The sequence below is a fragment of the Corvus hawaiiensis genome, chromosome 10 (assembly GCF_020740725.1).
Source record: "Corvus hawaiiensis isolate bCorHaw1 chromosome 10, bCorHaw1.pri.cur, whole genome shotgun sequence".
Taxonomy (NCBI): domain Eukaryota; kingdom Metazoa; phylum Chordata; class Aves; order Passeriformes; family Corvidae; genus Corvus; species Corvus hawaiiensis.
In genome coordinates this window covers 15,260,122-15,404,300 of record NC_063222.1, presented here as the reverse complement: position 1 = coordinate 15,404,300, position 144,179 = coordinate 15,260,122, and the positions used below count along the sequence as shown (strand labels likewise).

The following is a 144,179-nucleotide window of genomic DNA, read 5'->3' as shown; positions in this document are numbered from 1 at the left end:
TTAGCAGGCCTATAAAACATTGGGCTTTATCTGGGACTTCTTTTTGTTCTCTGATTGTCAATAAAACTCATTTTAAGGGTAACAAGGACATCTAAATGTCATCTGTCACAGTGTTAGAGAGATTAAGTTTGTTTAGGAACTTGTGCTGGACAAAAGGCCACTATTTGTTCGGCAGATTCAAAGCAGTGTTGGCCATCAGCAATCATGATTTAGAAGGAGGCTGCATGGAGCATCCAGGGAAGATCAGCTCAGTTGCAGGTGATAGTAAGAGGCTCCTTGACATGACAGCATTTAAAACACCACCAAAACAAATATGGGTTTGAGTTAGGAGTGGGTTTATCAGGGTTTTGTTCTCTTGGGCTGTTTTTTTTTGTTACTTATCTGCTTTGTAGACCGCACATTACTGGAGTAGGTGCATAGACCTGAGGGAAGAAAACAGCCATTGACAGAGGATGGCCTGTTTAAAAACATGACACACACACCTGATAGTCCTTGAATAAATAAAAAAAGAAAGGGAAAGCAGGTTTTTTATGGAAAATCCAACAACAATAGGTGCTGCATTAACTCAGCATTTACTTAATAATGAAGCTAAATGGAAAGTACAGATTAATGAAGACATTGGTGTTATTAAAATCAAATCCTGCAGTTCATATGCTTTTCTTAATAATGAGCATTGTGGCTACTGGAGAGGAAGAACAGGATTTTTTCTATTAATTTGGCACACATCCCAGATCTCATTCAACCAGAACCTATCCTGTGCAAAATGCAACCCATGGCCTTTATGTTCCACAGTCTTGCAGTTTAATATTTCTGTTAATCCAAAAAAAAATAAGGCATTTCTTTTTTCAAATTAAAGAAAAGGGTGATCTTTGAGCCTAGACAATAATTAAATAACACAGACTAGCCATGTTGATATTAGCACAAAGGTTGCTTGAAAAATGTCCCTAGAACGAAGATGTGATGGTGTTTATTGCACTACAATTACATTTAATTCTGACATTTGTGTTTGGGTAGTAATACAATGTATAATGCTGATTGTTGTGTATTTAGTGAGATCTAAAAGAGAATATTCAGGACATGTATCTTGACAGGTAAAAATATTTTAGTCTCATTCGGTAAGGTTGCTGTAGTTCCAACACCAAACACACAGGATTTGAGATGCAGCTGAACAATGGATTTGGCAAAGCTGAGTGCTCATTTTGCAGTATGCTCAGTGTGAAACGTTTGTTTGACGTGGAAGGAAGCTGCATAACCTGCTCTGTGGTGGGGTTTGTGCATTGTGGCGGTATCCACTCCTTACTCAAGTGTTTCCCACTATTGATCCAGCCATGTTCCCTGAGGGTCTGCACAGTGAATGGAGGAGGCAAACAGCGTGGCATGGGAGAGGAGACACAACCCATGGGAAGGGGTCCTGGTCCTCTCAGGTAGGCCAGAAGGGAAGAGCATGACAGAATGCTGCTTTTCCATGAATTAGGTCTTTCTCTTAAACAGCTACCCCAGATCAAGCCATCAGCTTGGTTCTGCATGTGGATGAGAATAACTTTGGCTGAAGAAGTAAGAGCTCCCAGGGCATGCTCTGCTAGCTTCTGTTTTCCCCATATCACAAGGCTGCATTCATAATGAAATTAAATGCAAACACTACAGTAAATCCTCTAGGAGTAAACCTTGTCAAATATGGGAAGTAAATCCCCTGCTCTGGGTACGTGACAGTAAAAATTAAATATATGCCACTAGGTGTATAGTAAAACTCACTATAACATTTGCAGCTTTTGGACACTGTTTAAAATAGTTTATTGCCCATCCTCTAAAAGTTGTGTTGAAGTTGTTGCCACAAAGGACAGGAACCACCCTCACTATTTACCAAGGCCTGACATCCATTGCTGCCGCAGAGGGCAGGTGGAGGGTGCCTGATGGCAGAAGATCAGCATTGCTCTGTGGTCTCTTTCTATATCACTATGTCCAGGAAATGTAAAACTGTGGCAGGGAGACTCTCTACCACCTACAGCTCCCTCCTGTGAAAGAGGCTTTCCCATCCAAGCAATTTACATGGTTTTCTGACCTCTCTGTGACCAGGCTCTTGCAAATTACTTATTATCAGGAAGCCAGAACCCAGGCTTTACTGTTCAGTATTGGAATCAATTGGCAAGAAAAAAAACATACTGCACGGATGTTGTGAGAAAAAAAATGAATGTTTTTTCCTTTGCAGACTTTTTTATGATCATGACTTGCCACTCTTCTGTTTTCTATTATTTTAGGTATGTAGTCTGCTATTCATTCAGCTGCTCTCCACATTCTGCACTGAGCTACAAGACCAGACTTGGTCCAGAAGTCAGGAGATCCCATCTCTTTCCTCCTGCTCTGCTTGCTTTGAAGGAGATGTCTCAGTTTCTTTCTCTCTAAGGCAGTTCTAGGGTTTATGAAATGTTTGTGGGACCTTGTTGTACCCTTGTGCAAGGGGCAGTTTGATGATGTGAAATGCCTTCTTACTGTGGAGCAAGCTAAGACAAAGGAATGAGTGAGTGACACTTAAGACTCAGGTATTTGATCCTTGCCCAGTTATTTTAAGTTTAAATTTAGTTTTTACATTTCCTTTCTCCTCCTCTGCAGTGACAATTCCATGCAAGCTGGCACCTTGGCATCACTGGGCAGTTAAGTGCTACTCAGTGTGAGAAAGGGCTGCAGAATTAGGCCTCATTTAGGAAATGGTTTAGGGCCATCAAAAGCCTGACCCCTTCTCTGGCTTCAAAGAATTTATTGCTAAGTATTATTAGAGTATTCAAACGGGGACATCCATAATAGTGCCAGGAGCAGAAAGTTCTCCAGCTTCAACTGGTGTTTTGCATGGGCAAGGTCTCCAGGAGCAAGCTGGCAGCCTTTGCACTTCCCACGTGCTGTTGGGAGTAAGTGGGCAAAGGTGCCTGCGAGTCTTCAGGTGCACAAAACTGCTTCATCGAGGCCTGGACGCAGATTCCCCTCCCTGCACTGCGAAGCGCATCGTGGTTTGCAATGTATTTTTTTGATGTGAAGTAAAGCCCAGACAAGTCAGTCCTGTCACTTGGTGGGTACCTTCAGCATCCGCTGGCATGAGCAGGAGCACAGGGTATTTGCCCACAGCTGGCAAGCTCAGACCTTTAGTGTTAAGTAGTGAAATTGTCTGGTTGTACACCAGTGACTTGAATGTTGTGGGAACATGTTAGACATTATTATAGCAACTGCTTAGAAATTGAAAGTAATTAAAATTACTTTGTGTTCTTACCTGACACAGATATTATATATGGTCATACTTGGTAAGATGATTTTTTAGTAATACTTGTTTAAATGGTATTCCTGCTTTTGGTTTTAATAGTAGAAGAGCAATGAATTAACTATTTACACTGAAAATGTGTCACCTTCTGTTGGAATATCACGGAGTCAGAATATATTTTATTTTTGTTAGTATTATGACTAATGATTATACGGGAGAGGTGACTGTTCAATTTCCCTTAGTAATGAGTTTCATGTTACATTTACAGAACAAGTCCAATGAACAAAGTTACTGCTATGTAAAATTAATTCTTAAAAATAATACAAAAAAATTAGCAAGACAGCAAAAATGAGTTTTACTATAGTTTTATAACTGTTCAGTTACTGTGAATTGCTAAGATTTGTAGAGATCTTTGAAGACGAAAAGCTCTGTGTAATATTATTATACTGGCTTTGAGAAAGTAAAAGGAAAAAACCCAGTTCATCCTGTTATAATCCTTTTAGAAATTTTAACAAATCCAACGGCTTTCAAGTAGTGGAAATATTTCAGAAAGTGTTACCACTACTACTGCTGTTGCTCCAAGCTATGTTATCATATACCATAGTGTGCATGGAAGCAAGCTTAACTAAGGTCATTCTAATGAATTTTGAACAGTTACATGGACCTAATTTGGCTTTCTGTCCTGCATGAGAGGCAACCTCTTCATGCTGCAGCACCCAGAAGAAACCCCTGAGTCGTCTTATCAGCCTCATCTGCATTTTTTATCATCTGAAAGAGCTGCAAGTAATGCTCAGCCTATGAACTCAGTGCACATGTGTGTTTTTTCCATCTTCAGCACAGGGGGCGGACAACAGGTTTATTCAATCTCTAAAGAACTGAAAATGTATTTCATTCTGCTATCTCCAGTTCTTGCTCCAGTTTCATTCTCTCATTTTTGTTACCAGATTTGAGTTCTTGGGTACTGAAGCACTGTGTTTGGCCAAATTCTGTTGATATCAGCTCTCTCCTCCATTCCCAGGAGAGTTGCAAGGCTGCAGCAGCATTCCAGGGATCTGTTTCTCTGTTGTTGACAGAAAAGACAGGTTGAAACCTTGAACTCATGAGTTCCCATCAGTGCTGCGTGGCTGGGGAGCTGTGCTAGCTGGGTCATGAGTCCATTACATTCAATTCTCCTCCCAGCCCTACGTCCTTCCTCCTACAGGTGCTTCGGAAGAAACAGTTTTAATAGGCAAACACAGTAAACCACCCCAGGAACCAAGTCAGAGCGTCTGAAAGTAAGGAAAGTCTCGAGATTTAATGTTCTTTACAAAATATTATTTCCCATTCTCTCCAATCACTGTGGATAGTCTTCCATGTTTAAAAGTTTAACCCTGGTAAACTCTTGCTCTCAAAGAAATCCAGTGTTGGTGAGCTGCAGAGTATTTGGAAATGAGAATTTCCATTTTGCAAAATATAAAATACAAAAATTAAAAGAAAAAATTCTTGAGAATTCCCAGTACCCATTATTGGTGCAAAATATTAATTGCTGATCACTGAGATAATTTACTTCAATAGCATTTGATTGTCTCTTTTGAACTTTTATTTCATATAGGGTACAATGAAAGAAGCTGAACGAACACATTAAAATTTAAATGCAATATTTTACTTCCTCTGAAAAATGCTTGTTAGATTTATACATTTGTAGATATTGCTATCGATACTTTATTTAAAATTCTTCCATTTTTACTACATTGCACCATACAACAGAAAACTGAAAAATATTTTGTTCAACTCTCTACCATAGTTCAATTATGGAATGAAAATAATAGGTTTCTTTTTATCATTATTGCATTTGCCATCTTTTCATTTCAGTAAATCCCTTGTTCTAAGGTGAAGTTTCTAACCTTTCCCAGCTATTCAGTTTTCATACTTGGATTGTGTTCTTCTTATGTGTCTCCTTTCTAATGTAAATAACCCTGGGCTTTTAACTTTTGTTCAGGTGAGGGTTGGTTTGGGGTTTTTTTTTAGATTCTTGGCTATTCTTAATTATCATATTTTATCAGCTTCCCATTTGCCTCTGCATTATACCTTTTGCTCAAAAGTGATTAGAAATAATGATGTATTTTTGTGAGAGCTTTATTATTGGTAAAGTCATTTAATGATATTTTAATTTTTCCAAATATATTTGCTGGTTTTTTCACTGCAATTCAATACTATCATTAATAATGTTTGTGTGATTTGTCCTTCCTAATGGAAAGTGAAAACATTTTAAGAATCCCTAGAAGAAAAAAAAAAATCCCCGAAAAAACTCCATAAATTTATTATCATGGTACCGCTTCACCCATCTAACTTACATCACTCCAAAGGTGAATGATAGCTATCTTTGGCTGCTCATGGTTTTTCTAATGAAACCAGGTCAGTTCTGCATTGCTTTTGATTCTGCAGCAAGAGTAGCATATAGCTGTAATTTTACTCAAATCCCCAGCACCGTTTTAATTGCTCTGCATTTGTGTACTAGCATTTTACATTTCACCTACCTGCATGTTCTTCAAGGTGAACATTGCCAGGCTGCTAAGATGCTTAATGGATTCTTACCTAAACACCTCTGACTCTTCCACAGTCTCATAGAAAGTTGAAGGACTGAAAGCAGGGTGTTTGAACGCACCCGTATGGGAGGCTTAGAATTGTTTTGCTTAGCTTTAGACACCCAGCGCTATCAGGAGGCTGATCTCTCTGGTTTTCCCATCCTCCATAAGGAATGCTCAGGTGCTGCCAGGTTGCAGAGAGACAATACTGCAAGTTCCTGTGAGTAAATCTCAGTGTTAAGGGTATGAGAAATTGTAAATTATCAGTTTTGATTTGTTTCATTGAATATTAATTTCAGTGGACTTTATCACATATGTACAACTAACATTGCATGATGTTTTGGCTTCCTTGTCTGTACCGACATAAAATAGAGTTGCAAGATCAAGACATGCATTCACCTCAAGGCAGAGCTGTTGTTTCCAAGTACCAAGCATGAGGAGTTTTTTGTGTGGATACTTGATTATCTTGGTTCTTGGAGCCCTTGCCTACTTTATATTTTTTATCCAAGTTACTCAACATGGCAGTCTTTTAATTTTCATATTTCAACTGCTACCTTAGTCACCCTGATTTTTGCCTAAGCATTCCATGGCTTTTTGTGTGTGATCCCTTTTCTCTACATAATGAACCCAAAAGGTCTGATCCTAGACTTCCCCTCTCCAGTGGCAGTTCAGGAACTTGCTTGAGATTAAATACAATGTCAGTCCAGTGTCTTAAAAGTCTAATGTTTATTACTAAGTCTTAGGGTCTGTCCAAACAATTACATGGCAGCACATAGTCCTCAACTTCTAAATAGCAGCAAATGTTGAGCAAGAAAGATTTCAGAGAGCTGAATTATCTCGTTAAATTAACTGGAACATTTTAATTTTTACTAGAGTTGAGTGAGCTTGAGTAAATATGACGAATTGGACTCTCACTTCATTTAGCAGACATCAAACACACAGAGAACGTTGCCCAATTTAATTTAGCCTGCCAAGCTGGGAAAATGCTTGTACAACATCAGTGAAGAAGAAAAGGGCTAAAATTTACTCTCGGTTGAGAGTGCATGCATAAATTCCCTTGACGTAAACTGGAGTTGTATATGGATGTATGTATATATATCACAAACCTTCCCTCAGGGAAAATCCTCCAAACACCTGCAACCAGAATTTGTGTTGCCATGAGTTATTCCCAGTAAAGTCAATTCCCTTTTGTTCTAAATGGAATATGTAACTCCTGTCTTACACCCCAAGGTTTATCTCCTTTTCCTCTGCTGCCCCTTATCAAACACATACCAGCACAGTCGCTTGTTCAGTCATGCTCAGAAGAGTGGTTGTTTTTTTTTTTTTTGCTTTAGCCCCTGAGCTTAATGGGCACATTTTGTGAAGAGTGAGCCAACCAGGTAAATAGCTGCTACTATGGAGCTTAAGAGCTACAGCTCTCAAATTAGGAGGTGCTTTTTGTCAAATAGGCCTCTGCAGCTCTAATATTAGTAACAAAACAAGGGCTTTTCAGACAAGAAAAAAAAATCTTTAGTCTGACTCTGTATCACACTTAACTCTGTTGCCTTGTCAAATATGTCAATGTTCATATTATACAGCAGCATTCATCTGTAGATGCAAAAGTGCTTTGCAAATATTACCTCTTGAATACTTTTAATTTATACTTAACAACCAGGTTTGTGAGATGGTACTCAAAAAGAATCAGAGTGAACTATTTAAAAAGTTAGTATAAATAAATTATAGTGATTTATTTGCTTTCCTGGTGCTCTATAGAAAGTTGTTGGCTTGAGCTCCAGGGCAATGCTACCTAAACATGCTCCAAACAGCTTTTTTCTCCTTTTGTTTTAGCACTGTGTCCACACATCTCTACATGCTTCTTTAATTCTAGTTTCAGCTTCTCTGTTGCTGCAATTGGCGAGCCTCTTCTGGTAGAGCACCAGGAATGAGGTACACAGGAGGCAGAATACAGCCCTGAGTAGAGGTGTTATGGTCCCAAATGCACCCAACACACAAAAATAGTCATCTTTTTCTCCAACTTGTTTACGAAATTTTATTACTTTTTTTGGCATGCTTCAGAAGCATTACCTAGAAACATTACTGAAGGAGTTCCTTGCCTTCAGGCTATGCAACTTGTCCCAGTGTTTTAAGGCATTTTTATTGATTTTTTAAGCAAATTTGCTTTGAGCAGTCTTTTATCCCATGCTTTCTGACGACAAGGCTGCAAGCCTGTTTGCAGAAGGCAAATGTCACAGACACGTTGTGAGTCTTAAACTGGTCTGTGAAACACTGCAATAGGATGGTTTTTATGATTACATGTCTGAAACCACAATAATAGTGAGCTACTTACCTGCTCACTGATAACAACGTGGATATTAATCATTCCTTATCTCAATTTGTCAACAAGTTTATTAGTTTAAAATTATCAGGTTTTGTGAGTAGTCCATTTGCTCATTATGTCTGTAAGAAATGTTAGTTTTGTGTTAAAAGAATGCATTGAGGCAGAGGGAAATGAGGGGACGCTGCAGGCAGGCTGTCTTTGGTGCTGTGGTTCTTGAGTTCCCAATTAGTCTGTCCTAGGTCTTGAGTATCAGAGCTGGTACAGGCTCACAACACTGCTTTGAGTTTTCTGACAACTGAAGGTGATTTTTCTCTTTGAAAACCAGGATTTTGGTACCCAAAGCTGGGTTCCCAGACTGAAACATTTAAAGTCTCAAGTCTTTGTCTCGATCAGAGATGTGTGCTGACAGTGAGTGAGTGAAATGACGTTTGGACTGTGTATCAGGGAATGGCTGAGCAATGTGAAGTTGTTGCTGTGGAGCACATTTATTCTTTATGCCAATTTGGTGTGGATGCTCTCTGCCTTCTGAGGAATGCACAGGTGCTGCTCATCCTTGGAGCACAAGGCTGCTTTGGGCTGTTTCGTTTAGAGGTCTGTTTTAGGATAATAATTCTGCAGACAGCTGTGTTGTGTACAAAAGCTTCCATTCAGGTACACAGGGCTAAAATAATTAGATGTGTTCCTAGGGCAGAGATAAATATTGCCCTTCTATTTTTTGAAAGCAGATGAACTTTCTGGACCCACCCTAATACTCTGGGGTTGTCTCCTGCCTGATGGGCTGCCACCAAAGCTCTAAAACCCTCGCACACAAAGGCACCACAGGACTCCCACCCTCAACATGAGCGCTCTGCCTGCCTCTGTCGCTGCCAGTCAGACCCGCTTCAGCTGGAATCAAGGTAAAGAATCAGCAGCACTAAATACTACAGGACAAAGGCATAAACCAGCTTTGTAACCCTGGGCAACCTGGGTGTTTGCTGACTGACAGTGTGAATGACAGCCCAGTTGTCACTCTAAAATATCGTCTTCTAATCATTCCAGATGTCACCCAACAAGATAATGGCTACTAAAAAGGGAATAATTTGGGAAAAGTCATAAAGCCTATTATCTCCTGCTGAAACCATTTCTCTTTGCCATTTCTGAAGTCTCTGCAAAATAGATCCAGAATATCCCATATGTAACATGCCACTGATTTGTTAAGAGAGGGTGTCCCCTTAGAATTGCACTGGGTGCCCCATGAAATTCCTAGAGAAAGGTACTGCTGAGCTGTGCCACTCCTTCGTGTCTTGGCAGCTGACTCCAATCTGGCCATACAGTGTAGCTGAAATATTTCACCTCATCCAAAATACAACAGGCAGCAAAAGTAGCTGCCATAGTAGCTGCTCACACACACAGCCTGATAAATCAGAGAGAGGACAGAGTTGATGGCAACAGCAGAGTGCAGTTTCTGGGTAGAATTCTCATCAATGTCTTTTCTCCTTAACAAAGAAAGAAATGTCTGAAAATATTGTTAGGGCCTTTTCATTTTACTTAATTTATTCAATTGTATTTTAATTTCAATGTGAAGAGAGGACTTTATTCTGAACTTCAGGATGAATGAAGGGCTGCACATAAAGGAAAAATAACAAAAAAAAAATCTCTTTTGAGAAGAAAAACAAAACATAGGGGATGAAGTGGAGGAGGAAGAGAGAAGAGAAAAGACAGAAAATGGTAATGTCTGAATCCTGAGCTTTAAATTTTGAAAGCATAGCCTGAACTGCTGAAGTTAGAATATATATTGTCATCCAGATAAAACTCAAAATGAACCCCTAGATTGTATCATTACAGCAGAGTGTTTTAAGGGCATAAACTGCAACTGTAAAACTTCCATCAATTATTGTGTCAGTTCCTTCCAAAATGTAGTGGAGGAGATTGCAGACTGTGAGCCAGAAAATTCTGTATCTCATTCATGTAAAATATCTCAATTAAATACACTGAAAAGTTGCTGCCAAATTTGGTAGAGAGGACTAAACTATGTTTATGGCAACTATTAAAAATCTCTCTCTCCTGTCAGGTGCATGGGGCCTTATTCTGCCATTGTCACTCACACTGACTGATAACTAACCCCAATCAATTGCAATGAAAGTAGTGGAATAATTTCTGTAGTAAGGAGTTAAATTTGCATGAATTTAGGAAGAAGATTGTCATAATTTGTCTTAATTAATAATTTCATGTTGCTTGCTATCTACCTGAGAAATTCTAAAATGGTTGGGATGGTCATATGGAAGCATGGAAGAATGACACCTAAAATAAAATAGGTTTTCTGACTGCCAGTTACATTTCTATAGGTTTGTCATGAAAACACAGTTTCTTCTTAACTTATCAGTTCCCCTTGCCAAAATACTTAATTTTATCATGTGGTAGTTCTTTTTTTTAGGTAGTGAAGTTTTAACTTGTCCAAAGAGCAGCTCGAGTATAGTACCAAAGGCTTGAAATTCCAAACAGTGACTTGAGCAGTTTTGTGTAACAAGTTATGGTAAAAGATCATTCTGAAACTCCTTCTTATGCCACTTGGATAATATTGCTTTCTGCTTTCAATAATATTTTGGCCATGAATTCTCTTTGTCATAGAGCAATCCAGAACAACATTGCAAAAAGTATTTATTTCAGATTTTGTAGAAAGTGATCTTAACTCTCTCTTGAAAGTTTATCAAATTGGTTTTCGTTCTCAGTAGCTGTGAGTCTTAATTGTAGCATGGTTGTGTTTCACTATCTGTGTATATATACGTGGGGTTTTTTTGTTTACGCATTCTGGATTACTTTTAAATCTATAGAGTAGATATATATTTTATACAAATCTACATGTTGTTCATTGTTAGGACCTCCTTTCTAACTGAAATAATTTTTTTTTAATATACCTTCTCTGTGTCTTGCTAAGTTTAGGTATCAGACACAACAATGTTCTGGTAACCAGTAACTCTTCTTTTTTAAGCTAAAGTTGACATGTGCTCAGACTGTAGGAATTTAAAATCAAGGGGCTATAAATTCTGCCCTTGCTTGGTAATCAAGCCCTGTCTGATAGCAGAACTGTTGCAGTGATTCCACTGTGACAGGCTAAAGTTAGGAGCTAGTAGGAAATAGAAATGTACAAGTGTGCATACACATCTAGGCATCTGTGTGCCCATAAATACTTGTTTTCCACAGACAATTCAAGTGAATCTATCTGGTTATATATATTGTAGCAAAGGACTTTGATTTTCTACAAAACTGTACATGGATTTTATGTTTATAAACAGGTTTGTCATGTCAGCAATAAAAATCCATTAAAAAGAGTGGAAAAGTGCTTCAAATTCATTCTTTAAATATAGCAGACATAACCTGTCATTTCACAATATTGGACAGCCAGTTTGTTTTGTTTCAGAAACTTCAATAATTTTATGTGTTCTGATGATATTTTCTCTTGAGTTTTGCTGTTGGTTAAAAACCTGAAATGCACACAGAAGCACCAGTTTTTAAAATCACTTAGACTGGAATTTAGATCAGTGTTTGCATAGTCCATCTGAACCAATGGGTCTTGTGGAGCTCTGAGGCAGATGGAAAATGTAAAAGGAAACACCAGGCCTCTAAGAATTAATAGTGAAGAGCAGATACTGAGAAAATGTCTGTGAGGAACCAAAGGCAGTCAGCTATTAAATTTATTACTGGATACTGCTAGCAGCAATTGAAAAAAAAACAACCAGCTTCTCTTCCCTCTGATATTTCAGCTATCCATTTCATATTGTTCCATTCTTTAGGTTGTATCACTGATACCATAGCTCCAGGGAAGCTCAAAAAACTGTAGGGCTGACTTGTATTTGTTACCAATTTTCTTTTATGAAATTATAAAGAAATGATAAAAAAATGCTGTTTATTATCTTTTTTCTAACAATGTCATGACCCTAAATATGGTTTAATTTCTCATCTCTATGCTTTAGTGACATGTTTTGAGCTGCCCATTGTACATTTGACTAAGTTTTCTATGGAAATTGCATTTGTCTATGCTTCCTCAAGACCAATAACTCACTAGACATCTGGATTCAAAGAAGTGATATTAACAAAATAATAAAACATTTTTAAAAAATCACAACTAAAATTTTTATGAATTGAACTGCATTACAATGCTTTGGCAACTGGTGGTTGGAAAAGTACAGCCAAGCACAGGAATCTCAACATATAAGCCTGGATCCTTACCTCTTCCTCACGCCTTTGCCACTGGCTGCTGATAGAAGTAGGACTGCCCGAGAGACCTTTGCTCTCATCCAGTTGTTCTTATGCTAATATGTTATGCTTTGATTTTTCTTCTCTATTTTGCAGATAGTTAGATTACTGAGATAAAAGGACCAGAAGAAAGTTCCCTATTTTTTTTTCACACTTCTCTACTTGTCAGTTTACAGTCTCTTCACTGCCTAGAAGGAGGAACAAAAATGAAGAGGAGAACAAATATTATGGCATCCTTGCTTTCCTGAGACTGGTAATCCAGCCAGTTGCAGTGTCAGCCTCTTATAGCTCATTTTTCCCAGTAGCTTTAGGAACATTTCCTGCAGGCTTGGCTCTCTGATGTCAGAGCTGATAGAGAACTATGGGAGATTACTTGGTAACTAACAATCTCTCATAATTTATTTCAGGATCTTTAAACTTCTGTGTGAGTTTCCCATAAAAGACAGTTTCTCTAAAGCACGTTAGACGGAAAATATTTTGTAACTTCATTAAAAAAATTTCCATTAAAAATCTGTTTGAGGGAGCTCCTTGCTGATTCTGAAAATGAAGTTGTAAAGGAGCAGTCTTTTTTTAAGTTGTATTTGTACTGGGAATTCTCAGAAATCCCAGCCAAGAATTATTGCAGCATTGTACAAGGCTGAAATTCCCTGTAGCTCTATGTTTAGCACTTGCTAAGACCCCACGGCAGCACATGCTTTTCTAGACACGTTTTTCTCTGTGACTGAAATGAATGCAAAATTTGCTATTTATCTGAGTGAAATTAACTATCTTTAATCATCTTGGTCAAACTTGAAAAACTCATTTATTTATTATCTATCAAAATACTTCTATTTACCCTTGAATTTCTTAATTTTTGCTTGCTTGATTAAGCACCATGTCCTCCTGTGAAGCTTGGATAAGAATGTGCTTGAGTGTTTTGTTAATGTAAGTTCCAGGATTGGATGCATTGCTACAATGTTTGGGTTCTTTTGAAAAATGTGAGATTTTAATTGGTCTTAATTTTTCAGCATAAGAGTCCAGCACTGTAATCCACATTTTAAGAATGATCAAATGGTTTAACTATATGGTCGTTCTCCTTGGATAAGTATTGTATTTAAAGGTTAAAGTATGCCTTGATGAAAGTGTTTGCCTTTAGCTGTTCATTGCTATTTTATCTATTGCTTCAGCTGTGAAAAGCTTTTTTATTTGGTTGAGGTTTGTTTATTTCTTGCTGCTAAACTTTTCTAACATTTTAAAATTCTGCATTACTTACAGGTTTGAATTTTGGCTTCTCTTTGGAGTATTTTACAAGGACAAAGATTTTACATGCTAAAATGTTTTCTGTAAAACACAGATGTAAAAAAAAAAAGTGAAGTAAGCCTATACTTTATATCTTCTTGAAACTTTATTCTCTTTAAAAAGGGTTTATGTAATTTTACATAATTCTTTTGGCAGGAATGTTTATTGCCCAGCTGGGTGAAATTATTAATGTACCTCTCAAGCTGCATTTTCAAAGATCAGTAATATATATATAAACTTCTTTGAGGGTCCTTGATATGTAGGATTTTTATTGGAGTCCCTTGTTCCACTTCAGTAAAAGGATGACACAAGATGTTTACTTTAAAAAGTCTCTGACATCCTCCTGAGAATGTTTTGATAGAATGGCATACATTTGGTTACAATTAGTAAGCCAAACAATTTTCCATTGTTATCTCACTGTGTTTGTCTAGACCCTGTAAGGAGCTTTCAGAAAATATCCATCTCCATGTTTCAGTTAATTGATGGCATGTCCAGTAGGATTATGCTTTTTTATAAAGCTCCTTGTCCTTTTGGTTTTATCACAGAGATTTTACACAAAGGCATGTGGCAGAAAGCAAAAAGGAAATACTGGCACAGTTAAGCATAAAGAGATATTGTACTTGTATCAAGGCTAATATTCCTGTGTGTGGGAAAAAATATCAATGTGTTCCTGCTACTTTTGTGTGCAAGATGTTATACCCGAGGGCTGAAAGTAATAGCTGCTGGTGTGAAAGTATTCACCAATATCAAGTGCAGATGAAAGCTTCTGGAGCCAGCTGAAAGCTGAGTTAATAATACTTCAGCTTAATATTTGAACTTGCACTCTGTCTGGCATAATAAATGATGGGTGACTTAATTTTATTTGAATTCTATTAGCAGTGTGATTAAAAGACTCAAATCCTTATCTGACATCTTCACTGTGTTGTGATTTATTTGGTTATTTGCCATTTTATACATAATCTAGAGTCTCATCTTTCCTTTTGTATGGTAGCTGAAATACACCTTTCTGTTGAATATCTTATGTTCTATTTAGAGATTGATAAGTCTCAGCTAAGACCATTATCTGTCCGTTTAGGTAATAAACATACCTCACTAGGTACATCCCATATTGCTTGCAGTTGTTTGGAGGTTACATGATTAAGCTTGCTGTAATGTGAATTAGTGTCTATGTCACAGAAATTCCCCATGCAATTATCACCCCTTGGAACTGCTGCAGTGCCAGGTTTAGGCCTGATAACAAGAACTGGTGCTTCTGTGCCTCCTTTAATCATCCTCTTATGTTTACACTCTTTTTGGAGAAGCCACTGATCACAACTCCTGTAACAGTAGGCACACACTGGCAGCAGAGGAATGCAGAGCTTATGGTGCAATTCTGCTTCATAAACCTGCGTCCTTGAAGTCTCCTGCATCCCAGCCCTGTCAGACTGGTAAAGTCAGGCTGCTTTTACAGATTCTTGGTGGGAGTGGTCAATACTGAATTGAATAATTCCCCTTTGAATTATATCTTCAACAAAACAATTCTTGAAAAGGTCTGCTAGGTTTCAGATGGGTGCACAGGAAGAAAAGCATGAGAAAGAAATTCATCTTCCAAAGGAGGGAGAAGGGACTGCACTTGAAGCACTTTCTGCAGTTGTCACCTCTACTCCTTCAGCAGGGTGGGAAAGGACAGACTTTCCCAGAGCTGTCCTCTGCCCTACAGTGCCCTCCAAGCAGCACTGCAAGAGAAGGTCTCAATCATGGGTCTCTGCACCACAGCACAAACTTGCACCTTGGCCATCTCTGCACCAACATCTGCGTGCAATGAAATCACAGTGCCTGGTGTCTCCAAAGTTGGAATCAAGGGTTTGAGTCCCTCAGTGCATCTCAGCAGCAAAGTCAACCCTTTTCATTTCTTTGTCATCAGAGCTGAGTTATGTCAGTTCATGTTCTCTAGAGCAGTTTGAATTCAATTTAGCTGGTGATTAAGTTACTTTGTGTGAATTGGACGCTGGTAGGAATGTTTGTTCAAAGGGTTAACTTAACCTTCCCCAAGGTTGTAACAGACACTGGAAGATCAAAAGCTCCTCCAGACTCTCAAAGAGAGAGGAAAAAAAGAATTGCTTGCTTTTACAGTTTTCAATCAATGTCTACCTTCTGGGAGGCAAGTCTGTGTTTAGCGTACTTAAACTCACGGTACAAACAACTCATTTTGTATCTAATCATAAACATAATTTGTCTGGTTTTTCAGATCTTCAGATTTATGCAGTAGCCATGTTTGTCAAAGTATTTGGCACCAGTGACATCATCTTTGTTGAAATGCCAGACAGCATGATGAGTCCCAGATGTTAGCACACACCAAAAGTTGAGAAAGAATGAAATATAAAGATCAACTGTAACAGCTACGGAGGTAATAAAAAGTGATTCTGTTTTCTTCTAGTATCTAAAGATAATAATTTATGGGTTTTTGAGGTTTGGTTTGCATACATCATCAATTAGGGACTGTGCCCACTATTATGCATGTACATGATAAGGACAGACAGCGATGTGAATTTGGATGAACGCTGAATAAAGCATGATTTAACTTCAGAATTGCACTATTTCCTTTGTGGGTTTTTTTCCAATCTTTTACACTTTGTGCAGATTATGATATATGCAGAATATGTGTACTGAGATCTAAATGTGCCTCTTTCTTAACTGCCAGGGCTTAATTCGTCATTTGGTTAAGGGTCATGCATGGTTATGTCAGCAAATCATGTTTTCTAATGTGCTATAACATGACATGCCAATGTAACCAAGAGCAGCACCATTTCCTAATGACGTCATGTCTGTGAAATGTAGCAAGGATGTGACTTGCTGAGAAACAGGCTTGAATTTTTTTTTTTTTTTAATTTTAAAAAGAAATCACTCTCTGTGCTCCAGAAGCAGTTTTCGTAGAAGTATGGTTTAGGTGCTTAAGGGTAATCATGCTTAATCATGAAGGTACTCAGGCATGGTTTCATAGTGACCACGTATCTACCCAAGTGCCTCGCGCTGCCTGGTAAAGCATTAACAAATAATATATCCATGCATCCAGAGCATCCTCAGATGGATAAGGATGACCTGACTAATATTTGCATGGAAAATCAAGAAAAGATGCTCCTTTGATTTTCTACCAATAATGAATACTTTCTTTAGATCATTCTGTTGTCTAGACAGCATTCACGATCATGAAAAATTCCCATATCCACAGTCAAAAAACTTACTTGAAAAATATTTTTCCTTAATTTATTGCGGCAGTTCTTCAGGCCTTACAGGAATAGCAAAATTTGTATTAAAATCACACAGAGAAAAAGGAAGTTTAGACTTTTCATATTGCGGTATTGTATTTTATAAAGATGATTAATCAGTTGGATGTATAACACATATGTCATTGTCTGGCTCAATAAGTCGACCTCTGGTGCGCCCTCGGTCAGAGGGAACGCAGCGTCACTTCCATGACATCCTAAGGAACACCTTCAGTGGCAAAGTGGGGAGCAAGCTGGATGTGCATGTTGCTTACTCCTCAGAGGAGGCACGACAGGCAGCCGATGTCTGGGCTCGCGTCAGCCCGGAGGTAAAGGAACAGAGAGGGGCCTCTGGTGTGGGTTCCAACAGGTTTACGGCCAGAGGGTCCAGGGACCAGAAGGGCCCCGAGAAGGTTTGTGCACCCCCTTTTATAGGGGGGGCGGAACAAGGTGGGGAAAAGAGAAACAACCAGTGGGGTACAACCAAGGGGGAGGATACAATTAAACAGGAACCAATAAGGGAGACAGGGAGGTGGGAGTCACAACAGGGAACCAATGAACAACTGAGAAAAGGAGAACTTTCTCGAACAGGGGGAGGTAACTTGGACCCGAGAACAGCCCAGGGGGATGCAGCTTAGACCTCTGAGCCGTCCATGATCCGCCCTCCAACCCACTGTCCTGGGCAGGGAAATCCACCCAGTAGATGGCCCCGACTTGAGTGGCATTTAACGATCTCGGCTCATGAGTGAGCTGAGCCACCCCAACAATTGTCTTCTCTTAAAATACTTCATCTCAGAAAAAAATATAGAAATGCATCAAAATATAATCTTATTTTAATTCTTCTTAGTCAATTATCCTTCTCTTTTTTGGAGTGAAAGTTTTGGCATTACTCTCAATACAAGTTTTCTGAAACTTGAAAGCGGTAGTGATGAGGTTTGTGGATTGGTTGTGGTGGTGTGGTGCAGTTTTCACTGTGCTGCTCAGTTCTGAGCCAGCCATATGACATTGACATCTCTGAGTATGTGGGAATTGTTCTGAAATTATTTAGATTTTTCTTACCTTTTCTTTCAGACTGCATGGTAATTTGGGAAAAAATATTAAAACCTAGGTAACTTGTTCTTTCTGTTTATAGGACTGTACTCAGTTTACTTCGGATGTTGACACATGAAGAATATGGGATTTTTTCAAGGGTTTCTAAAGCTGTTAGGATTTCCAGGTGAGTCTTTCAGATACCCTTACTAAACCAAACATATCCCCAGGATTTTGCTAGATCTCATTTTCAAAATTACTTATGTTATTTAGGGTTCTAATTCACAGTTCTGAAAGCATCTTGGATGCTTAGTACATTAGATCTCACTGACCTTCAAAGGGACATCTAAGCATTTATGGTCAGATACTGAATGTAAGAGGAGCCTAGTAGGATTCTTTTTATAGTGTTTCATCACCTCAGTCCCTTTGAAATCACTTTAAACATTTTCCTTCAACTTAAAAAATGGGGCATGGGTTTATAAATCATGTGTGCATTTATGAAAATATTACCTGTAATTTATTTAAACCATGTGAATACCCCGGGAAAAAGGTGTGTTATGGATGCAGTGTGTTAGTAGAAAATGTGTGCTATGACTTTTGGGACAAATCTTGGGGTTTTGTCGCCAATGTGTCATTTTTAGTCATTACTTGCTGAGCTGTATCATTAGAAATCTGAGTTACGTAGGCCGTGCTTAAATTACATATCGGATGACCCAAGTGTTTAAGGCAAGCTGGTGTAATTCAGCACCACTTTAAGCAATTTATCCACTGAAGATCAAGCCCCTCAAAGTCCTACATCTTCCTGAGTGGAATTATTTCACCTTCTCAAGTTGTTTCTTATATCTCATTTTAGTCAGGACCCCCTACCTTCCCATCCCTGGCTTATCTGACTGGCTTGTGGCACTGATGCAGTAACTCTCCCTATATACACTCTACTATTAGACTTAAAAAATGTAAAAATTTCACCTGAAACACAAAAATACCTGTTTTAGATAGTGTGTGAAAATGCTAAAGGAGAAAATCTCAAGGGGTAAAACAAAGAGAACTTTGCTGAGTGGTGAGCAAAATGTTAGTTACACACAGTTATGATAATACAGTATACTATTATGCAATAAAATATCACACAATATAATTTTTCTACGCTTTAGTGTCATTTTTATTTGCTGAACAATTATTAGATTTGTAAACAGAATAGTTAGCTTTCCAGTTTTGCTTATTTTTTTTCATGCTTCCAACCATTTTCCAGCAGTCCTTTCCCTCCCCTTTCCCTTCCATTCTTATGGCCAGAGAACTGTGCTCTGAGATGCTGAAAAATGTTTACTAAGGTGATTAAAAGTCACATTCAGAGTTACTGATTACACACCCAGTGACTTCTTGCCAGGTCACTATATTTATGCCAAACTCAGTTATCAGACTCTGCTAGCATAGCTTTAGTGCAGTGGCTTTTCATCAGTTCTGCTTAAAATACATTGAAAAACATTTTCCAGAAGCCATGCATGTGATGTAGAGTACAGGGTTTGCAGCTGTCTCTAATTCTTAGAAAGGTGAAAAAGCAATGACTTAACACGCTGTACCACCCAAGTCTGATTTTTTTTGTCTAAGGTCACCTTATCTTTATAGATCTTGGAAAATGATCATGAATATTTATGATGGCATCAAAAAATCAAGCAGCTGCAAATTGTTTACAACATTTTTAAGAATATGAAACCAGCTTCTACTATAAATCAAATACATCTGCTAGAACTGGATGAAAATTGAAAGCTCTTTGGTTCCATCCTATCCTCTTATGTACCTGAGAGCTGAAAAATCATCAGTAGCATGATTCCAAAACACTGATGTGGGCTGTATAGATAAAACGTAAAACCTGATGTAAAGTATCAAGTTAATCATTCTAAAGATAGCACATGAAAGAAGTTTAAAGAAATATTAATTTGAAATAGATGCCATAAAACTTTGTGGAAACTTTCAAAATGTTGACTCACAGTCTGCCTAAAATTTTGTCTTGTTATATGTTTTTCCTGCCTTTAGAAAAATGCATTCTTCCATCACACAGCAGTTCAGATGTGCATATTTGAAAAAAGTGCACATTAAAAATGTACACAATATTGTCTTCAAATATTTGTTGGATTTTTCTTCTACAGAACCATGATTTACAATCTGCTACAAATGTAATAGCTAGCTGGAGAAATAGGCAGAAGTAATCAATTTTAAATCTTGGCACTGCTGCCAGACTGGTATTTAGATGACATTTATTGTATGAAAACACCGAAACATTTGGTTTTGTTCAAACTGGAGGAATGTTTGTGCTTTAGATGAGGCACGCTGTTTGCCTAAAAATTATCTAGAATGAAAGGGAAAACTTTTTATTCCCCTGGACTATGATTTTCAAACTTTTTCTTGCCAAATGCTGCCACCAGAGCTGTGGTGACAGCAGCCTCAGCCTGCAGCTCTGCACGGGCTCACATGTCAGGGGGCAGACTCTTGCATATCACTTGTGGTATGTGGATTGCACCTTGGGAGTGCTGTATAGAAGCTCTTAATCCATTAAAATGCAACCGTGCTAATAAACAAACTATCTGATTTAGAGACTACAGTTTCATTTTACCTCTCTTTGGGAGGTTTCATATTTTCTGTATTTGGTTTCTCCATTTCTTCCTACCCATTAAATGTTACTTGTACTGTCTCTTGGTTTTTCACTGAAATACTTTTGACTTGGGAAGCATGTGGGATTTTAGGGTCTTCCCCATTGCATGTTTAAAGGATAATTCAAAGACCTGTATGCTCAGAGGTGCCTGTTCACTTTGCAAGAGGATCTTTGTTGTCTGCCATATAGTGCAGTCGGTTCAAGAAGCAGAACAATAAACTCCATTTCTTTTCCTGCTGCCCAGTGTTACAGACTGTCACAGACCAGCCACCCCTGAGCAGCATTGCATAACAATTCAAGTAAACCTCCTTCAACCAGCATGCAAGGCTTCATCAGAAGGCAAAACGCTAGTCTGAGAGGATAATAACTGAGACATTCTTTTAATAAGGACCATTTTTAAATGTTAAGAATGACTTGTTTTAATTGAAGGAGAGGAAAGGAACTCCTGTCAAGAGTCAAAGAGATCCCCCAGAGCTCTCTGAAGTCTTCAAATTGTCTTGTATAGAAATGCCTATCAGAAATGAACAGAGGTTATAAAAAATTTCCATTCATCTCACTGTAAAGTTTATCTGAGGAGGTTATTCTCTTCTACAGTTAAAAATTTGGCTTTAGTTTAAAATGAGATACCTGACCACTCTATTTACTGAAGGTAAATCATGAGGCTCATTTTATATACCCAACTTTTGCTGAGTTCATGTAAGCAGGGATGCAGAACAATTACCATTCATCCATTCTTTTCAATCTCCCATACAATATCCACCTGTTCTGTCAGACAGCAGGAATGTATGCCACAAATACAGACTACTGCAGTGACAGCAGCAGGTGTATGGCAGCAACAACTAATCAAATCAGCTGAATTGGAGGTGTGAACCACACAGCACTTCTGTGCAGTGAGAATGAGCAGAAAGGACAGAGCTAAATGGTGGGGAATTTTTGTTTTGTTTTATTTTTAAGAACTTGCTTTTAAATTATAGGCAGTGCAACTGGTAAGTACAAGAAAAAATAATGAGGACTTGAAAGGAAAATGACACTTCATCCTTGCTGCGAAGGACAGGCAGAGTGACATAGGTATAAGAGAAACCCATTGTAATCACTCTGAAAAAGCAAGGCATGGGTTTTGATTTTCCTAAAGAAGCAAATGCAAAAGAACTCTTGTCTGTACCATATGACTCATGATGCTTCTTTACTAGGCTTAAAGAGAATTGAACTTGAGTAATAGCACCATTAGAGCTCTTTACCAGGAGCTAGTTCCTGTGGTTTCACTGGGTCCAGCTGCTGATGACTCACAGAGGAAGTGGCAGAGATTAGGTGCACAGGGAAAAAATCAGAACAGCTCAGAAATAAAGCAAATCAACCAAGCATTACCTTTTGTGCACAACAGAACAATGGCTTAACAACTAAGGTTCAAAATGATCTGTCTTATTCCCTTCATTTGTGCTATGCCTGTTGGAAAGACCACCAGGAAACATGTGAACCACTGTGGAATACACACTGTAATCCATGGAACATCTCAATTAATATTCCCTCTTGACTACAGCTAGAACAATATAGAGCATCAAGCAGTTTAATCTCCAGCAATAATGCCTTTTGTAAGATCAAGAGGTCTTTTCCTTGAACTAAGGCTTGAGGATTTTGAAAATTAGTTAGGTATTCTGCATAGTGTCTGGTGGTGGCTACAGGTTCCATAAATACTAGCTAGGTAAAATGCATAGACAGAGTCTGGTTTTCATTAGAAATATTGCTGTTAATAGTTTCTTCTTTGTAAATTGACATTGCTTCCCTGTAGAAGAGAATTAATTGCTCCAACAGGCTTTGTAACGACATATATCCAAGTTTTTATAAAATTTAAACATTGCCCCTGGTATTCAGTTTTGTACTACAAAAAATATGTCCCCAGCAGCAAAAAGTTAAAGTACCTAACTTAAAAGGGAAGATACAGGAGGAAACATTCTGGATCTTGTTTAAATTACTATGGTACAGTAGTAGTGCTGCTGTCAGATCACATCACTACAGTTGTGGACACATAGCTCAGGGGATGCTTTCCTTTTGGAAATTGCAAACAGTTTAGGCTCTAAACTGCTTGGAGAGTAGTTCTATCTGAGTTGCTATAGATTGATAAAGTAGCTTATTGCAAAAACATACGACTGTTTTTGACTAGATTAAACCAGTTCTCTAAAAAAAATTTGAAAAGTATTATTAAGTACTAAGAGCACCCTAGAAAAAAATATTGCTAATTTTGCTAGGTCAGCAATTTATCCTTGTTTTTAAAAATAAATTGGAATAGACAATTTCACCCACGTTTCAGTTCCTATTTTCCATGAGAATTTCAGAGTCAAGATCAGTTAGTAATTATTCAGGGATGCGTTTTATAAACATTTGCTTTAGTGATTAATGTACAACAATTCCCAACCATCTCTTTAGATTGTTAAGTAATGCACTTTACTTTCCATGTTTACTATCAGCTGGCATTTCAAACTCCACAAGGTGACTCTGTGACATTGGTGCATGGCCTCTGCCATGCAGAGTTTTGAAAAGGCCCACTCTACCCTGAGCTTCACTTGTGCTCCAGCTTATGCAATAAGCACTTGAAAAAATATTGCCAATAAGATGCTTCTCCTGGTGTTTTGCTGTGTGGAAACCAAATACGAATTCATTCCCTGGCCTCTGTTGTCCCCAGTGCCACGGCTGCGTTACGTGCGGTGAGCAATAAAGGCTGCATTTAGGACAATGAAGGTTGTACTGTGCATGGGGAGGTGCCAAGTCTGCAGCACTTGGGGTGACCGGGCGTGTGTGGGGTGCTACTGACCTGGGGCGCCAGGGGCTCTGGGGAGAGCTGCACCAGCTGTCCTGGAAGGCATGGCATTCCTCTTCCTTCAGTGCAGCCATATGGTCTTCACACATTCAGGAGCACATGGATGGATCAGGTCAGTTCATTTACTTTTCTCTCTTAAAAGTCTGTTATTTCTTTTAAAATATTTTCAGTCATCTCATCCACATTGACTCTTTGGTGCTTAGGTGAAGATGAAAGGGATGAAACCTTATTCCTACCGATGCCAAAAATATAGATTGAGTAGGGAGGTGAAGTGAAATGGAGTTAATAGGCATTAGAAACTGTTTATCTGGTACTGTTCTACTATCCCTTTAAGATATGCTAATATGAACTGCTGTCAATACAACATCACTTAGTTGGTTTTCATCTGGACCTTAGAGCACAACAAAATTATTAGTACATAAATCTCTACTAATTTAGCCTAGATTATGATTCTTTCATCAACATGCACATATAAATTATATCATTAATCATAATGATTTCTTTCAGTATTCATATGTAGTTTCTTGGGAATCCCACTGTAATTCAGCATGAATTAATGTCCACTTATTGGAAAGCACTACCTACACTGATATTTCTAGGGGAAAAAACCAACAACTGTGATGCATCTTAAACTACAGCATGTAGTTTAAATGACCAGGGTGCCGGTAAACAACCACCAAAGGAATGTCGCCGCAGGTAAAGGAAAGTTGTCTTAAAAGCAGTTTGTTTCAAAGCTCATTAGGCCAGATGGCAGCCTGTCTTCTAGGAGCACGTAAAGCACTTCTGAGGGAATGGGGGGACTTCTTTCTCCTTCACCCTGCCCTGGGGAAGAGCAGTGTGAATATGCAGAGTGAGGGGAGAGCCGAAGCAGGGGGGCATTGCTAGACACTGGAGGAGGCAGTGCAAAACCATCTGCTGCACTTTTTTGACAGGGCAGGAGAAGTAATAACTCCATCAGTCTTAACAGGTGACGCTTTCTAATTGGCCTCAACAATAAATTTCGCTGAGAGAAGCGGCAGTATTCATCCACTTTTCTGCAGAGTGGATTTTAGCCATGACTTTCATGCTTTGAAGCAGCTGGCCCATAGATTAAACAGGTCAAAGACCTGTGGGTGAGATGCCCTCGCCTCAGTTTCCCCCACCTAAGAAATGCAGCTGCCTCCTTGAGAAGTGCTGTGCCCTTTCTAGAGGTGAAGTAGGATATTACTTAATCTAGCTATCAAATATATAAATGGAACATACATATATACATATGCATGCTTCATAAGTGAGACAGTGAGGGGGAAAAAAAGGAACTTCTGACTATAACGAAAGATTCATTAGGAAAAATGAACTAATCAGTGCTCTCCGAGGAGAAATTCATTCTGTTTAGGAGGCCGTACCCTCTGCTGCTGCACATACTTAATATAATTTATATTATTATTTAAATCACTGCGTAAATTTTAGATACTTTTAAAAATCAAGTTAATGGACCATACTTTACTGCTTAGCATCATTTATATCAAGAATTAGTGTCTGTGGAGATAATATACGCTAACACAGAGGAGAAAACACAAACAAGCAAATATCATAAAATTCATCTGTAGCATGGGCTTAAAATACAACTGCAGAAATGAGCCCTTGGAAGAGTTGTGTGTTGTGTGGTACAGCCTTTCCTTTGAGCTGTGTGCATGCCTGTGTGTACGTATAAGGTACTCTTGAACCACTTACCCCCACACAGTGGGCCCAGCCTTGCACCAAGCTGTCGTGGCAGAATATTTATTTTACTGGGAAATGTCTCCCTCTCCTCACTGGGGATGCAAAGGAAGACAAGAATCCAGCATGGCTTTCCCTTAGCCGTAAGAGGAAGTGGAGATGGCAAATTAAGGAATTCTTGGGGAGAACACAGACACCTATAAAAACTGCTTAGGAGCTGAAGAGAAAGGCTGAGGCACTTTGAATAGACACAGTCTAGAAACAAAGAAAGATGGAAATAGAGAAAGATAATGGGAACCTGAAAGAGTGAGAGGATCCTGGCAGCTGAGAGAAATCCAGGGCCTTCTGCTGTGGGCTCATTAAAAGACAGAATATATTCCCTAAAATGTCTTACCTGTACCAGGCAATAAAACAGCTGTGCATCATTGCTTCCTTCAGGATAGCTGTGCTATATTTCATTGCTCTTTTTTTTAACAAGGAGCCCAGTTTCTCAAGCTTTGACATAAAGTCTTTCAGAGCCCTGGATCCCTGTCAATGTCATGCTGAAGCTCGAGTCACTGAAGTGATCCATCGTGCTGCCACAGGAGAGTGGTGCAGAGATGGGATGGCCAAGGAGATGCAGGAGGCACAGGGGGGGAGAGGGGCAGACCCTGGGAGGTGGGCAGCACCTGTAGCAGCAAGTACGAGGGGAACACAGGTAGTGAAAAGGGCTGGTGTTAGCACTTCCTATCTCATAGAATCATAAAATAGTTTAGTTTAGAAAGAATCTTAAAGATCATCTTGTTCCAACCCCTTAGCCAGGGACAGGGACACTATCCACTTCTCTAACTTATGTTGCTCCTGGAAAATAGGAATCTAGGTAAAGAGAAAGTGATATAGTCCTTGGGGAGGGAAAAAAATCCCAGAGCTGAGTCCAGCAGGTGTGAGTGGGGGAATCTGGAAGGCAAAGGGTGAAGCAGGGACAGTATCTCTTGTGTTAATGGAGAAAGAGTCACTTATCCCATCAGTGAAGCATCTCGTTCTGTGGGGAGGGTGGATTCTTCAGATTTGAGCATTACTTTCTGATTAACTAATTATTTACAATTTCATTAAATGTGGTCTTCCAGTACAAAAACAGTTTGGAGCTGAGAATGCTTTGCTTTTGCACCTCATAACTCAGGCCTCAATTCATCCATATTTCATATTCATTCACAGTCTGCTTTCTTCCTGCCTGACTTGTAAACTTTCTACTCAGTAAAAGCTGTGAGGCTTATCCATCTAGTAAATGAAGCTTGAGCCATAAAGTCTTTGTTGTAGCCACAGTGCAAAGACAGCCAAAAGAGTAAAAGTTTTTATTGACAGAGATGAACTTAGGCCTCTGACATCTTACAGCAGGCCCTGACAAAGTAGATGTAGTCAAAATCTAATTTTAAAAACAGAGAGCAAAATTCATAGGCTGCACATCGTCACATCCTCTTTGCACTGGCTAGAATTATGTTCTGCCAAGGGGACAGTGAGAGAAGCTGTTTACCAGTGTGATGATTTATTCCTATTTAAGGTTGGTTTCTTTGGGAAGTGCAAGTAATTTTTTACAAAGATGTGTTTTAACTGCAGTTTGGAACCCAAAAAGCCTCTTAATTCTTGAATGTGATTTTGAACAGGTTTTTATCTTTCAAAAAAACTCCTAACAATTGTGTTTTGGTCAGCTCATTACAGATAACAGTAATTGTTTTAACAAGTGCTGTACCTAAATGATGAGTTACTGCCCCAGTGAATGCCTGCATTGCTGGGTCACTTGGAGGTTTTGTAGGAGTATTTTCATTGCCCATACATAAATAGTTTTCCTTCCTGATGAATTCACAAGCTGCTGCCGCGGAGTCTCCCTGTGTATCATCTGTGTATTACCCGGTGTCTGAAGCTAAGTGGGTAGCTCACAGCAACGTATTTCATCCATGTCCTTTGGTTTCAGATGCAGCGCCCACTTCCAGCTGTCCGGGAGCACCTCCATTACCCAGCCTTGCGGTAGAGCAAATAACATTCTGGCCTCAGTCTTCCAGCAGTAGATTAGTGACAGCAGTAGGCAGACAACTTTTGTCTCCGGGGAATATTAGAAATCTAGAGCTAGAAATAGATGGATTAACTGAAATGCAACCCAACCTCTGATCTACATTATTGTCTCTCTTCTTTATCTCACAGGGGAAGCAGAGATAAAGAGTGATAGACACTGATAATGATGGAAGTCCGTGATAATACACCGAAGTGATAAACTTCTTTGTGGCCCTCATTGTGCCCAGTTGTCTTCATCTGGTTATGAGCTCTAGCCTCAAGCTATTTACACCATGATCAGGCTAGTAATTAGCAAAATGTTTAATATAATATAGAAGCAATTAGGAGGTGATAACACGCAATTAAGATGTGTTTTCAGATTAAAGATTTTATAGTGCTCTCTTTCTTGGAAAGATAAAGTGCCTATCTCAAAATGTCAAACTGCAGTGATTTAATCTGAGTTATTTTCAATTAATATGCATGTATTCTTGCGATGTGTTCACCGTTGTTATTGACATTGATAAATTAAGCTCATCCCAGCAGAATTTATCCTTGAGTCACTCTATATTTCCTGAATGTCAGTTCGTTATCCGTATTTTTTTTATGCCTACAAGCTGTGCACGATCTAACTCTAAGTCCCTTGATTCATCCCTGGGATTACAGTAATGTGTCAGTCTGAGTGGAACAATAATCTGAAAGGGCATTGTTATAAATAGTGTGTTAGAATATAATTGTTTGTCATGTCGTTTCTCCCCTTTAAATCCCTCTGAGTCCTGCTTAAGTAATTTAGACAGCTAGAATGACAAGAGTCTTGAGACTTCACTTATAGAGTTGTCCAACCAGTCTTCAGCCTACCCAGTCTTTTGAGACCATCTCATCTGCAAAGTAGGAAGTGCAAAGAACAGATGAGTTCCGACTACATTGTGGATTTGCTATGAGATTTTGCTCAGGCCATTTATAGAAAAATATAAATGCTACTGATACCAATTTTGCCCTGCTTTGTCAATGAAAATGCTTAGACAATAGACATTAGGGTGTTTCCTATCATCAATTAAGAATTTAAAATCCTAAGGATGCTTTTTGATGAAGTTCCTAATTATAAAAAAAACCCAAACATGACACAGGAAAGACAGAAACATTTTTTATTATTGTTTTCAATGGTGCCAGCTTTTAAGCAAAAGTAGTAATACTTCCAAGGAAAAAAATTTCTAGAAATGAGTGTCCTATTAGGTCATCCTGTCCAGTTCCTGGATCATGCAGTATTATTCTTTGTGATGCATTTTTGTGCTGTTTGGTTGTCTCTAGATTTTTCAGATGTGCAATGAAGCACCCAAACATCAGAGGATCTGCACACAGCATGTATCAGAAAGGTTTATCTCAATTTAACAAGTATTTCCTCTCCTGTTTTCATAAATATATTCCCAGTAGCTAATGCCCACAGTTATCAAATATTTGAGTTTATGTCTCTTCTTTTGCTCTTTCTAGGACCCACTTAATGGTATTTTTTTCAGATGTAGCTGCAAAAAGGCAAGTTAGCTGACAGTCATTGCTAAGCAATGAAATTTTTATTTGGCTTTGTGTCATGCAACAGTGATTAAACTCTTTTGAGACCATGGATTTAGCAAAGTAAGATGATATAACTCATCACAGCTTAAACTGACTGGCCAGTTGCTGTTATCATTTAGTGAGCTAACCCAGTTCTTCACAGGGCTGCTTGAACATGTTAAAATGCTGCTGTTTGATAATCCCTGAGTCACTGTTGGTCAAACCAGGCATATTTGATTCTTGCCTATAAATAAGCACTTGCAATATTCTTCATTAATTCTGCAGGCCAACTTCCAGCCTCTCAGTCTCTCAGTGTCTCTCAGGTAAGTCACAGGGGACGTAGAACAAAATGCAGCTCTTGAATGTTATCTGTGAATACCTGGGTGTCATGTCCTTCAGCTCAGGTTCACAGAATTTTTAAAAGACAAGCAAAAAAAAAAAAAAAACAACACGATTAAAGGGAGCTGGCAAAAAGCTGTAGAAGTGTCATCTGGCACCACTGTTCATTATACAGAAAAATATATTGACTTTTACATATACGAATGATCTGAGATAAAACTGTGAAGACTTGAAAAAAAGGCTTTCTAGTGCCAAAAGGAAAAAGGAAAAAAAAGTATTAAGAACCTCTGCTGAATTTTTTTGGTGAGTAGGTAAACAACTGTACCTGAGTCAGAGGGGGCAAGGTTAGCTTTTCTCAGCTGATTTACCTTATCAGTACCAAGGACAGATGAAAAGCAGTGACAATGCAGCTGGCAAGTCCTAACAGCCTGTTTTGTCTTGGATCAGCACCAGAGGTATCACCAGTTATGTCCTGTCTACACAGAAGGTTTTGAACCAAAAAGAATTATGATATTTCTTTCTCCTGGTCCATGGGGTAATTCTGTGGGAGTAGCTTTGCTCAGGGGACCATGGCTGGGACTTGCTGGATGCATCATCCAGAAGGGATGCAGCAGTGGGTGTGAGGTAGAGTCTGCAACACCAGGACAGGTATCCCAGCCTGTCCCAGCTGCTGCTTCAGCCAGCCTGATCCTGCAGTGGGCCACCTGGACTCCAGCATGTGAGATTTTGGGGGAGATTTCTTGCTAGTGAGCCAAACAATGCATGGAGATCAGTGGAGCAGCCAAGGTCACCTTTTCAAAGATCACCCCATTGTGTTCATCCTGAAGCTCAGGAAAGCCTCTGGTTTTCCAAGTTCCCTCCCTAAACAAGTAGTGCAGTAGTCCAGAGAAGTTAACAGAGGGAGATAGTAAATATGGTTGGAAAAGTACAGAATCAGAATAAAAATTTCTAATGTTGACCATATAAGAATAATACATAAGCAAACATAGCAGCCACAGAAATGTGTTAATTACATGGTGATATGAACTGGAAGAGGTATTTCTATGTTGGGTTTGCCTTCAGCTGCAATTATAAGACCATTTGTACAGTATATTTTTGTTCAATATTTTTCTTTACAGGAACTCTATCAATGCCATATACAAAGCTTACTGAATTATGCCACTTACATATTTAATGACAAGTAATCTTTCCAGGAACTATTATGGATCTAAATGTGGTTATAGTAAGGCTATTCAATAGCTACTTTAACTTATACAAATATCCATTTTGCAAACTTGCAGACTTAATTATAATGTAGCCTAGCTATGTATCAGTTTTAGTCGTGCTTCTAACAAGTTCTTTTACTTTTTACTAAAAACTATGTGCATTACAAAATAGTCTCAAATTGTTTTTGCGGTCCTTATATTATCCCCTCACAGATGAGACAGTGGCCTTTAAAATAATGTTGCAAAATGTGCAGGGAGTTGTGATTGCTGTTTCTCTGGATTAATTTCTACATCAGAGATTACTACAGGGATTGCTAGATTTCTATGTTATTCTGAATTCAGAATCAGGCACAATATTCCATGCAAATTATCTTTCCTATGTGATGTAACAGGAAAGGGAAGAATTTTCACTAGATCAACAGTGTCAGCCAGTAAAAGAAAAGGTACTGTTCTTTTTTCTTGTGTTTGTTTCTCTGCTTTCACATTTATGTAACACACATTTAAGAAAAAAGAGGAAAACAGATTTTAGTGGTGCTACCTTTGAACCTTAGAGTTGCTTTCCAACACTTATTGCAGTACTAACAAGCCACAGGTGTACACTACAGGAGCGGGTGAAAATGTAATTGAGGGGTATGATGACAGTTAATTGTCCATAATGTATTTATCCCAAGATGCACTTATGCATCTGTTATATATTTAGGTATTTGTTACTAGTAGCTTTGGTGATACTTAAGCAGAGGGGCATCTATATCTAAAAGACAATAAAAAAGGAAAATGCTGTCAAGGGGCTCTAAAGTGGCAAGACAAAGAAAGTTCGTCTCTTTTTCAGTGTCTCTGAAATGAATAGATCTATTTATTTCAATGGGATTTTTTTCCACATATCCTATATTAGGGTTTGACTCCTGTTTCTGGGTGTACTACAGAACTGAATTACTTGATTACCTGCAGGCATTTTAGTAGTGGTGTATTTTGATATTTGCCTTTCTAATATAGTTTCTTCTCTGTTTCAGCTTATTGTTGTTATAAAACAGCTTTGCACAATAGACTAAAGTAGTGTCTATTCACCCATTGACACATAGAGGATTTATGTGTGGGAGTAACCCACAAACTTCCCCTCCCCTTTATTGCCTCCCTCCATGCATGCCTTGAGAATAGATGTGATAATTAGTCATCTACTTTTATCTATATTTGTATGCCATCCAGACATGTAAGATGAGAACAAGAAGTCACTGTATTGAAGCGGTGTCCTGAATGCAAAATACAGTGATACAGTTTGGATGACTTTAGAAGATTATACATTTTTGGGGCCTACTTTTCCTTTCTGTGAAGTCAACAGCAAAACTCTCACAAGGGTCAGCAGTGAGAGGAACGGAGACACAAAAATGAGGTTATTCTTTTGGGGATTGTTCAGCAGGAGTCAAACTGCTGAAATCAAACCACATATCTTTAAAATTCAGTGTAGATTGGACTAATAAAAAAATCGTTTTAGGGCAGTGGTTAGTATCAGGAAGACACTCAGTGAGTAGCAGATGCTCACAAAGATTATGATGTAAATGGGGACGCTGTACAAGGGGGTAGCTTGTCCCACATCAGGCAGTGGGAGCACGGAGATCCCAACCCAGCTCTGCAGCACACTGTATTATTTGGAAAGTTAACTTTCCAAGCAGTCTGTCTTTCTTGCCATGAAACTGGCCCTGCATTTGTATTTGTTTGCACAGGCTCCCATCAAGTTTAACAGTATTTTGTGGGGGGGACAGTAGTCCCACTTCATATGAGATCAGGGCCTATATAACCACATTATCTTAAAAGACCAGAGCTCAGTTCATATCAGAAGCTGTTTGCTCATTTGAAACTGGCTAAACATTAGCATCTTAGAAATATTATCTGAAGTTGCTGAACACTTATATTAACCTGCTGCATGCTTGGAGTGCTCTGATAAAATGCAGTTGCTGTGGTAATTGTTATATTACGTTCAGAAAAGTGCCAAGAATATAATTGCTTGCAAAATGACTGTGCAGTTCAGCTCTAATCTACATGGCAAAATTGTTTACTAAAATAAAAATAAAATACCAAGTCTTTGCATAAACAAGTATATTCAGAAGTATACTCTTTATTAAACTTTTAACACCAAAATTATGCTCATAGTTTTTTAACCAGATGCTACTTGTAACATTTCCTGTTTGTTAAAAACAAAACCAAAAAGCATATAGCGCCCAAGAAAACCCAACAGAAAACAAAACCCCCAAAACACAACAAACCCAAACCACCAGAGGATGATTTCCTTAAGAATGTTCTCTCAGGTATGTCCAGAATATTAATTAGGCCCATCTATTTCTGTCGGATAATAACAATGTCCAAGAACTGAATAGAATCTGTGACCTGTGAAAGGGCCATTCATATGCTTTAGTCTGCCTTAGCGCATTCCTTAACAAGTGAACATAGACCTTTTTCATAGTCATCCTAAATGTTTCAACTGTGTGTTTCATGGTTTGGTTCTTGTGTCTCCAAAACACATAGCTTTTTTTTTCTCTCCCTCTTTCTTTCTTTTCTTTTCTGTCTCTTTACTCTCTCTCACTTTTTTTTTTTTTCCAGTCTAGTGGGAAGTATTCCATGCTCTCCTCATTTAAATGCTTATGCCTTTATGGTTATTTTTACTGCCATACCTATGGGGCTTCTTACTTTATTGCCTGTAGCTGAAGGATATTTTAAAGGAATTAAATTTATTCAGTTTAAATCTTCAGGGGGATACAACAATATCTTAAACAATTAGCAATAATTAAAAAGCATCTATTCGAACTGTGCAAAAAGCAAATAGATTTTATTTAAATACAGTAGTCAAGACTAAAGGTTTTTTTCATTAAAACCAGGAAGGGTCTCACCTCCTCCCAAACCTTCTTTATTTTAGGCAACTTTTCAGCAGTTACTGTTTTTTAAGTATTTTGTCATCTGTTGGTTCAGAGCATTTCCCAGAGCGTTTGCATTAGGCATTACCAAAGACTCCACAGGGTTCTACCTAAGCTGAGGGTAGAAGTTGAGTTGCTTTGGAACCTTAAGAGCCTGTTCTGTTTAACGTGGCTCTTTCTATGTTCTCACTGGCTGTACACATTTATCTGCAGAACAGTAGTCTAATAGAAATCAGATCAAATATATGTAATTGCTGTGTATACCAGTAACTATAATGCTTACAATAGATAGCAAAATGACATTAGAAATATTTTACAAAGAAGTCTCTGGTCAGTGTGTGATTGTTGGATTTGGCTGGATTTGCTGTAGTGACTCTCCTTTGACACAGTGATATGAGTGGGCAGAACAATACTCACGAGTGGTGTGAGTGCCAGAAGCAGTTTCTACTGTGACTGGTCACCAGACATGGTGGAAGTACCTTCAGATGGGACTCCAGAAGCTACCTGTGGTTAGATCTCAGTCAGAGCTCCTTCCCAAGGCAGTCCCAGGCCTTTCTGCTTGGCCATAATGCATGCTTAGGAATGTAAAGTCAAACCTGGGACATTTTAATTTGTACTGCTATGGTCAAATTAGGGTGTTCGTGCCATCCCTTGCTTGTGTCTGCTCTTCTCCCTCACTCTCTGTTCAAAACTATGCTCACAATTTTCTTGAGGATTATAGCACAAAAAAAGCTATTGGGGTACAGTGTCACTTAAGTACTTTTGGTAGCAGTTCTGAGTCAAAGATGCTTGTCCCTACCTGATCACTCTTGGTCTCACAGCACAGCTCATTGATCAGAAAAGAAAGGTGTGCTGGCACATGATGGAGGCCAGGGCCTGGCAGCCAGGGAAAGGGAGCATCTCATAGGGCTGAGGCTGAGCAGTAACTGCTTGTGCCAGTGGAGAATAACATCTGCAGAACTACACTTTTCCTGGGTTGTAATCAAAACAACAGATTCAAAAGAATCTGTTCAAAAGTTCAAAAGTTTTGTTTGCATAGATTGTCAAGGTGCTTAAAAACGTGTGGATTCAGGTCACTTTTTTTAAATTATTTTTTTTAATTATCCAATTAACTAATGTGGTTTGGGGTTTTGTTTCAGCTCAGAGTCTGAGGATATATTCGTAAGAAGATGAAAGGGAAGGGATAGATTCTAGACAGTTTGTTGTAAGTGCCAAAGAAAGTGACAGCTATCTACATGAGCAAAATTTCTAACAGTGCCTCACATCCACTGGAAAATGCTTAAGAGTCCACAAATAGAAAAAGGTTAAAAACTACTGACCTAAATAATTGGTTCAATTTTCAAGACTGCTGAGCATCCAACTGTTCTCATTGATTATAAACAGATGATGATAACGAATAACAGCTACCATAGTTGATGAAAGGCATCTTTTCTGGGAAACTTGTCCACAGATGCTTAGAAAAAGGATACATCTAATACAAGTCTTTGATAAGGAGGAACATTTCTCTCTTGGTTGTCTATTTTGTATGCATAGCGTACATAAATATTTTTGCTTTCACACTAGCTTACATTTCTTAGAACTTGGTTTAGAATTGAACTGTAGCTGATAAGAGGAAGCATAAGACAAGATCTTATTTTCATGTGTGGATGGTAGGCTGCCTCATGCTTCAATCCTGAAACTGCTTCCATATTTACTGTATTGCTTGACCACCTTTTTAAAACTTAGTAAATTCAACATCCTATAATACAGAGGAGTTAGAAAAATGTGTGAGTAATGTGTTACATTTTATACCAGCTTTAGCTCTTTTCTTGGTTTCTGCATCCAACAGATTTTGTGGTTTGATTCCATATTGTTGTGGTAAATACAGAAGAGCTGTGTTGTTTACTGGGAGGAAAATTGTACCAAGTGTTACCAGGAGAAAATTGATGCTTGCACTTTAAAATTCTGAACACTCTCCTTAAAGTTTTTCTTTTTGATGTTGTGATTCATATACTTCAGATCTCTTGGGTTTTAGAGCTTTGTTTTTATTAATCTTTTGAAAGTTCTTGCAAGATTGATGTGGGCAGTGATTTTTGTCAGTCTTGTTTTGCAATACTAATGCTTGTGGCTGAGAAGGACCTAAGCTGAAAATGTGTGATGTTCTTTGGTCTAGGAGGATTGGGTTAGAGAACATCTAGGCAGACTTGAGATCCAAAAGCCCACAGGCCCTGACAGGCTGTATCCATGCATAGCAAGGCCACTTACGATCATCTTTGAAAGGTTATGGTGATCAGAAGAGGTGCCTGAGGACTGGAAGAAAGCAAATGTCAACCTGGAGTTCAAAGGGGCAAGAAGGAGGACCCAGGGAACTACTGGCCAGTCACCTTCACATCAATTTCTGGAAAGTTTATGGAGTGTCTCATTCTGGAGGCCATCTCTATCCACATGGATGACAAGAAGGTGATGGGGGGTAGTCAGCATGGATTCACTAAAGGTAAATCATGCTTGTGCAACTTCATTGCCTTCTACAATAGAACAATTTCCTGGATGGGTGAGGTGAGAGTAGAGGATATTTTCTACCTTGAATTCAGCAGGGCTTTAGACACTGTCTCTCACAGTGTCATTGTAGGCAAACTCAATGGAAGTGGGGACAGGATGAGTGGACAGTGAGGTGGATTGAGACTTGGCTGAATGGCAGATCCCAGAGGATTTTAATCACTGCCACAGGGTCTAGTTGGATGCCTGTCAATAGTGGTGTCCCCCAAGGTTCAATAATGGGCCCAGTACTGTTTACCTTTTCCATCAATGACTTGGATGAAGGGCCAGATGCCTCCTCGGCAAGTCTGCTGATGACACAAACCTGGGAGGAGTGGCCAATACCCCAAAGGGCTGTGTAGCCCTTCAGAGAGAGCTTGAGAGGCTGGAGAGATGGGCAGAGAGGAAGCATCTGAAACTGAAAAAAGGCAAATGCAGGGTCCTGCACATGGAGAATAATAATCCCAAGCACTAGGACAGTGCTGGGTCCTTGTGTCCAGCAAGTGAATCAAGCCATGCAAGGGGTGAATGCAGTGATAGCTGTGCTAGTACTGAACTGGCTCTCCTCACATGCTGCTCCTTTTAGTGACACCCAAATGCACTTAAAATTATCAGTTTCACGTTGTTACTTAAGAGTTAAAGAGAAGTTGTTTAATAAATACTTAAGATCATCTCTCCATTCAGAAGATGAAGCCAGAAAGCCAAATTCAGGGAATCCTGGGGGCTGTAGAAACAGGAAGGCTGCTGAGAACACACACATGCAAATGGCAAATTTGATTACAATGATGGGCTGTCTGCTTTGCAGCTCCTGGAAGCCCACCCTCAGCCATAAAAATGCAAAAATAGTGCAACAGGCAATGTGGCAGAACAGGGCTCTCTGTATTCATTCACAATTAGGTGTTCTATTCTGTTGTCACCAGATGCTGCCACGCACATTACACAACTGAAATGGGATTAGCAGGAATAACAAAAACCTGTCAAAGCACAAAACCATGGCCTAGTAGTCCTGACAAATTAAACAGCCTACAATGAGTGCCAGAGCATGAAAATCACTCACCCTTCCTCTACTATCTCTTAGAGGTAGGCAGTAAATGCCTTCTTAAAGGCAGGCCACCATGCAGCCAACACTAGATGTAGAGGAAAAAAGGCATTTTCATTTCTGATGGAGACTAAATTAAGGACAAACCACCTTAACATAACTAGTAAATATCTGAAAGATGGATGTTTCTTTCTGTTAAATATGGAATAATTCATATCCTGCTATGGCTTAAGTGGCCCACGTTAGCAACCCTGTAATACCCCAACAATCCATTTACACATGTAGGAGCTTCCATGGAGTGCTGTTAGTTTTATTTGTATTTGTGTAATGCAAGATAAAATAGGCCCAATAGCTAAGTAAAACTCCTGTTTTGCTAACCATGTTCATGCTGGTGGGTCATCAACATGGGATGTTGGAAGATTCAGAGCATGAGGGAAGACTCTTTGAACAGAAGATAGCTCTAAGGCTGGAAACCAAGTGCCAAGTGATGAGTTGTGTATTACTCTGGGATGGCTTCAGTGTTCATAGGTTTTTAAGATAAAAACAGAAAGCTTGTGTCTATTACAGCCATTTTACCTATCTTGAGTTTAATAATGGTGTCATTAAACTGAGCAGCCAACTGTGCTTGAAATTTTTCTAGAGGAATATGACAAGTTGCTTTTTGTAGCACTGTTGTCCATCTTGCATCAAACTCATGTCAAAAGCAGTGACTTGCAACAAGCTTTTTCATGTGCTTTTTTCAAGGTTTCTTTTGGTTTTATGGGTTACCTGTCACTCATCCTACCTTAATAGTCCCTGTAGATGATGATCATTGTCCATTTCTCTTGCATCTGTACACCCCTTTAGCTGGATGTTTTTCTCTGAGCCATTCTCAGACACTATTTGCTTGTCCTAAACTTGGTGAACTTTTATTCTTGCCATAATCTCAGCTGTACTTTTCTTCTTTTTTTCTACATGTGATTTCTAATAACAGAAGTGATGTGCACATCTGCTGTAGGGAAATAGGAGCTAAGTGGCTGAAAGATCAAAATCTTTAGGCAGTTTTTTAGATGATACTTTCCCAGTGTGCTTTTTTCCTTCCCTATACTTCTTTATCCTCACTTTTCTTCCTCCCTAAGGGGTGGCAGATAAGTCATTCAGCTTTAGTGCTACTGTAAGTTTAGATGACCAATTCAGCAAGGGTGACAAATGCTACTTTCTTGCCTCTTTCCTGACCCCATAAGATTTCCAAGATTTCTTCTGGGAATTACTTACAGAAGATGTATTTTTTCATCTGTGGCACAAAACCCATTTTTCCCCTTTATTTCCGCCCTCTGAGAAAGTCCTTGGAGTAATAGGTAAAATGTCAGAAATAATTAAGAAAAATACTGATATACACTGTGGCAGAGAATTATACCTTTTGAGATGGTCATTGCCATCATCTGTAATCAGTCCCCTGACAGATATAAATATCAGCTTTATCACCTTGTTTTAGATGATGATGTCTTGAATCAATGTTGATGAAGACTATATTTTGGCAACTTCAGTTAAAGGAAAAGAATAGTTTCAATTGCGAAGCAGACAACGTAAGTTCAAAGTAGAGCAAGTACCTGACACAGAATACAGACATTCCTTTATATAATATCTATTTAATCCTGTTCATAAAAAATCTTTCTCATATGAGAAAAGGGAGGACAATAGCACAGTTCTGTCTCAAAAAAATTCTGACTAAGAGCTTGTTTTTTGCTTGGCGTGGAGACCGTGTATCCAGTGAGTACCATGCCCAGGAGCAATGTCTTTTACTTTCTGGGCTAAGTGGCTATTTGGATTATTAGGTGTTTATGTCCTTAAGAAAGAACCTTTTTGTCCTGCATCTTAAAAGAAAAGATCATATTTATTTTCAGGGGAAATGTATCATGACTAGATTTATAGTACCATGTGCTCAAAGATCAAATTGCATGACTACAAGCATTTATATTTTTATTTATAGGAAATAATATAAAGAAGCAAGAAGTTTATGTGCAGCTAAAGTGTTTGGCATTTATCTTTTTCAAAATGCATTAGAAAGGCAAATGGACTTGGAATGCCAGTTAAAAAGCTAGAATCACTCACTGTAATTTATTACTTTTTACATTTAGGTAGATTCGAAGTACAAGTTATAGTGCCTGCAGTTCAACTGCTCTACTATATTTTATGAAGTACAAGATAGCAATTGGTTGCATAAGGGACTAAAGATTTGGTACTAAATCCTCTTCAACTTTTAAATACTACTTCTGTATTCTTTGATTTTTAAAAAATGCCTCAACAGCTATGTCTATATAGTAAGTGTGTACCTTAACCTGCTTTGGAATGGATCTCTATATAAAAAGCCATGTATCCACATGCAAATCTCTGTAGATCACTCAGCATTTTCTGGACCTCAGGAATTCTAGGATATTGGGACAGTGCTCAGGGCCAGAATTCTCATGGTCTACGTTACACTTAAAAGTTAGCTGGGTCCCAAGTCCTCAACAGGGGCATGCTTCACATGATGGACAATCCCTCAAGTGTTTAAGTGAGTGTAAACAAACTAATCTGCTCCCTCAAATCTTTCATATAAAAGCTACATTCTTCCAGAAACTTTTCTAGAATTTTTCTGGTATGTTTTGACCTCTCTTTCTCTACCTTTAAATTTCTTTTCTCCTTCTCTATCTATTCAAAGCAAAACTATCAAAGGAACAATTATCCAATAATTATTATTATTAGCATCACAGATCCAGCAGGTCTCTGATGACAAGCAATATCTCAGTGTTCATTTTCATTACACATGTATGAAAATCCACTGAAGCTGACTTGGGGAAGTCTACACATTGCTGCCTTCATAGAATTCTGTATTCTGGAAGCATGGAAAAGTTCTTGATGCCTGAGATGTGCATGGACTCTCATGGAACATGATATGTGAATATAATCGAATATGGGTATCAAGGAGATAAAGAGTATGTTGTCTTTTCATGTAAATGTATCAGCAAAGTCCCCAGAATTAATTTATGGAAGCAGTAAGGAAAACTGACAGAGCATAGCAAGGCTGGAGACTTTTTCTCGTTGCTCAGCAGACTGTGTTGAGTGGCTGAGCTCAGCAGAGCACCGCACACAGTCAGTTAAAATTATTGGCATCACCTGAAGGTTATTGTAATCTCTGGAAGACTGCCTGTCATGTGGATAGGTTTCACACACAATATGATGTGTGGTATGTAGCAAGTTTTGCATGTTTTCAGTAAGAATGCAAACCCAAGAGCTGCAGAGCATATCTGTGCAGAAATAGCTAAGGAGTAACAAAATATTGCGTCCTGGTGCCCCAAAACCTGGTTCCACTGGAGCTTCTGCGAATGCCCCTTATCTTCACCTCACTGCCGGCTCCACACTGCTTTGAAACAAGCTCTGTCCAGCTGACATTGCAAAGGCTGAGTCTGCCTTTGAATTTTAGCTTGGATCAGATGGGAACTTTTAAAGTAGGTCTTGTGATCATCTCCATCATTTATGCTTTTGCTCATGTTGAGGAACTGTCTCAAGTGCATGAACTGGAATTAATTTTAAATAAAAGTACACCAGCTAGATCTGATATGCTCAAAATAGAAATAGGTACTTGGTCTGTGGGATTAAACAAAGGATAGTCCAAAGTGAAAATAAATAAATTAATTAAAATTTCTTGTAAGGTAGATTTCTGGTCCTCACTGTCAACTGTTTTGCTCTGAAAATCTTCTTCCTCTAGTCTGCACTGTTTGCCAATGTGGATGTAGCCTTAAGGTTCAGCTAAGCTTTTTTTTCCAGTGTAAAAAGATCTTTCTGATGGCTTCAGAAATTGTTCAGTGTATCTGTGGTTCATGTTCTTAAAGTGTGAAATGAAGAAGATAATACTTAACCATCTTTATCAAACAGTACACAGATGAAAGCCCAAGCAAGTCCAAAGTGTAGTAATATTTTAGCTGTTACTACATCTCCAGGATCCTCATACAATTCTCTTTAATATATATATATTTTTTAAAGTTGCTTATCTGAACGGTAAAAATACACCAAAGTTGATGGCAGTGCACATAACCAAATCCTCTTAATATAAGCTCTGCTTGGTTTCCCATATGATTTTTAGTGCCTGGTTTATGGATCAGTTTCCACTGAAATACTCCTTATTTGTGTATTTAGAAAGGTGAAGGAGAACAGAAGCTTCTCTTGGGGTAGCAGACAGTTGCTAAATAAATTTCTACTAAGTAGGTGCACTGTCACCCTAAATGGGGCATAAATAATGCATCAAATTTTAGAAATAATGATCTTAACTCGGGCAGATTGGTGCTGTGAATGTTTCGTGAGAAAACAAAACCACAACGTTTTGTCTTTTGTTTCAGCTGTTTTAATAATGCTCAAATTTTTTTCAGTGAGGACTTCAGGTCAATTGGATTGTTTCCATTGAATTGAGAAAATAAATAAATAAATAAATAAATATCCAAATGAAAATATATTTAGGTGGGGTTTTTCCTCTTTTTGAAAAAACAGAGGTACTTAGTACACAACATAGGAATTGCTTAATACACTGGGATATCAATCCATTTTTGTGGAATTGCAAGAAAGCATGATAAAACACAATTTGCTATTACTGTTGTTGGCAGTACTTTGAACTGGTGAAAGATGCGTTCCTTATTATTCAGAGGTATTTTACTTTCTGTGTTAATATATGACAAATATACAACCAGTTCTGTAAGTCCTTGAAAGATTTGAGATTCCCTTCAGTATTTTAAAATTAGGTTTGAGCCATCCTAAGTTTCAGCATGAGTTCTCATTGGCAGCATGATGTTAATAAATCATCAGAGCTGCATTGATCAACTGGCTTATTTAACACTGTACAAACAGCAAGAACTTAAACTGGGCCACAAGCCCCACTCTTTGCCATTAGGAAAGTTAATTATTTCACACTGACAGGTTATTAAGTTCCCTCTAGCCCCAGAGTTAATACGAAAAATATTTAGAAGAGATTCTTGGGCAAAGAACAAGTTGGGTCACATCTGACCCCAGATGGAGCTGATCTGTTCCAGGTGAGACCCTCCCTGCTAGCTCTATTCAGAGCCTCAGCTTCTACACCTGAAAAATGGGGGAAATTATCTTGACCCTCACAATGTGGTTACAGATTTACTGGGTCCCATTCATTTCAATCCATTTTCTACTCCTGTTGTAGGATAGTATTTCCCAAGTGTTGTAATCTTTAAGCAATTATCTTAGACTTCAGTCTGACTCGGCTCATTACATGTTTCTCTGGTTTCCATTCCCTGCTCATCTTTCTTTGATGTTGCATTTTTATACATTACTTTCCCTACATGCACTTGTAGGATTCAGCCTGTATTGGCCTTATTAAAACTTTCACCATCTTCATAATGAACCGGCTCTGTTTTCTCATTTCATGTAATGAAAAGAAACCACTGTCAAATAGCAAACATTAATGGCACAAATTTCTGCATCTCACTAAACAGAAACACTTAGATCATCACCTGATACATTTAGTGCAATTTGATCTAACACTATCTTCTTCAAAACACCAGCCTGGTATCTAAATTAGGTCTTAGATTAGAATTGTCATCAAGTCTCTTTCCTTTAGGGAAAAACAGAAATATTTGGAAAATAATTCAGCCTATATGAGGCAAATCATTAAATACAAGATGAAGGTATGTGAACATGAAGCATGAGGAGCAGCTACAGACCCCTGGATTCCTGACTTCACATCTTTTTCAGAAGGAACATCCACATATGCCATATTCTTCAGCCTGCCAAAAAGGTAATGCTGAGAAAATAAGAAAAAGGGACCGAAGATCATGACTGCCATGGAGATGAACAAGTGTCCACTATTTTTTCTGATACCAGAAGTGTGGGGATTAAATGAAGGCAACATGCACAGCCTCAGAGGGGACCAAGATGGTTCTCCACAGTGCAAGCCTGCATGCTCTGAGTACTGATCCTTTATGGAGCAGGTCAGTAGGCAACTGGAGAAGTTTGTGGAAGAGAAATTCATCAAGGCCTGCTAGTGGGAAGTCTCTAAGCTGCAAATTTTTGGAGGCTGGCAAAGTTTTCTGGGTAAATATCACTAAATGTTTCTTCCTTGCTTGTACTAACTCCCAGTCATCCCCTTGGTCACTGTTAAGGCCAGCAGGGCTGAACACACATCTTGCACAAGACATTGTAAGACCTCTTTTCTGATATTCAGTACCTCAGCTGTCTGCATTTGCTAGGTGGAGGGAATATGTGTCTGTTCACAAAGTGTGGTTATGGGGTCCTTGTGGAGGAAGGGCTGTTCAGACTTACTCATGGGCCCGCTCTGGCAGCCAAGTTGCACCTATGCATTAGCACTGGTTAAAGTTTCTAATACAGCATTAAATTGAATTTGAAATGAATGAGCTGATAGAAATGCTATCTGGATGGTCACATTTCAGATCAGCAAGACTGGATTTCTTTTCATTTGAGAGGACTCTGATCTAATTTTTCGTCTTGCCACCAGATTTTTATTTCTCCCAGTCGTGGATGTATTGAGCTACATCCTGGTAAAACACACAAATATTTTCTAACTGCAAACCATTGTGTTTCAGTGGTCTCAGCTTTTCAGATTGTTATCTGCAACTGTTATTACTATGCTATTGTAACCACCACTTTTTTCCAGATTGAATGTGCTGCTATTTGAACTCTGATCCCATGGATAGACTGTGAGCAGTGCCTTTAGTAGGATGGCAAATGCTGTGCTGCTAAACCACGGCCATAAAATGGGAATTGTTTCTTTGTATACAATGACCACTGAAAAAAGAAAATAAGCTATAGTTTTTTACTAATGGATGAATTTTGTGAATTAAAATATTTAACCATTTTAAAGCATGGAGTGTGGATGTGCTAAGTTGTTTGTGGGATTGAATTTCTAATAACTTTTTTAATTGGAGGTTGAATTCAATGGTGCAAATTGGGAGATCTTAATAAGCATGTAAACCACTAATCACACCACTAGGCAGATCTTGATGTATCTTCAATAATTAATTCAGGCAGATATCCTTAAATAATTCAGTGATTTTTAATTAAAGAAAATAGGGTATTTAGTTGATTTTTTTAGTCTGGGGAATATTTATCAACATGATTCCATGCCTTTACTTTTCTCTAATATTTTTTCTTTCCCTGCTTGTTATTTTATGACTTTTGGATTCTTTCTTAGTTAAATATTTTTCTAAGAGCAGAGACTTTGATTTGTAAATGTGAATGTGATCAATAAAAACTTATGGCTTCAAAGTGTCCTTATTTATATTTAAATCCTTCCTCTCACCTGCTGTTTGCTGCTTTTTAGTTATGTCACCATTCCCACTGGAGCTCAAAAAATTTAGCTGGTCCTCTCTAAACTCCCAGACATGTTCTTTTCCCATGTACTCTTCCGTCCCTGCAGCTTCTGATGTAAAACAGATTTAAGTTTGCGTAGAGCAGAGGTCAACATGAAAGCTTAAAACAAAACAAAAAAAAAAAAGCTGGCATTCAACTTCTAGCTCTGGTTCTTATTATAACTCAAAGCTCTATTTTAGTAATTTAAAAATGGTAGTATTGTTCTACATCCATAACCTACCTTTAACCGAGTTTCTTAATGACTGTGATGCCCATTTTAGATAAACTTCTAGACTGGCTGATGAGTATTTGGATGAACTGCAGGCAGTTGTGCCACAATGGTAAAACTGACAATTATTTTTCAAAATGATCTGTGTGAAGTTTACATTTATTTTGCTTTAGATTATGGCCAAGAGCAAAGCTTTGAACTCATTTCTCCTATTCCTGAGTAGTTATTTGCAAAATCATTACTTTGGTGAACCTTTTATATGGGTATTGGGAGCAGTGGCTACATGAGATCCCTTCAGTGACATATTTCCTAAAAGTTTATTGCCAAGTGCTTCAAATATTTATTCTTTTTTTTTAAGCAGACCAACTTTTTCTGCTCTGTATTTTGTACTATCACATCCCTTTCTGTAAGGCTCAGTAAATAATCGTGAGTTAAGCGTTGAATGAGGATTAAATGCTGCATGTTACAGCTCAATGTGTTAGTCCATTTACCAGTGTTGTATACACATACCCAGCCTTCTGCATTTTTCAGTGTTAATCAGATGGAAATAGCAATTGGAGGTGCAATTCAGTGTTGTGCTTAAGGTCATTAAACCCTGTGGTAATGGGTAAATCCAGAGCCTGCTGTGGCCTTACCAGGCAATTTGGCAAAGAAATCAGTGCTATTTTACTGATACGATGCGAGCCGGACAATGACTGCATCCCTGCTAAGGGACAAAGCCCCACTGTATCAATTTGCTGTATTTTAACCTATGTGGAACATGTCCAAGGTGACGAGGATCTAACCTGAGTGCCCCACAGCCTCTCCCCGTCTTGGGTGAGGAGTGTATCCAGAACAGGCCTAGAGCTGCTCCTCAGTTAGTGCCAAGAGTGTTTGTCCTTCTGCTCTTCAGTTCAACAACCATCTCAGGAGTAAATTTCTGCTTTCAGTAAAAACTGCTTTTTTCACAGGAGCTTCATTCATGCAAGATGAATCCTGAGATGAGATAGAAAGTAAAGGAAGATATTCACTGTAATAATTAATTATAAATCAAAATAGAAAAAAAAATTGTGAAGGTTTAGGCCTTATCTGTAGTGAGTCTGAAATCAGACTGAAGTTAGAAGGACACAAGAGGTATGAGCCCCTTCATGGGAGCTCAGTAAAGGCTGTAGTCTGTAGTCTGCAAAGTCTAAGACTAGGTGTCAGCTGTGAATTTGGTATTGATTTAGCACCTCTTTTGCTTCTGGATAAAAGTGACCATTCTTTCTTCAATGGTAATTTATTGCTCCTGTGGTAGAGATGGATTCTTTGTGGAGACAGAAGATAGGGTAGAATGTGGAGAGCAGATTAAAAAGGCACTGGTGAAACAGAGTCCTCTGAAAAAGTGGATGGAGGGGTTTTTACGTCTGATAGCTAAAAAAACATCATGGCCCTAGGGCCTCCAAATGTGTTTGATTCTTTTGTGTGCAATAAGGAATTTGAGCTCTTTGAGCATTTTGGGGAAGGTCAGGTGGTTAATTTTGAAGTGTTTGCCACAGCTGTGTAAATGTTAGAGAATCCCATGAGGCCTTGAACACATATTATAAACTCAGGAGCTCTGAGGTGGGCATTGTAAGAGGCAGGACTTTATCACAAGAAAACTGCTGATGGAAAGGGAGAGTCATTTACAGATGATTCTGAGATGGAAGGAAGGAGAGCATAAACTGCCATGCAATTTGGATCTTACATGCCATGGGATATTCAAGTAACAGATATCCTTTAGAATCCACTGAAGATTTAAGATTATTTTAATATTTCTCATTCCTTGCTCAAGAGCTTTGTTAAGCATGCCAAACAGTAGAATATTTTGGAAATTTCAACAAATGTTATTGTTAACCCCAAAGTGCTTAAAAATCATGAATTCAATTTCAAAAAAAGCCTTAGAAATTTAAAATAATAGAAACAATACACGCAATACATGTTAGTGATAATGTGGCATATTTTCAAGCAGTCTCTGATATTATTAAGAGTTATATACCTTGTCTTTTTATTTTTAGACTTAATATATTGTATATCCTCTATTGTAACAGAAAAAGACTAAATAACTGAGACTTGCATATAATCTTAATATGGCAATATTGTCCAGAAGGCAGTATTTTTCCTTCAAATCTGGCAACCCATCTTCACTCTTGTTTCCATACTAATTACTCATCCACACTATAGTGTGCTGATTAAAGTCAGAAAACTAGAATTTCCCGGTCCTATTTCTACTCTTTTGCATTACAATACTGAAATATTGTAATATTCTGCTGCTCATAATCTTGAGGATTTTTTAAATGCTTTTCTTTTTTTTTTTTTTTTTGTGATGAAATCAGCAAAAAGAAATTTTGATACTCTCTGATTAGAGAAGAAGGTGATCATATTCAGTCTTGTGTATGATCAGTGGACTTGTCTGGGCAGTGTTATAGTGTGAGAATGGGCTAAACTGAAGAATGTGGTAGAAGATTTTAAAATTATTTTTGGGTTCATGCATAGGAAAACAAGATTTAAAGCTTTGCATTTCAATGGACTTGCAATTCTTCCTTTGCAAATACAAGATACAGCCCTGAAACTACTACAGGTCTTCATCTGAATATTAGATCACATCCTGTTGAAAGAAACATTCTCTCAAGAATGTTGTTCATTGGCTAAATTTTCATCATCATCATCAAGGGCTCAGGTAAGAGTTCACGTGCTTTTGAACTCCTCATATTCAAGAAATTGTTGCATAGAAATATGGCAATGCATTGCATTTTGTTTGCTGGAGACTCAGATTCTGTCCCCCTTATTGTCCTTCCATAATTACTTCACAGAGGATCACCAAAATAAATATGAGTATTTACGGAGAGTTGGCTGTCTCCACTCATAAGCAGGACAATCAAGACACTATTATTTTCATGAAAATTCTTTTTTATGCTTAAAAAGCTGCATTATATTTACTTAAACCTTTTTTTTCCCCTCCTTTTTTCTTCCCTTGCAGTTGGAGCTAAGTGAAAATTCTGTCTTCAGAATCTCAAGTTTCAAAAGCAGCATAACTCTGGATTTTGGATGGTCTGGCTTCCTTTTCCAGGGATGTGTCAAGTCCAGTATTTCAGTGTGAAACACTGATGTGACAGACTGCCATAATGCAATGTGTTTAACCACCTCAATGATGCGTCAAGTGAAAGGAGTTCCCAAAGATTCAGTTCACACATGCACACACACACAAAAAAATGAGGGGTAAACAGAATGGGAAGCGGAACATAAATCTTTTTCACATAGTTTGGCACAAATTCAATTATAATTTGTAAATGTTCAATCAATTAGACCACTCAGTTGTTTAACTTATAACTTTGAAGGCAGATTATCTTTTCCAAGAGGAAAGCTTCTTTTAACCAAGACCTTTTATGTTAACTGCTCCAGAAGGAAAATGCTACATGAATAGGGATTCAGGAGAAAAGTGTGTAATACCAGGATGTCTTTGGCTGAATTTCAAGATTTTCGTAGGAACAGGCTAACCTTTAAAGTGCCAAATGACACACAAACACTCCCCAGCTCAGAAGAAAAAAGAAACCCATGCTTTTTTGCCCCTTACACTAGAAATAGTAATCTAGTGTCTTTATAATGTGTAATATTTATAGTGATAATTTAATATTAGTTGCAGGTACATTTGGAAGTTGAAAAAAATGCATAAAAGCCCATTACTTTGTCCTTAATTTTTCAGAGTCTCACTTTAACACTGGTTTTACTCATAGCCTCTTTAAGTTCAAAACCTGTCAATTCCCATAAAAAGTATCGTAGTCTTCATACATTATCAATAGTTGCTTCTCAAACCTCGGGAATTGCAGTTGCATGGCTTAGCTGGCACCTGGGTGCCATGGAGGGAAGACTTATAAATATAGAGATACAGAAAACGAAGAACAAGAAGGGAAGGAGATCAATACCAGGTGATACACAACGTGCACTGTTGTGTTTTTTGAGTTCCAGCTTTGTCATCAGGGCTGGAAGAACCCTTGTTAAACCTTTTTTCCTGCTGCAGGTGCAGAGAGCGGGAACACTGGTGGGTTTGGCAGTCCTGTGATGGCACCAGAAGAAACACTGACACAGTGAAGCTGGAGGTATGTCCCCTCTGCAAACTTGCAGGACTAGTTCACTGAACATACTTTATGTGGACAAACCAGAGCTGTCTGCAGCCTGGGAGCAGATTGGAGCAGTTAAAGAGTGGCTCTGGTCCACTGACAAAACAGCAACTGAAATATTGTTCAAACTGAAAACATTGCATTTACTCTCTCTCCTATTGAAGGCAGTCGCTGTGTTGGCTGCACAAGGATTTTGACTGAGCACTGAACATGTAGACCAAAACTAAATCATAACCAGAGTCTGTCTGAAATCTTGTCTGCCAACAAGCACAACAGAAATGATGTCTGTCCAAGCACTGCTGCCGCTGGGTTAAGACATATTGTAAGGCTGAGCTGCCTCACTAGCTCTGGCTGAGTTCAGGAGTCTGGCTGCCTGCTTTTGACTGCATGTAACCTTTTCAAAAGCACCCAAATATCTTGCAAGCCTGAATCTCATTGAAAGGCAGATAGCTGAGGGCTGACTAACATAAACAACAACCTAAATGCAGTGAAATTGCCTGGAATGGTCTCATAAATCTCAGAGCTCTCATTTTGCCAGAGTTTAGGTAGTTGTACTCTGTAGAAGCTGCAGAGTTACCAGCTGAGTGCTAAACAGTGTTTAGTTGGCCAAAACTGGCTGATTTTTGGAAGAGAAAGTGGCTGGTAATTTTTTTCAGCCTCCCATTGCCCATGTCTGTTGATCTGCTGTGGGACTTTGCACTGGCCACGAAATATTGGTCTGTAGGTGTGTGATCCTCCGTGCCTGCTCCATGTGCCATCCAAGGTGGTGTTGAGTGTGGGGTGCTCCCACAATCCTGTGGCATGCCAGCTCTCTTTAATTCAGTGAGGACTGGAGGATTTTTTTCCCTGTGGATCTTTTACATGCAAGTCAGGCTTCACATAGTCCACAGTCAAAAAAAAAAAAAGGAAAAAAAATCCTTCACTACTGAGACAAATAGCAACATGTGGCTGGAAGATAACAGAAATTTACATGCAAGTGCAAAAATTAAATATGGAAATATGAAAATGAGGTTTTGGGGGTTTTTTAAGCAAAAGAACTGATTCACTTTTCATTGCTGGAAATTGCATGGGGTTTTATTTCCTTAGCAGCTGATCTCAAAAAAAAAAAATAGAAAAAAAAATCCATAGATGCACCATCACTGTACCCTGACTTTTTGGTTTGCTTTGGAAGTGGGAGTCTTCTGCAAAACTTTGCAGCTGGCCTGAAAATCAACAAAAAAGATAAAGGCAAAAGAGTACATTAGAACTAAATGTGCAGAATGCCGATGTGCAGCCTTTCTGCCTTCCCTTCTCTACCTTCAGTCTTCCTGCAGTGTCATACCTTACCAAGTACAAGAACACTGGATTTCTTTTAAAAGACTGTTTCTTCCTTTTCCACTGTTATTTTCTGCAGCTCCTCCCTTCCTCTGTATCCCTTCTCCCTGTCTGCAGCCCACATCTTTGCCAGATAGTTAATGTAAAAATGATTACCTCAGCTTCTTGCAGGCTCTGCCTCTGCTCTTTGGTGGTTTAAACAAGTTGCCTGGTTGCTGAAAAAAAATCACAGTGCTCAGCAACAAGGCTGGTTGTCTCAGAGCCACATCATCCTGGAGGTGGCTGTTAAGAGCTGCCTCCAGGAGTAGCAGAGAGATAGATACAGACTCCAGTGTTAAAGAGGCAGACTGTTGGGATCACTCTGTTCCTTCTCCTGTTAATGACTGAGTCTGTATTTACAGAGGAATAAAGTAAAAAAAAACCCCACCCATGGTCCTGTAATTTTCATTAGTCCCCAAGAAATGAAATTATTGAAGTACTCTTTGGAAGAGAAGAAAATTAGTTATCTATGCTTCCTCTTCCTATGCAGGGATTTTGTATGATTTTTCCCCATATTGCATTTTAAAGTGCATGGTGCTGGGACTGTCCCTCACCAGGGGCCTTTCCTGTGTCAGGTACAATTACAAACCAAGGCTAATTGGGGTCAATATTCCATTATATGAAGCAAAGTGATAAGGAAATGAGCTTTTATCTGAAAGTTACTGGTCCTGGCCTGTGTGTGGAGGCAGTCCTGACTGGAAAGAAACACAGGCCCATTTTGCACTTACAGACACCAAATTTTTGGGGTGCAAAAATTAGCAGTGACTTACTGAGTTTTCCTATCAGAATACATCCTGAAAACTGCTAGTGCTCCAAGTCTGAGATGCATTTTTGCCCTGTAAAACACCAGAAAACACTTTCTATTTAAAAATTTTAAAAATGTGTGTAGTTTGATAGTTAATTAGCTTCAATATTATCTAAAAAGACAGCTTGACAGCTTTCCATTAAACAAACAATAAATAATCTAAAATAGGAGTGGTTTATCAGTCCCATGCTATATAACATGAGCCTCGTGACAGCCCACCCCTCATGGAGGGGTGCAGGGAAAGGCCATTAAAAATAATTAGGGAAGCTGGTCCCATCTCTTTCCCATCTAATAATAAGTTGTGCTTCCGAGCATGCTGTTCTAAAGCTTGGAGAAGGCAGGACCAAAGTTAAGCCTAGAGGTGTTCATGCCAGGCATACAGGGAAAAGAAAAGGGAAGAGAGTCTGGTCCTTTCTGTGGGTGTATTGTAATATGCAGACCCCAAAGCAGAACTGAGGCAGCCTTGGTTGGTGTCCTTGCAGACAGTCTTTTCCAGCATTCTCCTTGCTTGGCTGTTATTGTTGTCATTTTCCTTTGGGTTTTTTTGGGTGGAATCTCAAGGAGCCCCAGTCTGCAAGATGTTGTGACTGCAGAATATGCACCCAGTAGAAGCTTGTGCTCAGCGAGTCCATGTCTGATAGCCTTCCGTGGTGATGTCTCCTGGTTAACAAGGTGCTCAGGACCCTGAGCAATGGGTATATGAAAACATAAGGTAGTAATCAGAGAGAAAATTACATGGTTTTTATAGGTCATATAAGTCTAAAGAAATTAGTTTGGGTTTTTTTCTTTTTTTTTTTTTGACAGAGTAATATCATTATCCAAATGAGGCAGTCATCCTTTTATTGCCCTCCATTGGCTTTTCATTGTCACCCATGCACCATTTTCCCACAATCTGTGCTTTACTTTGCACAGGTATTTACTATTCTCCAATTGTTTCCACTACTTTGAGATCTGATTTTCTCTGTTTCCTTTTCTTCATGTTTACTTTTTCCTTACAATGCTTCTCATTAAACTTTTTCTTCCACTTGACTGACTCCTTTCTGATTGTTTTTATGCTTTGAGAAGAGTGTCTTTTACTATCTCAGATGTACAAATTGTGTAGCTTAATTTATCTTCATCTTCTTCCACCATACAGTATAGTTCCTTTAACCACACCTGGTTTCCCCAGGTCAACTGATCATGTTCAGAGACCCTGGTACCTGCTCATTTCCTGAACAGGAAACTGTTGACTTTCATCTCCTCACTACCGCAGGTAACTCCAGATATTCATTCGATATTCAATATTGTATGAGTCAGAAGGAGATTATGAGATAGATTGCTTCTTGTGTTTAAAAGGTGCAAAAAACGGTAAAAGCTTTTCATTTTGCTTACTCCTGATTGGCTCTAAAGAGATGGGAAAGTGGAGATGCAGACAGTTCCATACCTACTTGGAAGGTTCCAGTAATGAGAAAGCATTGCTCTGGTCTGTCCTGCACCTCTCCATGATGCACTGAGGGCTGTGAATATCTGAGTTACTGTGAGCACTGGAGCAGATTTCCTTCCCTGGCTTGTCAAAGGCTTGGTAGAGACCAAGTCAAAGTACTGTGAGCATTCCAAAACCAAAGGCTAATCAGACCCTTCCTTAGTACAGTGAGCATTCATTACCAAATTTCGGGGCTCATGTTCCTTGGAATGATTGCTTAAAGAAGGCACAGGTAAAAAATGAAGGAGTATGATGCATTCTTTGTATATGACTCCTCTCATGGAATAGGTGGAGGACGTACAAAACTACAATGAATTAACATGCAGTAAGTGTGCTCATACCTCATATACTAAATAAACAGCTCTGCTGGAGAAGTGTACCTGACCACAAGGCCTTTACCAGCTTTCATAAGAGCAAAATAGGCTGTATGATATTTACTCAGTTCTTTACTCTGAAAAACTTTGGAGTTATCTATCTTAAAATAAAAAAAAAAAAAATCGACACAAAGACACACCACACACAAACAACCAAAGGAAAAGGGGAAAAAAAAGAAAACCACAAATACTTTCTGCTTTCTAGTTCTTGTAGTTTCATTTTAAAAAAATCTCTGAATCCAACCCAAGGTGAGAATTGTTTTATTGTATCAAGGAAGTAGTCTATATATTGCAGCACCATATCCCTGGCAGGAGCCAGGGTCTAAATATTCAGTTGAAGACACAGAATTTTGTGATAGCAAATGAGGACTACACTGCTTTAGACCCAGGTCCCTTATGTTCCAGTAATTCAAACTGTTGTAATGATGGAGATCCTTGTAGCATACAAATGATGCCATGAAGATTTTTGCCTTTTCTTTTATACCCCTGTTATACCTTTTTACAACTTCTGTATTCCTAGTGCTTTTTGCCTACATTCTTGGACTTGTTTGTCAAGCTAAGAGACTAAACATTTTAGAAGCTTCGTAGCTAGGGATCAGTGTGCCCCAGACCCCAAGGTCCTCTCCAGAACACATTCTGTAAACCAAGATAGAACCATCCAGGGGAAGGTTCCTTGGGGAGGGGGGCTCACTTGAGCCTCTCATTGGGGAATCTTTGACAGATATGCTAATTAGTAAAACCTATAATGTTATACTCAATGTTGGGGAGACAGAGATAGACTCGGCGGGGTGCATCTCGATGCACATGACCTGGACGTGTGCACCTAAGGATCCTTAAAATAAATACCAAGGTAAAATCCCTTTTCCCCTTCTAACCGTGTATGACTCTTGATTTTAAGATCAGGAAAAGGCATCACAAGCATCAGATTTCTGTCTATTCTGTTGGATTTAACCTGAATTTGGTGAAATAATGTGATATTGCATACTGACAGCCTAAATATCCAAAGTGAGGAAAAAAAGGGTTCCCTTTTTATTGGTTTTGAATTTGCATCTCTCTATTATCACTTCTTGTCCTTGTGTTATTAAAACAAGGAGAACAGAAGCACTGGATCTATATTCTCTGGACCAGCCATGGTTTCACATACTTTTTATCACATTCTAGAGGAAGCTGTGCTATTGTTTTATACAATGCCAGTATTACTACAGCACTTCAAACAGATCTGTGAAATGCAATTCCTTCTATCCCTGCTCTTACAATTACCTAGGACATTAGAAAAGATCCTGAGCCCAAAAAGTTGGATTAAGATCTCCACTTCTCCAACATCTGTGTTCGCTGTCTTTCTCTCATTTGTTTTGCAGTTCTTGCTCAGTCTGGGACAGGTTACAAATAATTGCCCCCATCCTAACAAGCAGGCAGGTCCAAAGGCAGCTGGTTTTGCTGTTGTGCCCTAATGAGTGAATGACTGAGCCCTAAAGAAGATAATTTCTTTTCTCTTATCCATTATGTAGCATCAAAACCTGAATTCAAAACTTTCTGCAGTTTTAAGAGGTCTTCCCTCAGTGTCAGGGGTTTTTTCTGAGTAAACTGTGCCCCTGATACTACTCAGACCCTAATTACTGTAAGTCAGGCATTTATTTCTTTCCACAAGAAACCCTTTTGTGTCACTAAAATACAAAAATGCCTAACTGACTGACTTCCATATAAAGGGGGAGGGGAAGCAGCCACACATAACTTGAGTTACTCGAGCATAAGCTATTTTTATTCAATTGAGACCTTTAGTTCAGATTAGGATCATAGCTTCCTTTGAATGTACAAGTTACTTTGAGTTCTTAGTTCAGTGTTGAAAAACTAACACTCCTAGATATCCTGACCTGTTCAAATAAAAATCCATTAGGAACTTCTGAATATAAACCTCACTGAAAAGTTGAACTTACAAAAGTGCCTGTCTGCATTGTATATTAATCTTTACAGAAAAATAAGGAAACAAGCTAAAGTAGCAGGGGAAAAGTCTTGTTTGTATTTTGCCTCTTAATATTGGGAGAAGAAGACCAATAGGTTATAGCAACAAATTTATAATGGATGCTGAGAAAACAATGGAAAGGTTATGATAATGGAGAGAGGTATGGGAATTTTTTCTTCTTATATCTCTGTGTAGTAAGAAGCAATTGCACCAGTGTCAGATTCTCTTTGAAGACTATTGGTTGGTTTGCCTGTTTATTTATTTATTTAACATATATTATAAGGGAAATATATTTTGTTATAGGCTAATATTCATATAATAATAATAAATGACACAATTTTTATGCTATTACTCCACTGTCTTAATAAAGAAGGCCACTGTTTTAACAGATGGAAAAGTCAGAACTGACCAGGAAGAAAAAAAAATAAAGCCAAAACTCTTCTCTAAAACTAATACATATGAAGGAGGTTGTAATTATTTCCTTCTCTGTAACTTGCAGCAACATATTGAAAGTTAATAAGGATAAATGTAACATTTACTGGGTAATAAGAGATTGTGGAAGGAAATAAACAAACGTAGGATATAGTGCATCTAAGTAAACACAAAGGTTGTAAAACCGTCAAACTCAAATATCAAGAGCACTGCAAATTAATGCTGCACACAATAGACCCTTTGGAAGCTAACTTAATCCACCCCATGTATCTACATGAGGGCCATGCATAACAATGCATGAGCTGGATTTCCATTAGAGTTTCCTCTGCAGGCTGTCAGTTGTTTGAAGAAATAACAATTTCCTAGGCATGAAAGCTTTTTCAGAATGTTCCCACTGATGTGTAATAAAAGTGACTTTACTTTTTTTCGTTCCCCCCTCTCCTTCAGCCCCTCCCCGTGAGATGTGACTTCTGGGGGGAGAAGAGGATGGACTTAGACCCTTGGCCCCCTACCAGTTTACCTTGCCTGGATTATCAGTGCAGGTGTTAAAATAATTGAAGGTGTGGTAGGAGATACAACCCCTAATAGCTTTTCCTATATGGAGATTACCTAGGTAGAGAATGCCAGAGTACCTGAAGAATAGGCAAGTGAGTACCTTATTAACATAGCACCATTCAGCGGCAGCTGCATATCTGGAAAAAAAAAACCTTTAAAGAGCCTATTCATCTATGTTAATGGGCCCATTGCACAGTACATTGTGTGGGAAATTAAGTCTCTGGCTGTGAACTTCCTGTGCTGTGCAAGCTGCCTTGACTCTTTTTTATTGCTTCAGTGTTATTATCTCCTCCTGGAAATAAAAACAATCATGTTCTCACATTTGAGAAGCCAAAACATTCCCAGATAACAAACTGGTTGAAAGTTTCTTTTGTTTCCCTTATTAAGTGAAAAAATATGTTTTGAAATTAAAGTAAACCCTAAATTAACATCAAAGCCCATCAAATTAGCTGAGCTGTCATATGCATGACAATGTTGGGTTTTCTTTTTTCCCCCCCTCCCCTGTAAAATACACAATTTAAATTGCTTTCGTATTTATTGTTCCTTCCTTGGAATTAATTTTTGCCACAAAATATGTTAATTTATTCAAATGAGACATGATTTTTGAATGTTTGACTGGCAAAAGAACTGCTTTCCTGCTGAAAGACTGAGGTAGAAAATAATATTTTTTTTGAAAGCATTTCTCAAAAATATAGCCTCTTTCCATTTTAGAACAGAGTGGACCATTTCTTTAAAACGAGGTCAAGGAAAGTATATTTTAAAAAATTGCTTATTCAACTTCTTTTCAAGCTTTGTCATGAATTCGAGAGTAATAGACAAGGTTGTGCAGTCTGTATCACCTTCAAGAAAGACTTATCCTCAAATATTTAAACAATTTTCCATCCTCTCTTTATGATCCAAGTGCTGCACATTGCATCATCGTCATCATTATCATCATTATCTTCATCATGCTGATAAAAGGACTAATGATCAATACTAACTGATTACAACTCAATTAAGGAGGATCTTTTCAGTGTAAATTTTTTTTAATTTTGCCTCTTCTAGTCCTTCTGCATTTTCAAGTTAACTTAATATGTTCCACTATTTAACATGTTTAATGAGCATACTGGAATATAAGTAAAATCGTTATTTAATGTGCTGCACTGCTTCCACAGTACGTACTCAACTTCCCTTGGGCAACAGGAATATATAAAGAGCAGCCAAAAAAACCCTGAAATTTCATGGTTAGAAAATGGAAGTTCTTGATATTAACTGCAATAGAATTTATCTCTTCAGATAAGCAGTTGTCTAGAAGCCTTGACGAGATGGCCAGGAGAAGCTCTGAATCAGTTACCACGCAGTAGAGAGCGTGAGGAAGCCACTGTGGGAGCAGCTTCCTAGTAAAGATCATCATTTTATCTAGTCTGTCTGCACAGACATCCCTTACAACCATCCTATTATTTTGCATCAAAGCCTTATCTATGAGCTCTTTGGGGCAAGGATGGCTTGGCACACATGGCACCTTGCTCTGTTTTCTGTGCTTGATAGTGCTCGACAGTGTTATCATAATGCAAATTATTGTTGTTCCTGGTCGGGACTGCACTGAGTGCTCTTCGCTTATCTGCAAGTCTGACAAGTGATAATACAGCAACATCAGAGAGGAAATCAATATTTCATATTAGTTAATGATTTAATTATGGAAATTCTTCCCTTAATGCCATTTGTTAACTAAAGTCACCATAAATTGTATTCTGTTCAGCTCATCTTTCAGTGGCACTCTGAATTACACCTTCCTGACATTTAGATATTGGAATATTAAACAGATTTCTCTTTCCAGTCCGGTCCAACACTTTGTTCACAATGCAGGCCATCTGGGAATGTGTACCCATTAATGATCTGGGAGGCACTGTTAAGAGTTTGCATATTTTAAAAGTCAGAGAAAATTAGAACTGCAGGAACACCAATGTATCACATTCCCATTACAACAGATTTGTCATCTACATTATTTCTTTTTTTCCAATAGTATCTTGCATTGCATTTTTTTCCTCTTTGCACGTGTGTTTATTGTTTAAAACAACATGCAACTTCTTTTCTTTTTTTAAGGCTGCCATTGCACGTTTTATAGTATGCTGTGGAGAGTTAGAAATATAGAGTGAAGTCCCAGGCTAGCAATTCCCATTTAGTCAGTTTTACACAGCAGTATTGTTTTTATATAGCAAGTATGCTGTTGGCATTTCAAGAATCACAGAAGCGCCAGTAATTTGGGTGCAAGCAAAATTTTTTGAAGCAGTTCCTGTAAAGATAATTCAGATTAATGGGCCATTTACAGTCTTGCTAACTTACTAACTGGCTATGTGCTCTAGGTAATCAGGGTGACATTACTGCCGGCACAAAAATGACATCTCGTCATCAGAAATTTTCTTCATTGGCATGGAAAATGCCAGGCACATCACCTCTGACTGTGTGGCCACCACATCTATTAACCTTATTGATTTGGAGTCACGCTGTGCCTCACTGGAAAACTACTCCCTGCTGAAAGACTCAAGTGGATCAATCCTGAACCGTGAACAAAAACTCAATAACTAAATGTGGTAGGCACCTTTCTCCATTAAGTATTCCTCAAAGTAAATCACATTAGAGAACATCACTGTGAGTAACTTACCTTGGGATTCCATGATCTCCCAGAAACTAACAGGGAAAATAGCAAAATAGGAAGGCAAAAGATTGCATATTGCTAAACATATCTCTCAATCTTGTTCTCAAATGTCTATCTTTCTATCATGATATTTTAATTTTATTCTACAACTCTGTCCCCCTTTCTAAACCTTAAAAATTTTTCCTTGCTGTTTGTTTTTCATTATGTTTGTCCCTGGTAAGTCATCTGATGACAGATGATTATGAAAAAGAAAGTTTTCTATCCTTTATGAACTCTTCAGCATTTTCACGTATTTATCAGCATTCATTTTTGAGACCCTCATTGTGACAGGGTTTGAAAATGAAACAAGCCATATAATTCCTTTCAGCCTCATACAGTTAACAAAGAAGGCAACAAAAGGACTTCCAGAGCTTCATATTTCCTGGCAAAAGATAGAGGACGGCAGCAAGCCCCATTCATATTTAAATGTTCCTGGCTTTGGAATTAAAAGTCCATCTTTCATGTTACCATTTCCGTTCCTCGCTTTTTGTTGGTGTTTGCTGGCTATGAAAACTCTGTCCCAAACATTAATGTGACTCTTCAGTTCAGTCTGCAAAACTTCTATTCTTAGAAAATATTCCTTGTCACAGACAACTGACAATTTCTTATACAGCACTTGCAAATCATTATAGCTTATAATTATCTTGCAAAACTGATTTAGGACAAGAAAAGTGTGGGTGAAACCACTCTGTGCACATGTGAGTAATGACTGATTATAGCTGAATAAGTTTTTTAAAGGGGCCAGAGGGACCCTTCTCAGAAAAATTATTTACATGAGTAAGGGGTACAGGATAGGATCATTTCTGTTGCTCAGTACTGCTACAACTTTGATTTTGCTCAAGGGTCTGATCTGAGATCTTGACAGCTAAAACCTGCAAGCAAAGGGTTTAATTTTGCATTGGTTTTGGTGTTAATGAACAGAGCAAAGTTCATTAAAGATACTCCTTGCACTATGTTCAATCCTGCCTGTCATCTGTATACATAGTTGTATTACATATTTTAATATTTTATTTCAAAGAAAACTCTGGATTCTGCAAAAAAGGGGAAAGAAAATGCAATGGCATATTAGAAAATATTATCAGTTACTTGGGAAAAAGTGATTTCTCAAAGCCATGTAAAAGCCTGGAAAGTATTCTTTTTATTCCTTAGGAAATAACCCTGGGTATCTAATTAATATCATGAAATTAAGGCCATTTATCTGAAAAACTGAAAAAAGATCTATATATGCACCAAAGTTCAGTGTTTGTCCCTGAGCTCTAACACAAGATATACTGTGTGAAAGTCTAACATGGGATACACCATGTATCATCTCTATTTAGAGCCCCTAGGCAGGAAGTATGGATAAAAAAAATAATCAAAATTACTGTTTTTCTTTACTGAAAGCCCTCTAAGGAATTCATTGGAATGAGTTCTGTCTGCCCATCTAATTGATAATTATTTAATTAGCAATTTATAATGATAATGGGATTTTACCCCCCACTAGTCCATCTTGTCTGTAAGAAAAATATAAGTAGGCAACCTTATGTATTACTTTACCACTTTCGGCAGTTGGCACAAGATATTGTGGGCCAGCGTTGTGATTTCCTACAGTTAAACCATAAAAGCAATGTATTCATATATTTCCTTTGCCCACAGTGTTTCCTTTTCTCATTACCGTGGGTGACTGGCATTCTCACAATGTGTGTGGGTGCGCAGGCTTGTTGTGTCACCGTGGACAGTTCTAAGAGCAGCTTCATTAGTTCTTTTTACAACAAAAGCTAGGGTTTTTTTCCTGCCTTCTCTTTCTTTCCCTTAGTTGGCATGCGGGTTGAATTCTTCTTGGACCCCCTGCTTGACTTTTTTTTTAGAGCTCCTTTTGAACAGTGCAGCAGTGTGAACACTAGGAATTGTAACTGATAGACTGTTTGCTGGAGAACTCATGAAAGTTCTCTTTGTTCACTTCACATCAACCAGGTTTATGCAGACCCTCCCCCATCTCAGGGAAAAGGAAATCCACTTTTAATTATACATTGATGGGAATCACTGTATAGTGAAATTGCATCAAGTGGAGAATGCCCACTTTATTCTCTTTTATCTAAGAATCCAAAAGAAGCACTGGTGTAAAAAAAAATGGATATGCAAGCATAGACTTCCCAATATAGAGCCAGGCCTGCCTAATTTAAATCAATCTGCCAACTCCACTTCCAGTCCTGATTAAAATTTTCAGCTGAATCTTTGCACTGTGAGGGTGTCTTGTCTTTAGTCCTCGAGCCTGAAAGGTCTTCTTTTTGAGACCTTACTGAAAAAAAATTCCAAAAACCAATATTCTTTAATGTGAAAGGAAAGAGGTGTAAGCATAAGATATTTTTTAAATTTGAACTGAATATAGATATTTTTTCCCTTTTTTTTCCCTCAGACAAGCATATTGAAATTGTGTAGAAGAATCCTAAGGACAAAAATAAAGGAGATATAGCTAGTGGCAGAATGAAGAGATTGCATAACCTGGTGAGAAGTATAAGTAAATAAGAGAAGCACTTTGTGTCATTTTATGTTGTTGTGCCCAGTGAAATGAATGGAAAAATTTTCAGCAGTACTTACAGGGACCTCTGAGATTATAAATCATTTGAGTAATCTGCTAATAAATATGTAAAGTTAATTTTCTCTCTTTCTTAAATTAATATCACAAGATACCATTAATAGAGACAACGAAGCAGGATATTCAGCTGTACTGTGTATACTATCAAAGTTTACTATGGTTATGTTTGTCTTTTGAATCTTCCAGTACAAAAAGGAAATACCGGCATTTTTCTCAGATATTTAGAAAAGAAATATTTTTGAAATTGTTCTTGGAGATCTTTTTTTTATTCTTAAATAACTTTATCTTAGTTGTTCCAATTCATTTATTTTATACAATTTAGTACCTGGTTTTTTTATATTTCCTGACAAAAAAAAGTTAACACCTGTAAAAGAAGTGTTGTGAAGACCAAAGAAAAAGCAGCCTGCCTAGAAACATTGTATGATTCTGCCCATATATGTTTAAGCAGACTCATGTAAAGGGAGTTGGGTAAGACAAAAATGTTCTCCATGGATATTAGGAGGAATTGGGGCCTGGCAAATGAAAGAAGGTGATGTTGCTAGATCTTACCTCAAAATCCTGATTACCTTAAGGTCAAAGATGTCGCTGTTGTGGCGGTCATGACACCCATGGACAGTGCCTCTTTCAAGGGCCAAAAACGCCGTTTATTAAACAAAGCAGCCTCTTTTATACACCTTTTGTATGTTATCATTCATGTTACATATTCATTGGCTGCTAAACTACTACAATAGACTCATTGGCTGTTACTAACGACAACATACTACCATTGGCTACCTGTGGCATAAGCATTTAAACACTCAGAAAAATAACAGGTGCAGATATGTTGCTGTTTTCTCCTTCTACTGTTTAACTTTCTTGCTTCTGTTGATACTACATTCTCATGGGTAAAAACTAATTGTTTTTCTTCTCACGGACTTTTCTCACAGTCCTTCCCTAGCCAAAGTAACAGGCCTGAGCCATGATTTTACAAAGGCAACAAGGCCTTCATTTTATAAGGTTTTGCTTAAATGCCACACAAAGACAACAGTGCAATTCTGTCTCGCAGCAGCACCACGAACGTGTTGAGCTGGACCCTTGTCTTAGGGAAACAAATCTGTGCACTACATCCAAGTAGTACGTAGGAATACTCCATCCAGTTTCCACCACCAGTACTGGATACCCTCCTCTGCTGCATGGTCAAGTCAAAAATGAATGACTAATAATTCTTTTGGCCCCATTCAGACTTCTACTCCTCTACTGTCCCACATTATCCCAGATTTTCTTCCAAGAACCTTCAAGTGTAACTTTATTTCTCCCCCAGCAAAGGTCTGAACAAGAGAAAAGCATGTGGATATAGCCAGGGGGGATGAGGAGCTGGATGAGGCAGAGATTAAAAATTACGTAGTCTTGAAGGAACTGACTTGGAACTAATCCATGACAAATCTTCTAGTCTAGGATATCCAGTACAAAACAGCTGTGAGCCTGGTAAGTCTCCTCTGAACTTCATTTCTTTACTCATCTGCAGTTCTCTAAGTCATCTACAGATATGTGTAGTGACAGAGAAGTTCTAAAATGACCAGGAGTTTTCCACAGCAATTTTTATTTATTTGTTGGGGCCATGAGTTTCCAATTTGAACATAAGGCTGGGCCCAAGTCTGTAAGATTACATGAGTCTCTCCATCAGGGGTCTGCTATGCCGCAATGGGAACACCATAATTTTCCAAATGGTCATAGTTTCAAAGAACAAGGAAAACAGGAGACATTTAAGAGCTAAATACTAAATATTTTGGATATTTTTTGACAAAACAAAGCACTTTGTGATGTTATACCACATAAGGCGACTTGAAAAGGTTCATTAATCCTCAGGAAAGAAAGGAAAGACTTTTAAAACACAAACCTCAGTCACATCCCAGGACTAAATCTATTATTCAGAATAGGAAGCAAGTCAGCTTCCAGCCAAATGAGATTTCACTGCAGCCAACCATTAAAAGACACAGAAGCATGGAAATTGAGGCCAAAGTAGCTGGGGAGACTGATCCATGCAAAGGAGCCTCAAGAAAAAGACTACAGTGGAACAACTGATGCACAGCAGGAATTGCCTGGAAGTGGTGCCTCTCTGCCTGCTGTGAAGGAATCATCCAGAGAGAAAAAGATGGGAATGGAACTGACTTGGGAAAGGCTGAAGGCAGGAGCCTGAGAATCAAAAAGGTAGCTTAGAAATATGGTAAAAAGTAAACCTTAGGTTTGATTGTTCTGGTTTGCTTCCTTTTTACATCCATACTGGAGGTTATTTAAGAGTCCTCAAAGACCAGTCGAAGGTTTGCTGCTGAGAATAAAGCCACTGAGATGGGTAATGTTCTTACAATAAAAGAGTCAAAAAAAAGTGGGAACATTTTCTTGTCATGACTTCGTTGTCTGGATTCTCTACAGCTCTCCTAGAATAGACCAGGGCCACTCCTGCTTTCAGTGAAGTTGCTCATTCATTTACTCCCTCATTCAGTTTAGAATCAGGACATTTTTTCTTTAAAGTTCAGAAAAATGTAGTTCAGCAAGTTTCCTTCTGTGGAGAACTTAGGATCACTCTTTAAGAGAAAAGCCCTTGAGACAGACGTGCTTTAGTTGGAGTTCTGCTGAACTGAATTTGCACATTAAGTACTGTACCTTGCTCTTGCTTGCTGAAGCATCCCTTAACACTACATGTGTGTATAAATAAAGGAAAATGGGATACAACCTCAGGATTTATGCTGTGTCATCTATGAAGAGGCTTGGGTTACAGGGCGAGCCAAGAATTGCTGGGTTGCGCATACACAAGCCATATCATCCATTCTCAGTGGTATGCAGTGGAAGACAGCCATGCCACTAGAAGATTCACCAAGCCAGACTTCCACACAGCTGGATTTTTCTAGTTTAAGCTTACGTTGGAACCAGGGCTAATGTAAAGCTAATTTTAAATACGTAAGATGTAAGCCCATAGGTTCTTCAGTAATCTTAGGTCTCTCTGCAAGAGCATTCTATTCCGTATAATGAAATATTATTATTAATAATGAGAGGACAGATTTTTCCTGATTTTTCATGTTGATGAAATGTTGCCCAAGTCCTCATAAAGGTAAGGATGTGTAATTGAATTTTAGATTGACAACACTAATGATTAAACGCCCATCTTAAGCAGATGTCCTGAATTCAATCACTTCAGACCTTAGCAACAGTTTTCAGGCAACTGTCACCATATTTGTTGAGATAGAAATGAGATCAGAATTTCTGTACTCTGCTTGGTTGTGTGTAGCCTCCAAGGCTGACATCTATTAATGGAAAAGCCTTTGACAATGACACGTCTCTTTTCGTAAGAATCTGAATAGCAGTGACAGATCAGGAACCTTATTTTGATACTCACTGCCTATTTTTCTTTTCTCCTCAGTTCAGACATACTCATTTCATTAAGTTGGGTCATTTAGGTCAGGCAGCCTTATAATTATCTCCCAGGACCAAAGCTTTGGCTGAACTTTTAGTTCAGAACATTGTGTCTTTGCTGGGACCTGGTGGGGTTATCCTCCATTTCACTTCAAAATTACGAGGACGGATTCTTCTGTGCTTGTGTATACTTTGTATACCTGCCAAGTCCTCTCCTTCCATTCCTTCAGGTAGTCTCAGAAGTCACTGATTATAAATGCTGATCTGACTCTGTAAGCTTTCAGCAGCACACCTGAGGTTCCCGTTTTCTTTCATGGTGAACAGTTTTTCTTTCTTTCTTTGACTTTTTTGAGGAACTGATTCCAAAGATTTTATTCACAGTAGTTAACAGGTGTGAATTGGTGTTTGCTAGCATAAGTGTCGTGCTGGGTAGCCCTTTGTTCCCTTCCTGCTGCTTCCCTGCTCTATTATGGCAAAACTTACTTTAATAGGAGTTTTTTTTAATGGTTTGTACAGTGTGTATTTTTAAAGCACATTATGGAATAAAAGTGAATACCTATCAGAACAATGTGTTCCTCTGAACCTCTAACAATTGGGCAGATTTCTTGATTTCAATGGACACACTCCAGAACAAGGGACTTGTACCACCTGAGCAGGAGTGCTAGAATCTGGCCCTCAACAGATACAGTTTTGTTTCCACCAGCATGTGCCAATTAAAATGATTCTGCTGTAATAAAATATCAGGAGATAGAAAAGGAACCGCCGTGAACTGAGGCAATACTGAAGAGTTAAGCGCCTTTTCAGCTGACACAGATCCCCTGCTCCATTGGCGATCAATGGCAATAATGACATTCACTTTGCAAGGTAGTGCTGGGCTGCTGAGGGCTGATTCTGATGCCAGTGGCTGGTGTGAGTCGTTGAGGGATATTAAAAGACCATGTTGGATGGGCGGCAGGAAGATCTGAAGCCACCAGAGATGCGGAGCAGAAATAATAGGAGGAGTGGTAAGAGTGACACCATTTCCAGAATGTCTGAATTAAGAAGGAAGGCAGGAGAGGCTGAGCTGTGTTTGAAATACTTTGTCAGCTCAGTTACAAGTAATTGTAGATAGTTTCAGCTACTAGTGCCTCAAAAATGAAAATGAACTACTAAAAAAAATTTTAGTTTTACAAATCTTAGCAAGAGTGGGTTTGGCCAGCAAACAAAGCCATTAAAAATGTTCTTTCTGATAAGTATTTCCCTTTCAATGGGAATATATAATCTACTAAGTCTCTTTACACCTGTTTCATGCCTTTGTAACATGACCCAGCCTCATGGATGCTTCTCCTGATGTCCATAGTTTGAGAAGACACTGAATCCTGGGCTCATATTAAAAGGAATATCTAAAAAATACCTGTAGAGATAAGAATGTCTATACACTGTGGCTATTTTTTTTTGTTTTGCCTATTTCTCTTTACTGTGGCTAACATTGCTTGTTTTAATAAGAACTGCAATTCTTGTATTTGCTGAGCCTTTCAGTAATTACAACTTAATTTCTGTGCTGTGGCACCATTTCAAGCGGATTTCACTATTACAGATTTTACTACTTTAATTTTAAATTGACAAATTTACAATTAAAAGGGCAAATTGACATTTGCCCTTCACAGCTCAATTTCTTTCTGTTTTCCTGCTTAAGAGTTTAAGTCTGAGTTTTTATTTTTCATACATGTCTGTTTAAAATCTCATTGGGATGGAAGAAATCCAACATCAAACAGTTAAAAAGAACCCCAAAACCAACCAACCAAAAAAAACCTCAAAAAAAGCCAAACAGAGGGGTTTTAAGAGCAAAGAAAAAATTCTTATGAAAAAAAGAGGAAACGTTGCTGCATCACTAATATGCCAGGACATACAGCACTCCTGTATTCTTCAACCACATTTCTTTTTTATCTCACAAAACTCCACCTCTTTTAAGAGCTCTCAGGTTTTTTTATTCCCCATAGACTTTGTAACAAACCTTGCAAAATGCCTGGTGCTGGCATAGGTAGGAAAAGGACCTTGATAAAGAAAAGGTTTATCCTTGGAAGTAGACACCTCTTCAAAACTGAAGATCTTTGTAAATCTGCAGAGGTCCATTTCCAGTAACCAGAACCCAAATATGGAAGGTTAATTTTGTAAAGTCAGACATTGGAAGGGATAGACCAATTTAGCCAGTGGCAGGTGACATGAAAAGCCTGGCAGAAAGGAGCTACACCATAAATTGTTTTTAAAATAAATCAGTATTTCATTGAAAGGTAAATACTTTGGAACAAAGACTTTTTCCTTCTTTTTTTAAACGGGAAACTTGCTTTTCCTCTAATGTCCAGTTGGGATGCTGAAGGAAGAATGTGGTCCTGCAATTCCTCTCCACCTGCAAATTCACGCTTTAACCTCTAGAATCACTTTGCCTGGAATCCAGTGTTTTGACACTAAGCATTTTCTCAAAAATAGTCATATAATTGTTTTCAAATAGTTAGAAGAAAAGTCAACATTTTAAAAGATGATGCAAAATAACTTGTGTTCTCCAGATATTTCTATTAATGTATTCTTTAGCTGTCAGAAGTACAACTGTAGTTCAGCAATTACCTGCATTACATTCACATCTTCCTTTTTCTGTTAAATCATGCACACACATTTTCAATTTATTAGCACTGAATAAGTGGCCAACTATTTCTAGAAGCCTTGTAATGTGTAAATTACCCTAGCCAGTTCTAAGAAGGAATATGTGTCCATGAAAGTGAATTACTCACAGATCACAAATGAAACCATCTTTTCAAAATTATTTCAGATGGTCTAATTATCTGCAAAATGTAGGATTGGTTTTGTACTGTTGACATTTGTTAATATGCACCAAAAATGCTCATGGCATTTTTGTATGCACAGCAGGGAAATCAGTATGGAACTGGAACTTGTTGTTAATAAAACTTGAAAAGCACAGCTTAAGGTCTTTGCCGAACTATAAATGGTTTAGGCCTCTCAAGCCTACATACTATCTTAGGGTGAGAACATATGGAAAATACACATGAAAAAGCAATTACAGAAAGATTTGGGTTCGGGGTATTGATATTAATTAGAGGTGAATAATACTGATTTGAAAACTTGACACTTCAGAAATGGCAAAGCAAAGCAATCACTGACATGTCTGAAATTTGTATTACCTGTCCAAGCAATTTTCTTCTTCCTTCTGTAAGTGCACAGTATTGTTCATTTCAATAAGATATTACAGACAGAGACTAGACATTCAATTCCCCCTTCTTCAGACAACTGGGATTTAAATATCCATTCAGTTCAGTAAGTGGCATGTCTATCATGAAACTCCTTTTTAACTCTATGTCTGTGGTTGCCTATGCATGGTTGATATATAATTAATAGGCATTTTGCATCCTTCTGAAGAGCAGAAATATGTACATCAGTCTTTTGGGTTTTTTTAAATTTGTGATACAGGCAGTGGATCACTGGCACTGAGTATCTATAAAAATGATAGTGCTACATGTGTAAGAAAAAAGATCATTTACAGAGTTAGATCAAAGACAATAAGGTTGGTGACATACTCAAAATCAGTATATACTTCTGTCTCATATTAAGGCTTCTCTATCCATAAAAAAATGTTCCCCTGTTATTCACTGATCTGTTTTGATTTCATTTTTCTTGAAGCAAATTTAGTACCAATAGTATGTGTGTGCTGGGAGTGGTTTGCAAAGAAGAAAGATCTGTCTGATGGGTTGTGACCTGAGTGTGGTTTTGGGTAGATGCATTAAATGTGGTTTATTATCTGTTCATCTTCAGAATCAATACAGTGGGTGCAGCAAAGTCTGCTGAAAGTCCTGAAAGGAGTTCCTGAAGCTCAATGTTGAAAGTGTAAATGGAGCATTTAAGTAATGTCAGGTCACAGCGGGAAAGAAAAATTAAACTTTAGAAGCAGCCTTCAGCTCTTGGCTATCAGGAGACTCTTCCAGGTTTACTCTCACAAGACATGAATATAAGAAGCTATTTTGGACTGGAGAGTCAATGGAAGAGATTTTGCAACAAATAAGAGAAACTAAACAGGATCTAATTATAAGGATCAAATTATATATCTCCAGACAGAATTCAGCAGGGAAATTTTGTTGCAGTGGGGATACTGCAACACGCATATATCAAACCAGGAGTCCCGTGGAAAGGAAATATATATGGACAGACAGATTCTTGCTAGCTGTTTCAGAGATGTTTATTTCTCCAGCCGCATGGCCGGAGCTCTGCCCAGGAACTGTTCCAGTTACGGGACCAAGGGTCCTTCTGCCCGCGCAGGGAACACAAACCAACCAATGGGAACGAGGCTGAGCAGGGGCAGGAAACCCCGTGTCTGTGCCCTCAGGGCCCCTCTCCCAGGGCTACACGGCAGGGGAGGGACCCCAACACCTCACCCGTTCTATTTTAATAAAAGGAGAATGAAAACAACTGGATAAACATAACAAGAACCGTTTCAAGACAAAACAAGCCACCCTCCTGAGTCTTTAAATGTCCAAACAGATTCTGTGGAACATCTTAGGGCTGACAGAAGGGAGACAGAAATCTCTGAGCATGCTTTGTGGGGAAACTGAGGCAGGAGAGGGTTTAACTTCTTCCCTCCCCCTTTTCATCCCCCACTCGGCATTGGAAAGGGATTTTTGGGGAAACAATTGGCAAAAGCATGGTTTTGTGAGGGAAACCATGGATGAAAAAACGGATTGGGAATACACTGGGGGTAATAGGACATAGGGTAAAAGGGAAAGGTGGGATTAGGAAAGGGAAACTGTAGGGGGGGCTTACAATAGAGATACTGTCTAACATGACTACGATTTTTTGCATATATACTGCCTTTTACAGAAACACCATCAGGCCCAGTGACCTGCGATGCTTGTAACCCTTTTCTCCCTAGTACAATATTAAATTCCACCACCTCTCCATCTCCCAAGCTTGGGATGCATTTTTCAGGGTTATTCTTTTTAATAGCAGTTCTATGCACGAATATGTCTTGCTGGTTGTCACACCTTGTTATAAAACCATAATTTTGCTTAACATTATACCATTTTACTATCCCTAAGATCTTAGTTACTATGATTTTTTCCTTTTTCCGAGTGTCTGCTGTTTTCTGTCTCGCTGCGTCTTTGCTCTCTCCTTCGGTCGCTCCCGTGTTGGAATTCTCGGGGCTGTTGGTGCCTGCGCGCTCTTCCCGGGGTCGCGTTCGGGGCTGCGCGGGCCGGGCTGGGCCGTGCCGCTCAGTTCTCCGTGCGTCGCCTCCTCTGGTCGCAGCTTCGCTGCCGATGCCGGGCGCTGCACCCACGTCTCGGCCGGGCCCCCGAGCGATGACTCCCCCGCGCCCTGCTCCCGCGCGCGTCTCGGCTGGGCGCGGCTCCGTTCCACCGCCATCGCCGCCAGCCGCCGCCCGCGCGCCGCCTCTCTCGGCCGGGCGTTCCTGGGGCTCGCTCCACCACGCGCTGCACGGGGCCATTCGGGCACCGCCGGGTCCCGCCGCGCCTCGCTCCGCCACCGACACTGTGGCTCGCGTGGCTCCGCCCGCGTGCGGGAACTGCCTCGCTGCTGCTCGCAGAGCGCTCGGTGCACGTGGCCTGGGCCGCACGGTCCCTGCGCCAGGCTTCCCTTCACCAGGACACAGCTGACATTGCTCAACAGTCTCGGTAACTAAATAATATTCACGAAAATATTCTTCCATTGGCATATATTTTGACTCCAGTATTAACTGTGTCCAAACGGTTTTCCAAAAGCCCTTGGTAAGAATTAAATCCCAAGAAACATAGAAAAAGTTCTTAAACAACCATGCCAGGAAGTGTTTCAGTTCTTTTTGAGCTTGAATCAAGCTAAAATTTACAAATCGTTGTTCAAGAATCATTTTAAGTTTAAGATAAATGTCCATATGTGGCTCTGAGAGCCAAGAGTCTTCCCACGGTTCCTCCATAGTTTAGATACGGAATAGCAAAGCAAAACCAAGAAGAGGAATCCAAAGTTTCCAGGGTTTACTCACACAAATCAGTCGCTTAGGGATCGGGGATCGTTCTGCTCACAAATCTCCACCATTTGTTGCAGTGGGGATACTGCAACACGCATATATCAAACCAGGAGTCCCGTGGAAAGGAAATATATATGGACAGACAGATTCTTGATAGCTGTTTCAGAGATGTTTATTTCTCCAGCCGCATGGCCGGGGCTCTGCCCAGGAACTGTTCCAGTCACGGGACCAAGGGTCCTTCTGCCCGCGCAGGGAACACAAACCAACCAATGGGAACGAGGCTGAGCAGGGGCAGGGAAGCCCCGTGTCTGTGCCCTCAGGGCCCCTCTCCCAGGGCTACACGGCAGGGGAGGGACCCCAACAAAATTGCTGAATTTTAACTTTGACAGCAGGTAAGTTAGTTAAGTATGAATACAGTTTCTGTGAGAACGGATATAATTTTGTAGTAGCTCAATGAAAAATGTGAGATAAGTTTGTGTGATCAAGATACTACATCTGGGTTTCCTAAAGGCCTTATAAAGGATCCCTAACCCTAACCTAATAAGAGAAAACAGCTTGGATTAATAACCAAATAAAAATAGGAGACAACAGGTAGAAATAAAATAATTTTTTTCACAACAATGAATGGTTGCTCAGAAAGCACGGAGGATTTGTGCACTCCTTATATTCATAAATAACATTTATTGAGGGAGGGGGATGATTCAGAAGCTGCCACTGTTCACAAATAATACAAAATTATTTAAGGTTGATGGATCTACAGCTGACTGTGAAGGTTTGGAATAGTATTTTCTAGCCAAATGGGGAATAAAATAGTATAGGACATTCAGTATGTGTTCCAGTTGCTTGAAAATAAACACCTAGAGTCATCTGAGGGGGGACATGTCCATATGATGATGGCAGAAGCCACACACAGAGCGAGTCCTTGGATGTGACATTACATGTCTATGTTTGGGAAACTGATATATTCTAACTTAGGGAGAAAAATAGTCTTAGGCCTATGTAAAAGTGGCTTGCAAAATATTCAGGTAAGAGGTTTTGAAGGCAATGTGTATGATTCTCTGAAGACATCAGTAATGGCCAAAATTGAAAATTGATTGTTAAGCATTATTAGAAAAAAAATAAAAATAGGTATGATCCTGCATAAAACTGAACACTGTGTTCAGTATTGATCTTTGAATCTCTAAAAATATATAGGAGAGCTGGGAAAGGATTACAAGGGAGATGGGAAGAATGTAACTGCTTTCATACAAGTTAGAGTACATTAGGACTCTTCATCTTGCAAAAGCCATGTCAGAAGAGAGATATGACAGAAAACTATGAAAAAACCATGAATTATGTCAGAATGTGAACAGGGAATCATCATACACTATTTCTCACAGTATGAGATGCAAGGCTCCCAGAGCAAATGAGCTTTTAAGGTTTAAAATGGAGAAAATGCTGCCAGTCGTGGACTTCATTTCTATAGAAAACTATGGAGGTTAAAAGTATAGATGGACTGAAAAAAACAATAAGGCAAAATCATGTAGTTTTGGTCCATCCGTGGTTCTTAAAAAAGATGACCTGGAGCCAACACTAAGCTTAAAAACTTTTCAAGTCCTGCATTTTTAGAATGCAGGAGGAAATAAGGCTTTATGCATGCCACAATCTGCTTTTCTCTAGCCAATGACCAGTGCTGGACCCAAGGAGCAACTATGGAAAATTTAGTCTAACCAGCATGACTGATTCTGTACTTTTATTATGAGATCCCTCCCCTTGACCTGTAGTGCACTGGCTTCTCTATAGCATGAGAAGTGGAGTAAATAGGCAGGGTATCTTCTCCAATATGTATACCATTGAAAGCCAAGGATAAATTTTTAAAAATCAGAATATGCTAAGAGAAACAAAAGAACCCTTCAGGAGGTTCCTTCAAAAAAAAAAAAAAAAATTATTGTCTCATATTTGGCTGTATTAACTCTGAGTCATAGAACATTCATAATGCTCCTTATGCTGACAGTTCTGACTACAGAAACAGCCTGAAATCATCACTGAGTTAGATGCTGGAAGAGAACAGCCTTTGAGCAGTTACAGTAACTTTACATAACCAGTCAGGACAGCAGCAGTGTAAGGGAAATCCTGGAGAATGGTAGGTGCACATGCTGAATTCAGACATGCATGAGTTAGTTAAGAGATTAGGGACAATACTACTATGGGAAGAAACAGAAACACAGGAAAAACAATTCCAAAGGTCAAAATCTTCATGGATTTTAATGACCAGAGCTACTAGTGGTTGATTCTATTTGGCTTGCACCTCTTATAGATGGTTCGCAGCCTTTTACTCCCAAGAAAAGGCACCTAGAGCTTATTCATACTTGTATAAAGCAGCTATGCCCAATTCTGGTACATTCCAGAATGTGCTGGAGGAAGCATCTTTGTAATGTGGCTCACTGAGTGAGCTCTACAGGGTTTATGTCAAATCAAATGCCACTAGGAAGACTTTATGAGGAGTCATTTTTCTCTGACACGCCTGCTAGATGTTTCCTGCCATCTGGAATTGTTCTGAGCTTTTCCCTGTCCAGGTAGATATGTTTCTCTTTGCAAGGACAAGTGACATCAATTGACAGTGTTTAGAGAGATAGCTCTGCTTTATGCACAGAATACACATGAGCAGTGTTCAACTTAGAAATTGTTACAGCTTAAGGTAATATAATGGTTACAGCCAAAATCCTGATCTGAACCACAAACAAGTAATAGGATAAAGCAGGCTCCTTATATTTGATATGGCAGTGTCCTAGGACATTCATTTCTGGAATCTGGATAAGAAAAGAGGAATGCATCTCAAACCAAGGGGACTAACACATGAGACCAACCATATGCCTTAGCAGATAAATAACAATTTCAGACAGTGTATGAGAAATAATAGAAGCCTGACAAGAAATGGAGGCAGGGTAAGAACAGTTTAGCTATAAAAGGTGTGTCTTAGCAGAATCAGACCTTGCAAACCAAATTAAAGAGATGGCAAAAGCTTTCTCAGTCATATGAGGAAAAAATAACCAAGAGAATCACTGTGCACTGAGGACTGAATAGAAATTAAATGTAATCTAGGTGTGACCCAAAATCTAAATTCAGATTTTGATAATAAAAAAAAATCAAAATGGGAAAATGAGATTAAGTAAAACAAGAATTTATTTTTTTTAGAAGTCATTCAGATAAACTTGTTATCTCATGCCTTTTATTTTAATGACAACTTGATTGTTGAGATAAAGCCAATGCAATAGATTCAACCTTTTTGCTCTTCAGTAAAGCATTTGATGCATTACTACATGGGGAATTATTAGTTAAATTGAAAAAGATAAGAGCAAGTATCAGGACCGTAAGATAAGTAAAGAAGTGACTGAACAAGAGACAAGAGTGAGTTATGTTGAAAGGATTTCTCTCTTTCCCTGGAGGAAAGTTACTAGTAAAGTTCCTTTAGGATTGGTCTGGGGATTAATTTTATTTAATATTTTCCTTAATGGCCTAGGCAGAAAAAGTAGGAGTGTACTAATTAATTTGCTGATGATACAAAACTGGGAGATGTCATGAATACAGAGGAGGATTGGAATATTATACAGGAAGAATTAAACGACCTTGAAGACTGGGTTAGAAGAAATGGGATGGAATTTAAGGTCATGCGCTGCAAGGTCATGCACTTAAGGACTAATGAAAAGAACCTCTATGAACTGTAGGCTTATCAGTGGGAAGTGACAGAAAGAAAAACCACCTAGTTGTAACAGTCAATCACAGAATTACTATGAACTAGCAGTGCACTTAGACCACAGACAAGGAAAATACAGTTTGGAGATATATTGAGTAAAATATTTTTAATGAAGCAAGGAGAGTATTTATGCCAGTGACCAAGGTGCTTGTTAGACATCACCTCAAATTCCAAATCCCTGTGGTTAAGGTGCAAATGTTCTCGGTATTTTAACAGCTGTGAAGGTATGCTGACTACTATGATGATCAGAGGAAAGGATGGCCTGTCTGAAAAGAAGCTGTGCCCAGCAAAACAGAGTTTGGAGGGGTAAAAATTGCTATCTCTAAGTATACAAAGAGGTAAATACCGGGGAGAAACAAAAGCTCTTGAATTCACACAATAATTTTGACATGACAAAAATGGACTTAAAGTGGCTATGAATACATTTGGACAAGAAATGGAGGAAAGGAGTGTGGGAGAAAACACAGAGTGAGACAAATTTATTTGCTGGGCTTATGGGATGTGATTCATGTCTTGGCACATGCTTGAACCTGATGACTCCTGATCAGCCCTGTGCCCTATTTTTCAGGCAGCCTTGCTTACAGTCCTTTCCTTGGCTGATTATATTTTCTGAAACATTCTTGGTTGTACTTGTGGGTATATATTTTACAACATAACCTCCTTGATATAATGCAAATATTAGATTATATCTTTAGCTATCTATTATCTTCTTTCCTGAGAGGCAAACAGCAACAACAGCCCATGTTTTGCAATGACCAGAACAATGGAATGAAGCAGAAATAAAGCTGCTGCTTCTTTACAAAAAAATTTATTGTATTGCAGCAAAAATCTAAAATAAGAATATAGTAGTACAGAAAATAAGCACTTGAGTCGCATCCACTCAAAAAAAGACCTTCAGAAGAACTTCACTGAAAGACAGTCTCTAATTTTTCTTTTTGTTCCCATTCAATATATTTGCACACATTTTTGTAAGTTCCTCAAGTACGTTTCAAATTTAAAGCTCAATACATCAACCAAACGATTTTTAACATGACTTAATACTACTGTTACTAGGTTCTTATATTCATGTATTTCCTTCTCAGAGAAGAATTATACTTGTAATTTTGATAGTAATCTTCTTTTGTCAGGACTACAGAATCTAATATTTTATAACAAGTTGGTTCATTTCTCAGAATATACCTATTTTCTTATTTTAACCAGGTCACAATTGTGAGGTTATAATTCCTCAATTTTATGCCATTGCTATCAACAAGAATAACTGGGGGAGGAAGGAGCCCTCAGTTCTCTCTCTGTTGAGTGACATGATACAGTCATAATGAATGGAAATAGTCCCAAGGTTCTGTACTGTATTCTTGGTATAAAATCAAAACAGTCACATTGCACCATTAATGCTGTCTCAAATGGATACTCTTATTTCATCCTGAGAAATTCTCTCCCTAGTACATCTCAAATCTCATTCTAATATTACAAATTAGCAATGCAGGGATTAAGAAGCAGCAGCAGCACACTCTGATACTGAGTAAATACTGACAATCCTGTGATTCCCAGGAAAGGATCCTTCCTTTATGATAAACTAGTAAATTGAACAGGTTTCTCACTGACTAGGGAGTTACAGCTATTGAAAGTTTGAGATTATTTGTAATGACTGCTGCATCTGACAAATATTGAGTTATAACACATAGTCTGTGTAACCAACAGCTTATTTCTTTTTGTCATGTGCTGTTGTGTTGTGTTTCATCAACTTCAGAGACAATGCAAAATAATGCAAAGTGATACCATGAAATACAATAAGATGTGACATAACACATTAGAAATTTAAAGAATGAAAAGCTTCAGTCAATTCAGTAAATAAGAACCCTATCCAAATTTATTGTGACAAGTAAGAACAGTGAAAACACTAAACACTGTTTTCAAACCAGAGGGCAACATTGTTTTGTGACCACCCAAATTGCTTGCAGATACTGCCATCATCTTTATTTTTAGTTTAATTTAGTAGCACAGAGATGTGAGCTTTTTCAATTTGGGTGGTGTTTTTGTAGTTTTGGGGTTTTCTTTTCCCCTTTCCCCAGCCTGCTATGAGTATCTAAATATCTAATTTGTGTCTGAGTGGCTTGGCATGTTTGTCGGCAGCTTTCCATTCCAAACAAGTCCGTTCCTTGACATTTCAAAAAAATGTATTGCTAACATGTTTCCAAGGATTTTGTAAAAATCCAATTCTGTAACACAGACTCAAAATGGGTGAACAAAAAAGCATCAGTGTTAGCAGAAAAGAAGTGTTTTCAGTTCACATCTAGGTATGTTAATTAAAAATCTAGAAACAGGCTGCTTTCCTGTAGAGTACTAAAATGAATTGGAATATGAAACAACTCTCTTAAATCTGACTACTCCAGACTTTTCTTTCTCACATTTTCACTGTCATCTATTCATATCTGTCTGGTGATATTTAGGTCTGCATTAATGGATTAAAGTCCACATTGATCTCAGTTGGAAAATATGAGTTGCTGTTGCTGATCACCCTATGCTATTGCCAAAGCCTTCTCCTTTGCTAGTAAAGTCAGATTCTATTGAAGTCTATCCCAAATAGTCATCTGTATAAACAATGATATGTGATTCTAAACTTCAAGCACATTTTCTGACCAGCTGTACTAACCATTTTTATGTAAGTTTTATTTAAGGGCAGCACTACCATGCCGTGAAGTCAGACAATGAAGAGATTAAAACTATTTTTTTTAAAGCCATTTTAGGGCCTGGATGGCTCATTTGATCAGACACTGGCCTTTCATCGCAAGGAAAAGCAGCTCATATCTAGCCCTGACTGTTGTGTTCAGAAGCAATCTTTATGGGATGTTTATAAAATGTTTATAATGAAATGAGTACAGGGATTCTTGGTTTATTGTCAGGACAGTGAAGAACAGTCAACCAGTGCATGTGCAGGTGAAAATTAAGTCTCCTCAAAGGGATTTTTAAAAGTGCACATCGCATACAGGCACCTAGCTAAGCGAATAATAGACAGGTGACTGCTAAAAACACGCTTTCCCTGGCAAATCAAAATTAAATAGTATAGCAAATCCATCTAAATCAATAAGTGCTATAAAAATCTCAGTGGAGATTTATTTTTGTGCACAAAAGGATAAAATCAGATGTTCATTGAAATGGACGAAGAAATAAATGAATTAAATATAGGGTCTTCTGTCATGCTCCTGACACTTTTAAAAAACATAATGATTCTGAAGAAGATCCTTAGCTGAATGACACATCTATTAGCTCCAATAGCTGGATTTTGTGTAAATCAGATAGCAATATATAACTATATAACTATTTTTCAGAGCTAAATCTACCATTTGAACTTTGTGCATTACATCAGTTGAGAAAGTGGCTCAGAAGTGTTCAACTACATTTTAACATGAATTGGGATCCAAATTGGTAATGTTGCAGTAGGAAAAAAAAGTTGTGTAATAAACTTAAGGCTGCTTGAGCAACTGTCTTGAATTTGTTGCTCTTAGGTAGAATAAAATTTGATACTGATGTGATTTAAAGCCAACTTTTAATGTACTGATGTAACTAGCCACAGCTAATTTAAAATCTGGCCTGTAAGTTATTGTCTGTTTAAAGAATTACAGTTGTGATTGCATGATACTGAATTTCAATACACCCAGAAAAACAAGCCCCAGAAAAGCAGTCTTCCAGCTTTCCATATCCTTTAACTGTAGTCAAAGAACAATTCGATGTTTTTCAAAATCTGGCTACAATTATTTTCTTTTCCTTAAAGTCTAATGATTATTAGAACTTGGCAAGTTAAAGCTGAGTATCAAAAATTGATAGGCTTTCCATGAGCTAGTGGTTGGCTGATACATTAATTAATAAACTCTTTTAAAAATACAAGAACTTAGTTTCAAGTTTTATAAAATAGCCAAATTATTGTCAGCCAATGAGATACCACATATATACATATAAACATATGTATATGAACATATGTAATGCATTCAGTTTGCACAGATTGTGTGTGTAATGTAGGCTAAGTTTAGCTGGTTATGGAGAAACCAAGAGGTTTCTGGAGCTATACCTGTTATCCCATCCTATTACATTGATGCAGATGCACTGCAGTGAACCTCTCCATTCTTGTGCCCTGCTTGTTCTGCACTCTGCAAAGCAGAGGAGGCACCCCAGGGATGAGTTAGCGACGGGAGAAGAGCCATGGACTTCATCCTTAGCTAGGGGCCTTCAGAGCTGGCTGCTTGCATTTACAGAAGTACTGCAAGCACTTTTCCTCTGTCCAGGAAAGTAATCTGGGAGGCTGCACGCCTCTTCTCACCCCCCACCCCCCCCACCCCAGGATGGTCTGGCTTCAAACTGTGCCTTCTAAAGAACAACCTGAAACTGGCATGGCAAACTGCTTATATTGTAATTTTTTAACTCAGTGGTGAGTAAAATTGTTGTGTCTTCTCTATTCTTGCAGTTTCCAAGTGCAGGTTCCTCTGTAATAGCCTGCCAGTTTAATGAAAGTAAGGGCTGGGAGAGAGGAGGGTTGTGCCCATTTATTCCTTGGTTTCTCTGGTACAGTTGCCAAGAGACCAAACTGAGGTGGTGTCTTTTGTGATGTGAACATCTGCCCACTGGATCTGGAGCAGCCCACCAATATGTTCCACGTAAGTCACCAGAAAAACATCACATAGTAATGACTTCCAATCACCAAGAACATGTCCAGATTTGAATCTGTAACCCAGAGGTGAAAGGTTTTCTATAACTCAGCCTTCCCCTGGTCACCAGTACCTGACCATTTCACAGTCAGAAAAGAATAACACTCCTCAGGCAGTAGTGATTTTATGAAACAGATTCTGAAATCACTTTTTCTACTGTGTTTGCTGCACCTTTGGTGCCCTTGGCACAAATATAAGTTGTATAGCAAATACAAAGATGCTCTACACCAGCTCTTGGTAGAAACCATTGATTTTTTTTATTATTATTATTTTATTTTTTATTATCTTTTAATGTGTACCTCCTTATGCTGGCTTCTGGAAAAAGCTGCCTTGCAATTTGTAAGGATAATAAATTTATACAGAACTGGCTATGGATGGGGTGAGGGATCAGTTTCTTAATACTTTCTTGTACTGGAATTAGTATTAGAGCAGGAGAGATCTACAAATTGCGTGGCATTTTGAAGTAAAGAGGAAACTGAATTGCAAATATTGTTTTCACGTACCCCAATATGAATATGTATAAATTGGTCTCAGAAAGCAGTGGAAATTCTGATAAAAAAGCTGAATTTGCCCCACAAGTTTAAGTACTCCTTTCACTGGTGTTACTTTGGCATATCCACGTGTTTTTAGCAACAGCTTCAAACCACACAACAGATGTAAAGTAAGTCACTAGTACTTTAGGCAATGTTAATATTGGTAATGTTTAGAAATATGTTTTAAGTTCAAATTCAAAGGATGGCATAGGTTTTTCTCTTATCCTTTCATGTATTAGAGGTTCCAAACAGGAAATCAGGTATTAGGAAACAGAACTTCTTCCAGGTTCAGTAGGAGTTCTGAGGAAGCAATATCCAACCACTGCTACTGTCAAAGTACCACACTATAATGTGTGTATAGCTTTGGGTCCCACAAAGGCGAACAACCTCTTGACCCTACAGTTTCATTGATGGGAAAAGGTTATTGAGCCTATATTTTGCCATATTTCAGATTATTACAACATGCAAAAGAAACACATTCACTGAGGAAAAAAAAAGAAAAAAGAAAGAATTAATGAAATCCTAAATTCTCAGTTGTTAAACCAGACATTCCACTTCTCATTGTTTTTAAATCCTGTTAGAGCTCAGTGTAGGGAACTGAAAGGCTGAACAAAAATAATTTTAAATCCACATAATGATAGTTTCTGTCAAATGGCAAGGAGATTTTCAAATGGCAAAGCTTTTTGGACTCTCATCTGAGTATTCTGCCTTAGTGTATAAATGAAGGGAAAATAAAAATCAAACAATAACTGAACTTTGCTGTGGTGTCCAGATTAGAACCCTGTTCTGTGCAGAAGTGATGGGCATGTAAGCCCTTCATATCAGGAGATCTGTCTGGCACTCATCAGGCGGTGTTACTTGATCACAGCTGGATAAAAATGCACACCCAGGGCAAATCTGTAAACACCAGCTTAATCTGCATGGGAAAAGTTACTGTCATCTCCTCTGACAGAAAAAGCCTCCAGGACATTCCAGCAGTAACAGTCACTTCAGTTTGTTACAAATGTTGTCAGATTTAGACACAAAACCATTATAGATGTCAGAAAGCTACAACTGAAAAAAAAAATAAATGTATTGCTTTTCAGGTATTTTGGTTTAGAAAAATGAGGCAAGTAGGTAGTTTTATTACAATGACCAAAGTATGTGTGTGGAGGGATTCCTATTATACAGCACTTGCCCACAAGCTGCATTTTAGACTCTAATTCACTGTTCTACAGGACATATAAAGAGATTTTTCTTCAGAGGAGGGATTGTAATTTGGATAATATTTTGCAGGAGTCTTCTTCGTGCATAAACTAAAAACAACTCTGTCTTTAGGATGTGCCAAAACCTGCTTTTGATTTTTATGGCTCTGACAATGGTCATATTTGCAATTTCAAGACCAGAGCCCATTACTCTTGTAATCAGCCCTGAAAAACACCCTAAATCACTTCATCATCAGAATAGCTATAAACTAATGTGGAAAAAAAGGGCTTTAATCAATTCTAGACAGTTTAGATAACTAATGCAGTTAGAGATTTGTAGTTTGTTTGTCCTTTTCAACAGATATTCCCTTTTCCTTCAGAGAGAATATGCATCTACCAAAAAAAAAAAAAAAAAAAAAAGGGAAACTTTCATTTAAATTTAATGTGAGCTGGACCAGACCCCAGAGTTCTCAATGTGAAAATCATAATGCTACGAATTCCCTCTCTGACCTCGTATCGTCCGTTCTACCCTCCCATGCCCACACTCATGCATAACAGAGATGTAGAATGACTGGTTTCTGCAATGTGTTAAATAGGAGGAAAGGGAACATTCAGAAGAAAACTAGGTATTTGGGGCTTTCTTCTGCCCAAGATTAATGTCAAGAGATTTTTCTTAGCATTAGTGTCAGTGCTAGCCAGGAAAAATGATCCCATTAAAGGAGCCCTCATAAATAATTCATGATGCCCAATTTAGTGTTAGTACTGAGGGTGAGAGATAAGCAGGTGATAGAGTTTGTAGGGAAACCATTGCACTTGACATGGTATTTTGGTGTTATTAATATTATTTTTTTTTAACCTGTGTATGTGTTAGAGGAAGGAGACATAACTTGTGTGTTAAGACTCAGGTTACTGTTCAACTTTGAGTTGAGGATTTATGTGATTTGTGTTTCCAAATCATTAGTGATGAGCTATTCCCCCTAAGTGCATTAAAGTAAAAAGCTCCATAGATAAGCTGGTAATTTAAGGGCTGTGTTTGGCAACAAGATTCTTCAGTCCTTTGCTGTTCTCTTCTAAGTCCATTGTGAGTATGGAAGAATAGTTACTTAATATAGCAATTAAGGGTTTTTTCTCCCCAAATTAAAAGTTACATTTTTGCAACAATTGTGGTAGTTGAATAATTTATGTCCATTTAAATAGAATACCATTTAACATTGACGTTTACTGAAAATCTTTTTGTGTTTAGTGTAAAAAGGTAAAAACAAAACTGGTGTAGAAGTCCAGGGAGGCCTGTGAGCATGAGATTACTATCGTGCCTGTGCAAACTGTCAGACTTCAAACTACTAGTAATTGACTTGTTTAAATTATAGCGCAAGTTGGTAGATTCCAAACAAACAGAAGTTACTAGACATGCGGCTAGAGCTGGTTGAACCATCTGAGCTGGTCACAAAAAAGCTCCTAGTAAGGCTATATTAAGGAGCCTTCGATTTAAGCAGTGTCCTGCTGATTTTCAGGCATTTAGAAAACTAAAAAGAAGAGAAAAGCCGTATGGTCACTCAAAGTGACTGGATGTTGTGCCTCTTCCATGCTACCCCTTGTAAAGCCAGGCAAAATTAACATCTCTGTGTCTGTGTTGTGCCAGTGTTCTGCAAACCTCTCTCCTTCTCACTAATCATGGAGAAATGACCACCAGCCACTTAATGGGTTTGTTTCATATTGTGTATTTTCCACTCCTCACTTTTGGTTAGAAACACAAACAGAAGAGAAATTCTAAACCTCTGGGATCTCTGAATAGACAAAATTTGAGAGCTGACTATGCCTATGTTTGCTGGGCCTGGCAATGTGATTGTTTTCATTTTATCATACCAATTTTTGCATTCAGCCGTAGGAAATTATTCTGATTTGCACCAGTAGAATTCCATTGCTACTTCCAAGTTGCAAGGAAGGCAAATGAGATCAGCGTTCATCCCCCTGGGTTTATTCTGATAAATATTTACTGAAGATTGAATTCTACCAAAATGCCACTAGGATTTTGCTCTAAATAAAAATTATGTCATTGGACTTGTGGCCTCTATTGCCATGATCTGTGATCTGTCAATCCCAGATGCTCATTCCCATGCAGTAGCTACAGTTCGCATGGTTGAGCTGTTTTAATCCAAAACCAGGATGTCTCCACCAGTGAGTGATTGGCCTAGAGGCATGAAGTGACAGGACAGTACTTCAAATTTAATTTACTTAAGTGATGTTGCTGGTCTTTCTAGAGTGGTCACCTCTGTGGGACATTGGTTTTGTAAGCTAAATGCACATTTCTCAGTGTATAATAATCACTATCCCCTTAAGCCCCATAGGGCGACATAAATCTACTTTAAAAAAATTCTGTAGTGACATGTCCATGCAAAGGATAGTTTAAATTCCTATAGTAAAAGCACCAACAACCCTCCAAGTTTCGCTTCTTGAAAAAAACACCAATATATCAAGTCTGCAGTAAAAAAAGTTGTACTTTTGTAGCTGTGCCTCATGAGCATTGAAAAAGTCAGGCAAATAAAAATATTCTCTGCTTCGAAATTTCTGTTTGACCCTCAAAGTCATTAAAAAATGAAAGTGAAATGCAATCTTGTGATCCAGATGTTGAGGTGAATAATAATACAGTACACAAACAACAGGTTTAAAGCATCAGACTGAAAATGTATTAACCTGATTTTGCAATTCTAAGCCCCAATCAAACAGTCCTGGAGACCCAGCTATAGAAGATAAGGCCTTGTGCCATCGAAAAGAGACAGGTTTTTTTCAACCTCTGCTCTTCAAGTCACCTGGGAGATTCAGCTCACTGCTCAGCAGAAATAAGGAGAAGGATAAAGGATTCCTCTCTTTGCTTGGCTTTAAAGTTTCCTCCTTCTGCAAAGATCATGATCAGCTATGGGATTCCAAACTTGAGTTCACCTTGGGATTTACTCCATGGATTTGTTGAGAAGCTAAAAGCATGATGAGGACACACTGCCCCATGTTCCTGTATACACCTTTGCCCTAAGGAAAAAAGGAGGAACACGCATGGTCAATGAGGTTGGTTGCTTCCTTCTGGTGAGTTCAAGGTCTAGTGAGAATGGAGTAGGAAAGATCCAGTTTTCATTGCAAGGAGGGTCTCCTTCTCTTCTTCTCTTCTTCCCTCCTTCCCTCCTTCTCTCCAGAGCTTTACAGGCTGCTTGGAATATATTTTCTTGCTTCTCTGGTGAAGCACTAGTCCTGAGGGGAGGAAGAATGGCATTCTGACATACTGGCATTTGGGCATACCTTTCTCTTCTGTAAGATGTCCGTGTAGCCCAGTTGAATAAAATATGTGTGTGTAAATACATATTTGCTTCTAGTTGATAGCTATGTGAATTGTATGCTCTATGTCTTTTTTCAGGTATAAAAATTATGTATTTTCACAAGTTTGGGAGTATCTGTGTTTTCTGTTGCATTTGAGGTGCTATGTAAACATTATTCAGTAAAAGTGCCTCTACCTTGGATTATGCTTGGCACCAATTTACATTGTAATATTACTGACACTGCCATTTAATTTGCCTACTTGCCTATGGTCTAAGTGTAGGTAATTTACAAACCTTTAACAATGTTCAGCTTTCCTAAATGGTAGGGAGAACTGCAATTACACTTAAATGCGCTGGTGCACTATGTGTCAGCAAAAAAAGGACCTACAAAAGACATAATTACAATGTAATTGCCCACAAGTTCATGAAGTAAACATACATTATTAGAAGGCACTCATCTATTCAATTTAAGTGACATTACAGATAACATATTGCATAAATAGGAAGCCATTTTGTGACTAGTTAGTATAATAATAGGAATTGAAATTAAAATGTGGTATATGTATTCCTAAGAGCACTTCAAGCTTAGCATCTGCTCTATAGTGCCTTGCATTATGCTCCATTTCCAGTTTTAAACATTTGAATATTCTCTACGGAGGTACACCAATAAATAATGACGCTATAAGGTATATCCTTATAAAAAAGTTTCAAATAAATGTTTAGGCTGCCTAAGGCCATTCTTATCCAAGAAAAACATCGGAAGAAGAAAATGGTTAGAGGCAAGAGGGAAAAATTTCAGGAGTTATTTTTGATGAGCAAAATTGTTCAAAACTATGCAAAATTTAAGCTCTATTTCATTTTTGGTCATTTGATGAGAACTGGGTATGTATGAGGTCATGGTTCTCCCACATCATGCCAGGAAGAGGATCTAAGGTGTCTGAAAACTTTCATCTGTAATTGCACATTTTAAAGAATTTGGCCTTGTACCTTTTTAATGAATTGTAGTTGAATATGTATGTAGACTAGCTTTTGTCACTGGATTGATGGTCCCTCCGGATCACATCCCCTCTGGACTGTCCCCTTGTTTCTGACAATATCTAGCAGAACAGGCTTTGCAAGGATTTAGGGCAAATAACTGCTTTATTCTCACAAAACCTCTGGAACATCTGTTCCTCACATGATGACACCATATCTTCCTGAAAAATTTTGTTGGTTTTCCAGCTTGCTAACAAAGTAACGTTTTTATCGCAAGTTCCCAATCCTTGGAGAGGGGTCAGGCTCCATCTCAGCAAAGAAGTAGAGCCTGAATTGCAACTTTGGGGCCTGTATAGTTACCAAAAGCAAAGATCTCCCCTTAGATTATGTATGTGCTGTTAAGGACTTAATTAGTGTAAAAAAACCCATTTTGTTAAAAAAAAAGTCTTTACTATTAAGCTCTTATGTTCTGTGCTCTCCCACTGAAAAACACAGTTCAGTTTGAAAGTCTGGCAAATACCTTAAAGCTGTTGGAGCCACATATTTAATGTTTTGCTTTTTTTGTATGACCTTACAGGCGGTCTGACACAGTGTGGATCCCAGAGGAGATTGTTTAATTTTAATTTGCTTGTAACAATCTTCTTTGCCAACTTTTACAAACAACAATGATATCATAGATTTTTACTTGGGATTCCACACTGTTGAACAAGCTCAGTTTTTTTTTCTTTTACCTCTTTCATTAGATAAATATAATAACGGATTACAAACTTGTTAAGTATTTCCTTTTGGAAAACATTGTCTGATACTTGATATTGTACCAGGACTCAACCTAAATTGGTTTAATTCCTTGTACCTGCTGTGTAGTTAGATGAGATCAACTAGACAGACCTTTCCCATTGGTTAAAGGTCAAAAATAGCCTAAAGACATGTTGTTTACAGCACATCATATTGAGAAATATACTTTTCATAGACGGTATAACCATATTTTCATTAACAGCGATAAAAAAGCTTAAACAGCTCTGTGGATAGAACTACAGAGGATTATTTTTAATTTTAATTTTTAAAATCTATTTTTAAGAAAATATAGAATAAAATTCACCAGAGAATATTCTCAATATTATTTTACCATAGTTACTACTTTTTTATGTAAAATGTTATTCTATTTTTCCAGTATTTGAGTACATTTGAGAAACTCAGTTCAGAGTAAGAGCCATATTCTGTTGACATTTATATAACTATAAATAACTTTAGTCATGTCTGCCCTCTGCAAAATTGTAAAGGAGTCCATGATGGATGAAGTTATAACTGATATTTCTGGGTTTTCTCATTTTAATTATTGTTAGATGACAAGACGGAAACTAGTCAGTTTATTTAAACTTTTCAAATTATTTCATCTTTGCAAAAAAGAATCAAATTATTAACAATTTTTTTAATGCTTTGCAAGATTTGTTTTTAATGTTCTGTGACCTTTTTTAACAGAGCTGAATGAAAAACAAATTAAGTCAATCTTTGCAAAGGATATGAGCTATGAGTTTTTAAGAAGTCAAGTTAAATAAAAAAGAACAAAGTTAAGATATGTAAAGGCTGGGTTGGGATTTTGTTGGATGATAGTTTGAATTTGACACTCACATCTAATAGCTGAGATTCAGTGGTCACCAAAATGTTATATCATCATATTTTCAGGCACTGATATTGTTTTTTGTATTTTTTTAGGAAAAGCTTTCAAAATTCTTTGCTAATTACTATAAACTTACCAAAAATGCACAGCAAACACTTTAGCATTTGAGTTTGTATTTAGTATACAGAGTTTCTTAGGAAAAGATTTATTTCTATGATATTTTCTACTAAAGAGAGACACTACCAGTTTTTCCTCTTTCATTTATACTGGACCTCAAAGTCTCAGTATTTTACTTGAAAAGGGTTTATATGGAACTACCAAAAAACAATTGAGAGTTTTCTTGAAGTACTTAGGCTGGAAAATCACTTTTTTATTGAGCTGAAATGTTTAACATGTTTGTTGAAAATTTCAAAGCAAGCCAGGAATATTTTGTATTTCAGAATTCATGTTCATTGGTTCTTAGTTAAGAACCAATGACTAAGACTTCTTGGTTAAGGTGACCTTTCTTTCTTATGGGAGAACCAGAAGAAACTCAAGATTTGGATGTAACCATTATTTCTTTAAAATTGGGGATTTTACAAACCTTCATTTAAGGAGTGTGCTTATATTAACTAGAATTTATAGAAGCAATAGAAGTTGTTCCCATGCCATGATTTGAAGGGACCTGGATTTCGAAGCCTACATTCCTTCTATAGCTGGGGGAGACACAAATATCTTCAGGAAAAAGACTCACCACAGTTTAATTACAGGGTTTCTTTACAGGGGAAAGGACTGTGAGATTGGACCATGTCAAACAGTACCTTACTAATAGACCAATAGTTATTTGTGTAAGATATGAATAATATGAAGATCTTTTAATATTAGTTATATGGTAGATGGCAAGACAATGATGAGTTTGTCAGATTAAAAACAAAGCAACCCTATATATTCCAAATGCAATTTCTGAAGTAAAAATGGACATGAATTTTCCAAACATAGAGACATTGTTTTGTGGTGCTGACATCCTCCCAAGAGTCATATCTCTCCACACGTCACGTCTGAAAAGAGGGAATAATATTTTTGGGCTTATATGGCTTGACAGTGTCAGAAAACTATGTAAGAAGATCTGGTAACTCTGTAATTTACAACATTAGTTAATTAAAGCACTTATGAGGAGGGGAAAAAGACACAAAATTACAATGAAGAATGACTTTCAGATATTTGTGGTGGCAATTTACCTCTTAGGTGAAATTCCAAGAGTTTTCATAAAAGATATGTGCTCCAGCCTTGTAAAGCCTGATTTCATTATAGAGTGGTGCTCTCAAGTCCAGTGATGTCCAACCAGCTACTTGACAAAACACATCTAGATGCTGACTTTTGAGGTGCTTTGGCAAATCATGACTTGCTAATGTTTTGATGCATTTGTTGGTACTAACTACATTTGTCTCAAGATGTGAAATCAAAGTCAGTTGCAATGTCAGATAACATAACATTTCTGAATATTCTTGATGATACCGTAAATTCACGGCTGTGCTTCATCATTCTTGCTTTACCTTTTCCAATAATTGTTTACCAAAAAATTTGGTACGTTTTAAAAGAGCACTTAAATGAAATGAATGTATTGTAAAAATGCAGCAGGTGGAGAGTATATGGCTAACGTGGACAGCAGAGTCCATGTTTGTATTTTATATGACAAGAGCACTAACTTGGTAATTAAGTAAATATTGTAATAAGTATGGCTCTGACATCCACTTGAAGGTTATAACTCCCCAGGGAACAGATGCTTAATTTGCGGCCGTGATAATAACAACCTAATGAACCTCCCATCTTACTAGATAGCTTAATAAACTTCAAAGAAAACAAAACAAGAATCTATGAGTAAAAGTACATCCTTAGCTTTTCATTAAGCAAAATGAGCATGAGTCAAGGCCCAGCATGGCTTCCAAAGTTAAAGCTACCAGCTACAAAGCAAATGTATGCAGAGAAATGTACAACAAAAGACATGGCTTTTAAACCTCCAGTTGAGTTTCCATAAATGTTGCTTACAAAAGCTACCATTCTCTATGTTAACAAAAAGTTGTGGATATGTTCTTCACTAAATCCTCTTTTCTCATATAATCCACCTTGTGCACTTTATCTCAAGTGTGTTTTAGCTCATCTAATCCTGGGCTCATTCATTCTTAGATAGAAGGAACAGGATTATTTCACACTTAAACTAGGCCCAATCTTTCTGTGGGTCTGTAAGAGGACACCTGGGTAATGGGAAATTATCTGTGGAACAAAAGATTAAGCAGGTGCTAGGGAAAAAATGTTCTTTCAAATACAGCAATTTTTAAGGAAAAGATAAAACATTTTTGTTCAGAAAAGAAATGTTCATAGGAGGCATTTTTTAAAGGAATGAGATTACACCATTAGTACCAATGTTACTTGGCACAAGTTTTATTAGGAAAACAAAATAGAAAATCTGTTTCAGTCACCCTAAAATGACATTTATTTCCCTGGAGTTAGTCTGGATTTTAATGGGTGTAAAGTGGGCAGCATACAGGATATATCAGAACATTAGTTTTAACCAGGTCAAAGAGGCCAGTCATATCCAGTCACAGCTTCTTCCTTGTTCTACCAGACCTTATTTTAGCACACTTACAGTTAGGAGAAGGAGGGAAGCTTCATGGTTCAGTAAATTGACTTCAGATTTTTTTCCTTTGCAGTAGTGGGCAAGACAATTCAAACATTAAAAAAAAAACCCCTCTGGTCCCCCCACCCCAACATGGATTAATACAAACCAAGTTCAGCCTCCTTTGCTTGACTTATCTGTATCTATTGCTATATCTATATATCAATCTCTGTTCACCCCCTTTAGCTTTTAGAAACCACAGGATCACCTCTAATACTGTCTTCAATCTGTTTCCAGCGTATATCAAACTCATGATGTGAAGATGTGAAGGCAAAACAAAAATTTACTGGTTTAGAACAGTGGAGCAGTTCCTCAGAAGTCATAAACTGATACAGTAAATAATTATTTCCCATCTTTCTCTCCTTCCCTGTTATCATCAGCCTCCTCATGGACCATTGTACAACAGCAGAGATTTCATCCCTTAATTCCACAGTCCCAGTGGGACCATGGACTGATGACTTGACTTTCTCACTGGTGGTCCTTTGAGTTTTCTTCTCTCCAAAGAAGTACAACAGAAGCACAGTATGTAAATAGCTTCACAGGATTGAAACAAATATGTTATTAAGTTATTACACTAGAGACTGAAAACAGATACTATTTGCAAAAAAAAAAGGAAAAAAAAGAGTGGAAGTTATCTAAATCCTAGGACTCAGGATACAGACTATTCTTCTGCTCAACTGGCTAATAGGGAAGAAATGTCCAGTGGGTTTTCATATGGCTGCACGGTACAAATTTATTTCTTTTTTCTTTTGTAATATACAGTGCTACATGGTGGTGTTGTTAATTATCCAAATCTACAATTAATAGTGTTTCCAGAAATAACTGAACATGGAGCAGCAATTCTCTGTCACATGCAGGAATTCCTCTAACCAAGGGCACATCTACATTGATTTGATTAGTTATCCTTCTCAAAAGTGGGAGCAGTAATTCAGTACCTGCTGTTGAGGGTTATTTAATTCAGGATGTGTTTTCCAGGACACTTGTAGAAAAATATCATAACCATTTTTTGACTTGTCATCCAACAGCAGTTAACAGAAATGCAAGAAAAGTCAGGCCCATTGACTAGGTAAGATGAAATTTAAAACTACATTAATATGTACAATTCCATATTAATTTTAAAATGTATAAAAGTTAATAAAACCCATTAAATATCAGCAGCCTTTGAAGGTCTCATAGCTTTTAAAAATGTATTTTAAAGCAAATTTTTGCTTTTACCAATCTCACAGTATTGAGATATCAATATTATTATTGAGATATCAGCTTTACATTTATCAATATAAAGTATGTTTATTAACCTTATGTATGTGGGTATTTCCACTTCTTTGTTATAAAATGTCACTTTGAACAGAGCTGTGCTTTCGACTAACTCTTAATTTGTATATACAAGATATGTGGCTACAAAACTTTAGGCACAAAAATAAAGTGTCCCTGTCCATGGTAGGGGGTTGGAACTTTAAGGACCCTCCCAGTGTAAACTGTTCCATGATTCTATGATGTGACATTCAAGGAAAAGAGCTTTCTGGGCTCCTTTTGTAACGTTCCAAAAGTACTTATCCCTTATTGAAAAGGGACAATCATAAAATATTTCATGGAACAAATCACCCTTAAATACTCAAGACTCAATGTGGAAAAGAAGCCTGTTTCCTAAGGATTGTAATTTGTGCATCCGTTGCATTTCTCTTTTATCTGAATAATGCAATAAAAATAATGCAGGGGCTATTTCTCTTGGAGGAATACAACGATTTTAAAGCTGATGAACCTTTACAGTCTGGCTGAAAAAAAAATCTTTTGATCTTTTGAAACAGTGTTTTGCAACAATCATGACAAAAAATACTAAACTGATATTGTCAGACTTAATTTTTGATTAGTTAAAATTATTTGCTTTTTTTTTCTCTCTAATACTCTTCCAAGTATGCAAGTTATTATATGGAACAAGTTATTACAGTGTCCATGTGAAGTTTAAGAACTAAAATTTCTTGTAAATTGATGCAGGAATAAATAAGACAGAGGTGGTCTTATCTGTATACATATATATATAAAAATCCATTTCTACTCATATATAATTATATTCTATAATCTATTTATCTCTATATTATGCTACTTGCTCTTCTGACCAGTAGATAGTGGTAATTATCTGTGCATAGGTACATGTATGAGAAAGGGAGAACAGATGTCCATGATTATGTAAGTTATGGTAATTAATAGTACATAAATGAAACAAGTTTGTTTTTGTTGATGTGTCACTTGCACACTGCTCCTCTTGAGCATTGGGTTACATCCTGTACACGATCGCCTTATTGTCTACTGTCATAAAAATTCCAGTTCTCTTTCTGAGCAGTCACAGAATGGGACTTGCCAGCTGTCATGGAAAATGTATTCAGTTTCATTTCCACTTAATTTATCTAATCTTAATTCTATTATTATTTTATTACAATTATTTAAGTGCTTGGGGCAACAATCTAAAGTAAAAACAAATAAACAGTGGGAGTTCCAGATAATTTGTAAGTGATCTGAAAGGTCTAATGGAAACAACGTCATTATTGCAGTTTTATTTTTTGAAAGGTTAATATTATAGAAGCTTCATCATTGCTGCTATAGTTAACAGTCTGTCAACACTGACATGTTAAATTTCTGCTTCACAACATTAAAGGCTAAACTATAAAAACTCACCCTGGACAGAGAAAAAAGAAGTTGTGAAATAGTGTTTAGATATTCAAAAACCTTGTAACTGCAGGCCTCACATCACTTTCATTTTCAGCACTATCAACCTGAAACACAGAAGAGCATCTAAGCCCATGATTAAGTCCATTTCTCTTCTGCTAAACACTTTCCTGCAGAGACACCTGCCAGCTTCCATGGCTGTAACGAAATCTGAACACACACTTAAAGATCCACGTTCCAAAGAGTCTTTCATCACTTTGAGGTGAACTTGTGCTTTGCCATCCTGGGCTCAGCTGATCATCTCCTCTCACCCTCTTCAGCAAAAACCATGAGTAGCTGCATTCAAGTCATCTGTCTCCCAGTCAAAACATGAGTTTTTTGGGTTTGTGCTTAATCATAACCCTTTGCTTCTGTTTAATCACTGAGCCCAGTCACAGTTGCTCTCACAGAGTCTGTGTAAGCATTGGCTGGTTTAGGGCGCCTTGCAGAAATTTTTTTTTTTTTTTTTTCCTTTCTAATGCAATGAGCCATTTATTTATTATGTCCAATCTTGTTTAAATATCTTTTTTTCTCTTTTTCCTTCTTTTTCCTTCTTTTTCCTTCTTTTTCCTTCTTTTTCCTTCTTTTTCCTTCTTTTTCCTTCTTTTTCCTTCAGCATTTAGATGGTACGGTACATGTCTTGCTGTGTCTGAGCAATAAAAGCACATAATAAAAAAATATAACGAAGGTGATAAATAAACTCACTCAAAAATAAGAAATTATTAGTGAACAATTATTCTAGAAATTTATGTAAAGTATGAAACTAGTAAAGTCAAGTATTCTAGTGGTCCCATAATGACATGGTGGTTTCATTTAATCCACTGAGTAACAAGACATTTGATTTGACTAAGAAAATGCAGTAAAATATCCTGAGCCTGATCAAGCCGTCACTGAATCTGATGCAAGGTTTTTTAGTAATAAAATGTAAGGGGAATCACAATGAATGGCTGAGTCTTAGGCAATGAGAATTCAAAAGGAAGGTTTTGAATGACATCTCAGCTTCTAACTTCTGGGAATTTCAGCAGCATTTAGCATTTCTTTAAAAGAAATTTGGATTTTACTGGAGATAAGCAGCTGCAGATAGCATTACTTATCTAAGATGATTCTTCTCTCCATCTGAAAGGAGACACAGGAAAGAAAGGCAAAATTCCAGAGTGATGACTCCATAAATGGTTTATTTAGAAACTGAAGCTTGACTTTGTTTTCTTGCAGAAACCAAATGTGTTAGTTTGATTTGGATACAGTATATTGACAAAGGGTGGGTTGTTTCTTCTTTTCATCTAACCCTGGTTGTGGAGATAGAGAAAAAATAATCTGTCCTTGAGAGTAAACAATGATCCAAACCCTTTGTTTGCTTGAAATGGCTGACCTTGCTAGGGAGATGTATCCACACAGATGATGGTGCCTCCAGAAGGAGTTATGGAATCCTGGCAAGTGACTCAATGCCTGTGTGAGCAGTGCCAAGGCTCCGTTCACCTCTGATCCAGAAGATGCACAGCCCTGGTGTGGCCAGGGAAATCTGCTCTACACAGCCTGGCCCACATCGCCTCCTATTGAACTGCTTGTGAGGGGAACTGATATTCCCTCTCCAAGGGGAGCAGGGAAAGGCACAATGAGCCAAAATTCGTGCCCCCTGTAATGGCACAGCCTCAGTGGGAGCTTGCTGATGGTCACCCTGCCTGCGGGCTGGAGCTCGTGTCCAACCCTCTTCTGATGACAGACACTACGTCTCCTCCTCTGGTTGGTATGAGAAAGCTGTGAGGCTGTGACACAGAAATCACCTTCTAGCTAGCTATTAAGAAAGTTTTGCAAATTGACTGCTGCTAAAATAAGAGATATGAAAGTTCCATCTTGCAGTTCAGTCACACGGGGCAAATCTCACAGGCCCGACGCAGTTGGAACACCCATGGAGCACGCTCAGCAGGAGCTGACCTGCAGGATAATAGGGATGCATACTGAATGAATTGGAAGTAACACCTGGCCTTTGTCTGGAAAATTACCATTTTTTTAGGCCAGTCTTCAAAGCTGAACATTTCTTTAGGACTCTGGAGCCATTGAGGAAGCAGACAAAAGGAAGAGAGTCATGGAGAGACATGTAAAAGCTGCAGGCCCAGCAGAAAGGGCGAGAGGGTATGTGAGAAGGCTGAGGGAACAGAAGTTAAAACCTCAGCATAAAATTCCAGTTCTTCCCATGCGGATCAGTTTTTCCAAGGGTGAAAGGAAAATGAATTTTCCAATGCATTTAAGTGATTTCATTCCACAATTATGTGCTTGCCTAAAATTTAGCCACATACTGATACCCATCCTTGCAAGTAATCAGTTTTTGGTCTGTGTTTTACAACATGTACTTAGTTTAAACATAAAAGACATTCATGTATGTGCGTGTAAAGAGACACATTCACCAAACTCTGTGCCCTGTCCCTCATTCCAGAGACAGTGAATGCATCTTTTCTGAGCAAACATGCATACTATAGAGGAATAATGTTTTACCTTTAGAAGCATCCAACATCCATTTACTACACATATCTAATTAAGGGAAAATGCCAGTCTTCACTAGCATCCAAGCTTCCAAACAGATGCTCAACTCACTACACTCCAGTGCAAAAGAAACCATTGCACAACCCAGCTGAAGGGGTATATGCAGAACACTGGGTAGTTACATTCTCACAGATATCTCGCTCTAGTCTGAGACTGATCCAGCATAATATGAGTAGGTTGAAGCTGGTAGAACTACCCAAATGCTTAAAATTTCACACTTTCTCAAATGTTTACTTTTCTGGATCAGACTCTTGTGAATAATTGGGCCTGAAGCTTCTTGGACTATTTTTTTGGGGAGGGGTGTGATCAGGTCATAAAAATGAGAATGCCGTCTTTGTAGGGACTTAGCAGTCACAAACTGCAAGCTGATCATCAGCCTAATTGCATGTCATCGTCCCCTAAATCAGATTAGTCACAAATGCTTATCAGCTGAGCCCTAAAATCCTGATGTAGTTTGAAAACATAGAAGTTTTTATGAAGGCTATCTTGGAGACCCAATAAAAAAAACCCAAACATGGCAGCTTTGAATATATCTGGTGACAGTGCCTAACAGCCAAGAGAAATCAGGGAGAATTGCTATGTAAAGTTACAATCTTTTCAAAAACAAGCCAGTTAGATGACCTCCAGCTCTGGAATCTGCTGTCATTTCCAGAAGCCACCCTCAATATTTTTGCCTTGTTTTGTCTTTGCTAGCTCACAGCTTTGTGACAGCTATTAGTATCTTGAGTAAATCATGCAGCTTTGATTTGCATAGACAGAGAAAATTCTTTCTCATCTGCTGGTGGTATCAGATCTACCCACCCTGAGCAGTTCTGGTGTGAGCTGTAGAGGTTACATCAGCCTCCACATTGGACCATTAGTCTCAGAAAGCCTCTAACAGCATTTCATGGATGACAGGACAGTACTGTCCCAGGAGAGCAAGCCTGTGCATAGGTATTTACTCAACTGTGTACAATATTCTTTAGTTTGGTGCAAAGCAAGGAGCCAAAGCCATGGTTTTTTAGCATCCCAGTGACATTCTGTTAAATCTGGCAGCTCTTTCAGATTTTTTCGAGCAGTATTTTAATCACAACAGCATGTTACACCTTTGTAGAGATACTTCTTGAGAAACAAAGTATATAGTATGGACCTAATAACAGCTTCAGGTGTACAATACAGCATGGTTAAGCAAAGAATTTCTGGTTTACATTTCTGTTCATCTGTCTCTTCTACTACCAGAATTGATTTTCCCCCTACTGTCTCTAGGTCGAAAATTAAAGGAGTGGATCCCTATTTCTTTTCTGAGCACCTGTTTCCTATTTTGAAATGTACAGTAAGTGATAGTATATTTTTTTTTCTTTACTCCTACAGCACAAATAAGGTTGCTTATATCTGCCTCAAGTGCCAGAACTTAACATACTTATGCTCTAGTTACCCAGCTGACTTTCTGTATTTATTAGATTTTTAGTACAGTATGTGGCATTATAATCAATGCACTATTGACAAAAGCACTTGGATCACACACTATTTATTTAATTTACTACACCAACTCTCATTTAGTAAATTTAACTCATACACTGTGTTTTCCTGGCACATTCCGATACATTATTCAGAAAGGGCACATGGATTGCTTAGCAAACCACTCTAAGTTATGTCAGGGGCCTTGCTTTAGGCTGTTATCATTAACCTATTCTTTACCTTGCTTGCTACACATGTTGGGCAGTAACTTGTGAAGTTTGGCCATAGTTCTGCAGCATTTTCAATGTCTACTGAAGTCATAACACAAGAAGCATTTTATTGTAAACTGAAGGCATCATAAATTCTAAATCTACAACATTTTTAGAACCAATTATATCAAAGCAATCTGATTGTCACTCTTTTGCACATAGGATTCTCCCATCAGTAAGTAGTCTTATATTACAGGCACAAAACACTGATAAGCATTTTAGCTCCACCAGACTAGCTGCAGCTGTGTCACATTTGTATTTCCTTATTTTATGTGTGCCAGTTATCTAGATTAAAGTTGGAATAGCATAGCACTCCACTAGATGACAGGCTTGGTTTAGAGCCAGGCCACTTAGTGATGCTTATCAAACAATTTTCAGCTACATACAGTAGCAAAATTCAAAAACCTGAGAAGACCCTAAATTATCAGGCATGATATGAGAGATCATTTCTTTTTTCGATGGAAGATTAAAATATTCCCCTCACAAATACATGGAGTCTCCCTAGTCAGGGGCATCAGTGAAATAATCTGATTTCATTTTTTCTACCCCGTTTTGAATGAATGTGTGACCCTCGTGGTTTTGAACAATCTTACCCAGTCATTTGGGACTGGAGATGGAAAACGTGTCAGATCAGTGGCCCATGAACTTCAGAAAGTCCTGCTTTCAATAGCTCAATTTTCTGTTCTTTGTTCTTATGCTCATTTAGTCCTTGTTTGCTTGGTTGTGGTTTCTAAGCTATTAATGACCAATTCAACTCCATGGGCTACCCTCAGGCAATGGTGCATTAACCTGCAGGCCTATTAGATACAAGTTCACCTTGAGCCTCCCTTTCATTAGGGTGGGACAACCTGTGCTTTAGACCATTACAGGTATTTGCAGGAAGACTATGACTGCTGATTCTGATATATCCCAAGAGAGCATGCCTTCTGAGAGGCAGAGGGCAAGTTTTTCCTGGATGCTGATGACTGTTTGGACTAATACCATGACTGGTCTTCTGGGTAGGCTGTTATAGGAAGGAACACCTGGTTTGACTATCCAGTGAGAACATTACCTGCTCCAAGGAGCTTCTTTAAAGCTAGATTACTTTTTGCATTAGGTCTTGTGAGCATCCTGATTCTGCTTCTCTGCACTCTGCTGAGAGAGTAGTTAAAAATGGATAGGAGGATAAATGCCATTTATAAACACGGAAGCCCAGTGCTCTGACATGCTGATGGTGGAGAGAGGGGTAGAGGCACATCAGGATTAGACTCACTTAGTGTGGAAGCATTCACTTTCTCAACGCTATGATGAGAATAAACTCTGATGAAGTCTACATTAAAAAATATATCCAGTGGCTAGAGAATTGTGAAAGATGCCTGGCAGTCCTGCATGACACTGAGGTGTCACAGCTTTGATAGACTTCATGGAATATAGTTGATGGAACAGATGATGGAATGCAATCATATTGTTGAATGTAGTATTCTGGAAAGATGCTTCAATGTTAAAATTATATGTGTAGCATAAAATCTGGGAAAGAATAGAATAGGATAGGATATAGTTGAGCAATACAAAACAGAGTAAATTTTCCTTTCAGAGGTTGGAGTTTTGACTGCAGCTCTGAAATGAATTGAATTTTCTTTTTCTTTTTTTTTTCCTTAGTGATTAATTATTGTGGAATATTCTTTAAGAGCTGTGACATCTGTTAAATGTAATTACTTTCTCTTCCACGTGTAAATCAAGGTCTTTCTTCAAAAAAAAAAAAAAGAGGTAGTTTATACTTGAATTAAGTACATTTATCAGCAATTTGCAAGTTAAGGTGTATGTAAAGCCTGTGGCTATACTAAAGGCTCAGTTGTGCCTCCTAGGCACAGTGTTAATTAAAGGGTGATGTGGATTCATACCACTCTGAGGAGAACTCTGGAAGGGATTATACCTTGGAGAGGCACAATGCCTCCAGTGCAGCACAGCATGTAAGTAAAATGCACATGCTGTGCACCACCCACATTGCTGTTGCTCAGCACCTCTCTGGGCCCATTTCCTTCCCAAACCCCCTCATCCACTTTTCTGGGGTTCACACCCAGGGGGCACTGGGAAGAGACAGTCCTGGCACTGGTGTCCAATTCCTGCACGCCAAGGGAGAGGTGGTGCTGACATCCTTTACATTGCTGGTAACTATTCAGGCTGGATACAACCTGGCCAAGGATAAACAGAAATTGCCAAGTGTCATTCCCAAGACATAATTTCTCTTTTTACTCAGTGTCAGGTCTTTTAAAAGTCTGACAGCGTGAATGATGTTTGATAGCTTCTCACATTTTATCTAAGCCAATCCTATATAGCTAATTTTGAATAATTCTATATCCAGTGTCTGATTTTGTTCTCCCTCATATTTTTCATCAGGGATCATTTTTCCCTGGGGCAGCTCTCTTAACACCAGTGTAGTTTTAGATATGATTTACTCCTGTACAAATAAGATCAGCATCAAACCTAACCTTTGGTTTAGAATATTGACAGTATACAAAAGATTTATTCCAATCTCTATGTAAATAATATCTGTGATCAATTTAATACACATTTAAGGGGGTTTCAAGGCTTTATTACTCACTGGATTAAATGTACATTTTGGTAATATATTATTGCTATTGTACATCCAATAGATCTAATTCAGCCCAGGGTGATTTTTTTATAACCAAGTAATAGACCACTGAAAATAGGATTTATTATAGAAATGCCAAGACATTCTTATTTATAGTACAATAGTACAAATTGCCCCTGTAATAAATACTCTTCAGTTATCAAATCATCAGTCTTTCATGGTAACATTGACAAATGATCCCATAGGCAGTATGATATTATTAATGTCATGTATTAACTTTCAATTTTAAATTGGTTCTTGGATCTGGAACAACTGTACATTATATGATGCAGTTTAAGTAGGGCTTGTGACCTAAATCTGCATAGCATTACAGCAAAGTGTGAGTACACATAGTGCTTTAGACTATCTTAATCAGCAACCTGAAAACAGTGTCACTCTCAGTCCACAATTCAACACAGATTTGTAGATTTCATCCACTTAGAGGAAACTGTTACCAAAGAATGTCTAAAAGGGAAATTTTTAAGTCATGCAGAAAATTTTTGGTAAGTCATTGTCATTGTTGGTCCCAAGAGAAAGCAGGTCAATTATTAAGAGCTGGCAAAAATAAAGAATAGAATGAATTTTCTTTAAAATTCAGCTTTTGAGAGTTCTTTTCTTACCAGCAAGTGTTTGTTTCATAAGCTGTTCACTATTACTGTAGAAGAAACAACATTTAGTTATGTATATTTGATCTGGAAAAAGTGCAAAACCAGGGTCCTTTGTAGAGATTTTACATTTGTATAAAGTAAAACAAAATAAGCAGGCAGGATTAAGAAAATGTTATAAAAGTAAGCTTTGCAAGAAGTATTTATTTGAACAATGAGATTGGCAAGTCTAACAATGTAAGAAATATATGCTTAGCAACTTTTCATAGCTTAGCTTTGTAGTACTCAGCAGATACATTTTTTATCCTCAGTTCAGTCCCATATTTCAGTACTAGAAATCCAAATAACTTAAATCCTTAACAGTCTCAGAATGAGGTACTATTTAATTATATAAATTTTATGCTTCAACATCACCAGTAATTTATTCAGAATTTTAACTGCTCTTTTAATGCATCAAAGCTTGATTGGAAATAAGTGACAATTTTTTATTTGTTTTTCTGGTAAGCTGGATAATATTTATTTTGTTTAAGAGAAATTTAGCACATTTTTTTCAGCAGCCGGTTAAGTGTGCTCATTGTTGGTGCCAATGCACTGTAGAGATTTTAAAGGAAGCTAAATAGTTTAGACAGTCAATTGAAAAAAAAAGTGTAGTAATCCCAATGAGATGTTGGGAAGATTTTTTTTCTATGTCTTTCTTGTGTTATGCATTTTTCTGTCTTGGAGAAAATCTTGGTTTCTCAACTTGCCTCACTCTCATTCCAGCACCCAGCCTCACTAGTCAAGGAGAGCAGCTAACTGGCTGATCAAAGTTAGGACAGCTGGCTATCACCCTCAGACCACATTAGAGCATGGAAAAATTCATCCTGGATCTCAGTCAACAGTCTCTTCCCTGTCTGTCTGTTCTCTCCCAGCCAGTTAACATAGTCTCTTTTCTTTGGAAATTCCTGCACTTGAAGACACAGCTTTATCCCAGGTGGAGATTCCAGTGTTTTTACACGCTGCACCTGAAAAACATTTACAAATATTTCTGCAGTCCCTTCTACTCACGTTTGGCCAGCAGAGTGTATCTGTAATTTTGTTAATTTACACTGACATGACTTTAGACTGGGGATTGAGTACTTATTAACAGGCAGTAAAAGTATGTGTTTACATCTGTCTGTCTTTATCAGGAGAAAGCATCTCTATTTATCCCAGCTACTATGTCAAACATTCATAGTCATCTGAAGTGCAACATCCTTCACTCATCCTGTAAGAATGTTCTCTCTTCAGCTCATCTAAACAAACTCTTCAGCTACAGAATGCAGCAACTTAAAGCCCAGTTCAGCATCCCTTGTCTTGTCAAAGCTTTTACCCAAATGAGATCTGAGGTGACTCATGGACCAGCAGTTCCTATGAAAATTAATAATGTAGAATTACCCAGGGCATCAATAAGAGCCTGAAACAACCCCTAAGCCTCATTCTCTGCTGTCTGCATAACAGAGTTCATCACCAAGGCTTCATTTTGAGGTCAAACTTTTTGATCTAGGTACAAAAAGAATTCATCACTGATTTATACCTGCAGTTACTTTTGGAAATGCAATTATACCCACTATCCCAAAACCAGAGGCCAAGTTAAAACACATTCTAAGAATCAGATGCTAAATTGATGGTGGTGATGTAAAGGCCTCGAACAGCTGCCCATGCTCAGTTCACACTTGATCCCAAGCCCATTGAAGGCACTGTGAATCTTTCCTTTGACGTCAATGGGCTTCAGATCAGGTTCTGAGCAATTTTTTAAAAACCTCAGATAAATCAAAACCATTTCCTTTGGAATGAGACTGTTCACACCCCTTGGTGAAGACTATTTCCTTTCCAAACACAGCTTTCGTCCCCAAGTCACATCAGCTAAATTTCTATTTTTACCAAAAGCTTCATTTTTTAAGGAAGCAGGAAGTATGTTTTTACTTATATTTTCTAAGCTGTTTTTGTTCAAACTTTCAAAAATATCCCCAGCTGGGCAGGCCACACCTACAATGAAAAATGCAGAACATTTTAGAAAGTTATGGCTATTTAAAACCCTCTTTTTTAAAACGGAAACTCCTTTCAGATTTTATGTGCTGAGGGACTGTCCCTACACAGTGCAGCCAGTACACTCCAGTAGATCATTTTGTCTCAAATGCACGGCACCATGGCAAATGCTATAACCTGTATGACAGAACTGATACAACACTAACTGTTATACAGAACATTGTGCTAAATACTATATAAATTGCTTTATAAATGTTTCCAAAATTCAAAATAAATTATAAGGTAGAGTAGACCAGGGAGAGTAATCTACCTGTCAGGAGCCAGTTCTGTCTAACCATTCCCAGAAAGTGATGGGAACATTCTTGAATAATTTTAAATTTTAATTAAATTTAATTTAATGAAAAACAATCCTTGTGATGACTAAGAGAAGAGTGAGGTGCTCCCCCTTTGTTGAAGACTGTGAGAGTGGTGAGCATGTGTTCACTGCTTGGAAAGAACAAGGGTGCAAAGACATGTTCAGACACCATGTGGATGTACAGAAAACACCAAGCAGAGCCTATTCTATAGCCTGAATCTATTCCCTTGTGTAAGCAGGTCTCCCATAGTTTTGCATGGGGAAATACCACTTTCATACCACTGACCAGTGGGCTGTGAATATTACCTGGGAGACTTTCTGCCCCTTTAGTGAATGCCAAAATTTCTATATTGTTTCATAAACACAGCAACTGCCATATTTAACCGTTAAAATTCATGTGTGCCAGTATATCATCGTTTCAAGGGAAAATGGTACAAAGGATCTTTGCTCCTTGGACTGTGATAACTGTTTATGGTGATGGAGAGACTGTCTTAATTAGATTAGCTGAGTTATCATGGGAAAAAAGATTAGACGAGCTGTGTTTCCTTTTTCTGCCCAAGCATAGGCATGACAACCCCACCTCAATAATGGCCATCTCCCATTTAATGTGTGATTGCAACTTTACCCTGAGAAATAGCACTCTCTAGATAAGTTGCTTCCTAAAGAATCTCCTAGGGGCACTTTGTGCCAAGTCCACTGCTGTGTTCCTGTTGTATTGGGCCTCCATCCCTTGTGAGAGCATCTGTGTAAAACAGATGCATAAGGTGATCTTCATCTGCAGTTTCCCTCCATTGTTTTCTGAGTATTCTGAAAAGATGTACCTCTCAGGGGCCCCAGACCTGTGATTTTGATGCAGGAGCAAAAGCACATGTTTTGCAGAGGAACAATGTAGATCTTGCAGGATAACCTATGATGCACAGTAGTCCTGAGTAGAAGCTAAGTGAGACAAAACCAGATGATTCCCCGAAGAACAGTTCAGGCTATATGGTTCAGACAATCTTGGGATGAGATAAAAGAGAACTCAATACAGAAAAACCATCTAAGAAACCTCTTTCAGACTGAAAACAGCAGCTAAGAAGCCTTACTGAAAACCATTGTCAACTACTGCTTCTGGACTGCATCACTTTCTTCTCCTATGGTAATGAAAGACTTAGTCTGAGCAAAATTTATTGTCCAAAAAGCACTTGTTCTAACACTGTGAAGGAGTCCAGCAGAAGGGACAGAGATGACTAGTTTGCTATAATATGTGAAATTGCCCCCAAAATATGTACTGTGCCTAAGATCAAAACCAAGCAGACTGGGAGTATAAAATAAGCTTTGAAGGCAGTGCAGGGGGTCACAAGTGTTTTTTGGTGTGAGGATCTTAGTGGCCTCAGCTGATGTCAATTTAAAGAGACAAATGATTATACCAGAGGCAGAAAAAATAACGTGGTACTATTCCCCGAGGTATTGATATCTCATCAGACACATTTTTTTGAGTTAAGCAACAAGACAAAAAGGAGTTGGAGGGGGGAGGGGGGGGAAGCCAAAAAACAACCACAAACCCCCAAACCAAAAACACCACAGTTCCTTTGAGTATGAATTTAACCAACTAGTTGCCTGGGTTTATTATGTTTTTTAATCCTATGAAAAAAAACTGACTTGCTTATCTGGCTAATTGGGACTCTTCTTGTATCATGACAGTTGAGGAAGCCTAAAGAAAAGGGCTATAAATACCTACAGAAAGAGAAGGGATGAATACACAGTCATCCTGTGGGTTTAAGAATTGCCCTAGCAGATACAAGACTCCCAGTTGTAACTCATTTCTTTAACAGCACTGGTGAACATCAAAGAGTACAGCATGGAGCATGCTGAGTTCCAATTACACACCTCAAAAGTAAATGTTACTTCAATGGACAGTCTTTGGAAATTCAAAATGAAATAAAGGCCAAGATACCCAAATGCTCTCTAAAAAATGTACACCCTTACTGATAACAATTGTTTCCTCAAAATACATAGTTATTAGTATACAACACTACCTCATTTTGTGAAAAATTGTTTCAGGAATGTGTTAAGAGCACATATGGATATTAAACTCTGCAAGATATCAGGAAAAGAAGTGTCAAATAATTAATTTCAGTGAATTTCTATTGTTTTTTAACAAGCCATTTTTAGACACAGGAAATCTTTTCTGAGCACAGCTCGTGTTTAAAGGAGAAATAGAGTTAGTACAAATAATTGGTGTGTCTTGAAGCTAGGGAAGCATGACTTGTTTCATTAAAAAAAAAGTCTTTAAAAGCTGTCTAAACCCTCTGTAGCTAAATACAAGTTCAAAGAGTTAAGTCTTTCACATTATTTAGCAAAAAATCATTGCAACAACTGTCTTTGATTGTTGGGTTGTTTTTTTTCTCTCTTCCCACAGTAACGAACAGATTTTTCTCTAACACCTTAATCCAGTGCAAGGAAAAAAACCTAGTGATGTGGCCATAATATTAACTCAAATAAGTAATGGATAACGAAATTAATGTAATAAGTGGCCTTTAATTTCAGTTGTACAACCACCCTAACCTTCATGACAGTGCTCACATGCGTGTTCCTGTCACATACCCTTGCCTTCCTGCAAGTATATCCAGTATCCAACGAACTGGCTATAGCATGTAATGAAAGTATTGAAGTAACTTCTACAGTCAGCAGTACATGCAATGTTACTTAAATGGAACTATTTTCACAGAAAAATTGCTATGCTATGGTAGATATGCCAATACTACCTTGGGTAATATATATAGATTATGTAAAAGAAGTATACGTGTGTGTGTGCGCGCCTTATTAAGCCCTTGCATCAAGCTACCAACAAGAGTTTCTTTACCCCATAGGGTGTTGGTGTTTAGCTTGCGTTTTACCTGGTCCTACCTCTAAGTTTGTAAGTAGTTCTGGTTTTGTTCTCAGAAAAGGATAAGATTTTCCTAAGGAAATTAACATAAACCAGGATTAAGAAGTGTGTTAAGCCTCTTCTATTATTATTTGGATCCTAGACTGGATGCATTGCAAATAAGATGTAGATGTGTCAATACTGAAATGCATAGCAGATAATTCATGCTGAATATCTACCCCCATAGTCTAATTTTGCACAACCAAATTGAAAGAAGGTCTCCTTTTGTCATGCAGTAAAAATAATCACTATGTTTTCACTTCAAATATTTCAGAATTATGATTTTTCAAAATGTTCTCTTCATTGCTCTAAAACTCCCTTCCTCTCACTGTTTTTCTGTTGTATTTTTTCTTGATTTTGTTTTCCATAGCATTTCTTAATTCATTTATCACTTTCAACCCGTGACTATAATATGTTTCCTTATTGTAATGGGTTTTCATTTAGCACATGGGTTTTCATCTTTTTCATTAGGTCAGCCCACAATAAATCTGTAATTTACTTTTTAAAAGAATAGAGGATTGTACAAATGAAGCGAGTGAATTTACATTAGAGTTCATATTAAAAACAAGAATTAAGCTTGACTACAAGTGCCATGATCTAAAATCCTTCAACCACACACTAAGACTTTTTTAAATAAGCACCTATGAGTAATGCCCTGTAATGAGTACATGTGTATTATGTTAACACTCCTTTTCATTGTGAAAGATAGCAGAAAGTCATCTGGCTTGCCTATGTTGGCAGTTGCCAAGCTGCCAGACCTGAGCTTGGGTGCTGATTGTGCCTGGTGCCAAAAGACTCAAGAGGAGGAGCCAACAGCTGAGATTGCAGGGCAAGTGCTCAAGAGAACCTGTGAGCCCCATTAAAGCAAACATTTAGATGCAAAAGGAACAATTTGGATATAAAAATTATTTGGATACGTCTGCTTGATCAAGCAGCCATTATGCCTGCTGAGGGCTCTTATACATCTCAGTCTCAGGTGGGGTTGATCAAATGTGGGCAGAAGGAGGTTTGGATACAGGATCAGTCAAACCTATGAACCTTTACATTAAGACAGATAGCAGCCACAGCAGTACTGAAGCTAAAACAGAGAAATCACACAGCAGGGAGGCAATGCACAGTAGATTGTGGGGAGCTCTGAAGTATGTGTTCTTCTCTTGACCCCTTTTTTTTTTTTTTTTGCATGTTTTTGATCATTTTTAAAATAGTTGAGAACTGCCAGTTAATGCTGAATCTAGACAAATGGCAGCAGTTCCTTACATGTCTTAGAACCTGTGGGATGATAAGGGTTGCTCTAGGTACAGAAATTTGTGGAAGTAGTTTTGCTGCCATAAGGACTAATTTTTTACTTTTTTTTTCCAGGAAATCTTGGATTGTGGACCACTTTTCATTAGTTGTTCCTTGTGGCTCAATATCACCTTCAGCAAGATCCAAACCACAATTGTGAGTCAATAATTATCTTTCCTTTTTTTCTTTAGAATTGAGCCTTTTTATATTATTTTTAAACTGTTTTATTACTTGTTTCATCAAGTGCACAAAAAGCAAAATATCTTCTTCACTGATACCAGAACATGTGTGCATTTTTATTTTTTGTTGCTATTTCATTTTTCCTATAACACAGAATTACCTGCTTTATAAGGTCGTAATGTCTCTTGCTGTTTTACTTTAAATCACCAGTTTCAGGACAGTCAGAATTTCAGGAAAATTTGTTTTCAAAGTTTCTCCAAAGAAAGGATTTTTCAGCTCAAACTTAATAGGGTAGCCTTGTGCCTAGACGATATCAGCATTTTTTGCTATTAGCGGTTATAAGAAATTTTCTCTTCGTGCAGTGGTACTAGGCTAGCACAGACTACTTTTAGACTTCAGATTACTTTCATTCAGGTACTGGTTGGAAGTATGTGGAACTTTTCACAAACTACAGTGCACTCAGCCTGTTAAAAATGCTGATTTAATCCAGATTTATGGATCACTGCTGTTAAAAACAATTTTCAAAGTATGCCTTTAAAGCCCTCTTATTTCTTAAACCTGTTTTACCTTTCCTTGCACTAAGAATACCAAGACAAACTGATATATTCCCCTTTAGTTAGATTTGGTTCAGGGAATATACACAATATTTCTGCATTTTAATCCTATAACAATTCCCCCAAATTATCTGCATCCATGGAGATCTTTACTTTAGTTCCTGTCAGCCTAAACAAAGAATCCACATCAGTACTTCCATATTTTTGCCCAGGATTTCCCAGACAAAAATATGTGTTCACATACCCTTAAAATATTTGAGGTATGCACAATAAATCCACTACTTTCATAACATGTCAGACATACTTGTGAATGTGCAGAAGAACTGGACACCACATGCTAAGTAGCCGTTATGCCTCCTGGAAAATAGAGATATACTGTGCATGTCAGAACCTCCTGGCAGCGCAATCCAGCACTTTCTGGAGTCATCAGACTTAAGACAGCAACACTGTCACAGAGGTCAGTGAAGCTGCTCTTCCCAGCACTCTTACACTGCTGTATGCTTAGGACAGAGAACATCTCCTCCACCACCGCACACTGCATTGCAGGGCTGAAGAGCGGCAGCAGGAAAACCCCTGGGCAGCTGGAAGCCCCCTGTCAACGCAAGATCACAAGTGTGCAGCCTTACAGCAGTTCCCATAGAAATGATGGAGCTGTGCTGGTCAGAGCAAGGTTAGGATGTGATTCTGCCACTTTTTCTCTCAAGAGAAGACACTGGTCTTTGGAAATGGCTGTTGCTGTAGATCAACAAACAGAACCAACAAAAAGAACACATTTTAGCATAAGGATAATAGCAGGCACATCAAGAAACCCAAGAACAATTTAAGCCAGTGGAAACAAGAAAAGCCAAAATGTCTACATCTAAACATAAGCAATATGGAGGAAGATAATATTTACAACAGAGGTTCAGTTTCTTGTGCATTTTCTGCAATTCCAGATTTCAGGAGACAAGCTCTACTTTGGCAATTTTATTGTATGTGTTTAATTCAAGGTATTAAGAAAGCATGTATGCACTTTAAAAAGTTTACATTCATGTTCTGGAGAAAAAAAAATTTAAAAGAGAAAGAAAAGAGGAAAGAAAGAGAAAAACATAGATAAGATGAAGGTGCTAGAATTGACTCTGTTTATTAATCTCTACATGTGAATGTTGCTGGTGCACTTCTTCAACCTGAACGCACTGACATGTACAGACAATCAGGCACATTGAGCCCAGCAGCAGGGGACAGGGGAAGCAGCTGAGCCAGGGAGGAGACAAATTCGGGGCAGATCTCAGGATGGCAGGGGAGAGTACATCAGGAACAGTGATTTTACATCCTAGGAAGGCTATTTTGTTCTTTCAGGAGACTTCTATGATATAGTCCAAAAATGGGATGTTAGGCATACAAGGTTTAATTGCTGTATTTCAGTCCTCAAAAAAAAGATATGTGCAATGAAAATTTAAAAAAAAAAAACTATGTCCCTTGGTCTCATTGGAGCTATGGTAAAAGTGTATGAAGAATGTAACATATCTTCCTTGTATTAATATACAGTATAAAGAAATAGGTCTAGAGCTCAAGACACAAATGGAGCTTTAGATTAGCTGTCAACAATGTCATATCCATGTTAATAATGCCCTATTCATGCCTGGGGCTGACAGTCTTTCTTATTTTTATTCACAAATTCCATTTAATAACAGCAATAAGTCACTCTAGACAGTGTATTTCTAAGGGATTTCTGCACTTCTCAGGTGGTTAAAGTCACTTGACCTTCAGCCTCATGCCTTAAAAACTCCCTAAGAGATGTGCTAAATTGCCCAGAAATACATTGCCTGTCATGTCTCGTTGGTTAATTAAGGGCCAACCTAGATGGCCTATAAGGACTGCCCTTAAGTAATTACTAATTGATCTCCTACTCAAGAAAAATGAATAAATTCCACAGCAGCCACACTGTCACATGGCATTTACTCAAATTCATATTCCTCCAATAGAGGATGAAAAGCACACAGTACAACCCATAGGGTGGATTTGAGTGCAGAAGAATCTTCAGAGCAGCAAAGCCTCAGTCCCAGAGTTTGTTGTGTCTTACTGGTTGTAGTCACTGCTCTCAGCCCTTCACTTGCATTGAGACAAAATACATTGCTTGAAAATCAGAATTTGAGAGATTAAGAAGTATCTAGTATTTCCCATCTGGATTTAACTACTCTGAAAGATATTTAAACTTTGTTACAAATATCCAGCCAAGGAATCTCAGCAAAACTGTTAAATCATCACCTGATGAAAGCCTACCAAAACAGCCAGAGGAAACACATTTCAAAGCTCTTTTCTGAAGAATGGAGGGGGGATTTATGTTGGTACAGGAGAGGTTCTTGCAGCTTTTTTTAACCCAAAATTTTTATCAGTATTCATGACAGAAACTTCCTGGTATTTTCTGTTTAAAAGAGTCTGAAAACCTCCTGTTATCTTCTTTTTTGATAAGACAATTAGAACGCTTTGAGTTGCATCAGAAATCTGGACAATGTATAGGAGTATATTTTCAGGTATAAGCAATATGAATACAATGCTCTTAAGAAATGTATGGATAACAATAATTATTAGCCTCCTGTCAGCCTCAGTAAGAGCACATTTGTATATTATCCTATCCAGCTAGTTTTCAGATACTGACTTCTCACACCTATATTAGTGGTTTACATGTCGCAAAATTCTCAAAGTAAAAGGGACCCACCTCTGAAATATTTCTCTTGGACTCATTGGATGAAATGAGGACTCATTGGAGTCAAAGATAACATTTCTGTTGACTTCAGTATTAAGGCCAAGATTTTAGTCCTGCAGACATGAAGAGTATAAAACGATACAAAATTTGGGAGACAGTCTGGTACATGATAACATATGGTACAGGAGGATAAGTCAATGTTTTTAGTGCCTCATTTGAAAAGCTGCAGTGGTTCCATGCTTCAGCTGATGCTTTGTTCAGGGCTCTCCCCACTCCCCTAAAACCACATTAGGGGAAGAGCAGCATTTACCCTGATTGCATAGAAACAGGGACTCTGAAATCTGGAAACACACTGATCACTGCGGGGGTACAAACACCACTGGCATAATGCTAGGAATCACATTAAGATACCTGTCTCACCTATTAAATGCTTAACTGCTTTATCTTCCATACCTTTTAATCTGTTAAATGTTGTGGAATCAGTGTATGTAAAACTGTAAATGTTATGGGTAGCTGGGACATGTGACATAAATATACCTTCTAGTCATTATGATTACATAACTGATTGCTGGTATTTGACTCAATGTACTGTACTGATTGTTTTAAGATATAAAGAGATTGATAAATTAAATAAAAGAAACACGCATTCCTGAAGCTTGTTTGAAACAGAGATAAACAGCGAGCTAGGAAGGGCTGCTTCCCCCATCTGGATAAAACCAAAGGGCTGAAAAGCACAGTCAAATCCAACAACTGCCCTTTCAATCAGTCCCCTGGTACTTTGTGTAAAAAATTACATCCTGGCCTATTTCTGCGGTTGATGCAATTCTGGAATAATATGTTTGATTAAGATGGCTACTGACAAGATGTGTAAACACATGCAATGTAAGCTAATTTTTGTGATATAACATTTTTACAGTTACTCACAGGCAGCAATAAACTGGCATTTCTAGTGTGGGGGGGTTTCAGAACCTTGGAGCTCAACTAGATGTTTATGAAGTCAAATTCATCTTCAACAAACATCAATATTTATGCAGCCTTTCAGTGTAGCAGTAAAACATATTCCTTTAAAAATAAGGGAATAAAAATAGTGATAATTCTGATTCCTGGATGTGCCTAGTTTCTTGAAACTGAAAAGGCCTTTGCTGTCATCACATTCTGCAATGATTTCTGTGTTTTTCTATAACATTTTTCTCCCTACACATGTGGGTTTTATATCCTCTTCATGTTGGTATAGCATGAAGTCTTATGTGGAATTTAGAGGATCTGAACTAAATGTAGCTAAAAGGAACTTTTGGATGAACTGCCTGGATTTGTTCAGATCTGTTAAAGTAATGGGGGAAAGCACAAAAGGATAAAGAAAAGAAAGGCCTTAATCTTTGTTCCATGAGTGATAAAGCAGCATCACATGGGTGAAAATTGGCCTGACCTTCACCCACATGATGCTGCTTCTGCCTCAGCCACTCTTTCTTTGCTCTGATTAAGTGAAGATAGCCTCTTTCTCTGCAAGGAAAAGTCAAAGAACAAAAAGAAAAAAAATTCTGTCTTAACTATAAAAGGTTTATTTTTTTAATCACAGTTGGGCTCATACAAGCCAGTTTCTAATCTTATTTTTTTAAGCTAAAAAAGTGCCTTTTTAGAATTTCTTTGGCTCGGTTTCTTTAGCCCCCCCTTCGAACCTCAGGGCCTAGATCTTAACTTGCTTCCCTTGGATGTGCTTTGTTGCTCATCTTCACTTTTACATGATAGCTGTTTGACTTAAATGGGTTGTTCGCCAAAGGATTGCCCCTTGGGGAATGGAAAAACTGGAGGGAGGGAGAGGAAAAGCAGTACTCAGCTGGTTTAAATGGCACGTACAGTATATCTATTGGCAGGGTATTGCCAATGCTCCAAGGAAACTTTCAGTGCTCAGCTTTTACCACTGAATATTAGACACCGAGACATGATTTTATGCATCAGGTTATCCATGTTCATTACAGACTAAAAAATTTACTGCGACACTGTTGTCAAACAGTTCCTGTGACTAATATTTTTAACAGCAGGATATTTAAAATTTGACAAGGATATAATAATTCATTGTCCAGATAGTCAACATGCTTGGAGAGCTGCTAATGCCTTCAAAGGTTTCAAGGGGGCACATTGAAATTAGTCTCCTTAGCAATGTGTGCTACATAAATATTTTTGTTACAGTATTGCAACAGGATCAAAACTAAAACTAAAAGTATTTTTAATTGGATGGTAATTACTAAAAATCACTTAAAGTCATGATTATGTCAGCATATGTACCTATGAATTTATGTGGCTGAGATCCAGTGAATTATTGGCTAAGTCCACGGTCCAGCTTCAATTTGCACTGGTCATTCTTTCCCTCAGGAGCTAAGAATTTATGATGCTGTGCAACATAATGGAATGTCATTGTAATGTGCAATGTCTGTTATTGTATTACGTATCTGAGGTAGGGAATGAGAAAAGACCTCCCCAGCTTACCTACAGCAGACATCAGACAGCTTTTAGTTGGAAACACTGTATATTACTTAGATATGCTGTACTATGAAATGGCAAGTTACTTTATAAGTGCACAGTAGTGTCTACAATTGAAATCAGACATACTGATACAAGCATGCTCTGTGTAAGTGCAGTGTGACTACCACTGATTAATTAGTGTTGGAAACAACAAACACCAACTATCTCTGTTTAGAAATTTTGCAGCAGGAATGATTTATGAGAACATTCTTAAAATAATACTGATTCTAATTTTGATATGTGAATACACTGACTCTAACAACATTTCTTCTTCTTTGGCAGTGTTTTCAGAAGCATCAGCATGAGTCGTTTTCTGGCCTGGACAGACATTGTCTAGCTATATGTCCTCACATGCACAGCTGAATCAATTGTTTTTTAGTGATATAACTGAGATTCACAAGGCCTAGTTCTTGTGTGTTGTAGTACTGGTCACACCATCTAAGAATATGTTTCCATTTGTTTTCCCAAATAAATTGCACCATTGTGCCCACAGAGTGCCACACAAAATGTTGTGGTTGTAAAAATGTTCAGCAACAGTTAGGGTTTGGATGCTGATTCAAAGCCCATTGAAGTTAATGAAAAGACTCCTATTGATTTCAATGTGCTTTGGCTCAATCACTTGATTCTTTGTTTAGAACTTCTAATGATTATTTAGTGGAAGAGGCAATACTGTGAGCTTTTGGTGCTGAAGTACTCTTGCTAAAAATAAAATTATAAGGAAAGAATCTTTTAGGGGGAAAATTATAATTTGTATAGCACATTTAAGTTAGCTATTTAACACACATAATCATCCACACATACACATTTATGAACACTTATGGGGATTCATAAATGCTTCCATAGTACATACTAACACACACACAGAGCCTTCATAGTCATACAAATCATACTAAGAATTCAAGGTACTGACACACGGGAGAGTCCAGTGATATCCAGGGTATCTGCAACACCCACTGGCAAATGCATCAGAGAGTCTGTAGAGCCCTATTTTCCTCTGAATTGGCAATAGGAGGCTGGTGACACCCCCAGGCCTTGCCAGATGGCATCAGGGTCCTGGTTTGGGGCAACTTGAAGGCAGCCCTTAGCCTCAGCAGTTAATTACCAACAACACATTATCTAAATTCCGTGTATTTTCTCCATAATCATTCTACAGAACTGTTTTTAAGCTCAGAATTTGACAAACCATCTGGTTTTAATTTTATGGCTTGAATCATTATTTCATTAACAAGAGGACAGCATTCATGATGACATATAAAATATTGACGCAATAAGCTAAATTTAAAACGATGGAACATACTGAAAACCACATTAAAAAAACAAGAATGTGTTTTTATTTAAACCACTAAAAATACTTTAAAATACATTTTTGATTGAATTGTCTGGTTCTTTTAGTGTTTCTCAGTGCTAAGGGTTGCTTTCACACACCCATAAAAGCTCACATTGTGCATATATGGTACCACCCTCATCACTAAGGAGGCAAAGTAATTTGGTAAATTCACCTGCTTGTTAGTAGCTATTGACAGGACTAATCTGCAGCCTTCCTTATCATCATAAGATAATGACATCCAGTACTTTTTTAATTTAAAATAATCTGAGCCAGCCATCGTATTTTACTGAAAATGCACGTTTCTACGTATTAAATTGCTTTCCATACAGCTTGTTTTGTATGACTTTTTCAGTTCATGGCAGCTGCCTTAAACAAGTTTGAAAGGCTCCATTATGGTTTTTTAGGTCAAAAATAGCTTTTTTTAAAGTGCCAAAGTACTTAGTTACAGTGAATTGGTAACACAATATCCACACCATAATATGCATATTGTGCATGACAAAAGGCGAATAATTTGTAATCCCCATTTAAAATAAAAGCATAAATACCTACTGTATTCAGCAAATCTGAAATATTCTACCAGTACATAGTTAAAAGAAACTCAATGTGTTCATGTGAAAGACTACAATATTCTGTACTTTTTTTGTGCAACTTCCTGAAAATTTATAGCTCTTTTTTAATTTTGGGGGTTTTCCCACTTCATTATTAACATGGATTCAATATTGAAATGTAGTTTAGGAAGTTCACAAATGAAAATCTATGTGCAAATAACAGGAATGAAGGCAGGAGAATCTATATTAAGTGTATGCCACGTGTAATCCCCAGTGCAACAGAAGTTCAGATCAGAAAGGTGTCTCATCCCTCTTGGAGGGCCCATTTCAGGCTCTGTCATTCACACTAGGAGTGTGCTAGTGACTGCTGTAGCTGCACTGTATGTCCACAGTCCTCTAGTGCTTCATACAGTCCTTACTTGCCAGAGATTTACTCACTCCGCCTGGTGTTTCTCACAGATTTTTGCTGATAATATATAAATACCATCCTTCCTTCTTATTACATTTGTTTAGTGATCCACATGCAGTATACATAATAGAGGGACCTGCATTCATTTGCAAAGCCTGAAGATATTGTTCATTATGTTTTATGTGCCAGAATGGATAAAAATTATTCACAGAAGGGTGCATGTTTAAACTGGCAAAGAAAGATGATTGACATCTACCATAAGTACTTTTGTCAAAGCTTTGGCATGTTATCAGTTTGCAAAGCTATTCTAATGAACACAGTCCATACTCACCAGATGTGCTATCAAGAATATGCCAGATACTTGCAAAATTCTGCTGCAGCCTTAATGCCAAATGTGTATGACACAAACAAGTCAGGCTACAAGTTCTGCTAGAAAAATTTGATTGGATAAAGAGTTGAGCCTAAAGGGTCAACGAATGTAAATAATTCTAGGCAGGAGCCTACCCTCCTGGGTAATTTCACTAAATGTGGATTATTATCTCTGTGCTCAAACACTAAATTGCCTTGGATAAATTTGCAACTTTAATACTGATGCAGGCAGAAGTAGAAAATGCTTAATTAAAATAAGGCTTTATATCTGTATCTCAGAAATTTAAAAACTACATTGTTTAATATTCCTGTTTGTTTATCCTTTTATTCCCAAGTGGCCGTTGCTAGCTCACAAGCGTTATTGTTTACATAGGGTAAAAGAACAAGAACTAAAACAAAGTCTGTCACAAAAAACATATGAGAGAGGATTTAATTCTTTCAGGCTTTCAAGATACCAAGAGCTTGGCAGAGGTTTTCAGCAAAGCCTTTTAGCCCCAGTTTTGAAACAAGTATGTACATAGTGCTTTCCAAATTACCCAGCACATGGCAGGCCTGTGCTTAAGGCTGAGTTCACATCTCCTGTGACTTTCTGAAGTCTGCACAGCAATAGAAGATATTGGTGAAAGAGATCTTGGCTTCTCCTGTGACTTTTTCAAGTATTCCCTAGCCACTCATCATTCAGATATGCATTTATGACCTTCTAAGGTTCTAAGTGTAAAACACCAAATAAATTATTTTAATTAAGTAATTAATATCAAATATTTTGTTAAAGTTTAATTCTTTTGGGGGCTGTTGGGACTTATATGTTAAAAAAAAATCAGACTTTTGTTTGTCTTTTTTCCAGGAAGCAGGTAACATATACTTGTGGATTCAGGTAAGAGCTGTTACACAAACTGGAGATATTTTTATTTCATTTCCTTGAGAATCTACTCTAAAATTCTGAAAATTTGAACTAGATTACCATTACTTTCTTATCAACCTCCCACCAACCATCCACATGCAGATTTTAGATAACTGCTTGAACAATCTTGAAAATTGGCCCAAGAAAATATATGTTTATTTAGTGATATTTGTTGCAATGATTCCTCCACACTGTCCCTTGCAAAGTGAAGCTAAAGAAGACCATGATTTTTGTAATGGAGCCTGTACATCTGCCAAAACACTCATTAAAAGTTTCCTTATTCCTTCTCTGAAATTAGGACAATTCCCCACATCCATGGGGTATGAATTCATGCTGTAGGTGTCTAAAAGCACTATTTGTGCTTGCATTAAAATATCCACTGCCAGTAATTTCAGGACTGCCCAGATGCTCCCAGTCATGTGGCAGAGTTAATATTTGGCTGGTGTCTTCCCACTTGTCCTTGCCATGGGAGGGACATCCTCCCTTATGGCCTGGGAGGCTCAGTGACAGCACTTCCACCAGCTTCATGTCTTCCCACTAGTTCTCTCTCGGAGTTACTGTGCATTCATACAGAATAATACTTTCCGAGTGTAATAAGACACCCCAGGTCTATTAGGATGTGTGTCAAAATTACAAACACGAAGGTTGGTATATATGCATGCTAATCATTTCTAGTTATGCATGAAGTTAATTTACAAAAGAAGATTTACATTATTTTAATGGCATTCTCTACAAATAATATTCAATTATTTCAGTTTGGTTTTGATGCCTTTTTATGTTTTGCTTGTTTGGAGATATGTATTAATTTGCTTTATCAATAATATGAAAAATTAATGGAGCTCTTATTAAGGTTAAAAGCACCTCAGAGAAGTCATCACTTGTCAGCTCTGCTTTATTACTATGATTACAACAAAGTAGCATTGTTATCCCTTGGCAAAATAGCTACTTCCTTTTCCCTGGCAGGTTTCAGGTTGCTCTCCTGCTTTTGCTCCTGGAGAGGAACATTTGGAGCTGTCCTTTAGAGCTGCATGGATGTACCTGCAGAGCAGCACAGAGGAATGGAATCCATGTGTCCTCTGTGCCTGGCATACTTGGGTCTTCCCAGCCTCCTCCTCATGCCCTGGGCACACAGACACTCAAACTCTGCCAGCTCCTGCAGCTCTGCTCCCCCAGCATGAGCCTGCAAGGCGCCCACCTCCTACGTCTCTCCTTCCCTGGCATGGGACACCACCAACCCTAGCTGTCCTTGGCCCTATCTCTTCCTGAGCTCAGCTGGACTCAGTTCACTGGCCTAAAACATAAATCTCAAAATTTTTCCTTTATGAGATCCACCCATTCAGATTTCATGAAGGTGATTTTCCTGTTGATATCTGAAGACGAATGGCAGAATAATACCCATTTGAATTATAAGTAGACAGCAGCATCAGATCAGATGGGTAGTGAGAAGAGACTGAAAAAAAATGATGACAGGGCACTTTTTATAAAGTTCTGATCCAGTGAAGAGGGTCTCTCTCTGGTTAATGCAATTTAGTGATAATTCTTTGGAAAGGAGAAAGGACTCTTTCACAGCTGTATCAACAATATCCACTCTCTTAAAAAAAAAAGCCAGCAGCTGACTTTACATGTCAAGCATCGCATATTTGGCTATGAAAGCAAAGCAAAAGCCATGCTGGCCAATAGCACAGACTTGGAATGATGCCACTGAAAAGTTGGTCTGTAAACTGATGCTACCTTATTTCTTGAATTCTAAGAGGGCTTGCTGAGATTTAATGGCAATGCAGAACTACCGCATTCCTCATAGATATTTCTTTTCTTGTTACATGAGATCCATGCATGAAGTGAAAAAGAGCAAATGAACATCAGGTTTACATCACCACTGATATGTGAATGATTGATCACCCATTAAATCACATACAGAGCCAGTAACAGCACACGGGGTAGTGTTAAAGCAAAATGTTTGATATTCTGTACTCTAATTAAACATGGAAATAATACGATGCAGTCTGTATTGTAAATGTTATTGCAGATTATAGACCTAGAGGAGAGGTGTTATGCCACCTTTATAGCCTCCAGTTCCTAGAGACTGTGACTTAGAGCTGCCTCAGGGCTGCCCTAAATTACACCAGTTGGTAATGACTCCCAAAGGGCTGCTATGCATCCAGTGGTTGCTGGAGTGTAAAGTACTTTGGCTATGCCAGCAGCCCATCATTTCACAATGGAGGCTGAGAGCAGCTGGCATAGTGCTTGGAGGAAATCCCCAAGTAGTGGTTTAAGACATTTTTCTAACACTTTTTGTCATGAGAGTGATATAAAATAAAGGCCAGATTTCACAAACACACAGGGGTTTTTTCATTTTTATTTAAGCATCTGTAGTTGTGGTTTGATAAACTTGGAGATGATGGTTTCTATAGGATTTCAGAGCAGGTACTGCTTCAGCTTGGCACTATTCCAGATCTCTGTTCTGGCCCCAATTCCCTTCCTGTGCAGTATACCACCACTGGCTGTCAAAGGCATATTCCTGATTTACATCTGTGTTAGCAAAGCAGAACTGAATATCCCCTTGTATATAGAAGTTTTTCAGTTCAGGCCTCTATTCCAGCCTCCACTGGAGCTGGCAGAGACACCAGTTTGCATATACAGAAAATCCTTTGAGTACATATCTCTGTAGCTCATTCAAAAGCTCTGCCAATTCAGGCAGAGGGAGTGATGGGTGCAGTTTTTTCTGTACATGTGTGGGCTGGGCCAACCATTCTTACACAAATATCTCAAAAGGTCAGCTATGAAATTATTACTTAATATTGGCAGTTTGGGGGGTTGAATTTTCGTCTATCTTTGAGATGTTCTTAAGTGAACATCCTGAAGACAGTAACTGTCTGCTGGCAGCAGAAACTCATGACTCTCAAATTAAGGTAATGCAGTGCAAAACTCAACAGATGACAGTGTTTTCTAACCTCTGAGGCAAAAGGCCACCACTTATGATCTTACTAACTCTTCTATGAAACACAGGGAAAAATAAAGTAATTTTATAGCAGAGATACACACAGCAGAGAAAAGTAAAAACCCTGTGGGAAGCTACCCAGGGAGAGGTAATTACCGGTTCTGTAAACTAAAGGTACCTTTAAAAAAATGTTCGTAAGCCCAAATAACATCAAGGAGAAAAATGATCTTATGAAATGTTCCTGGATGTGAAGTCATAAAGGACTGACTTTCAACTTAAGTGGAGAAAGGTGAGTGTGCATGCAAGGACTGTACTGTAACCTTCCTAAAAGGAAGCAAAATATACCATCCCCTTCTCTTCCACCAAGTCTCCGCTTTGAGCTAGTGCTGGCTGGCAGGTCTGCACAGGGTGGCAAAGGGTCAAAAGGAGGATGAATGAAAGAAGCTAATACCTCATTTTCTCCGTTCCCTACTTGTACGTCCTCTGTGCAAGGAGGAGATGGTCTAAAACTTCTCTTCCTGGAAGGTTCAGAAAGCTGTGAGAAAACTTCTTTAGTGCCCTGTACATATTCACAGATAGACACATGATTTCCCAAAAGAAATTGAGGAAAGTGGATCAGAAAATCATAGAATTAATCACACTATAACAGTCAGAAAGGGGGATCATCTAGCCCATCATTTTGCCTGAAGGCAGGATTGATTTCAGCTAAGGAAATTCTGATAATCTCCTGTCATTCTATTTGTTTAATTATAAAATGATTTTTAATATTAGTAGTACCTGTTACTATCCTCTAAGCAAACCACTTGGTGCTTAGCTACTATTTCTGCAACCTGAATGACATCATTATATTAGAATTAATGTAGGCCGAATATTAGGGGTCTGCCACAGTCTTAATATGTTTCATTTTTCACTAGATCCTCTCTGAAGCTTGGAAAGAAGCCTAACCAAACTTAAATGGCTTGTACCCTATATATCAAAGGATCCTGGCCAAAATTTCTGTTCACTTTAACAATGTATATTTGGCATAAATCCTTGGAAGGCCAATATTTTATTCCACATTTCCAACAAAGCTGGAATACAGTACCTAAGGACAGGAAACTCTTTTGCTGGGATGTAAAACCTACAGATTTTTCTCTCCTGTGTACTTTCAGAACTTGCTCTTGAAGGCAGAAAGGCTGAGATGGACAAATACGTAATTAAAGAGAGCTAAAGCAGGAACAATAATGAACAAATGCCATTATTTTTACAATAATTCTTGGGGGAAGCTAAGGTAGAGATGTAGAAAGTCAGTTACAGTGATGCACTTTACTTAGCATGGGTTCATGCAGTGCAAAGAGCTTAATGTCTGCAGCTGAGCTGGGCCTAATGGGCAGCAGTTGTTATCTGTGGAAATGGAGTCTGAGAGGCAGCCTGGCTATTGTACCTATCTGTGATAGCTAGTGGGATTCGCAACATGCTCGTGACCTTTTCTTACTTGTTTTGCTTAATTTTTATCAAAAAAAAGTGCCATCATCTGACTGGGCATCCCAGCCCCAAATTTTGCAGTCTGAGCCCATTGGTGAGGGTTTAGTGAGAAGGAGGGAGAAGAGGGGGAGTCTACAAAATAAATCTGGGGCTGCAGACAGAGGGAAGCCGCTGGAAGACCTGTGCACCTGACCAGCATCCACATTTTTATAATACTTTTATATAACTTTTATACATCTATGTATCCATATGTACATGCAGCTCCTTCTACACTTTTCTTATTTCTCTCCCAAATAACCAGAAACTCCTGTAAATCTTCTAACAGGCTAGCAGACCTTTGCACGCTGCTCTACACCACACAGACTGAAAACTCTTTTCCACTCTGTCTCACAGCAGTCCCACAGGTACTGAAAAAGTCCTGCAGTCAAATCCAAATGAGAATAACCCCACCAGTGCACCACCAACCACTTTATGTCCTGCCAGTTTTGCAGACTGGTTTATAGTTGATAACCCCCAGCAACTTCATGGCCCTTTTAGGACACCAAGCATAGGAAAGAAGATTTTGCTCTTACCAGAATTAGGGACTCCCAGGCCTCTGTCCTGTCTGAGAAGGCTTTAAAGTAGGAAAGAAGGTTCCCTGTATTTTCCTGCCCCACATACAAAGGCAGGAATATAAACTTACCTCTATGGAGGCAAGGAGTTTTAAGAATTTCTCTCTTGAAAAAAGCATTCAACTTAGAAGTAATGTGAAACCTATCATATAAATCATCATAAACTGGCAATTTCTTAAGAAAAACAATTATTTACCTGATCTAAATTGATTCCATTTAATAAGAATCTCATTTATTATTTATATGCTTTATAAAGCTCCTGGCACGTGAGGAAGTTGAGTAACTAAGTAAGGAAGTTCATACAGCAAAAACTTATTACCTGTTATTGCTGTTCCTTGACTATTTTGATGTTTGCATGCTGTGTATATTTACACAAAAAGTCAGTGTCTCCTACATGATGATGTGAATTTAACAGAAATGTTGCTGGTATCATTTTTATTGTACAGCAAAATACTGCTCTGCAAGGTTTAAGTATGGATTGTTGGTAAGAATGAAGTCACAATTACCAATACTACATGGAGCTGCAACAGAAATACAGTGGCCTGTTTTTCTAGATCCTGACAAGGCTTTGATAAAATGTGAAAAGAAATACAATTTTATTCCAGACCATGTAGAACCAAGGCATTGTTTACCATTTTTCCCCTTTTTTTTCTTTTTAATTTTGGCTTTCTTAGCAAACAAGATCAGCTTCAATCTTAGGTCACATTTGACATTCCAATTGCATGGGTGTCTTTGCTTAAATGCAGAGTATTTTTCAGTGAAGTTCAGCTCTATTTAACAGGTGAAAGTGGATTCTAAAGGTTGAAGCTCTCCCAACAAAACTCAGAAGAGCAGCAATTTAATGATATTCAGCCAAATGAAATACCTCCACTAGGCTGAATCCTGGCATAGGTGAGCAGGACGGCAGGAGCAGAATCCGGGAGGCAAATCTGGAGTCTTGGGGCTACAGAGAACCCTTTTTCAACAGCACAAGTAGACAGATTTTAATTGGATTGGTTGTTTCCTCCAGGAAGGAAGATCTGTGTTTGAGATTGCTCATTTGGGGGGAGGAGGGGAAGGGAGGCGGAGCAGACACAGGATGCAACATTTTGGGGGTATAGTGGGAAAAAGTGTTTGCCAATCTTAGCAAAGGAAAGATGCTGCTTATTTTCCCAAGTGTCCTGCAAAAGGATACTTGAAAAGTGTAATAATTTTTGACAAATTGTCAGAATCTCTGAGGTGGCTCTGATGCTGTCAGAGCATTATTCTCTCACCTCACACAAAGCTTTTCAACTCCTCCTATTTTAACAATCCTAACAAGAAAAAATCATCAGATATTCTTTTGCTATTTTAAATGGCTATTGTTCCACTGTATTTAATCCTTAAGGAACCAGAAGGGACACATTGCATTGAAAAATGTTCGTTTGACCCTTTGTAAACAGCAACTTGAAGCATTTTAACAGGCTCTTCAAACTGTTTGGGCAGAAATAAAGAAGCATCTGGTTTGTAGCACACTTTCATATTGTATTGTTATGTTGATAGCTTAAGTTCTTTGCTGTGCATTGTTATTTATGACAACTGAATATAGAACATTTTTGATTCAACAAAGTCCTTTCATTCTACAGCATGGGAATAAGGCAATCAAAGCTGAGGTGACTTGACTGATTTCATTTAGAAGGTGGATTCCAGCAGGCCTATTAGTGTTGGAGAAGGGAGGGGGAAGGAAAGGATAGAGCAGGTAACTAGGGGATACAAATTAAAAAGGGTGAGAAATCTGGGAAAGAATCCTGCTGATGGTACAGACTATATGAGAAATTTCCACGTCACTAAAGCCATGGGAAGAAATTGCAAGAATCTGTCCAAACAAAAAGGCAAGAATTCTACATAGATGTTTCTGTTCTTTTATTTTTTTTTTTTTTAACTGGGAAACTTGCAAGAAGACCTAGATGCTTCAACCCTCTTGTCCCCTAAGGATGATGGGTTAAAAACTACACACTTTTTTAAAAATATTTTCATTGTGTCTTCTGTACTATATCAGAGTTAAGCAGCAAACCAAATGATGCATGTTATAAATGTAAAATGAGTCAAATGCCAAAGTAACAGTGGAAAATAAATAACCAAAAATAATGTGGGGTTATACCAGTAGTAGCAGAACTGTCCCATGTCTAAAAAACTTCCTAAAAAGGCTTTTCAGGACACTGTTTTCACCAGATATTACCTATATATTAAATATATATCTATAAATTTAATAATATAGAATTATCAAAAATACATCAACCCAAGTATTAAATATATACATAAATTAATCAAACCCTTAATGTTGATATTACAGTAAATGTAAAAAATGGAACAATGAACTGCTTAAGAGCAAAGTTTATGATTTTTAAAGACAAATTAAAAGCCTCTATTTGCTTAGAAGGGAGTGCAGGAAAAGTAATCAGGTTCTAAGGAAATCTGTTTTCGATATATTCCAGTGAGGCTTTAAGGGACAGGAACAGGTTTAGAAACTCTAATAAGCATTGCACATTTCCAAAGCAGCCAAGGAAGGCATTTATGATTCTGACTTTTCTGTTTAATTTATTCTGTCCCATGTTTCTATTTACTGCACAAGGTGCTGGGTTTGAAGCCAGACCATCTCAGTTAATTTGATTTCAGAGCTATTTTACGTAGATCATCCACTAGGACTGAGCTTGTGTAAGAGCAAGCAGAAGCCTGACTAGACCTAGTGCTTGGTCCCAGGCTATATGTTATTTTCTTAAAGACTCTTATTAGTCTTTCTGTTTTGAGCCATGTTCAGCAATTCAGAAGCAGCAGTACTCCAGTCAAAGCAGTATAATGCAATTAACTATTTTTTCCTGTTGTAATGGTAGCATCTTCAACTTGTGGTTTGACAGAGCTTTTTAGTCAGGGTGAATTAAGCACTGTATGCCTCTTTTGCCTGTTCTCCCCTCAAGACTTTGGCTCTCTGCTATTTAGTTCCTCTCAGGCTGTTTTCCTTTCATTTGCCTTATTAGTAGGTAGGTCAGTAGCTGATGCCACCTACTGTGGGCATCTAAAGGCTTTTCTTTTGTTTCCTTCTTTTTTTCCAAAAGCTTGAGAAGTTGCCACTTCCTTTAGTGGTGATTCACAAAAGATATTAAAAAATCATTTAAATCTCTTATTAGGAAAAAGATACTGCACCTTCCTTTACAGCTACGTATACACCTTTCTTTAAAACCTGTGTAGTCCCAGTGCCTCATCCAAATATCTTAAGCTTACAAAGGTAAGTAAAAATCCAAATGGTTTACAGATATATGACATATTAATTAACATTTTTCCATTTTCAGGGCTTTTTTCATCTATAATCATCTGATGATCTTTTTTTTTTCCTTCCTCTACTCAGAAACCCCTGGAAGCTGGGGAAGGTCAGACCTTGGCTGTGTTGTTAAGACAGAGGGACAAATTGGCATCCATATATCAGATCTGCACTGCCTCCCTTGAGCATTTTTCCAGGAATCTGAGCAAATGCAGAAGATAAAATTGTACTCTGGGTCATGCTTAGCTGTAGAGGAGTGTGAGGCAGTGTGTACGTGTGTGTGTGTACATATCTCAGCAGGAATAAATAAACTGTTGTAAGAAAAAGCCATTAGTATGGAGGGAGAAAAAAAAAAAAAAAAGAGTTAGTATGAAACATATTCTCAAATGCTGGAATGATCAGGCAGGTCCTGCATGTGTCTTTTTACTTTACAGTCTAAGGTAACTAAGAATTTTCTGATACTCTACAGTTCTTGTCTTTAATGCTCTGCTGTCATTATATCTGTCCCTTTCAGTCAATCATTGGCTTCGAGAGTGGTCTCACTAATGCCCTTTTTCTATATTACATCCTTTTCCCTACTGTCTACTACCTTATAACATCTTCTGAGTTCAAATTTGAAGCTCTCTACCCCAGCTGGCTTTCTTCTACTCTTGGGCACACTATGCAGATACTACTCTGTACAGGATCTCTCTTATCCTGTTTAACTTTTGAATTATTGCCCCATATCTGTCCCATTCTGTGCAATATTCCTTAGTCATGCAGCATGATTCTCTGCTTCTATTGCAGCCCTTGTTTTGTCTATTACTATACCTAGTTTTTGCCAGCTGCCATTGCTCCAGTGCCTGTATCGATACAGACATAGCTACAGAGTATAATGAATAGCCTGTTGCAGATTTAGAAGCATATTTTGGGACATATGTCACACGTTTATATTCTCTCCCAAAAAGAGGTTGCTGACTCCAAAGAGTTTGCAGTAATAAGTCTGTACTGGTATACTGATCTCTGAAGTTGATAAACATGTTCCTGAGCTTAAATCACTGATGCAAAATGTGAGGTTGGAGGCCTCCAGATGACAATTTCAATGAATTTGTTAACAAGAATAGCTCCTTGAATTGAATTTACTGATGCTGGAATGGCAAGGAGCACCACACCTAATTCATTAGGTTGAATCTGTAGAATTATTGTGATTTCCAGTCTGTACAATCATGTTCCCTCCTCATTTTTCAGGTTTTCTTGCACTACAAGCCCTGGAAAGCAGCTGCACCATTCGATATAGATGCCCAGTGGTGTGTGGCCTCTGGAAGGCTTTCACAGTCATAACCATCTGCTCTGTATGTCAAACATACCTAGCCAGGCAGCTACTGTGCTGCATGACCAAACCACTGTCAGGAACTGTTTATGCAGCAAAACCAGGCCTAAAGCACAAAAAAATGCTTGGACAAAGGTAACTAGGCATACTCAAAGCTATATTTGTAGACAAAAACTACATCATGTGCAGAGAAATTGCACAGGAGTCATGAATAGCCCTGTAATGCAACACAAATCAATTCCAGTAACAGCTTGTTTGCAAGGCTCCATTCACCCTGCTGCATTCCCTCCTTCCCCTTCCAAACTGAAGCTGCATTCAGAAAACCCAACTGCAGAATGACCACAGTTGCTACTACATCAGTGTAAACAAAATTGCCCCAGCCTGTTCACAAACATGCAAGATGCACTTGGTTTTGCGAGTCTGAACATAAGCATAGGCATAAGCAGATATGCAATCAAATCAGTTGCAATGTATTGCAATACATCCCCTGCCCTGAATGGTTTTTTCTCTAGAAATATCAGAAATATATAAAAATATCTCTCCGTTTCATGCCTCTCATTTTATGCTTCCTAAAATTTTTATTCCACTTTATAATCTCATTTTATAGCATATACAATGTTCTTGTCTTTTTGAACACTTCAGGAGGCTCCTTTTTCTCTAAGCAGTATCTTGTCTCCCAGTAACTCACAAAAATAACAATTAAGATTTCTCTGTTGCTTCCTTACTTATCATTTTAATGTTTCTGTTTGAAGTGAAACCAAGAATAAAAACACTCCAAACAGTGAATTAACTTGGACATGTAGATGTTCTCTCATGATGCTTTCGCTTTTGGGACTGTATTTGTAGAACTTTTTTCCTCTCACTCCATTTCATGCAAATTTTACTACATCTTAAATTTTCTAAAATTATTACATTTCATTTACTAATGAACAGAATATTCATGTTTTCAAAAGCATTTATGGAATAAAATTATGTCTTCAGCTGATTCTGAATTTTCCATGGGGCACTTCTTTCAGCTTTTGGAAACGTTGTCTTGTGGCTTCCAGGAAAGAACTTAAGTATGTAAATCCTTGCTGTTGGTTGGAAATGAGGATCCAAAATTCTCATTTGGAGAGCTTTACTTGCAAATTCTGAGTGCCACCAGTCACTATCATTTTCATTGTGGTATTCATTTCAACAAGAGGCTATCAAAGCTTGTCGTGAAGATAGAGCTGGGACTGGACTGAAATGCAGAGAATAGAAAAATTGTACATCTGATTCACTGTGAAAAGTTGAGTCACTGGAAAAGAAATTCAACTAGCAATACACAGTTCTGTTCTGGCTTATTACCAGAAACACCAAAGACTATAATCCTGTTTCTACCAGTACAACAATAATTTGGACAGTAGGTGTTTGCATTTCTTGGGTTTGGAATCTTGACAGCTGCTGTTGCCAGATCCTGCCTTCTTGCATTGCCTTTGATGCTGGAAAAATTAACAACCACAGCATGTTTAATTTTACTGTCTTGTAAGTAGAAAAAATCACTTAAAATTACTTTTGGGTTTTCATTAATAAGCTCAATAATCTCTTAAGAAGTCTTTGGCAAAGCAAACAATAAGAATGAAGGGATTACAAACTTTAGGTTTTAATGAGAATTGGTTGTTTGTGGTGTTTCTTGTTCTGCCACAATCTATCGTCAGAAGAATGTGTATTAAGATTTCAGTGCCTAGAATCACAAAATCAAAGTATCGTATTTGCATTACTCATGTAGGCTTTGAATTGGACTAGTCAGATGAATGGTTTTAAATGTGCACATTTGATTTTGTTGGCCATTTTTCCCTTTGTTTTTAGGCAGCACAGATTTTTAGGAAGGAATTCAGTGGCCAGCTGCCCAAATTAAAGAATAGTGAAAAGATCAAAGTAGTGCATATTGCTGCTGTGGTAGTTATTAGCATTTGTGATACCTTATTCTCATGACAGAACAGAAAGTGGCATAGCATCAATCTTGTTTTGTTACAAAAAATAATAAAAAGGGGAATTGGTACAAGTACAGCTGTTTTCATTATAATCTCAAGAAAGTAATGTCAGAGTCCTCTTCAGAGGCTGTAATGAAAGGACCTTTGAAGAGCTGGGGTATTCTTCTGTTAGTCACAAAGGTACTGTACGCAGTAATTCCTTTTCTTAAGAAATGGCTGTTCCGTTAGACCAACAGGAACTGATCACGAGGGTCCCACTATTGCTGAGATGGGGTCATGTAGAGTGGAAATATGAGCTCTATAACCCTTGACCCCTTTCCCTCTTTATTTCGATTCCTTTAACAATGCATGGTTGGCAGACAAAAACAATGGAAAGTTCCAATCTCTTTTGTTTGGCTTGGGAAAAACTCAAGCCAGCTCAGTTTTGTTTTTACCTAAAAGTATGTCTGGGTTTCAATTAAAAGGAGCTACTTTAAGTTTGCTAGTCTGTGAAACTCTGAAAAAAGCCATTGTTGCCCATCCATGATCTAAGCAACAATGAGATACAGATTCTCACAGTGTGTCACAGTAAAACTACGTCTCAGTTCTAACTGCAGAAGCTAAGAAAGGATGAAGTGCTAGCAAGCTGGATTTTTGAACTGCACACCCATTCATTATTAAATCATTACTTTTAAAACAGGACATAATATTTTAGAAAGTCAATGTCAAGGAAATACTGGCAAAACGAAGAACCAGAAATAGCACAGTTGCAAGAACTGGTGCCACTTGGGAGTTTAGCAGGTGATGCCCTCAACCAACCATCCCTTATAGAAATATCATAGGTTTTGTTGCAGTGGGACTGAAAAGTCAAAAGTAGTTGATTCATGACTCTTAAAAAAAATCCAGAAATTGAATTTATATTATAATTTGATTAATGACACCCATTTCTAATCTGCTCAGAGTTTTATGCATAAATGCACTCTTTTACAGGTCTAGACTCATGGAGAGATAATTATTTATCTTCATATTTTCTCTCATTATTATACAATAACTCAGTGTCTCCATGATATCATACCTAGGTGCATGAAAGATTTCTCTTGCAAACACCTCTTCAGGGTCAGCTTGTGAAGAATTGTCCACCCTTAGACACTGGTAGTGAGCATTTGAAAGAACCTTGCAAGATGAAGCAACATTCAGCTATAAGAAGTTTCCAGCAAAAATTTTTAGCAAACACACACACATTGCAAATCACCTGCAGAGAACTGTATTAGCTGACACAAATTTGTCCAGCACAAATTTGTCCAACACAGTGGGTATGATGAAATAATGGAAGAGCACAATTGAAATCCTTATCCTATTAAAACATCCATGATTTTTATAAAATCAGCAGTTTATCTGTGCTCCATTTTGGTATTTACAGTTTACAGCTTTGGGTCAGTCCCCAGCTATATGGCTTATGGAAATAGATCTCTTCCTGCTCTCGCTGCCAGTGGAGGCACTGGAAGACCCTTCCTGTGAAAAGCATAAGTGCTGCATTTTCAGATAGAGTACAAAGAACTGAACTATGAAGCAACAGCAAAGAGTCAGTTGCAGGATATATAATTACAGCTCTCGAAGGAACACAACCAAATACTTTTGAACAGTTTGTTGCTTGTAGTTTCAATTATGCATTTCCAACAAATACATTTCCAGGCATTCAGCCTTCATTTGCTAAGGAGTGCTCTTTAAAAACATTACTCTCCAAATTTTAGTTTGTAACTGATTTTTTTTTTTAATTTGCTTACAGGAAAGTTTAGTTTTTCTTTGTATCACCCTTCAACCCTAAAATTAAGAATTAGTGCTTGATGAACTTCATGAATTTTGCAGTTCAAAAGCAGTTCTTAAGACTAAGATTGTAGCATCACACTCTGTGTCCTCAGTTCCACTGATAGAAAAGAATTTGTAAGATGCAGCTCTGAGGAAGAATCCACTAAAAGAGAAAGTTTCAGGGTGAATTACTGTACCCACCCTTGGTACAGTTTTGTTACTGGAGTAACAATAATTTAATGTAAAAATTAATTATAGAGAAATATTTACAATAGGGATTAGTAAACTTGGGATTTCTAGGAGTTTTTTCAGTTTAAAGCTCAGCCTGACAAGAACATTATGGCTAGACCTAATCCAGATAAAAAAAGGTTTCCTAGGTTCCTTCAGAATAAGACAAGTCATATAACTTGTTGGTCATTGCCAATCACTTGACCAGCTGCAGGAAAGAATGCAATGTTGTTTTTAAAGATAGAGCTAAATAAAAGAGAAGATGGCATGGTCCACCTTCTCAGTGCTGAAGGAAATCATTTGTTGCCTTATCCACACAAAATTGAGGCACAGAAGCAAAAGGTACCTCAAGTAGGGAATTTTCACAGCAGACCCATATTTTTTGTCCAGAAGAGTACTATATAGGAATTAAATTCCTTTATAGTGTACAATTCTAAATATTATCATACTGTTGACACCCAGTAGTTCGATCAAAGCCCACACATTATTATCTGTTGCTTGAAACAGAGGTTACCTCTTTTTTTTCTTTCTCTTTCTTTTTTTTTTTTTGCTTTTTCTTTTTAATTCAGAATTTAGGGAGAGTATGGACCAAATTTTGCTCCTAGATATGTGCAGGGATTCCATTGCCTTTTATGAAAACTCTGGATAGGCCTCTGTAGGCAAAATTTAGCCTGGTGCATGGTTTTGATTCACTCTGTATTCTTTTAATGTTCAAATCTTAAAGATTATTTGGATATAATACATGAAAGGGAAGACAATATCTGGAAAAGGATGGAGAACAATTATTCTCTGTTTCAAGGGTGAATTGCCTTAAGTGAGCAGAAATCAGTCACAGGAGGCTGCTTGCTTCACTTATTTTTCTAACTGCTCTAGGCAAATAAAGATTAAGCCATTCTTTTATCAGGAAGGCCCTCTCCCCAGTATAAAGACATAATCAATCTAAATTGAAGGAAACTAAGAGATGCACAGAGGGTTTGCTGGGCAAGTTTTGGCTGCATAATGACAGAAAATTGTAGGGTTAATTTCGATTTATATTTTACTCCAATATATTCAACAGAAGTTGAGGTCAAAGATAAACACCTGAAATGTTTTATAATAATTTACTGAATAGTTGATAAAGGAGAGTTTCATGTCATATGTATAAATTTTCTATAGAGAGTCACTGTTGTAAAGCATGGCTAGCTAAAGTACAAGCTCAGCACAGTTTCTCATACAAAGTCAAATCAGGATGGATAAAAATACCCTACATTGAACCACTGCAACCTTTAATCAAATTTAATCCTTTTTCCCTCTTTTGAAAATCTCAACCAAGCTGTAGTACAGAGACAAGGCAACAGTTCTGGTACCCTGGGTTTTCAGGAATGATTAAAAAGGCTAAATCTTATTTTTATACAGGTCTATACAAGTTCATTATTTTGATAATAAGAAGCATGTTTTATCCAAGATAATATCACATTTTGTTCTACAAAACCAAAACTTAACTTATAAGCTATTTCCAAGCCCAACTCAAAATCATATTCATCCCAGTTTTCTCATAATAGAAATGACAAAAATAAAACCTTTTTCTGAACTCAGGAAAAAGTGTGATTTTCCTCGACCTCTGATGATCAGAATAAAAGCGAACAAAGACTCAAACTACCCATATTCTGAGTTTTAAAAAAGAAAATGTGGCTTTTCTGCCCCTTTCCTGGTACTTTTTGTGGTTAGGAAAGTTTTGTTGAATCCTAGTTGTGTGTATTTCTGAAACTGGGACATAGAACCAAAAATGCTCCTTGGTGAAAGATTTTATTTACACTTTAAAAGCCTTATTAGTTCAGTTCATATTTACAGGAAGGAGAGATAGCAATAGGGATGGTGAACAGCACAATAGCCATTGCACTAGATAATTCATCAGTTAAGTAGCAAAACATGTAAGTGCCCATGAATTTTACTTTTGTGTAAAATCACACCATTGTTGTGTTCTCTCTTCAATGATGCACCTTTCAGCTTCCAAAAGGAAGGGATAGCATAGCACTGATTAACTTCTGAGGTGAAAAGAGATTTTAATAACAGCTGACTAAAATAGAAGGACCAAAGAAGCACCCAGGAACGTTACTCCGTGCAAATTTCTCTGTTCTATTAATAAAAGGACAGCTTCCACCAAAGCTTTTTCTTGGAGCCATGAAGAGCTCTTTGGAGCAGCAATGTGCTTCCAGGAAAAACACTGATAGGGCTGAAGAGGCTCCATGGATATTTCCCCAAATACAAAATGCACCTGGGAGAGTTAGAGTCCCTGTTCCTGTCCCACTGCAGAGAAGATGGGGATGGATTTCAGAAGTTGTGTTGGCTGCAGAAGTTGCACTGATGGATTCACAGCCCTACCACAGCAGCTGCCTTGTCTGGAGGTGAGGCACACACTGCTTCGGCACCACAATTTCTCCTGCTACATCTTGCCTTTGTAGTCCCAAATAAACTTTTTTTTTGCATGAAAACATGACATTTTGCAACAGTCATTGAGCTGAATCCAAAATACGCAACATACAAAAGCATTTTAAATAAACCCCAGCATCTCAAATACTGACAAATTTACCAGGTCTTTTCATTTTTAATTGGATGATTCTATTTTCTTGACTCAGCTCTAATGCTGAACTTAATTTCCGCATATTATTAAACTTTTAAATATTGAATTGTTCTAGTTTTTGGTATCCATATTAAAGTCATAACTGCATTTAATTCTTCCTGCATGTAGCTTTATGTGTGCTGTAAATTTACTTCTAATGTCAATCCAAGATGAAGTCAACTGATCCTGCATTTTTTGCAGTGATTAGAGATTACAGTGCAGATTTTCTTTTGTGGAAAGTACTGTGAATTTAAGCATTCTATAACAAAATAATCAAACAAGAAGAAATCAGTGAACTGAAACACTGCTAGGAGTAAGCTAATTTTTGAAAAAGACTGGCATTCAGCAACCCATACTTGTTAGCATGCTGGTGTCTTTTGAAATCAATTCTTGTATTTCATTCCCACAGCACATGAAGATGGTAAATTAGTTCAATTGCAGATGAGAACTCAGAGCTTACTGGAAGCTGATTTGTTTGTCAGCATCCAGGAACTTACAGCATGAAGCACATCTCTCCCAGCCATCTTCTGTCATGGGGAAAGGAATACTGGGATGTGTGTGTCAGTTCACTGGCCTGAAAAATGCCCTTTACTTCTGGGTGTCTTCCACTTTGCTTGCCTCAATTGTCTACAATTACTTCAAATTTAAAACATTTACAGGCAAATTGGCAATATGCAAAACTGTGACATACCAAAGACAGCTCATTCTTGCTCATTGAAGGCAGGAAGTGCACTTCTCTTAGGTTTCAAAACCAGGGGAGAAAAGCAGCTAGAAAAAGAGGCTGCCACCCTAGGATGAAGGCATACAGCACATTCATTTTTTTAACTAATTGTCCACCATATTGTCCCATAACTGTGGAAGAAGGGGAACCCCTTTTCAAATTATGCTCTTAAGCCTGAAGGAAGCTCCCCCAACACTGTACAAGGGGTGCAGGACTGTGCTACTTACACTGACTATCTTAGTGGATTTCAGGAAAAGATCTGTTGGTGGGGGGAATGAGAAGATAAAGGGCATTTGGAAATGAGGGCACTTGCACCTTAGTTCCATTTTTAAGAAATGGAAAGGTAATGGAAGAAACACCAAGTGCTAGTCATCTTTGACACCCTCATTATTAGGAGGTTTTTAAATTTTATTCTTGTGGCTCATATTCAACCTGACAAGTCATGTAGCGATTAAAAATTGGAATGCTGCAACAACAGTGTTAGAATTAGGATCAGTGACTGGTTTAACTCTCCCTGACAAGGAAAGCCTGGCAAATGACTCGGTTCCAGCCAGTAGGGAATCTTCAGCCTCACTGCGCACTACCAATGCATCCTGACATGTCTTGCCAAGACAGCCAACATGGGCCTAGCAGATGCCCTCGGAAAGTTTTCTCTTCTTGCCTTTCTTGCTCCTATGCTGTTCACCGCTGGACTCTGAACTAAATGTTAGGATGTGCTTAATGGGGGCTAGATGCATTTTCTAGAACTTGCAAAAAGCCTGCAGGTCAGGAATTTGGCTTATGGAAGAGCTTTTCCCTCCTCAATCTTCTGGAAAAATAGAATTTTTGCAATGACTCAACTCCAAATGTGGAAGGTTTCAGAGCCTTAGAAGTTGCTAGAAGGAATTACTGTGAAGCAATTACATGATCACAGAGGACAGAAATTTCCTTTACAATATGTGGGCTCTGCCATGGGTCCTACAGCATTCAGACAGCCTCAGTGATATATTCAGATAATGATTTTGGCTCCCCTGGTATCGCTCTCTCTCTTTCTCTCTAATAACATGCTGCCCTTTCTGCTCTACAGTTGCAGGACAGATGTCTTTGATTGATGTGTTTGAGACATGGGTGGCTTAATATCTGTGTTATAATAATGGCTAATTTTTGGTGTCCTGGGAGAACATCTCTCTTGGCACTTCGGATATAAAAAACAAGTGACATTTTGAAATAAACAAGGTCTACAGGTGGTAGAATTAGCACTCAGTCTGTCATCCTTCATGCAAGGCAGAGCCACAGCCACCAGAGGATAAAAAACAGAAAGTATTTTGAGGAAAGCAGACTAAAAGTTTGAGATTATTATGAAGAAACAAAACCGCAAACCTTATCCTCCCTTTCTTCAAAGTTGTCACAGTAACTGGGCGTGTGCAGCAAATGGCATTTCCTGGGCAGAAGGGCAAGGATGGGAGCAGAGTTTGAAGAGCTACAGAGGTCTTGCATTCCCCAGGCAATATGAGGCTGAATTCCTTGGCAGTTCTCCTGGGGGCAGTTTTCAGCATAAATTTTAGCAGGTGGGCAGTTTATTCACTTCCTTCATTTTCTTCACCTCACACAAAGGTTGCAAGGGTTGGATCTTGCCTTCAGGTTTGTAGCTCTGTATCCTTTCTGTGCTGCTTGGGAAAGAGGTTCTTTCCTTCCATGCCAGAAGCTGAGATTGGTGGTAAGATTTTAGCCAAATATAACACCAGCAATACCCATGGCTAGAATATCTGAAAGTAAGTAAATAACAATTTTACTGAGGAAAAATTCATGAGTGTTTTGAGGGGTTTTTAAATTCAATTTTCCTGGTTAGCAAAATTTTTTTATAGATGAGAAAATACAAAATTTTAGTGGAGGACTTCAGTCCACACTCAGTCAAGCTCATGAACCATTCCAGTGCAGACTTTAAATATGCAATTGCAGATACAATCTGTGTCTGATAAAATATTTTTGTGTGATGGCAGAAGAGATACTAATCAGCTCTTGATTAATATTCATTGTATACATATATGTATTCAGGAAATTAAAAGGCATTTTCAGACAATCAGAGAGCATACAGCACAAAAGACATTCCCAGATAAATTGAAGCAAGCAGTGGTCAAGGCAATCTCTTGAATACAGAGTTAGCAAAAGGCCACGCACTTCATTTTTCATTCACACAAGAGGATTAAGAAAAACTAAGCTGATAGAATCTTGTGATCCCACCCACTTTGGGTGCATGTTTTCTAATTAATATGGAAATTTGATCAATTACCAAAATGCACTGGCTGATAGAGATGTGCCATTTATCTTCTGTTCAAACCTACATGTGCCTTGGAAGCAAGAGGAGTGTTTTTAGGTTCTGCACTAATTTAGACATTAAAAATGTCATTAGTATTATTTTTTTTTCACATCTAAGACCATCATTATTAGTATTTTAAATGAGCCAAACCAAGCTACTGTTCTGTCCTCCACCAAGATCATGCAAAAATAGCCCACACATAAACATATACAGAGAATTGCACATAGGGAGATGGAGATATATAACATCAACATAGTTATCTTTAAGTATCCTGGCATTTGCAAAGGCTAATCATTTCATAGAACTATTTGCAGAATCAGCTACTTCTCTGTGAAGTCGCAATAATCATTAAAGTAAATGAAGAATTTTCCACACCTCTTTCATCAGAGAACAAAAATCCAGTACTCAACACCAGCCCCCATTCAAACCAGTGGGACTCGTAGGAGGAACTACCACCATCAGGAGGGTGTTGGGCACACCCTGCCCTGTTCTTGCTATGCTTCGCACACATCACAGGCCCCCATTGTGAACATAACTGAAACTGGATTGCTGACTAAGCAGAACTGGGCAAAGAGAACATTTTCACCTTTCATGTGTTTGTGGTAGTCTGCTAGATCAAGGGGCATCTGTTGATGTGTATGTTTTTCTAATCTTTTTTTCAAAGACCTTAAGAATAGGAAGTGGGTGGACACCGGGGAGCACTGCAAGGGTGGCTGTTAGTGAGCCAAAGTCTAGAAAATGGGTGCTACTGCGGCAAATTAAGAGGAAAAATGTCAAACCATAAAGACATAAATGAATGCGGGGTGTTTATAGGGACACTTTTGGCCAAAACTTTAAACAATAACTGGGGAGACCATAACACTCACTGTTACACTAACATGAGAGAACAAGAGCGCGTGAGATGGCTGGTTATGGTGTTGTGTTGTCCTAATCCCTCTCAGACTGGTTACAGACCCAGTTAAGGAAGTCTGAGCTCATACACATCAACAGCTCAGATGGCAAAGGCCAACCTTAATGCAGTAGGGAAGCAGACTGGGAAAAGCCCCTGTTAATTTGCTGCCTTCAGAGACAGGAATCTGCTGGTTCCCACCAGCCAGGCCCCAGCAGCTCAGCCTACTGAAAAAGTAGGTGAGCAAAACAACCATCACATTGAAAACTGAGGAGCGACACAGCCTGAAATGAAGCAGATGGATGCTCAGAAAGCTCCACACATTCTGAATTCAAAATACAACAGCTATCTTTTTCCTGTCATGCATTGCCTGGGAATGCCCTTCAAGTGAAGATTTGATGAAACAGAGAAACACTAGAAGGCTTAAGTGAAGTTTTCTCTCTTTTTGTTTACTTATATTTACTTAATTAAAGACTGTAGCTAGCAAAAAGTGCTGTTTCAAGAGACAGGTATGTGGAAAACCCCAGGTCAAGACCATACCTTAGTGAGCAAATAGATCTGACAAAGGCAGCAGGATTAAGATTATCCAGGCTCAGAAAAAACCAGAGGTATCTGCCTTGCTGCTTTACAGTAAGAATTCTTCATTAAATGGCATTTTTCCATAGTAAGCCAGCAACCTGCTCACTTTTTCTTCCATATTCAAGTTCCACTTAAATAATTCACTGAAAATATTAAAAGTCTAGTCCTGCATGAAGATCTCAAAGCTAGTAAAAGTGATTTTTCACCCAGGGAGGGTGCTAGGGCATTCTTCTATTGCTGTAGCTCAAATTATTAATAAGATTAATAAAGACCATCTAAACCCATGTTGTTCACAGCCATATTGTTAATGCTAATAATGCATTTGCTCCCCAAGCAAGGTGTACATATTCAGTATTGGGACAATATGTACCAATATAGGTCCCTGCCTAGGACCACCCTGCTGCAGAGGCTCTTTCACAATGTAAAGTGAAGAGCAACAAGTAAATGCCAGATTTCATTATTTTGTACCAAAGACCATGATGGGATCATTACAAAACTGTTTTCCATTGTCAATGGACTGTTATTTGGGATTGTTTCTAGTGTTTGTCCCATCCCCATGAGTGAGCAAGAGCAAGCATAATCTTGTTTGTTTGCAAAGTGCAGTGAGTTTATACGCAGCTGCTTTCCAGAGTTTAACTTACTCTGTGTGGACAGAGTAGGAATGAGAGGAACAGGAGTCATCTCTTTCTGTCTTTTTTATTTAACTTTTTTTGTTAAGAATATACTTTTGTCATCAATGAATTTCAGTGGGGGTTTGCCACCAAGCTCAGTGGTTGAACTGTGATGGGTAAAATTCTAACTGTCTTGATATCAAACTAGAATTACAAATAACATATTATCGTTTTATCTAAATTGGAAGAAAGGATTATAAAATTCCTTTAGCAATAACTTGGGGTTTATGCTTTTTAAATTTCAAATATCAGTTTGAATCTCCAGAATTAATGGGAACATGTCTGAAAGAAACCTTAAATTAGATTACATTGTTTATTTTTGGATAACTCAAAGATTATTTTTCTGTCTCACATTCACCAATAAAGAAAGAGTTAAATATAACTTTGGAAGGTATTTTAGTCATAACAGTAATCTCTTTATATATCAGTGGGTCAATAGTTCAGTAAAAGAAGGAACTATAACTTGAATAGACACTAATTAAAAGAATCAATTCTTATCCTACTACATATGTCCAGTCATATTAACACATTTCTAGATTTCTTACTCAGTGGACTAGTCAAGATTAAAGGATTTGCTAATATGGATGAACTGAGTATGCTTCCAAACTGACTGAGCAGATTTGTGAACAAATTAGTTCATTTAAAATTGACAGTGAAAGATTGATTTTGCACAGAATGAGTTACCTAAGGTATTCATCATTTCCTCTGCTTCCATGCACAAGACAGAGATCTGCTTCTTTTTCTTTCTGATTGTAATAGGACTGCTTACTGAGCACCTTTATTTTACAGCCATGATTGCAGCCTGTCACTCTTTTAATTTAGACATATTTTAGCCTCCACAGACCTTCAGAAATAACTTCCTTAAAAGCCTCGGTCTAATGACTCATTACATGAGTTGCTCAATTCAACCACAGTACTTTAAATTATAATGCAAGGGGAAAAATTGCTAATTACACAGAAAAAGATCCAATTACTGCTGAGACCATTTGATTCATTATTCAGATTGTTTTGGGGGTGGGGGTGGGAGGAAGGGTGTCTCTAAACATGGTGTTATGTATCAATGTATTGTGAATGGCTCTTAGATGTCAGATTTGCCATCAGTTATCATCATTCAGAGGTATCCAACATCTCTGTATTTTCCTCTACCAATCAAAATAGAGTTTCCAGACTCTGATTCATGCATATGTGCTAGTATGCAGTTCTTCATCTTTAGCCATTAAATGACGTTAGAAGAAAGCTATAACCAATCCTTTCTTAATACTGCTACACGGTATGTCATTCACTGAGTTGCCAGGGGGACATATGTGACCACAAATGCAACGGGATGTGACCCACAAGGCACGAATCCCTGGAGAGAAGAGTTCCTCCACTGGTGAAACATGTGTGGTGCTTGATTTTCTGCCAGTCCAGACAGTTTGTGATTTGCTCATGACCAGGTCCCTCCCATGGTTCAATGTGATATTTATGGTTGTATAGGAGTCGAAATCAAAGGGAATGACAAACCTAAAAATGTCATCCTCTCCAGAGCCAAAATTACTGAGATTTAACTGGTTTCAGCTACAACCATAAACCCCTTTGGACTCTTCAGAGTTAGAACACATCCAGTCTAAACTTGTGTTTTCCCTATGGGACATTCAGGGTTCCCTTACCAGGACTGCAACCTCCTCAAACCTGGCTCAGGTTTAAAGCAGAAGGGAATTGAAACCAGCTAACTACATTCTTCTCCCTGTCTAACAGTTCTAGTTACTAGATAATAAAAGATTTTATGTGTATGTGTGCTTTTAGTTTAGTTTGCCCAGATGTGAAATGAGATCAAATTTTGATCCAAAGAAGAGAATTTAAATGTCATTTTCTGAGTGTTTTCATGCCAAAATTAACAGGACAAATGAAGGTGATTGTAATGTAGAAAATTTTATAAAATCCTTCTCTTTTATCCTACTGCAGACTATTGTTTGCAGCTATACTAATGTGAGATGGAACAATTTTAGAGCTCTCAAAAATTACAGTTCTTTCAAAAACTTATAGTCTGCTCAGTCATGGCTCCAGGTTTCTACAGACTTTACTAACTGATTCAGCGCTGCTATTGTTCCCTGAAACATGTGTTCTTCCATAACAATTGCTCTTTTGCAGTATATCCATTTTAGTCATCATTAAACCCATCTTGCCTACAGTGTGTGAGCCAAGCATTCCCATTTTTTGCAGGATGTCACTCTCTAGTCCGAACTTTCATTTTGTGCCTCACTCTAATCAGCTCATTTTTTTCTCTTCCATTCATGCTTCTTACTTCTTACTTAATTTCCTTTTGTTTTACCTAAACACATCAATACTATTTGCTATTTCTGATTGTATTACAGCTTGCCTTCCATTTTCTTAAATTTTGCAGAACTTCTCCTGACAATAATGTTATGTTACTTATGATGAATTATGCAAGAGCAATAAAATGCAAAATATGTAAATGGCACACGATTGTTATCTCGCTATTAAAGTGAGACAGTAACAGAATTTGTAATGTATAATAACAGGTTGTTCACATTTTTTAATGCAGCAGAGGATGAGAGGAAAAAAATTCTCTGGACTTTGTTCTGCAGTTGCAGGTGAGAGCAAGACATAATGAAGACCCTCTCTCCACCTTCAGTGATTTGTCTTTCACAGTTCAATTCTGCCATTTCACAAGCTTGCTGACTCTAGGGTTATGTACCCTGGCAAATTGTTGTCTGTCACCTGTTAATGTATTTCCTCACTTACCTGATTGACAAATTCTCTGCCTTGGCCATTGATTTGTGCGGATACACATGAATGTCTGATGAATTCAATCAGAGACCTTCAACACTTTTGGGTAGTTTATCCTGTAGAGGTTTATCTTTAGTGCATTTTGAGAAGTAATCCATAGCTGTTGCCAAATATTTGTATGTGTCAGGGTGAGCAGTGGGAAAACAACTATCATCATTAATTTGTGCTATCTGTACAGTTCCTATCCTGATGACCCTGCCATGGTGCTCCACTGGATCACATCGTCTACATCCAGCCAAATCTGACAGCTAACAGGCAAGTTTTGCAGGAGGGTCTCTCATCTACTGGATTTAGCAGTACCAATGACAGTCTCCCCAGGCTACACAGTAGTCCACAGTCATAACAATTTAAGCAGATGCTGAGCAGAGGGAGCCCATCCTCATGTCCACCCCGGCAAGGAAAAGCCATGAGTTTTGACCAGCCCAGGGCTTTGTAGCTGCACCTGAGTGAAGAGAGACAGCAATGGTTGTGAGTACAAGTACTTCTGTGCCAGTCTGATATGGAGGCAGTTCCCCCTCATCTTGCCTGACAGACAGCTCAGCCAGACTGAGTAGAGCTTAGCACAGGTTTCAGCTCTAAGATGAAAGTCAGTGCTCTAGAGCTGAGTCACAGGATGGGAGACGATGGGAGAAACAGGAGGATAATTTAGCAAACCCAATTCTCTTATGTGCTGTGCTTGTTTTCAAAATGCATCCACTTTCTGTGTTAAGAAAGGGATCTCAATTTAAAAGCCAAACATTTCTGCACCTGCATGAAACTGAACGTTTATATCATTTTTCACTCAGGTCATGGTGAACATCAGTATGAGGACATCAATCTGTAGGACTAGCAACAGTTTAAACCAATTTAAATACTAGTCAGTGCCATTCCTGAACTATCAAATATAAATAAATATAAATAAACCCTCTAGCTCATTTTGTTGCTTGAGAAGCCTCACTTCACACACAGCAATGTAAGCCCCTGGTGATTTCTGCTAAAATATCAATCCTTTTGGCATGCCATTTACTTTGAATTATTCTGCCTAGGCAGTGACTCCTGGATTCCTTTGGGACCCTCAAAGTCCTCGCTTTTTTGAGTGACCTGTCTAGCATTATTGTAGCCTGGGTCAGCTCTGCCTGAGTCAGCTCTGCCTCTGCCCTGAAACAGCAGCTTTAGCAGGCCATGAGCTCAAAACTGGGCAGATTTCATCCAGCCATAGCAAAGTCATATGGTAACAAGTTTGACTAATAAAGCTATCCCAGTAACACAGCACTGGCATTAGCCAGGATTTGCCTTTCTGTAACTACATCAAGTTCAAAATTAAAAACAATGTCGCTTCAAAAGAGTCACCATTTTCCTGAATTCCAGCCTGAATCATTTCCTTTCCCTTTTTTCTTGGTCAGCATTATGAAGAATGTCTACTGTCTTCAGGAGCAGGTCCTGCAGCTTTCATGTTTAAAAAGCTTCTCACTTCCATCGAAGAGATGGAGCAGGCTCTTACCTAGGCCTACTGATGACAGATTTACTGGGTCTGAGAGGGTGCAGAACAGGCTGTTAGAATAAAAAGATCAGGACAGATTTTCTGATCTGATCAGACAGGAAGAAGAAACCCAGGAACCTTAGCTTATTTGTTTGTTTGTTTTCTATTTAGAGTGTTATTTATTTTTTATTCTCATGAAGCTAAAGGATTAATAGTGGGAATATTAACTGAAGCCAAGCATAGTGTGAGAGCAGATGCTTTGCAAGCCTTTCCATACAGCCTTGCCAATCCTTCACAGAGCAGCTCTGGGTTACCACACTTTTCTCCATTTTTGTGCCTCTTTTCAGCAGCCAGTACTAGCCAGAAGGAATTGAATGATGGCTTTGTGATTTAAAGGAGTAATCAGAAATACTGAAACAAAGATTATTTGGCATATTTTTTTTCAGCAACACAGGCAAGAATAAAAATTGTTTATTATGTGTGTGTGACTAGGCTATAAAATGCACACAGTGAGAATATGAATAAGGATAATTTCAGGTTTTGATGATTTTTCAGAACTTCAGAATTCTCTCAGCCCTAAAGTGGGAGAGATTTTAAGGAGCAAGGATTTCAAAAGAGTTTATAAGCTAAAGTCTATGTTTTGAGTTACACGTGCAAGCAAACTGGTAGCATGCTGATTAGCACACCCTGAAATAATATGCTGTAGCTGCACTAATTGCTACTAATTCCCATATTGGGAGGGGACACAGAGTACAGGAATGCAATCCTGTAGATAGGGCCCCACATTTTCCAAAGGATATTAAGGCCCAGAAAAAGGCACCAAAGCTGGTGAAGGGGCTTGTAGGCAGGTCCTATAGGGAGCAGCTAAAGCCGCTGTGTTGCTCTAGTTTGGAGGAGGCTGAATGGTGACCTCATTGCTCTCTACAGCTTCCTGAGCAGGGGAAGTCTAAAGGGAGGTTCTTCCCGTGCTTGACGGGACACCAGTGAGTGTTCCAAAGCACTGGAACCCCTGGCAACATGTCTGTGTCCTGTTTCTTATGGCTGATTCTCCTGATTCCACATGTTGTGGGCAGGGCAAGCTCTGCAGTGATCCTCACATTCCCTTGGTCTTGCCACCGCCATCCAGCTGAAAATGCCTCATAGACTCAGGCACCTCCAGGTGTTGGTGGTTCTTCTCATTTCCAAGAGCTTCATGCAGCTTCCAGCCTTGGCCCTTGGTGGCCAGGCAGTGGACACAGCTGCTGGGTATCCCTGTAAATTCGTCCCTGTGTTCAGGCTGGGCATATAAGGTCATTTATACCGCAGATATTCGTTAGGTTGTGGGGATACCACAGGTGCAAGAAAAGGTTTGCTTCTCTCTATGTGAACTTTGCAGAGATGTAGAGACCAGGCAAGATTTCCTCACCATTTCTTACCAATGCACCAAGTGACATTTGCTACTACACTGTTAATGGTGAGGACTTCCTCTTGGAAAAAACTATGGAATTGGTTTGTGTTCTTGACCATCTTTTTCCTGGCAATTCAACAGCTATTTTCCTCCTTTAGTGTTCATCCTTGCTATCTTTCTTGAAAATGATGATTGCCCTCTCAGCCTTCCTTTAGTCCTTCTAGTCATCTTCTTTTATTGGCCCTCCATGCCCCTAATCAACTGCTTAGTCTTTGTTTGCCCTCATCAAAATGGAATTTATCTTTTTTAAACCTGAGGAATGACAAGTGTACATAGGTGAGTTCTCCCCATGGTTTTGCACAATGCTTTCTTTTCCTATGGAAATACCTTTCTTGACTCACAAGAAAGCAATTGCCTGTGTCATATTTGTGGTTCATAGTCATCCTGCGATCTACTCATGCCTCCAGGAACATTTGCCTACTCTGGTCCTTCCAAACTGCAGCAGAATCCCCTGGCACTCCACCTGACATTCCCTATTTTTACAGTGCAGTTCCTCCTGCATGGTTTGTTGAGGAGGATGTCTGTCAGAGCTCCAACTGGAACGCAGTATGGGAGCTGTAAAAACATACCATGAGATACAGATTTTCTGGTTCATGGATGCCACAAAATCCAGAATATAATGTCAGTACTGAGTGTATCTTTTGGATAAGGCAGGAAGCCTACAGATATAGAATTATGGTTTTCTGCAATCTAAATTCAAAATACCTGATCATGAACCTCACTGTACATTTGATGACACCAAAACATGAAGAGTGAAGGCTGAGAGTCTGTCAATGAGGCTTTTGCCCATCAGTATCCTGCTGGAGTCCAGCTCCACACAGTCGAAACCAGCAGATTCACCCCTTAAGTCTTGTGGAGTCTCACAGATTTCATGTTCATCGTGGAAGAGTGAGGCATTAGAAGTATGAGCTGGAGGGTGCCAGAAGGGGGAAGTGGCTATACAGATATTTCTGCAAACGATTTTTGCATAGTCTCATTTTGTGCTACCCAGAATTTGAGAATATTAGTCACCTGATCCTTTTCATCTTAATTTTAAGAAAAACAGTGTCCCTTTTAAAAATAAAAATTTAGAGTACTATTTTCTTCATACATTGCACTTGACTGACAGAACACAGGTTGTTCTAGCTGAATTTTCAGCTTTCATTTTTAAATTTAAGTTACATTAAATTGTAAAAAAAACACCTGCAAAACATAAATCTGTTAGATATCGTTGCTCATAAGAATGCCAAAACCATGTAAGCTGTACTACAGGAATAAAACCTCTGAAATGGATTTTTGTTAATCTCAGAGTCAAATTACTGAACTATAAATATGCAATACACATATTATTGTGTTCATTTTTTTTCTTCAGTGAGGTTTTCCTGTGTCAAGAAATCTCATCTAAAAAATTGGCTCAGTCCTGATCCTTTAAAATTCCACTACCTCTTATATATTAGCATTTTCATACTTCCTATTTATCACTATGCTTAGAATTGTTGCAGCGTGATAGAAAGAATTATTTTTGAAGACATAAGTAAGCCTGTTATCCACATGAATAAGGAAGATAATACGGCGAATCTCTCTGAAATGCACAGCCTCAGTGTACAATCAGTGTATTTCTTTCATGTTTATTCCTTTGTCACATATTCATTTGTGAGGGTTCCACAACATGTTCTGTACATGCCATGAATTGGTTTACCACAAGTTTATCCTTTCAGTGCATTTCATTTCACTGGTAATGCAATCATTGCACATTGGCAGTTTTTTATGCATCTAATAACTTCATTCTCTTATCAGATGTTCATTTAATTGGATTTCAGACTGGTTTCACATAGGATTTGGATAAATGGAAGCATAGGTTGCAACCTATGTGTTCCTTAGCAGAAACTCATGTAAGTTACTTCAGTTGACATTTAATACACAATTACTGCTGTGCAATTTATCTGCGTGAGTGTTGCCTTTGACAACAGGACCAGTTTAGATTATTAGCGTCCCTGTTACTGGAGTATGCAGACCATAGGCTATAAAGGCACTGGACTAACACCCTCAGCAAAGTTGAGCAAAACAGGCTAACTGAACCTTAACAATCTTATTTAATCATCTGGTAGTCCTTGAATCTTCTAAGTCAAAGGTGTTTAGCCCTTGGAGTTAGAGAGTGTCTCTCTTTGCAAGATCAATTTAACTCCTGTTTTACCAGAAAATAAAAACACCAGATGCCACCTTCAATGACATTCATAGAACTCTACCATCTCCTGTTAGTAATTGGGATGTGGAGTGACCTTTTTCTGTTTTCCCTTTGCGTGTCCCTCCCTCTGCAGCATATCTGCTCAGGGATTTTAAAAACTGCATCTATTTCATTTGGGTTGTTTGCTGCTGCTTTTTATTTAT

At 38.2% G+C, this 144,179-nt stretch overlaps 4 long non-coding RNA genes across 6 annotated transcripts; 2 read left to right on the top strand and 2 right to left on the bottom strand.

Moving 5' to 3' along the window:
* Nucleotides 1–8,854: 8,854 nt before the first annotated feature.
* Nucleotides 8,855–23,279, top strand: LOC125331131. Its single transcript, XR_007205868.1, has 4 exons — nt 8,855–9,021; nt 15,864–16,022; nt 18,011–18,094; nt 23,229–23,279. It is a non-coding gene; the product is annotated as an uncharacterized LOC125331131 (long non-coding RNA).
* Nucleotides 23,280–37,862: 14,583 nt separating this feature from the next.
* Nucleotides 37,863–126,419, top strand: LOC125330964. Of its 3 annotated transcripts, XR_007205792.1 has the most exons (6): nt 37,863–46,878; nt 47,179–48,295; nt 51,643–51,726; nt 105,379–105,459; nt 114,741–114,770; nt 123,172–126,419. It is a non-coding gene; the product is annotated as an uncharacterized LOC125330964 (long non-coding RNA). The 3 variants fall into 3 exon arrangements; XR_007205794.1 differs by lacking the exons at nt 114,741–114,770; nt 123,172–126,419 and adding an exon at nt 111,526–114,648 and having other exon boundaries at nt 37,863–48,295; XR_007205793.1 differs by lacking the exons at nt 105,379–105,459; nt 114,741–114,770; nt 123,172–126,419 and adding an exon at nt 57,600–63,220 and having other exon boundaries at nt 37,863–48,295.
* Nucleotides 46,500–49,897, bottom strand: LOC125330965. The gene is made up of 2 exons (XR_007205795.1): nt 49,787–49,897; nt 46,500–49,518 (listed from the first exon to the last, which is right to left on the bottom strand). It is a non-coding gene; the product is annotated as an uncharacterized LOC125330965 (long non-coding RNA).
* LOC125330966 lies at nt 124,534–133,420 on the bottom strand. Its single transcript, XR_007205796.1, has 2 exons — nt 133,041–133,420; nt 124,534–125,615 (listed from the first exon to the last, which is right to left on the bottom strand). It is a non-coding gene; the product is annotated as an uncharacterized LOC125330966 (long non-coding RNA).
* Nucleotides 133,421–144,179: the final 10,759 nt, after the last annotated feature.